At 38.8% G+C, this 123,942-nt stretch overlaps 3 protein-coding genes across 16 annotated transcripts; 1 reads left to right on the top strand and 2 right to left on the bottom strand.

Moving 5' to 3' along the window:
* Positions 1-41,092: 41,092 nt before the first annotated feature.
* Positions 41,093-48,008, bottom strand: KIAA0408 (KIAA0408 ortholog). Its single transcript, XM_039322694.1, has 4 exons — positions 47,871-48,008; positions 45,342-45,650; positions 43,114-43,193; positions 41,093-42,491 (listed from the first exon to the last, which is right to left on the bottom strand). The coding sequence occupies exons 1-4, from the start codon at positions 48,006-48,008 to the stop codon at positions 41,093-41,095; spliced, it is 1,926 nt and encodes a 641-aa protein (XP_039178628.1).
* On the bottom strand, positions 48,008-85,612 carry SOGA3 (SOGA family member 3). 9 transcript variants are annotated; one of them, XM_039324970.1, is made up of 11 exons: positions 85,221-85,612; positions 81,201-82,645; positions 79,716-79,940; positions 76,801-76,959; positions 75,897-75,965; positions 72,337-73,512; positions 70,659-71,013; positions 64,794-65,158; positions 59,764-59,854; positions 57,213-57,349; positions 48,008-48,180 (listed from the first exon to the last, which is right to left on the bottom strand). In XM_039324970.1, the coding sequence occupies exons 2-7, from the start codon at positions 82,137-82,139 to the stop codon at positions 70,903-70,905; spliced, it is 2,679 nt and encodes an 892-aa protein (XP_039180904.1). In that variant the 5' UTR covers positions 82,140-82,645; positions 85,221-85,612; the 3' UTR covers positions 48,008-48,180; positions 57,213-57,349; positions 59,764-59,854; positions 64,794-65,158; positions 70,659-70,902. The 9 variants fall into 9 exon arrangements, with proteins under 9 accessions (XP_039180904.1, XP_039180897.1, XP_039180925.1 ...); XM_039324963.1 differs by lacking the exon at positions 85,221-85,612 and adding an exon at positions 84,478-84,759; XM_039324991.1 differs by lacking the exon at positions 85,221-85,612 and adding an exon at positions 84,478-84,759 and having other exon boundaries at positions 59,764-59,843.
* Positions 85,613-103,145: 17,533 nt separating this feature from the next.
* On the top strand, positions 103,146-123,025 carry CUNH6orf58 (chromosome unknown C6orf58 homolog). 6 transcript variants are annotated; one of them, XM_039324903.1, is made up of 7 exons: positions 103,146-103,494; positions 108,583-108,669; positions 110,680-110,864; positions 112,206-112,336; positions 113,161-113,399; positions 120,673-120,757; positions 122,831-123,025. In XM_039324903.1, exons 1-7 carry the CDS (start codon positions 103,149-103,151, stop codon positions 122,892-122,894), a joined length of 1,137 nt encoding a protein of 378 aa, XP_039180837.1. In that variant the 5' UTR covers positions 103,146-103,148; the 3' UTR covers positions 122,895-123,025. The 6 variants fall into 6 exon arrangements, with proteins under 6 accessions (XP_039180837.1, XP_039180845.1, XP_039180873.1 ...); XM_039324911.1 differs by lacking the exon at positions 122,831-123,025 and adding an exon at positions 121,589-122,787; XM_039324939.1 differs by lacking the exon at positions 122,831-123,025 and adding an exon at positions 121,237-122,787.
* The last annotated feature ends 917 nt before the right edge of the window (positions 123,026-123,942 follow it).

Below are 123,942 nucleotides of genomic sequence, written 5' to 3'. Positions count from 1 at the left end.
GTTGTGTGAAGATTCCCTTAGGTTCTGTGATTTGACATTTGGTAATTGCATACTGTACACACCCTTTAAAAACAAAAATAATTGTGTACCACAGTGCTTTTTTCAGAAACATGAACCAATTTCCTCATAATGGGAAAATTATAATTTGATAAGCACTGTTAGTGTGTAAGGTCCCAGTCCCTTACTTGAACTTGAGATACCATATCAATCTAATCAGATAACCCAAGCAGAGATTTCTTGATCAAGCAGCACTTTATTTCATCAAATTAAGCAGCTGGGTGGCCAACGATCTGGAACACTGACAGAGTTACGTCCAGAAGTGTCACACATTAGAAAATTGGTAGCATTGCTTTATAAACTTTGTGAGCCAATGAAAATCAGACAACAGAGCCATTACATCATAAGAAAGACATCAATCATTCCTGTACACTCCCTTATTCCCTCCTTCAGTATATCCCATCCATGTACATGTTCCCCACATTTGCATGAAATTTCTCTGGTGCAAAAGCTGATTACAAAAAGCAAGAAAGCAACAGTTATAGTAAACAATTTCCCTTTGTTCCAGAACCCTTCAAGTGTTTTCTGTTTAATTTCTGTTCTGTCAGAACAGTTTTAGTAAAAACAAAATAATGGATTTAAAGCAAATTGTCTATAAAATTCATACATACTTTCTCGATAGAGGTAAAAGAAATATATATTTATATACAAGCAAGTATCTCTAGTGTCAACTAAATTAAAAATAATGCCACTGGCTGTATAAAAGTGATTCTGTTTGCATGAGGTGCACATAAAATAATCTTAAATAATCTTTTTGGGAGAGGCATTAAAGATACAGATTTCACATGGAAATCCATATTATAGTTGCTCAGAATTTCCAATCTTATTACAAAAATCCCTACAAATGTCATAACTCAATTTGTTGATTAATGTTATTAGTTGCTTAGTTCACATTATTGTTTCAGGATTATATGGGGGTTGAGTGGCCTTATAGACCTTATGTCAGAGACAAGAATGCCATTGATTTCTCTGCTATTTACTCTTACCTAAGAATATTTTGAACTGCAGTCTTAGGTTTGAGTTCTGAAATAGAGATCCTAGTGACACAGTTAAAAGGATTACAAGGGGCATTGATGAGAAAGAAGAGGCAAGAACTATAGCATTAGAAATTTACAAAGGGCAATTTTGTAATCTTCACATTACAAGAAGAGAGAGACAATAATTATCCTGGCCTTCTTCTGAGAAAACATTTCAGATTCACAGGTCTTTTCATGCACAGATAGTTGAAACATACTTGCTTATAGGTGCAATAGAAGTGGGGGGAAATAGTTGGAACATATGGAGGTGAGTGCCAAGGATACTTTAAACAAGTCTGGAGACACAAATTGGAAAACAGAAAACTTTAATCTGAACTAAAATGGACTGTTGTGGAATGTTGCCTGTATTCCCAGGAGGGAGAGATTGCATTTAATCCCAAAGATGACACAATGACATCCAATTGAGCCCAGTTCTTCATTTGCTTATACCTAATAGACAGAATCTTGCCAGATTAAAGCTACAACCTTATAACCTAATAGATACAGTGCATTCAGAAAGTATTCAGACCCTCTTCACTTTTATCAATTTGTTATGCTGCAGCCTGATTCTACAGTTGTTGAAATTCATTTTTTTCTCATTAATCTACACTGATAATGACAAAGTGAAAACAGAATTTTAGAAATGTCTGTAAATTTATTAAGAAGAAAAATACTTTCTGAATGCACTTTATATAAGAGAAGATTCGAAGGTGTGGCTACTCTGAAACTTTTCTTCTTTCCATTCCTCATCCTGCACAATCTCTTATTTTGGGTCTTTTTCTGGAATATGCTGTCTCTTCCCTGGTGTTTGCCGAGATTCTTCCCTCCACTCCTACTCCAGCTGCACATTACATTACAATTGTTTATTTTCAATACAATTCTATCCATGAGGAAGTCAAGAAATTGGTAAGTATAGATATGGGATGACAGTCTTAAGTGCATGCAGAATTTGCTATCTATTAGCCACAGGTAAATAATGATCTTGTGGTGTTTCATTTTAGTATTCTTAAACTAATGAGAATTTCACATACAGTAATTTCCTTTCCCACCTGAGTAATAAAAGAGATGGGGTACAAGTACAACTCACAAACTTCCACAGAAAAGGGAAGAAGAATGGCTAAATATGGAGAGAGCCTTATCTCACAAATACATATGCACATTTTGAGCAAGCAATTATTAACAGTGATTCTCTAATTGTGTTGCAGATAAATTTACCTAGATTAGCTAACAACAAGAGTAACAGGCTAGATTTAGAGAACACTGGATTTGAATTCTTTTGATTGTAGTTTGATTGTTTTCATCTTTTATTTCTGTTATGAGTTGTGCAGCTATATATTTGTTAAATAAATAAATAAATATTTTCTATGGCAAAAATGAGCCATTCTTAACTTCAAGACATCAGCATGAGGCTACTTCTACTCTTAGGCATCATGCAGTCAGCTTTGTAGAGTTCATTTCATAAAGTAATTCCTATTATCAACCACCTTATAGGATTGTGGTGGTGCATATGGTTAGGACACTGGGTTGACAATCAGCAAGTCCACATTTGAGAATAGAGTCCTGCTGCGTGATGGGGTGAGATCTCATCATTCGCTCCAGCTCCTGTTGACCTACAAGTTTGAAAGCGAGTAATCGTGAGTAAATAGATAGGTACCACTTTGATCGGCACATTAACGGGGACATGAAAGGAGGGGCATCCCCTGAGCAACCGTGATGTCACCAGCTAATCCTTTCAACCTGGAAGTGCCTCAGTACTTCCAACACAAAACAGAAAGGGATCAAGCACCTTTCCTTGAACAAATCTACAGCTATCCAGAACTCAGAGCTTTATTAACTTAGTACAATTTATAAGAAGATGCATGAGCCTTAAGGGCATTTTGTATATGCCTAGAGTAATAATTTAGTAAGTATTTATTAAAGCTCCTTCACAGTCATATTTCTGGAATGTTTGAACAATGCCTCACCACTTGGTGGCATATGTACATTTCTCTACAACTTTATAAGTACAACAGTTTGCTAGCCCACAGGAATCCAGCCACGAGAAAAGATACCTTTGCTGAAATGAACGCTGTTGCTCATGTTAAGGTGTATTCTTACGAAGTATCAGAAGACAGATCTTTGACCCCCAAGGGCCTTTTGGTCTGTAATTCTACAGGAGAGATAACAGGAAGAAGGGAGAGAATGAGGCAAAAATGAAAGAGGAATGATTTGAACTCCAGTAAAGCAGAATAGAGAGAATAATGGGTAGTGCCATGAAATAGCTGGGGTTTAGGAAACAATTTGGAAGCCGTATTAGAAAGCATCAGAAAAATCTGCAGGGAGGTGAGGACTACCAACAGTAGAAAGAAAAGAGAAGAAGAACTCCTTGAACAGCTCCAGAGGATGGGGGGTGGGTGGGTGGGAATGGAGGGCTCAGAGGTTGTGTTGGATCTAGAAAGTCAGTGAAATAATTTTACATTGGGTGGGTAAGGAGAGTTAAGCCATAAAAGATGCCATATCTCTGCCAAGGCAATACTAATCCAGCCGTCAAAATATATCAAGAACTATGTTCCTGTTTAATTAGGCAGACTTCCTGAATATTCTCTAAAAGTATGCATTTCACACTGCTCTTCTTAAGGTGACCAACCATCCTCCTTTAGGGAGGACAGTCCTCCTTTTGTGAGTTCTGTCCTCCCTCGAAAAGTGTCCTCCTACATGTCCTCCTTTTCGATATTTGAAGACTAATCTGCAAGGCTTTTTTTTTCCTCATAGAACTCTAAGAATGGCGTTCCGGCACCTTTTTTTGATGGTTTTTTTTTCAACTTTTGCATGAGCTGCGCTATTCCCCCTATTGGCTTTTGAAAGCCAATAGGAATTGCTGCTGAGTGCACCAAAACACTCAGCTGGCAAACTTTGCACATGTAAGTTGTCTGCAGCGAAGGCGAATTGGCAGGAACTTTGCACCCCTCCCTGCTACCCAACTACACCATCTCCTAGTTAGTCCTGAAGATACCTGGAGGAGACTGAAGCGGCAACTCCACAGTAACTTTCTCTTGATCTTCGGCCCTCCTAGGGCAATAATGGCTGTGGGCGCAAGAGGCAGGGGCGACGGGGCTGCTGAGGGCGGGGGCGTGAGGGGCAGCGGTGGCCGGCTGCCCCCTGTGCTATGGGAGCCGTGGGGCCTGCTCTACATGGGGCTGTGCAGGGTAGGTGGTGATGCTGGCGGGGTGGCTGCAGGCGGAGTGTGTTGATGACGGGCTGCCCCCCCGGGGCCAGAGCCGGCACAGCTGGTGCTTTGGGAACTACGGGGCCCGTTCTATCCGGCGGGACAGCAGTGCTGGAGGGGTGGCTGCGGGCGGGGGCGCGGCATGTAAGCATAATTACAATATAAAATGTTATTGTTACAAATGTTTTTTATTATGCATTTATCATATTATAGTGTATTCTGTATTATTGTTGCAATGAATAAAATGTTTCTTTTATTTACGATATTTTTTTCTTCAATTTATTTGTGTCCTCCTTTTCATTGTAAAAAAGTTGGTCACCTTATCTTCATGAAACATACAATTAATTATAAATAGGTCAGCAGATAATCAAGCACTTCTACATTCTATTTTTACACCAAGAAATAGGCCTAATCCTTGGTAATCACTTATTTTTGTTTTAATTAGCCAGGCACATTCTTTCAAAGAAAATCACTGAAGAATTCTAGAGGAACTGCTTTTTAATTCTGTCTGTGTAATTTCCAATTAGGAAATGCTTGATTCTAGAACAGCGGTTCTCAACCTATGGGTCGCGACCCCATTTGGGGTCGATCGACCATTTTTCGGGGGTCGCCAAAGGCGGCGATCCGCCATTTTCTCCCCTCCGGGGGCGCCGCCGCACATGCGCGCCGCGCATGGGAGCGCCGCCGCGCACGGGGCGACGTCGCACATGCGTGCCGCGCATGGGGGGCACCGTGCCGCGCATGCACATAACGTTTGTGTGACGGGGGTCGCCGTCACACAAACGTTGAGAACCGCTGTTCTAGAAGGTACAAAAGAGGTATTTGAAATAGCTTCTTACAGGAGTGATAAATAGATTATTTTATTATGACTTGACTCAGCAAACAGCCACTTGGATTGAGTCTCTATGTTATCCAGCCTTGTAAGAATACAGGGGAAGGCAGATTTGTTGGATCTGTTTTGTTTTTTGCTTTGGATTCCAGGGGTTATTTTGTTTTGGTTTTTTTATTAGAATTGTGAGATCTATTGATGGCATCTAATTACAAAGACAAAAATGGATAATGAAAGCTTATATACAAACTGAAGAAAACCCAGTCTTTCCTAATAAAATCTGCTCCTGTTACTGTAGTCTGTAAACTGCACTGTGACCTTTTCCATTTTGAAAGAATATATTGAAAAAAACCCTCACAAAACTGTTGGTTTCCGTGTTCAACTGACCCAGGACTTCTGTGTACTTTCTTCTAAAATATGTGAGCCATACATGACAGTAGTGAAGGATTGTGGGAACTCTTGGAAATTCTTGTAATGATATTGGAATCTACATCAGTCTAAAATTATTACAAAACCCAACAGAATCCATGCATGTTTCATTTTTGCTGGCTTTGCTCAGACTGAAGGATTATAGGTATCAAGTAAGATATGGGTGTGCTTGGAAATGGTGGGATGTAATATCTTTTCATGCAAAAATGACTGCTGTTGTTTCACAAGAAAAAAATTAGTGAGTAGACCCTTGCCAAAGTCTCTATGGTAGCAGGAACACTTCGAGATAAATGCAGACTGAAAACATCTAATTTCAGTGAGTTCTTATAGTAGAAATAATTTATTAGGATGCTTTCAGGACAAAATATCCCAGTGTTACCAGGCAAATAAACATCATGGAACGGTTCCAGTTGTGTCTTCTTTTTGGATGGCTCCTGGTAAAAAACAAGAAAACAGAGGAAAGTTAGAGAAATGGAAATTAGAAGCATTTAGCTATGAAAATCATCTGGGTGATTTTGGCCCAGTCACTCAACTCTCAACTCAACCCACCTGACAGGATTGTTGTTGTGGAAAAAATAGGAGGAGGAAAGTGTGCTGGATATGTTCGCCATCTTGAGTTACCTGTAAAAATAATAGATACCAGAAATAAATATGTAAGTATGCAAATAAATAAATCCCTCTGTATAACTGAAATGGACTGATGGCAATGTAAAAGCTTCATTTAGATTTAAAAGGTACTTCAGGTGCAAAATGCTTTCCTGATGCATTTAAAAGCAAAAATTCAAAATCATTATTGTTCCCTTGGTTGGGGATCAGGAGCATTCACGGAGTGGGGGCTGGGGGGGGGAATCAAGATTTGGGGGTGGGAAAGATTGAGCACATGGTCCTGTCCATCATCTTGAATTTTTCTTAGGGACAATGAGCTTTCCAATCCAACACATCTGGAATGTGCCAAAATATGAGAGGAATATTAGTCCTGCAAGAATTTCTTCTCTCTGTCCCCAAAAGTATGCTTGCTCATGTGTTTAAAATTTATTTCTCACAACAGGAGGACTTAAATCATTAGATCCAGATAATAGCCTGGTTGATATTTAACACTATGCCATAATGTGTGGTTTCACAGATAATGCTAAAATAAAAACAAATCACCTTCTGGCTGAGGAACTCAGCTATAGAATGATACAGAAGAATGGTGATTTTCAGTAACACTGCTCCAATAATTTAGTACTACTGGATGAACCCTTAGCTTTGTGTCTATCTTTAAAGTTTCTATGAGATTGGAAAACATCCATTTTTGCTGCAATTATTACTTTGAGTGAACTGGAACAGTGTGGGGCTAATTTTCAGAATGGTTAACTAAACAAGCCAGGATTGATCTCCTCTATGAAAACTAACCATGGTTCTTTGTTTTGAACAGAGCAAGCTATCGGTACAGTTTATAGCATAATGGTTTTTAATAAACATAATAATTACAGGAAAGCATATTCCAGTAAAAACAGATGACCCATGGAAATCACTGAGGGGAGTGGTGAATTCCCTCTGCTGCCTATGTTTAAGGAAATGCCGGGACAGGCACCAGTTAGGAATGCTTTGATGTGGATTCATTCATGGAACAGGGAATTGAATTCAGTGCTCCAAATGGCTACACGATTCTCTGACCCAGTTTAAAAGGTGACAAATGTAAGAAAGAATGAAGAAACAACCAGGCAGATAACTCTTTTTCAGGCAGTATACTACATGGTTTATCAGATAGAGATCATTATGTCTGAAATGTAACTTGAGCAGAGTGTAAGTAGATTTACTCCCAATTCAGCACTTAGGGCCAAAGAGAAAAAAATATCTTTAAACAAAATGGCTGTTTCCAACTCAACATCCGCATGCTAAAAGAAGTGTCATTTAATTATGTGCTAAGAAACAATAGGATACATTAGTCTGTTTATGCATTAAACAATGCTTAAGCATAACTGATCAGCTTCTACTTTCCAGCCTGCAGGAAACTAGCCTTCTCCACATATTTGCTAAGGGGTTTTGCTATTGCAGAATTAGGCACCTGTCCAACAGAAGCAGAAATGTGTCTGTTAATATTTAAGCCAGGTTTTTTTTTTTTCAAAAAATACCGTAGCTCAACTGTCTGCCTGCTGTGGATTTCCCAACACTGACCCTGGTCTGTGACCAGATGGCTATTCAGTCCATACAGCTGTACTCTGCACATGGCAACACGGCAACACTGAGCTTTCTTTCCCTGGACAGTAATATTAACATTTCTTTCATCTCACAAAGAGAGCTGCTGCTGTGTTCTTTCCATATATAGTAAGGTCAAGAAAGCACAGGAGCAACTGAAGCATTAATTATAGGTGACAGGTTTGCTGAGTGAAAGCAGAAGGTAAGCTGTAGACAGGAGAAGCAAAGCAGGGAAATTGCTTTAGCATTTCAAAGATTTGACTGAAGCTGGCAAAAAAATATCACTGCAGCATCTACTCTTTTGTTTTTCCTAAGCCACTACCACCAAGTTTACACATGATACTAGACAATAATGTAGTTCAACTGCTTGTTGGCTAAGTGTGATGTGTCAAGCCACACACTATATTTAGTTATGAATTATAGTATGTTATCAATCTCTTGTTAGAATTCTGACACATCCCAATGAGGTCTTTTTCGTTATTACTTATTAAATTTATTATGACTGTCCAGTGTCTTTGGGGCAACTATAATGAATTAATTATTTTTCAGCCCATGTGTTAGATAGGCTTAAGTTGTCCTTAGCAGTTGTTTTCTATAAGCCAACAGTTGCCCAACATATTTTTGATTGTATGTATAATCTGATGCACTTTATCAGCTTTTCTGTTGTAAGGCAATCAGGTGACTCATAGAATATGGGAAAATCTGGACACTAGTTATCTCTTAAAGTTGGCCCTTCTATTTAATGTGCAGTTTCTCATCAGCTGCCTGGTGAGCTTTTTGGGGTTTTTTTGTATTATATTTAATGCTCCTTCTGTTTTATGGGGCAGTCCTTCATGTCCCAGAACAGGCATGGATAGGTATTGGGTTTTGACAGATTTCTACTCAAGTGGCAAGGTCATCTTGAGCCAGCAGTGTGCTGCAGCTGCCAAAAAGGCCAACACAGTCCTAGGCTGCATTAACAGAGGGATAGAATCAAGATCACGTGAAGTATTAATACCACTCTTCAATGCCTTGGTAAGGCCACACTTGGAATACTGCATCCAGTTTTGGTCACCACGATGTAAAAAGGATGTTGAAACTCTAGAACAGCAATTCTCAACGTTTGTGTGACGGCGACCCCCATCACACAAACGTTCTGCGCATGCGCGGTGCGGTGCGCATGGGGGCAGGGCCCCCGCGCGTGGCACACATGCGTGGCGCCGCCCCAGCGCGCGGCGCGCATGCGCGGCACCGCCCCCCGCGCGGCGCGTATGCACGACGCCACCCCCGGAGGCGCGCCACCGCCCCCACACACGGCGCACATGCGCGGTGGCGCCCCCGGAGGCGTGCCGCCGCCCCCACGCGCGGTGCGCGTGCGCGGCACCGCCCCCCCAGAGGTGCGGCGCGCCCCCGGAGGGGACAAAATGGCGGATCGCCGCATTTGGCGACCCCACAAAAAAGGTCGATCGACCCCAAATGGGGTCGTGACCCATAGGTTGAGAACCGCTGCTCTAGAAAGAGTACAGAGAAGAGCAACAAAGATGATTAGGGGACTGGAGGCTAAAAGATATAAGGAACGGTTGCTAGAATTGGGTATGTCTAGTTTAACGAAGACAAGGACAAGGGGGGACATGATAGCAGTATTCCAACATCTCAGGGGCTGCCATAAAGAAGAGGGAATTAAGCTATTTTCCAAAGCGCCTGAAGGCAGGACAAGAAGCAACGGGTGGAAACTAATCAAGGAGAGAAGCAACCTAGAACTAAGGAGAAACTTCCTGACAGTGAGAAGAATTAATCAGTGGAACAGCCTGCCTCCAGAAGCAGTAAATGCTCCAACACTGGAAGTTTTTAAGAAGAGACTGGACAGCCATTTGTCCGAAATGATGTAGGGTTTCCTGCCTGAGCAGGGGGTTGGAGTAGATGACCTCCAAGGTCCCTTCCAACTTTACTACTATTATTACATCTGCCAGTCACCACGGTTTTGTATTGGACAGATGGTTTCTCATGGACCAGTGACATTTGAAAAAAGGGGAAAGGCAGCAAATCTTGAGGGTTTCACAAATGGCTTTGCTTAACATGCTTTGCACACCTGAAGTCAAGAGAACTATTAACTTATAGGTGCTATAAGGCAGGATAGGAATCAGTAGTAAGGACAGTGAATTTAGCTAGTATAGTTTGATGCCAGATCAAGGACAATTAAATAGTCATGGGGAAAAGTGCTAACTTGGTTGGATTTCACTGATACTGTACCAAATCTAGCAATGCATTAGCTCAACTTCCAAATATACAACTAAGACTATGAAATCAAATTAGGTCCAATGCTGGTTCTAAACTCTAAATCATGGGTGTCAAATTGCGATGTCACATGAGGTGTCGCGACATATCGCAACTTTTTTCCCATTGCCAACAATGGGGTGGGCGTGGTTTTGGCTTGAGGCCGGCAGTTTGACACCCCTGCTCTAAATCATAGAAAAATGCTCACAGACCTCTTAGTAGATTAAAAAATAGAAATTGACTAGATAGTTATATACAGTGCTTCTTTTGTAAAAAAAAAAAAAAAAAAAAAGGTGCCAGAACTCATACACGTCATACAACCCGCCTTGCCTACCCTACAAGGTTCTATCCATAAAAGGTGCCGGAACTCTGTTCTGAGCGTTCTATGACAAAAAAAGCCCTGGTTATATAGGAACAAAGTTGAAGCTAAGATGAAAAACTAAGAAGTAAAAGTCAATAGTTGGTATTTCATATATTATTGCAAATGAAAGGAAGGGTTGTTTTTCAGAAAATATAGATTCAATATTGGTAAAATAAAATTTTCTACTTCCACTCAGAGTAAGAATGTTTGTTATAAGTGGCCATTATGTTGTGAATGGTCATTGTACATATTGTGATCATCATGCATGCATTTTTTGCATTTTTGCCCCAGTCACCATTGGACAGATATAGTTATCTGATCACTTTCAGTAATTCCATCCCATGTCCATGTGTGCAGCTCTGAAGAATACTTCAGCACCTATGGTTATTTGTGAGGAAACTATTTTATTGCAATGCTATTGCTACTTGGCATTTAGTTTCAGATTACAAGTAAGACAATAGGGCAATATGCCCTAATTATTTTATGGTATTAGTTAAACTATTTTGGAAAGTCAAATGTGATTTAGAAAATATGTTTGGGATAATAAAGCAGCAAATACTGAAGAAATGAGACTGATAAAATGATATTTAGCCATTCTTTTTGGCCAGATAGCCTGCTATCTGGCCAATTTTCAGCAGAGGTGTCAGTGGGATGGTATTACTAAAGATCTAGGCATAGAAAGTGCACACACCAATAGGTCAAGGGTCTGAAAGAAATGGGAGGCAATACACTAAGTCTTATCAGCCAGTTTATTTATACCCTATGGGTAAACACTACTTTGATAGTGAAGCTGACCCTATGCTTTAGTAGTAACTGTTATTATTCATTAGAATTATATCCCTCTTTATTTCTAGCAATGAAGAAATAAGGCTGTATCTTCATTTTATCTTCAAAAGAACTATCTGGGGTGGTATAAACCGGACTGAGAGAAAATGGCTAACTTAGTCATGGCCCAGGCCTCCTCACACTGGCACAGTGATCTTTTGTGCATGTACTAGTTTGCTTACAATAATTTCACAGTCTGTAGCACTTTTATTTTTAATACAGGACTGTAACTTAGAGTGCTGTCTAAAATTACTAGCATAATTAAAGAAAGGCCTACATGGTTGGTAAGGCCCACATTTTGAGCTAAAGTTAAGGTCAAATAATTATGGTAGCATAGCTGTGCAGTAAACAAGGTTATTTCTGATCAAGTAAATGTTTTACTCAAAGACCAACAGAGGACACATGGATAAACCACTATCCCAGTGGCGGCAGTACTTCTTGGAAGCTCTAGTCGCAATATATTTAGGGGATAAGCAGTGAGGGAAAGTTGTACACCAGTATTGGTTCTTGTTCCTAACAGTTCCTCAAGTCTTTTGCTTGGCTGCTTCTTCCTGAATGTACATTGAGTGAAGAAGTTGGATGAAGCACAAAGGAGGAAGGAAAAACAAACAAAAGCAAGATAGAGTGCCAGTATTCCCCCCATAAGCTTGGCTTATTCTTCTAAGGGCAGAATGGAATGACAATTCAAAAAAAGATTGTGGGAAGAAAGATTAGCGCTATGTAAATCCTTTGAAAGACATGCTTTCTGTATCAATATGGATACAAAAGGGTGGAGTTTTGCTCATGCTGTCACAACTGCTGTCTGGTATAGTTTCACATCATCATCATTGTGGAGACTGATTCTTGTTTATATAATGATTGTCATTAGAGCTCTTTCACTTCAAGTTGAAAATCCTAGTTTACCAGCTGTTATGTACTTCCTGAGAAACCAAAGTAACATATAACAGAATATTAAATTAAAGTAACACTTTGGGGCAAAGAACAACTGGTTGATTAATTAGCTATATCTGTTCAATTCCATATTTGATAAATTGTTTATATTATTTTGATTTAACTGAAGGGGTTTTAAAAATGAGAAGGTTTCAAGTTTTCCTCCAATCTGGTTCTTTTAAACCAGCGGTTCTCAACCTATGGGTCGCGACCCCATTTGGGGTCGAACGACCATTTTACGGGGGTCGCCAAACAATGCAATCCGCCATTTTTCCCCCTCAGGGGCTGCCGCCGCGCATGTGCGCCACGCGGGGGCCACTGCCGCGCATGTGCGCTGCACAGGGGCCGCCACCACGCATGTGCGCCATGCAGGGGGCATCGCCGCGCATGTGCGCCATACAGGGGGCACCGCCACACATGTGCGCTGCGCAGGGGGCACCGCCACGCATGCGCGGTGTGCCGTGCATGCGCGGCGTGTCCATGTGACGGGGGTTGCCGTCACACAAAGGTTGAGAACTGCTGTTTTAAACCAACATTAAACAGAAATTACACCAGAACAGATGAGCTGATCTGTGATCACCATCATGTTGTTGTTGTTGTTAATTGCGAAGTCGTGTCCGACCCGTCGCGACCCCATGGACAATGTTCCTCCAGGTCTTCCTGTCCTCTACCATCTTCTGGAGTCCATTTAAGTTCACACCTACTGCTTCAGTGACTCCATCCAGCCATCTCATTCTCTGTCGTCCCAGTCTTCTATTGCCCTCAATCTTTCCCAGCATTAGGCCCTTCTCCAGTGAGTCCTTCCTTCTCATTAGGTGGCCAAAGTATTTGAGTTTCAACTTCAGGATCTGGCCTTCTAAAGAACAGTCGGGGGTGATCTCTTCTAGGACTGACCGGTTTGAACGCCTTGCAGTCCAAGGGACTCGCAGGAGTCTTCTCCAGCACCATAGTTCAAAGGCCTCAATTCTTTTGCGCTCAGCCTTTCTTATGGTCCAACTTTCACAGCCATACATTGCAACTGGGAAAACCATGGCCTGGACTATACGCACTTTTGTTGGCAGGGTGATGTCTCTGCTTTTTAGTATGCTGTCTAGATTTGCCATAGCTTTCCTCCCCAGGAGCAAGCGTCTTTTAATTTCTTGGCTGCAGTCCCCATCTGAGGTGATCTTGGAGCCCAGAAAAATAAAATCTGTCACTACCTCCATTTCTTCCCCATCTATTTGCCAGGAATTGAGAGGGCCGGATGCCATGATTTTGGTTTTCTTAATGTTGAGTTTCAAGCCAACTTTTGCACTCTCCTTCTTCACCCGCATCAAGAGGCTCTTTAATTCCTCTTCACTTTCTGCCATTAGAGTCATATGAGGATGTTTTTAATAAAATAGCAGGAATGGAAGTAGTAGCAGTAGAAAAAAATCAGTTACTGGTCTGTTGTTGATATGCGATTGTGTCTCAGTACAAAGTCAGTGTTTTTAAAAAATTGTTTATTCAATTAACTTCTTCTGCAAGCCATTTTCTAGAGCTCTGAAGAAAAAATGCTTTTCAGTGATGTTTGTTTGTTTTCTTACCATCATCTATCTTTTATCTTTTCATGGTGAGTGGGTTTCCTGTTCTACCTGAGCTACTAATAAAAAGAGAAATATTATTCATCAATGTTAGAATGTCCACCAATATTAAACATACTTGTTATCTGTGAAATAAATCATGAAATCAATAGCTTTTAAATATGATTAATCTTTGGTTTAAGTTAGATAGCATGTGCACATCCCAAAAAGTAAGCTTCAATAATAACTTTAGATTCGTTATATGCTTGCTTATAACATGCAGACTTAGAATGCAATCCACCAAGGAAAAAAATAGTTTACAATGTTTACATGATGAAGGTCTAAATCAAAATATAATTTATCTGTAAATTTCAGAATAGCTTTGTTTCCCTTTCTGCACACCTTAGCCTGATCTGACAAAGAATGGATGTTTAGTTTTATGTGAATTCATTTGTTTATAATGAATACAGCAGTGTCAGCTTACTTCCAAAAATGTATTTCTGCCAAAAGTCATATCAGGTTTAATCTCCAGAAGAAAATAGTTTTCATATTGACTTAGAAAGCTCAAGTGTGATTCAGTTCTGTATATGTTTACTTTAAAGTAAACTTCACATTGTTCAAGTGTTTCAAATAAGCATGTATATGAATTTAATGTAGATAGACTGTTTTCCTAATTTAGTGATCCAACGTGAGCCACAATCAAGAGCATAATCAGGCTACTTCTAGCCAGCATTCTGTAGCAAGTTTGTTTATCCCAAACTTTCCGAGTCTTTGGAATACAAGCTTTACTCAAATAGGTCTGTTTTTCCAAACTGATCCTTCAAATAGAAGATTTGGGACTTTAACAATATCTAGTGCTGAATGGAGGGAAGGAAAGAGAAATCCTGCCACTAATACATAATTTTGAAGCTGCTTCCTAGAAGGAACATGTCTGTTGAAGTATTTCTGTTGTGGATAGCTGCACCAAAAAGTACCTGAGGAAATGCCCATTAAAGAAAGCTAGGACCAGTACGTAACCTAATCTAAGGAAAAGCTTAGCTGCTTTTATTGATTTTATCCTACAAGGAACCTGCAGATACTAAGAAACACAGCCTGAAAACCACAGTATGATTCCTTATATTTCTACCACTAGCACCAAACAGTAAGCAGTTCTATTCCATCTCAGATAGCTAGCTTATTTGTATCAGTAGCCAAGAACTTGCATGAAAAACATGACTATGTAAACGAACTCATGGCTGCTCTGAAAGAAGTTTTCACAAGCAGAGTTTCCTGCTACTTTAGTGGGAAATGATCCATGTTATATAAAAGTCAGCAACAGATTTTGTGTTATGTGCATATATGGGTGTGTGTCGTGGTGGTACAGTGGTTAGAATGCAGTATTGCAGGCTAATTCTGCTGACTGCCAGCAGTTAAATTCTCACCGGCTCAAGATTGACTCAGCCTTCCATCCTTTCGAGATTGGTAAAATGAGGACCTAGATTATTGGGGGCAATACAATTGCTTAGAGGGGCAGTAAAGCATTGTGAAGTGGTGTATAAGTCTAAGTGCTATTGCTAGGTATATATACTTATTTGAAATACTTTTAAAAAAACATATGCAATGATTGGAGCTTCTGAAAGCTTCACAATGAGTGTTTGCTAGACATTTAAATGATTGAAAAACGTATCCTTCCTGAGATGCAGAACTGATTAATGGCTTCTACCATGAAGTATATAAAAAGTGTCTTTGGAGGTACATAAAAACCACTGTCTCGCTAATTATTGAGAATTCTGGTTTTCTCCATCCCAATTCAATGAATATGTTTTTGGAAAGAGGCTATGACTTCCTCCCCATAAAATGTGGCATGAACCTAATCAGCAACTGCGATTAAACCAGTGGTTCTCAACCTGTGGGTCGGGACCCTATTTGGGGTCGAACGACCATTTCACGGGGGTCGCCAAACAACACAGTCTGCCATTTTTCCCCTTTTTCTTTGGCCATGCCCCTGGCACCCAGTGATGTATAAGTGGTTGGGGGTCACCACAACATGGGGAACTGTATTATGGGGTCGTGGCATTAGAAAGGTTGAGAACCACTGGATTAAACTGTTAAACATTCTCCTTTTGTTCATGTTTATCACTCAGCACAAACACTATATATACCAATAAAATATTGTTTTGGTGGCTAATTCTGAAGATGTGTTGATTTATTTTCCTTTTATTATTTGCATTTTTAAAAAATGCATTGCCAAATCATCCTCTCATGATGGTCTGGATAGATACATTTAATCTATAGCGCCCAAAAAGTGGGAAATAATATTTCATACAAATATGTATATAATGAATTTTGGTGCCTTCCGGGATTCAGATTAAACTTTATTAATGATAACGGATATAGAGCTAATTCACAGATATATGTGAATTATCCATAATATTTAAAGGATACATCATTGCCTGTCCCAGTCATTCCTGGGAAAGAGAATAAACTCTTGGCTTTTCACGTGCTTTGAGCATGGAATGTCTGAAAGACCACAAGTTGAAGCAAATAATTTAGCTGTAAGTTTGTATCTTGCAAAATTATGTCAAAGGGCACAATTGCATCCTCTCCATCTGGGAACATATCTGATCTCTTATTTAGGTTGGCTTGTTGGTTAGTGGGAAGTATACAAGGAGGACATCTGGAAACTCTGTGGGTTTTCTTTCCTAGCGGCTCCACTGAAACAGAATTTATTAGGCAAACCAGGCTGCGCTTCTCATTTTTATCCTAATTTGGCATTGCCTCATCTGTTGCTGCCACTATTGAATTTTTCTTCCACGGATCCAGCACAGGGACCACCCTTTAACTCCATATGGAATATGTCTGGCATCTGCAGGAAACCAAATGCCAACTGCAATATGTTTTTGGCAGCAGCTGAAATTTTGTCTCTTTTCTTGGCGGCCTTCCTCTATGATCTTTCCTTTCTTCAACTGCTCAGTGCTGCCATGCTTGCGACTTTGTCTTAGAGTTAATCAATGCACAGCGCAGAGCAGAGAAGCTCTAGTCACTTGGCTTTGTTAAAGCTAACAACTAACATCATTTCTGGCTGGTAGGCAAAAGATCAATTACACTGGCATATAAAACAAGGGTCGCTTTTAGGATTCTGCTGCCCAATGGCAGCAAGCCAGCAACTCCATAGATAAATGTTTTCTAGCTGTTATGTATCTATTTTTTTCTGTTTAAGTTAAAAGAATGTGGTTTCAATTAGCAAATGTGGTTCTTATATATAGGGGAATAGCTTAAGCAGACTCAAGCAGCAGGAATGCAGTATGGTAGGGGTCTTTCAATTTGGCCCTTTTATGACTTGTGGACTTCAATTCCCAGAATTCCTCAGCCAGAATTCTGGGAATTGAAGTCCACAAGTCATAAAAGGGCCAAGTTTGAAGACCCCTGCATTATGGTGTTCCCATGTTTTCTCCTGTATCCTCACAAGACAGCTTGGTGCAACATTTTAGCTAGGTGATTTCAAAGTCTATTCAACCTATGGTTTCCTTTCTTAAAATACTCCTTTAGCAACAGTTTAAGGCCATTCAGAAGTAATTATTTTCATTTTCTGATAAATGTAAACAATAAAACATCTAAACCTGTCTTATTTATTAAAAATATTATATATTAACATCCATGAATGTTGATTCCATAATTATTTACCATACCAAAACATACATGCTTTAAGTAACCAAACAATTCCCTTCCATCTCACCATATTGATAAATAAAAGGTAAACCAATAATGTGATAAAATAAAATAAGATATTTGTAGCTCAGGGTTGAAATGAGGGGTCCTTGATGCTCTCTGAGCTTTGTTGTTTTCTTGAGGATGTTTCATTACTCAAACTAGATAATATCATCAGTGCTTGTACAACCAAGCTCAGATAAAATATGATAAATGTGATAAAACACCTGAAGAAGCAAAATGTGTTCAGCTGGAATCTAACAACTGACAGTATTGGTGACTGGTATGTTCAGTGAGGTGTTTCACAACTGATGCACACTGGAATTGAAATTAGATTTTCCAACATTTTCATTTGCCTATTGGTGACTATTCACTCTCAGGTCAGACCCTGACTTCCAAAGGTGATTTTAATCTCCATATCCACAATCATGCAAAATATTGTAGATGTTTTGCATTTTTTGAAATGAGCTGTAATGATCCAATACCTATCTGATATCTACAATATAAGATGATAGTAAAATCTATTATGCCCCCCTCAAGTTCTCATAAAGAGCTGGATATATTATGCACTAGATAAATATTTTACTTCAAAACTAGTGTGGTGTTACCCCCTCAGAGGCTGCCAAAGCCCAGGCCCTCCTAACCCCCCCCCCTTTAGTTGCGCTCAGCAGCTGTGCTCTCGGGGCACTGACCGAATGTCCTTTTTTTTCAGCAGGAGCTCACACGGAGTGAGGGGGTGGCAGGTTCTCATTGTCAAAGAGGTTCACAGGATCAACCAGATCAACCCACAACCACGGCAGTCAATGTGTGGCAATGTCTATCAACCTCTTGGTAGTCGTGGCAATAATAGTCAATAGCTTGTAGCAGCCGCTTGGAGGAACAGGGAGGGAGGAAAGCCCTCCGGCTCCTGGCAGCAATGGAAAACACGGGTGAAGATAGTCAGCGCTCTGCAGCAACAGCTCGCCCCATGAAGGCAACTCCCTCCAAGGTCTACAGCTTACACAGGTGATAATAATCATAGTTCGAACGGCTGCTGGTCTCCGAAGCAGTAGCAACCAGCCTCTCCTCCTCCTCTTCTGTCGGCACTCGTAGTCCCAGGTCTCTCTAAACCAAGCGTCTGAGCGTCCCACTTCTCTCTCTCCGGCAAGGCTCCCGCAAAGCCCTTCAGCCAGCCCCGCTACACTAGCAAATCTGTATTCAGTTTAAAAGCTATACATTAAAAAAAATCATGCTGAGAAGCTTCTCAGCACATGTTAATTGGAAACATATTACAATAATTTGTCAATGAGAACATTGTCCTTTAAGGGCACGCCATGCTCTTAATATCTGAAGAATGACTGATGACTGGTGGGTGGAGTGAGAAGTAAAAGCAAAAATATTGCCAAGGAAAATAAAGCTGGAGGAAGACACAAATACCGTACATTTGTAATGGTCAATAATTGCTAGGCTTCATTTGTTAGAAATTGTCATGTCCTCTTCTTGTATATATCACACCCAGGTTGGCCTATAACAAATACAAAAAAACACTGAAGTTGTTAATACATTTTTAAAGGACAAATTCAAAATTAGAACATGATAAATTCTTTTTCAAAAGTAAGCAGGTAAAATGTTAGTAGGATTGTAACAATAGTGTAAGGCAAACAGACATACAGGCCAACAGCTGGCCAAAAACTGTCCCCAAGTAAGATGATTTCCACATGGCACCAAACACTGTCAGAGAAAAACATGAATTATTCTAGCATTCTCCAGTCTGGCAGAAGGTGGGAAAAAGTCCTGCTCACTTTTTTTTTTAACCAGGTGTCTTAGAAATTAACAAGAAAGCCTCTGCCAAAGATCAAAGATGAAGTGTTGGTAAATATCTTATTTGATTAGATATTAATATAACAGTAACATAATTGATTAAAAGCTCTTATGGTGACCTGTGAGGAACAAATTTGATCATTGTCTTAGCATAGATTTCAGATTTTTCTTTTATATGGATAACCTTAGTCTTTTGTTAAATCACTTTGAATATGTAAATTGAGAATGTGGTCTCAATTCATGGACATGAGATTAAATGTCATGGAACAATGTCATGAGATAGAAGAACAGGTAATGTTTTAGCAGCATAGTAAACCTTGAAAACAGGTGTCCTTCACCCAAATATTCTATAATACTAGTTTAGTAAATTGTAAGGGATAAACATTGAACTGACAGAGAAAAAAAATCATTGTAAGGAAAATAAAAATGGCATATCAGTTGAGTTGATGAGAAACATTGCCATAGTTCATGGTTTATTTAAGTGTGGTTTGTTAAATAAATCACAATGGCATGGATACTACAACATGCTAGCCAAAATAAGCAAATATGCAAGTAAATACTTGCAAATATGCAAGTATTTCACAAACATGTTGCCATAAATTGTATGGATTCTGTTAGTAATTAACATTTTTAGAGCAAGGGTGCAGAGAATGTTCACAGTCATTTGTTACCATCAAGTGAATGTGAGACATTTACTGTTACACAGAGTAAAACGTGGAAAGAGAAAACTCTAATTTAGATTTAAATCCAGGATAAAAGTTTTATGAATTAGCCTTCGTATGCCTTCAGGTTTGTTGTTCCAGGAAGAATTTGGTTGAAGCTTCCTGATGATTCAATGTAACAAACTAGAACTAAATCCTTAGTTATTTAAGACTGGAAATTATTACCAACAATGGAAACAGCAATTTTCTCTCAAATTCCACCTTTCCTTCAAATCTAGCTTTTTGTTTTGGAAAATGATTTTTTGTTTCCCACACAAAGTTATATTTGGCAGTTGCCTGTTCATATACTCCACATTCTTGCTCTGGAAATTCATCACTACTAACAAAATGTCAGCAGAAACTAAGCCTATGATCATCTTAAAGATCATTGTCTCCTGCCTAGGACCAGAAAAGAGACAAAGAATACATTAGGACACATATGCTTTCCTAAATAATACTTTGTTTTATTTGCCTAAATTGTCTGGATTCATACAACACCAAAGTAAAACAAACCATATTAGAGTTTAGCATAATTGGTGCTCTCCAAATATAATAACAGAACAGAATTACAGAGATGGAAGGGACCTTGGAGGTCTTCTAGTCTAACACTCTGCTCAAGCAGGAGCCCCTATGCCATTTCAGACAAATTGTTGTCCATTCTCTCTTTAGAAAGCTCCAGTGATGGAGCATTCACAGTTACTGAAGGTAAGCTGTTCCACTGATTGATTGATTGATTGATTATTTATTTATTGAATTGATTCACTGCCCATCTCATTTCAAATGACTCTGATTAATTGTTTTGTCAGGAAATTTCTTCTTATTTCTGGGTTGCTTCTCTCCTTGATTAATTTTCATCTACTGCTTCTTGTTCTGCCTTCAGGTTCTTTGGAAACTAGGTTGACCCCCTATTCAATGGACTACAGTTCCTATAGTATGCCAATTAGCACAATGACAATTGAACTGGCCAATTAGGCAATATTGGAAAGGTGGTTACTCAGAATTAAGAATGCGCTTCCTAGCAACGAGTTGAAAATGTGGCAAAAAAAGAAATTGTTGTATACTTCGTTCGCGTGCGAATGATGAAGACACATGACGATGCTGAACAAACACTTTATTCTCCTTCTACAACAACCAAGCAAAAGCAAAAGGCACACAGGCCTTTTTATATGGCCAGAAGCCCGGACAGTGTCAACCAATAGGAACAGAGCGTTTTCGCGCCTTGCGCATGCGCACAAGGCCGGCGCCGTTCTGTCTGGTCCCGGGCAGCTTTTGGATTGCCCGGGACCAATGCAACGTCCCGAGCCTGCTTTTGCAGGCTCAGGACACAACAGAAATAAGGCCAGTAAAGCTATGGCATCACTGAAGCAATGTCTGTCATCATTAGAGTAATAATGTTCTTTTTGCTCCCAGAATGCAAGACATTCTCTGCAAAATCTGTGCCTGAAACTGAAACATATTTTTGATGGGTTGATACTGAGACAAAGCTGGCAGATGAGGAGAAGGAAGAAAGAGAAGGCACTGGAAGATCAGGCAAAGTAACCCCGACAGCTGCTAAGAGGAGAGAGTTATGATATGCATTAGACTAGTCCTCTTGTTGATCTGGATTTCATTTCATTTCTTCCAAATCCTGGAACAACCCAAAAGTTCTAGGTTTATTTCTGCCAAATTGCAGTTGATCCAAAACAGTTTGGCAGAACTGCCAAAATGAGTTGTAGTGTTCCAAGTTCAAAATAAAATGATCTTTCCACTTTATGGACACACTGCTTAGAAAGTAGAAGCAACAACTTGGCATAACTGTAGAGTTCTCAGCCTGCCATAGTTAACATTAAGGAAAAGGAGAAGGCCAAAAAGAAAAAGTTTGAGAAAATCCACCATCACTTGTGCTGGTAGAAAGTTTTGTAAAAGTAATAGTAATAGGATATTATATTATTGATACTATCCATACATTGTTTTCTTGGTTATAAACCTAGTATTTTAATTAACGTGGTGATAACACTGATTATGTGGGATTAGGTTAACATTTGAAAGTCTTTTTGTTCATCGCAGAGGGTATTGTGAAGATATGGTAGACCAGTAGATAATATGCCATTTTTCGGTTAAGAAATTGCTTGGGGTGGGTTAGAGCTGTGGGGAGAAATATCTCCGTAAAGTTAGGCTAGCTAGGCTTTTAGAGGCCAGGTTAGCCAAACTGAGCCCTCACTGTGTTCTGCAATCTTGCACTAGCTAAATAAAAAATAAATAGACATACTTCTCCCCCCCCCCCAGTAAATAAAAAGCCCAGTTCTGGTTTGTTAGAAGCGAAATGTCTTCGTGAGATGGCAGAAAATCAGCAAAGAGGCAAAGCCTCTTTACTCATTATTTTCCTATCCACTGCCCCAATTTGTCAGCATTAGTTATTGGAAGATTGCTTCCAATAAAACAAGCTCCCTTTTTTGGTTTAATTAGACTGTGATAGGTACTAGTACTTTTGCAGATCTTGAACTCCCAGTAAAAAAAAAAAAGGCTGTGCAGCTTGATTCAAATCCCATGAAAGGCCATTAATATGATTCCAATTGTTATCTTAGTTGCTACTGTTGTTGTCAGATTTCTTTATTCCGTTGTTCTTTCATTGAAAGGTTGGTTTCCTTAATCGAATGTGCATTTATAGAGTTACATCATTGGAAAGGGAAAGCTATAATACATGCCATAAATAGTCTTTATATTAAAAAGGAAGCTTGCTAATTGAATGGCTTTTGATCAGTCCCATCAGGATATCAGACAAATCCAATTTGGTTTGAAAATGGTTAAGGGTATTAGTAAGGTGACCAACTTTTTTACAACAAAAAGGAGGACACGAATAAATTAAAGAAAAAAATATTATAAATAAAAGAAACATTGTATTTATTGCAACAATAATACAGAATACACTATAATATGATAAATGCATAATAAAAAACATTTGTAACAATAACATTTTATATTGTAATTATGCTTACATGCCTATTAATTATTTAAATTACTTTTCCATTGAATGAATATTTTTTGTCAATGTATCATTTTCTAACAATATATTGGAAATATTTGAACAAGAAATATCCTCCATATTGAATTTTATGGCAAGTGCTGCAGCTAGAGTATCAACATTCAATCTTGATTTCTCACTTATCCAAAAATCTATATGGCTGGACTGCGTGGGGGTGGGCGGCGGAGGCAGGTGTTGTGAGCCAGGCGCTCCAGGACGGCCATGTAGGTATGCAGGGTGAGGTGGTGGCAGCACAGGTCAGCACTGCGTAGACCACCAGCTGGCTTGGCTCGGTCAACTGCCCACTGCGCCCCTGCCCACAGCTGCCCTGCCAGCACCACTGCCCTGCTGTGGAGAGCCGGCCCTGAGGCTCGCAAAGCACCAGCCGAGCCAGCTCCAGCCCTGCAGCCGCCCCCCAACACCACTGCCCACCCTGCGGATCCCCGTTCCTGCAACTTGCACGTGCAAAGTTTGCCGCCCAGGTGTTTTGGCACGTTCAGCAGCAATTCCTATTGGCTTTTGAAAGCCAATAGGGGGAGTAGCACAGCTCAGGCAAAAGTTGAAAAAAAAACATCAAAAAAAGGTCCCGCAACGCCTTCTGAGCGTTCTATGAGGGAAAAAAAGCCCTGCAGATAAGTCTTCAAATATAGAAAAAGAGGACATTTAGGAGGACATTTTCGAGGGAGGACAGAACTCAAAAAAGGAGGACTGTCCTCCCAAAAGGAGGATGGTATATGGAAAAGGAGGACATTTAGGAGGACACTTTTTGAGGGAGGACAGAACTCAAAAAAGGAGGACTGTCCTTCCAAAAGGAGGACGGTTGGTCACCTTAGTATTAGGGTTCCTATTTGTTTTCAGCTGAATTTCATGGAAGTTAGGTCTGTCTTCACTCATGCAATTTGCTAGGTCAAATGAACATTCCACACAAGCATTCAGATCAGTTAAAGTTAACCATACATTAGTGAGTTTTGTTGGCATTTTGTGTGGCTTACCAGGTTGTGTGGACCCAGTTCGTTTGGATTGTACAAAGCTCAGTATACCCCGAAAAGAGGTAAACCTGAAGGCAACCTAAGCATAATGCATGAATGCTGCCTTGTTTGGAGTCACTGTGGCATAAGGGAGGCAGTCCAGTGCACTGGTTTAGGTGGACTAGATGACCTCCAAGGTCCCTTCCAACTTTATTATTATTATTATCCACTTATATAGCTCAGATGAAACAAAAGATGTAAAAAAGATGTTGAGACTCTAGAAAGAGTACAGAGAAGAGCAACAAAGATGATTAGGGGACTGGAGGCTAAAACATATAAGGAACGGTTGCTAGAATTGGGTATGTCTAGTTTAACGAAGAGAAGGACAAGGGGGGACATGATAGCAGTATTCCAATATATCAGGGGCTGCCATAAAGAAGAGGGAATTAAGCTATTTTCCAAAGCACCTGAAGGCAGGACAAGAAGCAACGGGTGGAAACTAATCAAGGAGAGAAGCAACCTATAACTAAGGAGAAACTTCCTGACAGTGAGAACAATTAATCAGTGGGACAGCCTGCCTCCAGAAGCAGTAAATGCTCCAACACTGGAAGTTTTTAAGAAGAGACTGGACAGCCATTTGTCCAAAATGGTGTAGGGTTTCCTGCCTGAGCAGGGGGTTGGAGTAGATGACCTCCAAGGTCCCTTCCAACTTTACTACTATTACTAAATCCATTCTGAGTCTTGCTTTCAAACAGTGTTGACTTTTTAATATCTACCGCCTTCTTTTTTTAATGTCAGCAAGTCAATCTTACCAGAGGAGCCTATCCTAATCTCAAAGTTTGAGAACACAAACTCTTTCACAGGAGATTTATCTTCCTTTGCATATTAACCACAGGTTCAACATGCACACTTAAGCATATCAATTCTGTCCTGGCTTGAATCCTTCTTTTGCTCTCCCAAAAGGCCTGCAAGCACAAAATATTCCTTGTGTGAAGAGAAGAACGTGAGTCAACATGTATTCTGATCCAGCTGTACCCAAATACAAATCTTTGTTTGGGAAGCCTGGTCACTTCACTGAATGCTTTGTACGAAAAGGTCCTAACTTTAAGGATCCCACTAAGCCTGGGGAAATCCTCTGTTTGTTACTCTGGATCTAGAGCTGGTCAATAAAACAGAGAGAGGTGAATCAACCGTCTGACTCACAAGATCATTCCTATTTTTCCACAAGTCCCACCAAGAGCACTTCTAGATCTTTTAATACGTACATCAGGGGTGCCTTGCAATTGCAGCCTAGTGTTTATTTTGTTTTTTTAATATTCTGTTAATCTGAACTGGCATGAGGTTGCTTGGGGAAGAATATCCATTTTGATTCTTCACTGGTTTCCAATGTTTTCTTCTAGATTTCTTCTCATTTATTTTCTCCATTGCCCCTGGAACTGTACCAGCAGGTGCCTCCTGAGAGTGTATGGGAATTTCTTCTTTCAGACTACGTATTCTACCAATACATTGGAATTTTTAAAGAAGAGGTTTTATTTTGATGACATTTTAAGATGTTCTTGCAATGTTTTTCTCTGTGTTGAATTTAACTGCTATTTTATCCTTCTTCCTGTATTTTGGAAACAAAATACTAGAGTTCGGACACCCTCCTCCTTTTCTGATTAAATGGAGGTGCCTTGTTTGCCAGGTCTTCTTCCATCTTCTCCATCATCAATCACTGGGAGGGAATTGGAGTTGGTTCCTAGTATGAGATCAAATTGCAATGCTTGAATTCTAAAGATAATGAATCTGGGATGTAATCAGCCAGTGGGTGGAGCCTCCATTAAACAAAAACTAAATGATAAATGGCTTGGGGTGAATATCAGAGTAAAGAAACCTTCCACAGTAGGGCTGGGGAGCTTAGCTCTGCAAGTTCTTTAGGGCAGGTTAATAAATCCTGCAGGACAGACAAAGCACAATTAAACAAGGCTGAAGAAAGTCAAATAGTAAAAAAATGCAGTTAAATGTTTAACACCTAGTCTGCTCAAATTTAATATCGCTCTCTCTCCTGTCTTGTAATTGGCAGTGTTCTAAGATTAACAAGCAAACATTGGCTGTCAGAGAATTAATTATTAGTTCTTTCTGAACCAGGAACACTTTTTCCCCTTCTTTCAGACCATTTCATCCATGTATTCTTTTTTTTAGAAAAAGAATAGATTTTATCTTGATGGCATTTTAAAGATTTTCTTGCAATGCTTTTGTCTGTGTGGAATTCAGCTGCTATTTTAACGGATTGCTTTATTTGATTTGATATGTGGATGTTATTAGTGTTTTTCTTGTAGGTTGCCAGGAGAGCTTCTAGCTATAGGTCAAATAATACATTCTTAAAAGGAGTAGCATGCTTTTTAATGGCTTGTAGCCAGGTCTGTGCTTCATACTGGTGAGTGAAGGTGAGAGGGTTGCCATTTCCAGGAAACACACTGTAATAAAACACATTGCTTTCCCTTGTTATCTGCAACCAGACCAAGTTCTCCTGATTCATTCAAAAGTAAAATAAATGGAGATTGGAGAAGCAAAGTTATTTATTTATTTATGTATGTATGTATGTACAGGTAGTCCTCGACTTACAAGAGTTCATTTCGTGACCGTTCAAAAATATGGCACTAAAGTGACTTATGACCGTTTTCCACACTTCAGACCACTGCAGCATCCCCATGGTCACGTGATCAAAATTCAGATGCTTGGCAACTGATTCATATTTATGACGGTTGCAATGTCCTGGAGTCATATTATCCCCTTTTGTTACCTTCTGACAAGCAAAGTCAGTGGAGGAGCCAGATTTATTTAACAATTGTGTTACTAATTTTAAACACCTGCAGTGATTTACTTAGCAATGGTGGCAAGAAAAGTAATAAAATGGGGCAAAATTCACGTACTAAATGTCTCACTTAGCAACAGAAATTTTGGGCTCAATTGTGGTCATAAGTCAAGGGCTACCTGTATTTATGTATTTATTTATTTAATCTATAGCCAACCCAATTCTGGGTGGCTTCTTCTCTAGTTCTATATTTTCATCATGAACAACTTTTTCCTTCTCTCTCATATATATATATATATATATATATATATATATATATATATATATATTCAATAATCAACATCCAGTTGATGCTTGTACATGCGAGCGAAGATAAATACGGGAGCACGCAGCAGAGGAAAGATGTTAAATTGCAGCCGATGAAGCCCCGCCTCCATGGTAGGATACACAATGACATCAAACTAAATCCCCCCACTGTAACGAGAGCCAGTACTGCCGGGAGAGGGCGGAACATAACTTTAACAATACCCCCTGAGGTCGACGGAAATGTGAACAAAAGTGCTCGAGAGAACGACAGAAGAAATCTTTACTCCGATTCCCCCTCCCACCTATCAGCTGTTCAGCAGGGAATGCTAGCATAGTCTAGGAACCATGTGCAGACGTCTATGGAACCCGTTTGAATCACCTTGTTAGAAACGGTCTCTCAGCCCTGAAGATGTTGGGGAGTTTTCCCAACGAAAGCTTGGCAACCTTTTAATATAGTAAAATACTTTAATTATAAAGTATTTTAACTTTAAACTCTCCTGGTGAACGTGCTTTATTCATTCCATTTATATATATATATATATATATATATGAAACCCACGTAAAATTGAAAGTGTCTTGGCGACGTTTCGACGAAGTCTCATTCGTCATCTTCAGGCTGGTGCTTTCGGCTTCGTGCTTTGAGGAGCAATGTGTGGTCTTAGCTGTTTCTTCCTTTTAACTGCCAGTGGGGGTATGAACTGATTGGATGAGAGCTTGGCTGTGTTCTGATTGGATGGAGGTGTAGATATATATATATATCTACTGTATACATCTCTATCTATCTATCTATCTATCTATCTATCTATCTATCTATCTATCTATCTATCTATCTATCTATCTATCTATCTATCTATCTTTATCAAAGTACAATTGCCAGGAAAAGACTTTTAATCTTTGACTTTCAAGGGGTTGTGGTACTGGAGAGATATGGAGGGAAAATGCTGCATCCCCTCTACTTTAAAAACAACGCTTTTATAGGATGTCTGCAACAAAGCCATTTTTCATTCAGAAATGGTGCCATCGCAATTAGTTTTGCTCTCATTTCAACCATTCTCCAGGTCCACAGAGCAGCCTATATTACCAACTCCCAGCTGATAAGAGACTTCTGTTCTTTTAGCAGAGTAACTGCCATAGTCCACTAAGAGCTTTTGTTAGGTCAAAAGATTAGCCTGCAGTGAAGATGGTACACTCATCTCTGCAGAATTAGAAGGGGGAGCAAGTCTACTTGCTGACTACCTTTTATTTTACTACATTGGATCCAGAGATGCAGCCAAGTAAATTAAGTCCCAAGATGGTTTGTTGGCTTGTTTTACTGACCTCCCATTTTCCCTCAAGCTCTCAGAACAGTTTCAATGGTTTCCTCTTACTTTGGCCTACTGTCTTTAAGTTTGAACTGAAAGAGTATGATTGTGCTAATGTCATGCACAGAGCTTTATGCCCAGATGGGGACTTGATCCAGGATCTCCCCACTCCAAATCCAAAGCTTTAACCATTAGATTATACCGTATATTCCGGCGTATAGGGCGACCCGGCGTATAAGACGACCACTGAGTTCAACGCCGAGTCGCAAGACGATTGACATGAGTCGCATGCCTAGAAAGTCGTCTTATACACCGTAAACTACCGGTATTTCCGGCGTATAAGACGATCGATGCCAAGTCGCATGCCTAGAAAGTCATCTTATACACCAGAAACTACGTTATTTCTGACGTATAAGACGATCGACGCCAAGTCGCATGCCTAGAAAGTAATTTTATATGCCAGAAACTAACTTATTTCCGGCGTATAAGACGACTCGGCGTGTAAGACGACCCCCGAGTTTGGCGCCTGTTTCAACGCTCTCAAAAGTCGTCTTATATGCCGGAATATATGGTACTGTTTCTCTGTTGGATCACTGTTGTTGGTTTATTCCTTTTTCATATGGCCTCTGATATAGTCAGTGGAACAGGCAGATTATCTGTTTTCAGAGGAAGGCCACTTTCTTCTCTGGCTGTGACTGCTCTGAACTCATACATTCATGGTATATACAACAAAAACACACTGAATGGGACTTATAGCTGATTTAAAATAACTATGCAAAAATGCTCCTTTTCTCTGTATTTATTTTGGCAAGTTCAATGTAGTTTAGTTCTTGAAACAAAACCAAACATTTCTGTAGAACTGAGAAACAAAATTATTTTTATAACTAATCTTTTCTAAATGATAATGTGGATGGACAATACATATCCGGACATACTGATCATAAATATATCTGTGATATGAAAGAAGTTCCAGAATTGTGTATTGTATTCCTGCCAGCTGGCTGCTGCCTGGTTCTCCTCTCCTGATTTATACACATTTATTCAGCTTCAGATAATATAGCATTGTAAAAGTCTCCCCCCCCCCCAAAAAAATTATAGCTCCATAAAGAGGTGAGAAAAAAGGTTAACAATAGATAAAACAATTTCTGCTTTTGTTCTACAGTGGGAACAAATGCAGGTTCCTTTTGCATCTTCTTCTGAACTCAGTTCTCATTTTTAAAAAGGGACTTAGAAAAGTGCCTGAAGGAGGCACCTACCTCAGGCTCTCATCAAAGGCCAAGTATAAATTCAGCAGTCACAGATAAGAGAGCTGATCCTCCTGTGAATTGTTAACAGTTGAAAGAACATAGAAATAAATGGATACTTTTCAAAAATTACAGGCGAGTCTAAGCTGTGTAAGGGTTTTCTATTTCAACTCAGACAAGGTGACAATATCTGACAACTTCTAGGTAACGGAATGTGGAGCCATTGCACACAAAAATTAGCTAAGCATTTTATTAAAGAACACTCAATATGGACAGTTTTTATAGGGATTGTTGACCCCTCAATCATGCATGCTATATACCTTGGCCAAATTTCAAGTCGCTCTTCCAAAACAGAAATATGATAGAACATTTCAACAAAACAAACAGAAAAGTGTAATTGTTTTTTCATGAATTGCTGGAGGGATGCAATACTGCCTTAAATTTCTTCTCTGTTATTTTTCCATATTCTTTCTTAGGAATAAATTTTTACCATGCAAAATTAATTAGTTATCATCCTTTGGTAATTTGCCTTTGTTTTCTGCTGGGATTGGCATTAAAATGAGCTATTATATTTGTGCAACTGCCGCCTACACAAGACATTTTAAACACATTTTGTAAGATACTCACAGAATAAGGAGCAATGCTCTATGTTCCTAGAAACAACTCAGAATTTGAATAGATTTAATATATTCTGTACCAAAATGCAGACCTGTTCTAATAAATGACAATATAGCAACAAACAGATCATTATAGATTGAACAATAGAGAGAGATTTAACCATGTAAGGAAAAATGGGCAGCCATTCGGTTGAGATTTTACAGTAACAATACCTTTCTAAGACACTATTAACTGAAGGCACAAACCTCAGTTTGATGACATCTCAAGATAAGTAGGAGCATGAATATTAGGTGACATGTCCCACCCTCCTATGGGGGTTAATTTCTAAGGTGACCTGCCACAATTCTTCAAGAAACAATCCCCATCTCTTCTTTCCACACAACTGAAAAACAGTGAGTACTGAGGTATCACTGTACTTTGTACCCTGGCACCACGCAAAGACACACAAATATTCCAGGTCCATGTTTCTGAACAATATCTTCTTTTCCTAAGTTTCTGGTCCCTGCAATGTTGGAAGAGTGTGGTCACATTTTTGCAACCATGAATTTTCATGAAAGGTCAAGTTATGGCTACAATATGATTGGCTCAATATGTGTGGTAGGGTACAGTAATAGAAGATCCAATAAAGCAGAAATCCACTCCTTATATAAGTGGAGAAAATCAGACCAGGCTGTTTTTAAGGGGGATCCTAAAGCTGACTAGAAGGATTCAGACTGGGTTTACAGTACTATATAAGATTTCAGGCAATTCCCACTTAATATTACAATAACAAATAAAGAGTTTCAGTTGTAATCTGAAGCTAGAAAAAGTGTAAAAGAAAGAATAATGCCAACAAAAATATAGACTGCCAATAACTCCCCATGCTAACAATAAAACAAAATTCAGTTTTGTTTTGATTTTTGATAAATAATAATGGAATCAGGTAAACAAGAAGTCAGATCTGATTTCTAAACAAGTCGCTGTGATTTTGATGAGCAAATCTGAAACTATATTCAACTAATTTCCATATTTTTGAGAAATGAGCAGAGTGAGTTTGCTTATTTGCAATAAAAACAACAGTTGCAGCTACTATCCCCAACAACATTAGTGGATGCCCAGATTAACAAGCTGTTCTAGGCTCTGAAAATAATTTCATCTTTTATTGTTCAGGATTTGACAACGGAATGTGTATGTGACAAAAATTCTGTGATGAACATCTGTCACTTTCTAAAGCTGCTAAATTGCAGTAGTGTGGATTTGACTGGGAAGTGCAGAGATTGTTTCAAAAATTATCTTTCCCATTCATTGTGAAGGACCCTGGTGGCACTTCTTTGGGGCCAATGAATGAGGGGGCTTCTTATACCAGTAAGCTAGATCATATTGAAGTCAGAAAGATAAGAAAAGGAAACCCACTGGTGGAAAGCATTCTGTATTTTCTACATTGCTACAACAACCTTTGTTATTTTGCCAGCATACAAATAAACAACAACTTGTAAGAGAACAAAAACACCCAAATATATTTCTATGCAGTTACACAATTAAAAAATAACTTGGGGATTATAGAAATTGGCAGAAAGTCCACATCCTTAGAATTTCAATTTTCCCCTGAAGAAAAACACAACTTGTGCATCTGGTCACTAGAAGTGGTAACTATTTATCTACTTTACATTTATATGGTTTTGAACTACTAGGTGGTCAGGAGCTGGGGAAAGTAATGGGAGCTCACCCCGTAATGTGGTACTTGGGTCTTGAACTGCCAACCTTCCGGTAGACAAGCCCAGCAGCTTAACCGCTAGGCCACCATGCCCTCTTATGTTGTTATTCACTATGAATAGCAACATCATAAAACATAGGAATGTGAAAATGAATCATTGACACAGAGTTGCACACCATGTACAATATATGGATTGCTGTGAACAGGTTCTATAAAATTAATTACTGTATTATACATGCCAAGCAATTCTGTCTGGGTCTTATGACAAGGCAAAGATAATATAATTGCTGTTTGAAAAATACAGCCATTTTCTCCAAGATATCATGATTACTTCACAAAAGCAACTCTCTCTTTCCTATCCTAAGAACAGACCCCTTAGATAAATATGTCAGAGATGTTATGGCCTAAAATGCTACTTTTTATGATGTGAAGTAGAGAATGAGACATTAAAGACCAAGCTGATAGAACAGAATTGCCTCTTTGTTCTAGATCAACCAGGTAATTGCCATTCATGATTGGATGGACACCTAATGAGGAAGAAGCTTTTTAAATAACTTTTAATAAGGCAGCTTTGCAGAATTGGTATTTCATTCAGTTGCTGGTAAGAGAAATAAACCAGGCTACATACATAGCATGTCAACAGCCAACAACACAGGGATAGATTAAGGGAAATACATGCCTGTAATGGCATTCGTCTAGGATTTCTGGCACCACAGCAATCCCATCTTGATACAATATTTACACACTCTGACAAGCTTGTGCCAAAATCAAGTGAACTCATAACTGACAGCCATTTCTATCAGTCAAGACAGCAGGATTGTGTGATTGCCTTGGCTATCTGAAGTTCAGTAAAATAAAGTCTTCCTTAAACCAAGCTCAACTTCTGTCAGCTATGTAGACATAATCATTTTGCTTGCTTGGCAAACAGATTAGAAGTTTTTAGCCTTGATTTGTTCTGAAATAGTTGTTTTGGACTTCTCAGTCTAATATAGAGCTCTGGGATCTCTGGTTAGCTTTCATCCAAGTACTCACCAGGGCTGGCTCTATTTAGCTTTTTCTAGATCAGCCATGGTAAGCTGGCAGCTGCCGTCTTTGCTAAGTAGAAGTCCAAAAAAGTAGTTTCTTATGCTCTCCAGGCTATTTTGTATGCTCTCACAATGAGGCAAATGGAGAAAAAGGCTAATATGTGGAATTAAAAAACTACATGAGCCATCATGCAATCACAAATCCATTTGTAAAGCTTGTTTCCATGCTATTAATTTATCCATTTGTATGTCTAGACATTGTTACAATGCACATTTATCTATCCCTGGACGCAGCTGGCACAATGGTCATTCCAGGACAAGGGATACGTTGCACAGAAAGATCTGTCTCCCTTGATAAGTTTAGCTTTGCTCTTGAGATGTCTCCTTCTTTCTCCAGACTCAACCCATGCTGCTGATCAAATAAGCTTACCATGGCTGTCAAGAACTACTGCATGTTATCTTCAAGTCTAAAAACAGACTACCTGAAATGCTAGCAACTAGGGGTGGAAAAAAGAGGCTTTCCGCTTCATGTCCTACTGCATATGGTTGGTCCCGGGGACAGGATGGGTGTTAGGCACAATCCAACACGTTTCTTCTTATGCTATTATCTTAAGTCTAGTTTCTGAGCCATATAATACTGAATGAAATAATAGAAGTTCTTTTTAGAAATGCTTGTACATTCAGAAAAGCTAATAGTTATAAGTAGACGCTTTGAATTGAAAAAAAATGTTAGTAAAACTTCAAATTAAGTATTGCAACATTTCAAGAATGGAAGATTAAAAGGAACACATGAAGCATGAACGAAAAACCAGTCCATTCAGCTTCTATGACATCATTGCAAGTACCTTTCTATCTGTTAGCATGCATTTTTCAAAAAATGCATGTTAGATTTTTTTATATTAAATACTAGACTGGTAAAGCCTATAAAAGATATACAGAATGTAAGTATTGGCAGGGATATATTTCCCTGGGATATATTGGTCCCTGGGAGACATAGCATGTTGGACTAGATGAGCTTTTGCATAATCCAATGGGTCTCTTCTTATTCATTCTCCCAGGGACTATATTGATATATTCATTCATTCATTCATTCATTCATTCATTCATTCATTCATGCAAACCTTCAAACAAATCTCAAACATTGGAAAATGCCTGACTATATGTAGGCATCTTGGTATGGCAATAATCTTTTCTATAGTGTTACAAACTAAATGCACTTGCTATTTCAACACATGCATCTAACATGACCTGATCATGCACATGGCATTTCTTCCTGCCCTTTGTGGGAGAAGTCAGAATGTACAGCTCTCAATTTAAATTAAAAACAGATTAAGGAGATGAATAATGACATGATATTCAAAGAAAAATTACTATGAGCTTATCCACACAGTCATGGAAAAGAGAATCCTAATGTAACTGATAAAACACTGAAGACAGTAAGAATGATCAAAGAATCCAAAGAGTTTTTTCATCAAGTCAAAAAGCTGGTTATTATTGACCAATGTAGAGTTGCATAGAACTAGTTCTGGTTGTGAATATGGAAAAGAGCATTTTAAAAAACACAGTACTTTCACATCTCTCCTGAATCCACAAGTAGGTTCAGACCCACTGAAATGTCTCAAGCAATTTCATTCAAAAGTGTTCTTCTCATTGCTGGTGGTGCTGACGGAGACCTGGAGGCCCATCTGGAAGGTAAGCGTCGGTTTGCTGGGCGAGCTGGCCGCGAAAATGCCTTGTCATTTGACTGCTTGGCTGCCATAGATACCTATAACACAAATGTGTCTGCTAGGGTTAAGACCTCCAAACAAAACCCTTCAAAAGCATCCAAGGAATCTGAAGAGAATGGCATGGTGAACGTGGTCAGCTTTGCAACAGGTGGCCTCAAGCTATTAAAAGACCTGGAGAATGTATTTACCATTTACATAGTAATGTACCGATGTAATGACCAAAGAACTCTTGCACATGTCAAAGAAATATGTGACATGTAAGTAAGACACAAAATGCCTAAGTGGCTTTAATTTAGAAATGAAAACAGATTACCCTCTCTTTGCACAGCCAACTTGTAGAATGAGCCAAGCTACAAAGTAAATGGCCTTTTGATGACTGTTATGTGTGCAAGTTCTCTGTCAATATGTACTCAGGATCTTAAATGCATACACAATTTATTGCACCCTGCTGGAGGAAAAAAGATAAGGTACTGAAGGATTAAATGGCAACTTGTTTGCACATTATCCATTAGGACCTTTGAAGACTTCCTGAAATTGCTTTTGTTGTATTTAAGTATTTTATGGATAAAAATTCATGACAAAATATCCATGTGTGCATCCACTTATAGCACAGGTATCAAACTCGCTATGTCACATGACATGTTACGATGTGTTGTGACTTTTTTCACATTACTGGAGCTGGGGTGGGCGCAGCCTCTGCATGATGCAACTGGCCTACAGGCCGGCAGTTTGACATCCCTGACTTACAGCCTTTTTCATCCATAAAAAAAAGGAGACTGAGTTTTGCAGTTGTAATCTCCCCTTAAATAGCTTCAACTCAATTATGCAAAAATTTCTACATCTGGCTTTACTTGGGTTAAATCTGTATGTTATGTTGAAACACACATAATGCTAGCTATCTATGCAGATTCTCAGTAATCCAGATCATGGTTGTCCCAAACATGCTTTTTCAAAAGGCAACTGGACTTTGTTTTTTCCTTGAAGTCATTTTGCTTCTCATTCAAGAAGCTTCTTGGATGGGAAGTGAAACGGCTTCAAGGAAAAACAGTCCAGTTGCATTTTGAAAAAGCACCTTTGAAACACAATACTAGCTCAATTTTAATTTAAAAGATTTGCCTCAGTTAAGAACATTAAATATTATGTGTGTATTCTTATTCTCTTCCTCTCTTCTTCCAAGGAAAAATGCATGAGATAGAATTTAGTGCAGATAAAGAATTATAGACCTGAGTAATAGTTCAACATTGGTTCATCTTGAAAAGGTAATAGGATCAGCCCTGGTTAATATTTGGATGGAAGAGAACAAAAACAACTTCAGGACTGGAGGCTAGATTAGGAAATTGAAAACAGCCTAGAAGTGGCAATGGCAAACCACTTCCTCGTGATGTTGCAAAGATGTCACCAGAACTCCACCTTAGTTCGATAGAACTAAAGTATTACATTCACCTACTGCTTCTCTGTGTCTCTTAGGAATGTCTTCCAGAGTGTTTCAAGCCCAAAAAAGAACCATTAGGATCCATTAAACATGACTCTTTAGTTCAGCTTGTACCTTTTTTTTCCACCTAAAGAGCAGCACTGGCTCAACGGTATTACGCTGCCCCTAAGCTACATTGATCGATGGTACATCTCCTACCAATGAAGAAATGTGAATATTTAAAATAATTTGGAAGGATGGGCAGCATTGATGCCCTCTAAGATCAATGCCTGATTAACCTTCGTCTAAAGCTGGCCCTGCTAATAGGTTTATATATTGAACATACTGTCAATCCAAGGAGATTGTACATGTTTTTTTTTTAAGGTTCCAGGTATATATCCATGACAAGTTAGTCATGGAATCACTAAATAACTGTATGTATATTACAAAGGTAATTTACAGGCAATTTAGAAACTTTTTGGTTTCTCTCCATTTGTAATTATCATCATTGTTTCAATACAACTGAGCTGGCAGCTTCTTACCTCAGAAGATCACACTCAGTTCTGGAGCTTCTCTTCTGGAAAGTTTAATATCGGCAGTTTGACATAGTAATCAAGCATCCATCCATATAATCAGGGTATCTAAAACCCCATTTTCCTAGATGCACAAATACTATATTTTTCATTATATTATATATGCTAGTTATACCAAAAGGGTTATCTATTCTAAGAGTATTAGTGCCACTGATCCATTTTTCTCCTGCTTCTAAGGAGAAAGTGGTAAAGCCATACCATATTGTTTTCTAACAATTTGAGGATATTGATAAAAAAAGAATGATGCCATTTATAACAACATAACTACAATTAATTCTGGCCTTAATCAAAACTATGTTATCCTCCTGGAATAGCGGGGTACATTTTACAGTTAAAATAATTTTAAAAAACCCTAATTTCTATTTTTTTTCAGTTGAATTTCTACAGAATGGTAGATCAACATCGTTTTTTTATAGCAGACCTATGAAAAAAGCTTACATTCCAAACAGTTGTCTGTATTTATCAGCTGTGGAGGATCTGAGGAAAATAATTAGAATAGCATGCTGCTTGCACCCTGAAGGATTCTGGCTTTGTAGTATGCATATTTTTTTTCTGGCTGCCTAGATCCTTAACCAGAAGTCCCAAAGATGCAGTCTGGAAGCTTTCTATGACTTGCTTGCATCCTTTCTCTGGCCTTCAGATCTTATTTCCTACATCTGGGGCAGTTTGAGTTTTAAGGGGGAAATTTGTGTGCCATAGTTAAGCAGTTGTTTAAGGGACCATTTCTTCCATCAAAAAGCCCTGAAACTCCCAAAATAAACCTGGTTCCCACCTACTTTTAGAGCAAGCAAAGCAGAAACATTTGTCTACCTACAGTGAGGGAAAAATGTATTTGATCCCAAATGCTGATTTTGTACATTTGCCCACTGACAAAGAAATGATCAGTCTATAATTTTAATGGTAGGTTTATTTTAACAGTGAGAGACAGAATAACAACAAAAAAATCCAGAAAAATGCATTTCATAAAAGTTATAAATTGATTTGCATTTTAAGGATCGAAATAAGTATTTGACCCCTTTGCAAAACGTGACTTAGTACTTGGTGACAAAACCTTTGTTGGGAATCACAGAGGTCAGACGTTTCTTGTAGTTGGCCACCAGGTTTGCACACATCTCAGAAGGGATTTTGTCCCACTCCTCTTTGCAGATCCTCTCCAAGTCATTAAGGTTTCGAGGCTGACGTTTGGCAGCTCGAACCTTCAGTTCCCTCCACAGATTTTCTATGGGATTAAGGTCTGGAGACTGGTTAGGCCACTCTAGGACCTTAATGTGCTTCTTCTTGAGCCACTCCTTTGTTGCTTTGGCCATGGGTCTTGGGTCATTGCCATGCTGGAATACCCATCCACGACCCATTTTCAATGCCCTGGTTGAGGGAAGGAGGTTCTCACCCAAGATTTGACAATACATGGCCCTGTCCTTCGCCTCTTTGATGCAGTGAAGATGTCCTCTCCCTTAGCAGAAAAATGCCCCAAAGCATGTTTCCACCTCCATGTTTGACGGTAAGGATGGTGTTCTTGGGGTCACAAGCAGCATCCCTCCTCCTCCTAATACAGCGAGTTGAGTTGATGCCAAAGAGCTTGATTTTGGTCTGATCTGACCACAATACTTTCACCCAGTTCTCCTCTGAATCATTCAGATGTCCACTGGCAAACTTCAGACGGACCTGCACATGTGCTTTCTTGAGCAAGGGGGTCTTGCAGGTGCTGCAGGATTTCAGTCCTTCACGGCGTAGTGTGTTACCAATTGTTTTCTTGGTGACTAGGGTCCCAGCTGCCTTGAGATCATTGACAAGATCCTCCCCTATAGTTCTGGGCTGATTCCTCACCATTCTCATGATCACTGAAACTCCATGAGGTGAGATCTTGCATGGAGCCCCAGACAGAGGGAGATTGACAGTTATTTTGTGTTTCTTCCATTTGTGAATAATCGCACCAACTGTTGTCACCTTCTTACCAAGCTGCTTGGCAATAGTCTTGTAGCCCATTCCAGCCTACAATCTTGTCCCTGACATCCTTGGACAGTTCTTTGGTCTTGGCCATGGTGGAGCGTTTGGAATCTGATTGACTGATTGCTTCTGTGGACAGGTTTCTTTTATACAGGTAACAAACTGAGATTAGGAGCACTCCCTTTAAGAGAGTGCACCTAATCTAAGCTCATTACTTGTATAAAAGACACCTGGGAACCAGAAATCTTGCTGATTGATAAGGGATCAAATACTTATTTCACTCCTTAAGATGCAAATCAATTTATAACTTTTATGAAATGCGTTTTTCTGGATTTTTTGTTGTTGTTATTCTGTCTCTCACTGTTAAAATAAATCTACCATTAAAATTATAGACTGATCATTTCTTTGGCAGTGGGCAAACGTACAAAATCAGCAGGGGATCAAATACTTTTTTCCTTCACTGTATACTTCAGTAGTAGAAGATCATTCCCAAAAGTGTTGATTGTGCATGAAATACTTTTCAACTTTGCTCAGTTTTAAGCACCCAGCTGTTTGAAACTCGCAGTTCTACCCTAAGAGGCTCAGTTTCCCGTTCCATATAAGCAAAAAAAGTCCCTGAGTTTAGGCAGAATTGTGTTTTAGCAGATGCTTCTTTTAACTTCTGCAATTCTCTCTGCACTGATTATATTTTAAGGTCAGGTTTAATCACCGTAATTTCTCCTCAGAGAAATAGCAGAACTGCAATTTAAATAAATATTAAATAAAAATAAATATATGCCAGCAAAGGGAAAGAATATTGGCCAGTTGTGTGAATGATCTGTCAACGGTTGCCCTCTTTTTACAGGAAAGAAACAATATTGAGAGTTCCTTCCCTTCATGACCTCTTACTTCATGATAACTAACTTTCCCAAATGCTGCACTTACATTCTTGATCAAAAATGCCAGTTCACTCTATTTATCTGTAACATTGGTTGATTACTATTATTTATCAAGTCCTTTTAGCACTCAGTTCACCACTAGATACTGCTATATCTTGATCCAGTGATACATGAGCTGGTGAGCACAATCACCCTCCTCTTGCCCCCACACATGGACATACCTTTGAGTCCATCCAACTGACTTGGAAGAGTAGGAAGATTAATGGAGTAGGTCAGAAAGCCCTTTCAACTGGGATATTGATCTATAGGACGTTGCCCAATGGGAGTTGGCTACTTTAGGGACTATCTGTCCAAAATGAGTTTGTCTGGTAGGTTAGTCATCAAGCAAAGGCTCTGATCAGGAAGGCACCCCAGCATGAAATGAGGGGCCTCAGACCAGAAGAAAGACAGGGCTTTTTGACTGTAGCTCCAACTCTATGGGACCAAGAGAGTTGCCCCCCTGTCCTTCTACCTCTCAGGGGCTCTTAAAAGCCTTCATTGTTAAGCAGCCCTTGGAGACCTTGGAAACTTAGTGGGAGAGCAGCATGCCTATTTTATTAATGTTTTTATTACTTTATTGAATTAATGTTTATACTGTAAGATTGCCAAGAGTGGGACAATACAGATGTTATGTTAATGCTGTAGATAAATGAAATATTCTATTACTAATTGGAATGCATTATCCCTTCAGCCTAGCCTTGTGAGTTTATTCACAAAGAAAGACAGTGTATAGTCAATTGTACAACTTATCATAACTGAATGCACTATTTATAATATTTTTATGCATTTACTTTAGAATAAATAGGCCCCTGGATCTATTTTTGTTTAAATACACGTTAAGATTGGACTCTGCATCTTCATGTAGCTGGCGCAGATTGTGTGTGGTTCTGCTCTGTTCAACAACTCTGCTGTAGTTTTAAAGAATTTGGGGGCCAAAATTCTTTGCATGGGAGGAATAATAAAGAAACCTGGGCAAGATTTTTACCATGTTTGTCTATGAGAAATTTATCCGCTATTTAACTTCTAACGGCCAGCTACACAGTTTGCTATATGACCTTGAGTTGGCTACTCTTTCAGCATGACCTCATAATATTGTGGTGAGGATATAATAAATAAGATTTGGAGGAACATCTGTTCACCGTCTACCCCTTCATCTCCATTGCTGTGTCCTCCTACCACTTTCCTGCTTAAATCTCTGCCTATTAAGTCACTTTCTCAACCTTCTTTTCATCTGTCCACCATTATCTTTATTTCTATACTTCTGAACCCCAGCTGACCGTGAGCTCCCATCTTGTGTTTGAGTTGTGTATTTTTATCTTTCCTTTCTGTATTTTTGTTTTTGATACTGTTCTGAGTTTTCTGTGTGTTTGATATTGCACATTGCCTAGAGTTGTTTGAGACTTGACAAGAGGGATTGTAAGTTCTGTAAAGTAAAACAATAAAATAATTACACTCACTCCCCTCTATACAGTTTGATGGTTAATGGGAAAGAGTACGCCTTTCCTTTTCTCACACTTAAATCCAGGATGAGGAAATTGGCACTCTGCTCAGTGAACACCTCAGAATTCTCACTTGATTCATTTCTCAAGGACAGTGTCTCTCCAAGGATCTAAAGATATAATAGTCATGCCTGAATCTCAGCTTGACAGTTTTCTGTACAGGCGCTAAGCCATCAACCCTGGATGTAAATTTGAGATATGGGATGGCAGCAGAAAAAGATTCTTGGCAACCAGCATCAGCCCCCATAGGTCCTGCACCAACCTTCATGACTGGAATTCAGATTTAGGTACTGAAGTCCAGTATTAACAACCTCAGTGATATGTTTCAGAATTCTTGAAGAATAACATGTGCAGTTTAAAGAAGTTAAAAGTAGACTAATGTCATGTTCAAAGCATACCTCAGGAAATTTCTGCTTCTCTTTTCCATGCTTGGTGTATAGTCCAAGGTGTCTCACTGAATTCTTCTGCTGCTCCTGCTTTCCTTGCACTGTCTGGATTACTGGATAATGACCCATTTTTTTGCAGCTGCTCTCAGTAAATTCAGTCTCAGATTGCACTTGTTTTTCATAGTTTTTCAGCAACTTTTCAACAACACCATAATTGGACCTTGAATCAGCTGATCGTGGACGACCAGACAAATTACTTGGCTTCCAGTCATGTTCATGAAGCATGTGCTGGTAGCCACTTAAAACTCCATTTATTTGCTTTTGTTGTCGTTTTGTTTTGACATCTTTACTGGGCCTGTTTGCTTTTTCTTCCTTCTTTGAAGACAGCTTGGAATTCAAAACACAGGTCGACTCTTCATTTTGTGTCCCATTGTTCAGACTGTCCTGCAGTCCACAATGGGCTTTAGGAACACCAAGCAGCTCTGTTTGGTTCTGCAGCAGACATTTTTTACCTTTATCTGTATGAAATACAGTCCGGTTGAACTCATCAATTTTAGCTTCCAGTGTTTCATTGCGTTGAGTCTTTCCAGTTTCATATCCAGAATCTTCCAGTGTATCACATGCCTCAGCATAAAGATTACTTTGAAATTTGGGATGCTGTTTTGGGGTCACCATATATCCATCAGAAGAGCACTTCTGGAGAGCCTGTCTAGAAGAGCCATTTTCTGGTCCATTTACAATTTTGCTTGCATCACATGACCACACAGTGTGAAGAATTGCTGCTGGAAGTTTATGGTCATTGTACTGATCCTGATTTTCTGCAGGCCCACTAAGAGATTTCCATTCATCGGACATTGTCAGTGGAGCAGCTGGATAAATTAATGGACTTCCATCTGGATGTTCCTGTGTTTTGCAGCTATTTCTTTGCTCAGCATGCTTAGCTAACGCTTCAGAAACATCTGCAAGAGAGTTCGTCAAATGCCGAGAGGTGCTTCTGGGGGGAACAGGAGGCCCTTCTTGTCTTTGCCAAGGCAAAAAGCTGGTTTCCTCAACCCCCGAAAAAGCAGTTGATGGCATTTCCTTCAAATGCCTGTTGGTGCTAATCAGATTCTTTCTGTTATTTTGCTTTTCCATCTCAGAGGCAGCTGAAGCCGCTTGTGGGCTCTTACGATATGCATGGCTTGTCTCTTGAGGAATCAGTGCATTCCCACTTTCAATGGATTCTCCAAGGAAAGGAAACATTTTCTTCCTGTATGGGCAAGACAAACAGGTAAATAACAAACAAGCTCCTTTGAAAATAATAGAACATGTTAGCATCATAAATCCACAGATTCCACACACACACACACACACTCCCGGTATCAAAGAAGTAGAATTAAAGATTTGACCTGTATTTCTAAAAGTACCTTTCATGCCATTCAGGAAGTCTTTTGGCATTTCTCTCAGTCACTTCTTCCGGAGGAACAGGATGCTCTTGGAGGGGACATTGGGGCTGGGTTCGCATCCCATGCTTATTTTTCATTTATCTAATTATGCTTCCTTAGTTAAATAACTCAATTGATCAGTATGCACAGCTGTTTGAACCATAACTAGTCCTGCTGGTTGGGTCTCCATCACACTCTAATCAATTTAGACTATTATAAAATATATTATCTTCCCGCACATGTCTGTCCATCATCCATCCATCCATCCATCCATCCATCCATCCATCCATCCATCCATCCATCTATCGTGGGATGAATACTTCTGCAAAAGTGCTGAGAGCTTTCACTCAGGAAACTTAATTTCAGGCAGAAAGTAGGACTTGGGGTACCTTTATCTTCTTTTAGTAGAAAAGCAAATCTTTATTTATAAAAATCTGATAATTTTACCTTCGATGGTTGGCTTTCTTACGGATTTCTTCTTGGTAGGTACACAAGTCTTCACTTACTTTGGCAAGTTCTTTAAGAGCCTTGAGAAAGAGAAATGGAAATATCTGACTACAATCCAGTTCCCATATAGAATATGTAAAATAATAATAAGTTCAAAGGTGCATGTTCTCTATTAGAGGAAATGCCCAACTTTTCTGAAATATAGACAAGCAACTAAATTATAGCTTGATTATGTTTATGATTTTGTGCTATGGCATTTTCTTGTGAACTATCTTGGTACTTATTATAGAAAAGCAAGATTTATGTTACTGAAATACATCAGAGGTAGCTTTTTATCATTTTTGGACACCAGCACAGCAAAACAAACAGCAAGAGATTTGGGGAATTGTACTTCAAAATATATACTGGACTTCAGACCACCTATATGAGTAAACAAGCTAGTAAATTACATTCTGCAGTTTGTAAATCATGTGCTAACTCCTAGCTAGAAATTCTAGAAATTGTGGTCCCAACACAGCATAAGACCATATGACAGGGAAGACCCACACTTTCACTGTGTTTACTCCTCCCACTGCTATTGGTTTTAAAGCAAAGGGAATATTTTGAGAACTTCATGAACTACTCAGCACAATTCTCTAGCACCAACTGAACAATGCAAAAAAAAAAAAAGTTTTCCTAATCCTCAACTGCCTAGTCCTGAAAATATATATAAAAAAAACCTCCTTTCCCTTCGTCTATGCAAAACATAAAATAAAACAAATGGTTGGCCCTCCCACAATTTGCAATAATAGGAAGTTATATGAGGGATGATGGCTTCTTAAAAAAAAGCCAGACTCAAATCACCTTGCTATTATCAAGGAATTGCATAGAAAAGCATCTGAAGTTATAATCTCTATAGATGGTTTGGCAACTAAAGTATTTCCCAATTCTTTCACAATGGATGCAGAGAGAGAAATAGATGCTGAACAATGGCTTTGTGAACACTTAAATAATCCTACTAGAGCCATTTTAAAATGCAACTAGGACTGAAACAGACTGTTTTCAATATTTGTAGATCTTCACTCCCCCCCCCCCATTCTGTCACTTTCTTCCTCCTCTGCTCTTTAATACCATTCAAGCACAGGGTATTTTCCCCCTAAACAGCTACTTTAAAATAAAATTGCTCACTTGAACCAGAGGAACTAGGAAACAAAGGGAGGCAAGGATTTCTGCTTATGAGGAAATGGATAGCCTACAAGCTCTATTACCGCAAAAGGGAATACCAGTTTTGTTCCAGTTTTAAATAAACTGGCACAAAGCCAGAAAAGAAAAAGAAGATTCAGCACGAGAATCAAATGAATATCATCTGATCAGACATATATAGAGTCAGTTTTGAGGTGCCACAAAGTCTTCACGAGGAGATACCCTCTTTTTCCATTTCTTTAAGACTTTTTTTTTTCTTTTAAGCATTAGCTGGCTTTTTACTGCATAATCATTGACATAACTGTGATTATTGAAAGTCCAGATCCTCCTACAATCAGAGTTTCTAAACTGGAGTTTTGTAGCATCACAGTGAGGGAGTCTGGCTTACCTTAGCAATGTTAAAGACTGGGGGGGGATGGGAATTCTTTTGCAATTTCAATTCCCAATTCGTATTTCTTTTTCTTAAACAAATTTAATTTTTTTTTAAAGTGAATGTGTTGATTTTCTTGCAAATCATCAGAGAAATGGGAAACAATACTATTATATGAGAAAAATTAGAAACTAGGCATGTAATAAAAAACTATGGTTAATGCCGTGAAGAGAATGTTTTTCAGAGGTTCAAGTAAAAGATGGAGAAGCATTTAAAAGATTGGTTCCAAATTTACAAACCCTGCTTTGCACAGACCTAACATAATAACTGTATTATGCCACCAACTGCTTAAGAGGTTCTATTAAAATAACAACAACCTGAAGGGAGTAGAAAATTGTTGATTGACAAGTTACAGAAACCTCTGTATTTAGGGAAGATATTTTTGGTACTGAAGACCTATATTCATATTCATGCAGCTATAGTTAGCATGTTTTCATATTGATTTAGTTCCAGTTAGGACAGTCAGCTGACCTGCTCTTGTTACTTTCTGGCTGGTTTAGAAAAGATGAGCTAACCATATTTAAATAGTCAATAATAAAACTATTGCAGTGTTACAGGTTGAAACTTGGTTAACATTCAACCTCAGTGAGACCACTCACAATATGCATTTACTCACAATATTGAGATCCTGAGTGTAATTCTTGGTGGTTTTCAAGTCTACACAGTCTTCGGACTCCTTAGCATTTTCAAAAGTGAGATGATCTTTTGCAAAAACATGGTTTCTCCTTTTGTTTTTCACACACTTGCTTTCCTTTTCAGCTTTGCTTTGCAAACTCTCTTTATCTGGCGAACAGCTGTACAATCCTGGTGGGTCACTCCATTCTAAGATGGGGGAGCAAGACTGTTGCTCTGCTTTGTGATGAATGGGCTTATTCTCAGAGATACTCGTATTGCTTTCACGCCTTAATTTTACCTCCTGGTAAAGCTGGAAAAGAAACAAAAGGTCTCTCACAGATATGTGATCATCCATACGATCAAACGAACATCTGATTAAACAAAGCATATCATCAGTTTTCTGGATCTGAAATCATTAATTGGCTGAACTATCTGGAAATTTTTCTTTTCTTTTAAGAAATAGCTATTACACAAAGGGCTGCAGCACATTTCCTTGTCACAGACTACAAAGAAAATCCCACAACTCTTTTAAAGTTTTGGTTGTGTTTCAAACATATAGCATTGGAATGTATGCTTTCTGCCAACTGCAAGGAGTTCTGACCAGACTCCAACTATACCCCTAATACTATATCAGATCAGCTCTCAAACTGAAGTGTTTCTCAGTTAAGATGGAATAATTACAGTGGCTACAAATGGAAATAAATGTGCTGAAATGGTACACAATGATTTGGAGAAATAAATAACATCCATTATAAAAACTGTGGCAATTCATAAAATGGTGAACAAAATGCCCAATGGATAAAGCCCTAAAAATATTACAGTAAGAAATTTTATTGTGAATCTAGGACATTCTTAGGAAACCCAGTAAGGGAGAGGACTAGGGGTCAATGCACCTCTAAATTTCTAGGCAGCTAATTTAACATTGGGATGATAAAGCCATTATTTCAACAGGGTGCTTTATTATGAAAGCATAAGAAAAATATCCTTGCTCTGGGCCCTGAGTGGAACAGAAACCTGGAAAACAGTAGGTTGGTAAAACTGTGTGCTAAGTGATATAAATATGATTTGTTTGTTTTACATAACTGCCTATCTTACTTGTATGTAACTCTAGGCGGATTTATATCTTGGCTATGACATGTTGGCTAGTATAATGACTCTGAATATCATTATTAATTATAGCAGAGTAGACCAGAATAAAAATGTTGTGATCTTATGTCACTTACTTCTACAGGCTAGGCATTTTTTTACATGTTAGTAAACAAAATTGGTCATTCTTTATCTTTGGAAGCAATGTCCATAAAAATTAGTGATATTGGACTCAGGATTTAAATTATACCTATTAAAATCAATAGGTCTGAAATTAAGCATATTTTTATTTTGGTCCCTACAAGTTGTTGACTCCTGATTTCTTCAAATACAGATTATTGGTGATTGCCTCTACTAGTCCCTGGAGTTTTCAGATTTCAAAAGTGGTTTGACCTAGACCATAGGTGTCAAACTCGATTGTGCCATGTGACATATCGTGATGTTTTTTGCCTTTGCGGCACCGGAGTGACACATCTAGCCCATGAGCCACCAGTTTGACATCCCTGTTCTAGACTGATAGAAATGTAACTAATCCAAGATAATCTAGCTGGCTTCATATCTAAGGTGGGGCTAGAATTCATGGTTTCCTGGTTTGTACCCTTTTGTAGCAGTGCCTTAACCACTACACCAAACTGGTCTCTATACATCATTATCAGGTTCCATACATTTTAATAGGTCATTCTTCACATGAATAAATCCTAAGCTAACCAAACTACTGCTTCTGCTTAATACCTAAACCCAAGCATTAACTTTGAAGTCTGCTTCGTGATAAAACAATGAATATGTGGGAAGAAAATAATTAAAATGTTATCAGCAAAAGACATGCAAAATGCATGCCAAGAAACTGTCAACAATTTTGTAATTTCTGATCATTATCTACATAAATAAAAGTTACTTTAAATGCATCCACTGCTTTGTCTGTGTTTATCTGTTCTTCAGTTTTAAAGAATGTGGTTGACATAAAATACAAAATCATGTCTGGTTAAAATAATATAAGGAATGTTGGGTATTAGTTCTGTTGCAACAAATAGTTTTACATAGAAAAATAGCCAGTGAAACCTTTTAAATTGTAATGTCAAGTTAGTAATGGAACAAACAGCCCAGAGTGATTAGAAAAAATTGTTCCATGGTGGTTTTCACTACAGTAGCTTCAACCATTTGTCAGGAATGCTTCAAAGTAAGATACAGTTAATATATGTCCTGAACTTCATTATCCTGCCTATAATTCCTAAACGAAACAATTAGCATGGCTGAGAATTTTGAAAAACCGGAGCCTAGAAAATATTGGAAGGCTAATATCACAGTATCATCACCCAACTTTAGAAAACGGTGGGCTGATGGCGCTAATCAATCCATTGCAATCTAAAGTCTGGCACTTTTTAAAAAACAATATCACCACATTAGTTCGGACATTGTAGTTGATGTTGAAAATAATCCACAATACCTCTTCTATTTTCTTCTGCATGACCTTCCACTGGCATTCCCATTCTTTCCTTTCACTGTCAAAACGTTCCAACAGTTCCATCTTCTCTTTGCTCCAGTTCTTCTCAGTCATGTTCTCTAGTTGGGTCTGAAGATCCATAGTGTTGCTGGGTCAGTAGAGGCCGTGGATGTGTTTTTTCTCTCTTCCCTTCTGGGTTTCTCTTGGAAAATGTGATTGATGAAATTAAGAGCAAGCTTTGTCTGTCTTAGGTTCCACCTTCTCTTTTTTTGGGTGTGTGTGAGAGGAGTAGAGGAAAATGGGTAAAGGAACGCTGAAAAACCAAAAGACACTATTGCATTAAAGGTAGTTACATACTGTATACTACAAATTCTGCTTGCTTGTTTATATATTTACTTATAAAATATAGAATACTATTCCTCTGATGGCATTCTATACATTTTGATGATTCTGGACAGAGTACAAAAGAAATGTTTAAAAATATATTAAAAGACCAAAACAAAAAACCTTGAAGAGTCAAAAACATAATCAATATACTGTTGAAGCTTGCAATAAAAAAACCCATAAGCTCAGAACAGAACAGGCTCATATAATGCCCCAGTACACAGGAAAAAAAGCTAGATCTTTACAGTTATATGAAACAGGGCTGGGGGCACAAGATGAAAAAGAAAAAAAAATCCAAAGCATTATGTTGGAAATAAATCTATGAAATGAGCAGATGTTCCTCTCCATAATTGTAACACATGCTATTTGTTTTTTGTAATGCAGTGGCTTTGTATGTTCATAATAATTCTTTTAAAATGTACAAAAATGTAGAACAGAGTCTTCTTTTAATCATCATTTTGGAAAACCTTGCAAAGTATGGAAAGCTGTTTTAACTGTTGTCTAGTTTTTTATTTCTTTTAAAATACTGTTTTATATTATATTTATGGAGTTTATTTTAAATATATGTTTTAATTGTGATATACCCACAGTTATATATTTATAGTTACATAGTTATATATAGGAATTTATATAAATTTATAAATTTATAGTTATATAGTTATATATTTAAAATGAGTAGCTATACAAATTGAAATAAGAAATACAATTCTTGTAAAGCTGTAAGAATTGCTCAACTCAGTTACAAAAGAAGTGAGATTAAAAATGTAGTAAGAATATAGTAATGTATAGAGAACGTAATAATAAAAAAATGACTATGACTATGATAAATAATTTCTAGAGGTATGTTTAACTTTTTGATAGAAAAGTATGCAGCATACTGAAACAGAAATAAGTATACATGTATCACTGCTATTAAAAAATAACCCTTTGGTCATTGCTCAAATTGATGAATATATTTTCAATTTTTAGACTTTTGTAATATTAGAACTGGATTTTTAGTTACCTACTTTAACCATCTTTTTGAAAAAGGAAAGTATTTTTTTAAAGCTGTGCCATATAAAGTATGTGGCCAGCATTGAATTAATTACTCTGCTGTTATATTATTAAGCAGCTTCTTAAGAGACAAGCATATATAAAAATACAGGGTACATTCCTGCAAATAAGAACCACATGTTCACACTTCAGTGCATTTTCAGGATCATGATGTCCAACCTTTCAAAATAATGTAAGGTCCCTAAGGTTGCTGAGCAATCTCTATTTTCCCTCAAGGATTTGGCATTGAAACTAAGGCCTTCACAACCTTGCTGGGCCTTGGAATGCTTAACATGCTGACCCACCACTATGTTCCAGATTGTTGACAAGACAGCCTATAATATAAAAATAGCATGTTCGCTAATATGCTTTTACATAGTTACATAGTTAATCTCTTTCCCCACCTTCAAACAAACATATATAGAAACATAAACAAAGTGTTCTACAACTTTGTAGGAGAAAGTAGTAGGCCAACTTCAGAGTTACAGTCTCTCCCTCACAAAGTCCACCCATATGTATACATATTTACAGCACAAGAAAAAAAATCACATTGGATATATATGTCTAAGCAGTTTTGAAGCAATTTAGGAAGCATCTTGCAAGGTGAGACCAAGCTCCTTTTCTTTGTAAATGTCTCATCAAGCTGCAGATACCAACTGTTAAATGTAAATTGGGCAGTGAGCTGTGGCTGATCCATGTTCTACCTTTAATGGCTGTCCTACAATGAAAAAACTTGCAAGATAGATAGTATTTATTTAATTAGGATTTAATCCAAAATGCCTGAGCTTTATAAAAACATCTTAATCTCTATAGATGATGGCTTGCCAAAGTCCTCTTCACACAGCAAGGAATGTGAGTTCAATGCACAGGGGTTGAGTCAGGTTCACACCCACTGTCCTTCTCTGGCTTATGTACATTCTATAAAATTTGCAGGCTGAGCTCACTCATGTGCAACATGACAGGATTTGTTCAAAAAATCTACAGCAGACAGTGAGGGCAGTGAATATACTTCTAATTCCCTATGTTGGCCCATTCATTCTGCATGCCACATCATGTGAACAGGAATGAAAAATGCCTTGACAGATGTTACTGAGAGCCAGGGATCTTGTTTTCCCTAATTTTCATCATGTTGATGGACTTAATCCTTCCTGGCAGCCTTGAATAATCCCAGTTACAAAAATACTAACAGGTGCCAATAAAATCACCGGTAATTTCCTTTCCATCTGAAGTATTTTCTTTTTTACTCCTTGAGAAATAAGAGGTAGTTGTCACAAAGGAAAAAATCTGTTGTTGTCAGATACTACAGAGACAGCCATAATAACAGAGAGTATAAGACTTTTCTATCTTGGAGAAGCAAACTAATGAAACAATCTTCCAATATAGCTGACACAGGTTGCTCTGAAAATAGGTGGCTTGGAATAAATAACACTTTTGAGCTTTGTTTTGTATTTTACTCCTTTCGGGTTCCTGCTTTCTCACTCAGCCAATGTTAAGGAGCTTCATCAAGGCAAGTTTGTGAACTGTGATTTGTTCCTATCTTAGAATAAGAACCTAGGCTAGAGAATTTGGCTTGAAGGTGTTACTATTAATATTTTCCTTAAGGTTAACATTATCACTCTGCCAGTTTTGTTTAGGCAAAACTATCTTTCATTTGTCTCAAATAAGAAAAACAAGGCATCTTTGGAAAGAAAAACAAGGCATCTTTGGAAACTGCTTCTATCAGAATTAGTGATTATTTTAGCAATGCTATTCATATTTTATATCTAATATACATTTTGCTTTTTTGCTCATATCTATTTCCTGTAATTTTCTCTTCTTACAAAACAAAACTAATCATCAGTGAAATGCCAACCATCAGATCCAGGGGCTGCTCCAATCATTAACAATTCAAAACATTTTATATCAATTAAACTCCCTTTAACACTTCTATAAAATGCAAAGACTAAGCAATGGATTCAAGGCTCCATGGATTTGTAGCTTATTGTTCAATGACTTAACAGGATAACAGAATAACGAGTGGCTTTCCAGTTTCTTCTTAAAAGTCTCTCCAAGCTGTTCTGCTGGTTAATTATTTTGTTAGGAAATTTCTCCTTAGTTTTGTGTTGCTTTTCTCCTTGATTAGTTTCCATCCATTGCTTCAAGTGCTTTTGAAATTAGTGACCCCTCTTCTTTGTGGCAACCTCTTAGATATTAACACTGCTATCATATCATCCTTGGTCCTTCACTAAACTAGACATACCCAATTCCTGCAACTGTTGCTCATATGTTTCATGCAAATATGAAGAAAAATCTACATATAAGGGAGGAGGAAAAAACCAGCTTTTTCTGTATATGCTCCATTGTAGAATGAGAACTCTAATTATTCTACAGAGCCCAAAATCAAAAGGAGTTGAGAAGCACTTTACTTTTATTAAAAGGCCTAAGCTTTTGTGAACTGTAGTTCATTAGAGTGGCTAAACTGATACAAGATTTTGATTGGGATGAGATCAGGATGGAGGAAAGACAGGGTAGTTATGCAAATGTAAATTATACTGTTCTTTGCCAGGCATTAGCTAGCAGGTCCACATCTGCGTTCAAACAACTTCCCAATCCAAAACAGATTTTCACAAGCAAAAAGAAACAACAGGACACTAATGCTAATATGGGAGTCAGATCATGCAATGAAGGCAGCTGTCTCCTTTGCCCTCACACCTAAGTGAATGGCATCATCATAAGCCTCAACAAATACACCCATGTGATTATAAACGCCTTCACATGCCCTTCCTCCTATGAAATATAAGCCACCATTTTCCATTCCAGGTTTTCCCCCTCTGGATTCTAATAAGACAAATTTTGTGCTGAAGAATTAATGATGCAACTTTGACATCAGCACTCAGAACAACGATAAAGTAGAGCATTTCCACTTCCCAGGATACTCTACTGCAAATCTTAACATGACCATTTTGGAAAGGCCATTTTAACTGCATGATTACACCACGATGTAAAAAAGATGTTGAGACTCTAGAAAGAGTACAGAGAAGAGCAACAAAGATGATTAGGGGACTGGAGGCTAAAACATATAAGGAACGGTTGCGAGAATTGGGTATGTCTAGTTTAACGAAGAGAAGGACAAGGGGGGACATGATAGCAGTATTCCAATATCTCAGGGGCTGCCATAAAGAAGAGGGAATTAAGCTATTTTCCAAAGCACCTGAAGGCAGGACAAGAAGCAACGGGTGGAAACTAATCAAGGAGAGAAGCAACCTAGAACTAAGGAGAAACTTCCTGACAGTGAGAACAATTAATCAGTGGAACAGCTTGCCTCCAGAAGCACTAAATGCTCCAACACTGGAAGTTTTTAAGAAGAGACTGGACAGCCATTTGTCCGAAATGGTGTAGGGTTTCCTGCCTGAGCAGGGGGTTGGACTAGATGACCTCCAAGGTCCCTTCCAACTTTACTATTATTATTATTATTATTATTATTATTATTATTATTATTATCGATCATCGCACAGTCAGCCAGATGTTCAGACTGGATTTGGCATTTTGTCTACCTATCGAGTCCTTACCCAGGACCTGGGATAGGCAGATGTGGATGTTTGATGGTATTACAGGTATCGTCGCAGGATGGAAGCAGTTCCTAATAAGGCCGCCTTTTGCAATTGACTAATAGCAAATTTGTCAATGCCAATGGTGTTCAAGTGGTGCTCCAGTTGTTTTGGGATTGCACCCAAGGAGCCTATGACTATTGGTACTACCCTTGCTTGCTTTTGCCACAGTCTTTCTATTTCTATTTGTAGGTCTTTGTATTTTGTTATCTTCTCCAGTTCTTTCTCTTCTATTCTGCTGTCTCCAGGCACTGCCACGTCCACTATCCAGACTTTTTTGTCTTTCTTATCGACAATTGTTAAGTCTGGGGTGTTATGTTGCAGGTGCTTGTCTGTTTGAATTCTGAAGTCCCAGAGCAGTTTAATTTTATCATTTTCTATGACTTTCTCTATTTTATGATCCCACCAGTTTTTGCTTACAGGCAAATGATATTTTTTGCAGATCTTCCAATGCACCATTGTTGCTACTTTGTCATGTCGCTGCTTGTAATCAGTCTGTGCAATCTTCTTGCAACAGCTTACCAAGTGGTCCACTGTTTCTTCAGCTTCTTTGCATAGGCGGCACTTACTGTCTGTTGCTGTCTTCTCAATTTTGACTTTGTATGCATTTGTCCTTAAGGCTTGGTCTTGTGCAGCCAGAATTAGTCCCTCGGTCTCTTTCTTCAATTTTCCTGCTCTTAGCCATTGCCAGGTTTTATTATTATCTGCTTTCCCAGCTATTTTTTTCATGTATTGGCCATGTAGTGCTTTGTCTTCCCATGCCTCTATTCTGTTCTTCATTTGGTCTTTCTTGTAGGCCAGTTTGGTCTCTCCAGTAGTTAGTAAGCCTTCCTGATATACTAATTTCAGTGCATCTTCATCATTGTTCTTCAGATATTCTTCCAAAGCCATTTTTTCTTCTTCAACCATCTGATGTACTTGTAGCATTCCACGCCCACCTATTTGCCTTGGTAGATAAAGTCTATCAATGTCACTGCGTGGATGAAGGGCATGATTCATTGTCATTATTTTTCTGGTCTGCCTATCCATTGCTTTTAGTTCTGCTTGAGTCCAGTCCACTATTCCAGCTGTGTACCTAATGACTGGGATTGCCCAGGTGTTGATTGCCTTTATGGTATTTCCTCCATTGAGTTTGGATTTTAAGATCTTCTTCACTCTCTTGATGTATTCACCTCTAATCTTTTTCTTGACTTCAGTGTGCTTGATGTTGTCAGCTTGAAGGATACCCAAGTATTTGTAGTACTCTTCCTCATCCAGACTCTTAATGTTATTTTCGTGGGGCATCTTGATTCCTTCAGTTTTCACTATTTTTCCTTGTTTGATAGTAAGTGTGGCACATTTGTCCAAGCCAAACTCCATTACAATATCTTGGCTATATATACGGACAGTGTTGAGCAGCGATTCTATTTCAGATGATGTTTTTCCATACAGCTTCAGATCATCCATATAAAGGAGGTGGGATAGTCTAGCAGATGTTTTTGATGTTTGATAACCATGTCCTGAGTTATTCAGTATTGTTGACAGAGGAAACAGTGCAATAACAAATAGTAATGGTGATAATGAATCTCCTTGAAATATTCCTCTCTTGATATTAACCTCTCCCAGCTTCTCACCATTGATCTGCAACTGTGTCTTCCATTGTGCCATCGATCTTTGCACAAATTTTCTGATGTTTCTACTGACTCCTGTTATTTCTAGGCACTTGATTATCCAATCATGTGGCAGAGAGTCAAATGCCTTTTTGTAGTCAATCCATGCCACATTCAGGTTGGTCTTCCTTCTCTTGCAGTTTTCCAAGATCATTTTGTCTATTAGGAGTTGATCTTTTGTTCCTCTGCTATTGGGGCGGTTTCCTTTCTGCTCAGGTGGAAAGAGATTGTTTTCAACTAGATGCTGTTGTACTGCATCAGCTACCACACCAGTTAGTAATTTGAAAGTTGTTGGTAAGCAGGTAATTGGCCTGTAGTTACCTGGTGTTGCCCCTTTTGCTGGATTTTTCATTATTAGGTAGGTTTTCCCAGTTGTTAGCCACTTTTCAATTTCTCCTCCTTGTAGTATATTGTTGAATTGCTTGGCAATGAGTGGGTGTATAACAGTTAGATGTTTCAACCAAAACCCATGCAGTTCATCTTCACCTGGTGCTGACCAATTTTTGATTTTCTTTGCTCTTTTTTCTACCATTTTTGTTGTTATTACTAGTTCTTTCATTTCAACTTCTGTTTTATTTGCATCCACCTCTTTTAACCAAGCTGCATCCTTGTTGTATTTCTTTGGGTTATCCCATATCTGCTTCCAGAATTGCACTGTTTCTTCCTTGTCAGGTACTGACTGATTCCTTGCAGTTTCTCCATTGATGGATTGGTAGAAACGTTTCTGATTGGATTGAAATTGGAGGTTCTGCCTATAGTTTGCAATTCGAGCTTCATATCTACTGATTTTCCTGGCTATAGCTGTTATTTGTTGCTTTATTATTTCCAGTGCTTCCTTGATCTTCCTTGTTTCTAAGTGGTATTTCTTGATTAGGTATTCTTTGGTCTTCTTGTTCTTCAGCTTCTTTTCTTTCATCTGTTCTAGCTTGCTTGCATGTGATCTTAACTTGCTGATCTTATTTTCTAGTCTAACCTTCCATTTTTCTGGTGCACTGTTTGTTTGTTTTTCTTTTTGTTGATTTTGCATCCCAGGTATTCTGTTATAACTGCAGCTGTGCTGTACATTAGTTGGTTTGTTTCTTGCAGTGAATTGGTGCTTATACTTGCTATTGCAGTATTTGCATCTTTTAATGCTTGTGCTAGCTGTTTCTTTGGAACAAGCTTCAATGCAGGCAGCCTTATTCTGTTGTTTTTGTGCTGTTCTAGATGCTCAGTTATTCTTTGTTTCAATTCTTTTATTTCTTTAGTTAGAGGGTTTTGTTCTTCCTGAGGAAGAGGTGCCTGGTTTCCAAATGAGAACAGTTGTATATCTCTACTGGATTCTTTCACTGCCAACTCCCCCTGGTTTGCCTCTACATTCTGAATTACTTCTTGTAAGGCTTTGATTTCTTTGCCCTGGGTAAACCTTTGCAGTTCGTCTAATTCTGTTTCTGTAAATACTTTATTTCGTGTTATAAATCGGCGTTGATCTGCTAGTCTCTGTTCTGTTATTTCTGATTCTGGATGTTGTTCTTTCCAGAATTGGTGCATTCGTTTTAGATATCCTCGTCTTGTTGGACTTGATCTGTAGTAACAGATCATTATTTCTTTGTTTTCCATCACTGTGTATCTGCGACGGGTAAACACCTTTTCTTCCAGTAGTTCTGCAGCTGCTGGCCCTGGTTGCTCAGCCAACAGTCCTGAGTCCTGTAACCCATTTTTCACCAGATATCCAGGAACTCCAATATCTAGTGCGGACCTTGTTAACCCGGGCGACGTCCGAGCCGGTATGGCATTCTGAAATTTACGTCTCACCATATTTTTTATGGGAGAGACACTCTTTGTCTGACTCCTCTGATGAGACCTGTCCAGTATGGTTGAACCTCTGGCATAGCTCTCATCTTCCTCAGAGTACACAAGCCCCACAACCACGTCAAGGTAGTGCCTCACTGGGGGATTATTATTATTATTATTATTATTATTATTATTATTATTATTATTATTAAGCAAGGAATTGCCAAACTCATATACTTCAAAAATTTGGGCTATCTCAAAAGATCACAACAACACAATGGTTTTTGGCACATTACAACTGAAAATTGATAAGGTCATTTTAATCTGTGTCTCAGATAACCTGCATCTATATAACCATCCTGCCTTCCTCTCCCTTCTCGTCTCTCATTTTCTATTATTTGAAATCCTGCCTTAGTTTAGCCACTCTATGTATTTATAGGTTTCTGTGGTAGCTATGGTAGCATCTATCTTGTGGAATGCTTCCTTGTCCCCATATTTTTTCATTACAATGGCTAGTTAAAAAAACCCAAAACTTTTCATGTATATTCTGGTCACTGGAATGCATATATACCATCCAAATAAACTGGAATGAATTACAATCTTTTGCAGCAGAGTTGTTTCTGCTTCTCAGAAAATTCAGTTCACAGATTTCCCTCTGTAGCCCTCACACCTTTTCAAAACTATTTTCAGAGAACAGAAAAGAGGGCAAAAAATCTGAATCGATAACTTCCTGCTAATGAAAGGAACATTTCTGTTTTTGACAGATCCAATCCTTTGTTTTAAACCCATTTGTTTTTTTTTCCCCTTGAATTCTTTTTCTTAGCAATCAGTGAAAATGGAAGTTTTTTTTTAATGCAACTAATGAATAAACTTTACTGCTTTTCAAAATCAGGTGGGTTTAGATGGCAACATACCATTACCTGTGCAATGCAGTCTTTAAGTTCTTTTTGAAGTCCCAGGCAGTGTAGGTTTTTTCCCCCCCCTCTTCCGGCTTTGCTATAAATGTTTGCTCCAACAAACTTGGGGTTCAGGAACTTTGGGGGGGGGTTATTCCTATCTGGATAAAGTAAAGACAGTTTTATTAAAAGTAGTGTTGCTGCAAATTAACAGAGCTGCTCCAACATCCCTAGGATATTGCATAAAGGAAGACAAAAGCAGTTGGTTATTTAAGCAAATTATCTTGGCTTGAAGGAGCAAGAAGGCAAGCAAAATGAATTTTCTTCACTTCTAGGGCCAAAGTTCTAGCTCAGTGCCAGAGACTGAAGTGGTGATTTCTCCAAAACAACTGGCTTAACTTTTCCACTATTCTGAAAGCTTGTTTGCATTCCAAGTGCCATCTGAAGATGATCATGTGCAACCATTTCAATATTTTTAATGAGGATCGTTTGGTCTCGCTTTTTATTTTTTAACTTTTAATGTACAGCATTTGGAGACTGCTACACTTGAGTAGATTTGTTCAGAACGCAGAAAAATTAAAAGGGCCCTTTCCAGCAGCCTGTACGAAAGGAATCAGTAAAGAAGCTGGAGAAGAGAAAGTTCAGTCTACAATGTTCAGTCTAGTAAATCAAAGAGAAGCAAAAAAAAAAAAAAAAAAAAAAAAAAATGTATCAGTGCTACACCCCAAACATGAAAAGAAGACATTTCTCCACCAAATGGGTATTGAATTCTCTCTTATAATGGACTTAGTAACCTGAGTGTTAAAAAGCAAAAGAACTCAATCCTAAAATTGTTTGGTTATTTAAACCAGTTTCTGCATTGTACAATTGGTTTCTCACCAAGCTAGTTTTCAGAAAGCCATACTGGAGGCAATCAGAATGCAATCAGATTCTGGAATAGCATGCCATTACATATTGCACAGAATGAAAATGACTAGAAGAGAACCAAGGCTCCCACAATTCAAGTGCTTACCTTATGATAGCTCTTTACCCAGGGGGTCCTAGCAAGTTATCATGTATCTGCCAAGTTGATATGTGCTTTAGGCAACAGGGTTGTGGGGCTAGAATCCAGACAATCCAAATTTGCAGTCCTTTTTTTTTTCCTGGATTCAGTCTGTGACAAGTCACTTCCTAGCCTCAGATCCCCCGATAAAACAGTGACAAGAGTTGTCTTAATCCACTACTACAGTATTGATACCAATAAAGCATATAAACAAATTATTCCATTTAAACCACTAGAAAACCTAAGCAAAGTGTTCCTAGTACTGCCTGTAACAGCAGCCTTTTTCAACAAAGGAATGTCCAGATAAACATGACTACAACTCCCATCATCCTTAACTAGTATCATCAATGTGTGATGAGGGACAGAGGACAATGAATTATCAAAGTAATCAAAACACACACTGACTTTCTCTAGATTGCCTGCTTTGTCGTCTATTCATATGACTAATATCCTAATATCATTTTCAACTGTTTCCTTGGGGACTGAGCTTCAAGCTTGATATTTACACACAATGAAATAGCCTACAGTTCATTTTTATCCCAGATGCTGAAGCTTGTTTTACAATGAATAAAATCCTTGCAGGTGCTTTCTTATTATCTTGTCTCTGTCAATCGTTTTTCCTTTAGAGACTAAAATCAAATGTCAATCCCCTCATACATATAGGACCAGTGAAAGAAAAACTGATTTGGTAAACCCTTCGAAGCATAAATATATCAGGCATATGGATACATGACTTCTACGTGTAAAAGTCAAGAATATGCCTTTAATCCAAAGTCATCTGCCCGTTTGCTGTACCATCAACTTCAGTGTGTCCTAGACAAGGTCAGGATCTCAGTACCAATGTAAAGTTTCCTAGAACGAGATCAATGTCATCTGCATTGTTCACAGTGCCTCTCTTTCCCCCTCTATCTTTACAAAGATATACAAAGCTCTTTCCTTAGAAACACAATGTGAAATACCATTTAACTCTCTTGTCTCTCAGCACACGCACATATATACATTGATCTAGTTTGAAATACATACTCTCTGAAGTATGGAAAGCAGCGACTAAAAATACAAAGCAATGACATCAACTAAGAAGGTTATATTTTAATGGAGATGAACAAAATGGGATGCCCAAGACAGCTTTCAGATAAACAGAGCGTTCTTTTGATTTATAAGCAATTCCATTCAGTTCAGCCAAGTTTTGAGCTCACAGTGCAAAACCATCATTTTTGATCACTATAGCAGCAAGCTTCTCTGCTATTCTGCACAATAGTTGTACACTTCCAAGAAACTTTCATACTGAGAAACCTGAAAGACCGTTTGAAACTAGGCTATTTAGCTTAATCTTTTCCTTAAAAGCCAATTTTTTTTACAGTTACTGCCTCTATTCAAATCCAGAAGAACTAACTAGATGCAGAAATAACTTTTTGTAACTTTGCAATTACATTCCTGCTTCTTTTGAAAACATTCCAACACATTTCAATGAAGAAATGTAGTAAAAAATTTTTGGGGAGGGACAGGGGAATGAAAAGCAAATGCTAAACTTACCCTTTGCAGTGAAAGAATCCCTTCCATCCAAGTGAAACCAGCAGTGAAAAGAGGGAGGTGGGAAAAAAGCCTTTTCAGTTCTGCAATGACCCTTCAAAGAGAGATGAAGCATCAGCTTCTCTACCAAGAAAAAGTCCTTACAGCAATGTTAGTTCAAGTTTGCAATTTTCTGCAAACTGACAAACAGTTCCGTTTAGCATCATCCCAGCAGCTGGTTTCCATGTGATGTCAGCATTCAGAGGTTGGTTTTAAAAGCTCTTCCAATCCCAAGTCCTGTAACCTTAGATCTTCTCATATTTTACATAAACAACTCCATAGCCAGGACATTTTTAGGTTTTATAGTGAAGCCGAATTCTTAACCTTGTCAAAGCAAGCCAGGATAAGCATACTGACAATAGGCAGTTTTAGATTTCTTTTATAAAAGATACTTGCTTTTTTCTATATAATTTTAATATGCACAAATAGCACCGTTACTACTGCTGCTGCTTTTCCAATAGAAAAGAATAACAAATATTATCAAACTCTGGCTGACAAAGATTAGTTTTAAATGAAAACCAAATCTGTTTTTTTTCCCCCTTCCACCTAGGCACAGTGAATTCTGCATATGCCTCTCTTTTAAGACAAATCAACAGCTGCAGCTGTCCTGGAATGCAGTGACCCCACCTCAGGACGGGTGGGGCATCAGGCTGAACACTGAACAATCTTCCAAGGCTTTTCTGGCTGCCTTTGGCCAGCTGCATCAGCACAATCTAAGAAGACAGCATCGATGCATAAAGAGCCAAGCAGTTGGGCCTCTTATTTTATGGGCAATTTGTAGGTTTGATATTGGAACCTGTTTTTTTAGGTCTGGTGATAACAATGACCAAGGCCCTCCATTTTGACCAGTATCTAGTGACAACCAGCCCTCCATTTTGACCAGTATCTAGTGACAATCAGAACTGATGCAGGATTATTCCACTGATATCCCTAATCCTGTCAATCAATCCACCTTACCTGTTATCTTCCTCCTCTTCTGCTTCCCTGAGCCCTGCCAAACTTGATCATTTTTTTAGTCCACCATCTACTCCAGGGGTCTTCAAACTTGGCCCTTTTATGACTTGTAGACTTCAACTCCCAGAATTCCGCAGCCAGGCATGCTGGCTAAGGAATTCTGGGAGTTGAAGTCCACAAGTCATAAAAGGGCCAAGTTTGAAGACCCCTGATCTACTCAAATACATGTCCCAAACACACATATTTCTTTTTCTGATCATTGTCTTTATTGGTTCTTCTTGTGACTCATGGTATTCTTATTAACCATCTACTATTTTTCACTTGTTTTCAATGTCCATCTTTTACAGCTGTTATTTAACTGTTCTAACATTTTGTCATGTTCTTCTCTGAATTTGCTGTTGCTTTCCTCCCTACAATTAAGTTCTTTCCCTTTCTAGCACATTGCCAGCCTTAGTATTTTATTCAGTTTTAATAATAACCAAATGATCAACTACTTTCACTTATTCACCATTACTTGAGAATGCACTAAACATGCTAGTTATCGGTATCTTTGTCTTCTCTGTATTTAACATTAACATTTTTACATTCCATTTTTATTCTCCTAATGTGCTATATCTTCTTTATTTTCAGCTAATGAAGTAGTATCATCTGCATGCTTCCGTTTGTTAGTATTTAAGCTCCCCTTTCCATTCCAGCAGTCATACCTTCCAATTTTAATCTATATGCTATTCTTGTTAAAAATAATTGAGACAATACCCATACTTATATCACACCTTTTCCTATTTAGAATCATTGGTTCTTCAAACTCAGTTATTATTACAGGAAATTCTTATTTATTGCAAAGGCTAGTCAAAAGAATATATCAGATATTCTGACAGGCTCATTAGCTTTAATACGTTTCACACTCAGGAATGTCCTGTACAATGTCCTTACCAGTCACTAGAAGTGTTTCTCAACCTTGACAATTTTAAGGCATGTGGACTTCAACTCCCAGAATTCCACAGCCAGCATTGCTGGCTGTGGAATTCTGGGAGTTGAAGTCCACATGCCTTAAAATTGTCAAGGTTGAGAAACACTGCGAAAGGAAAGGTAAACTTCATTCTTAAATTCTCTTATAGTCATCCTTATCCATCTTATGTCAGCTGTCTCATCTTGTGCCTTTCTTTTTGAAAAACTGCTTGTTCATGTTGCATTTCTCTCCCCATGTGCAGATCTGTTCTTTTTTGTGTGTGTCTAAATCTTTAAAATAAACTTTTGATTGTGTGAAAAGTAAGAGGGTAACGGTTCAGTAAATTGCACACTGTCTTCCAAAATATCATTTTCTTATTATTGAGGTGTTAGGTGTTGCCAGACATTTTGTCAATTATGTACCTCTTGGAACCAAAAATGTTGCTAAACTGGATGGAAATAACTAAAAGAATTGTACATTTGGTCAGGAAAGTTTACTTGATTCTTTGCTTTAGCAGAAGGAAAAAATGTATTACAGAGCTGTTCTTTCTGTTTACTCAAGTTCAAAGAATATGGAGACAAGAGGCAGCTTTACTAAAAATAGCACTTTCCCTTCTGATAAAATAATTCCAGTCAATCAAAGCAAGTTTCTTCTAGGCACCACCAGGATTAAGGTAAAAGATACGTAGGATGGCTGCAAAGGGTCAAACCTAGTGTCTCCATAAATAACCTCACATTTGAAGAACTAGAAAAAAAAAAGTACAGGGATGAATTTGAGATAACATGAAAGCATGAGGCATAAACAGAAAAGCAGAGTATAGATTCATCAATAAATTACAAAGAATGATACAAGAAAGTGAGGCATTTGATAGATGTTCCTCTTCCTTAAAAATAACAACACTCAGACCATGTAGAGGTGGCATTTCAAGGAAAAGGAGATGAAATCTCTGGTGAAAAGAAAAGGACAAGTGGCGTTCCAATTTGGGACTTCCAGCATAATCAGCATTTTCTGCATATTTGGTAGAGAGATGAGTGACATACAAAAGTAGTAAATGAATAAATAAATGCTTGGCGCACTGGAGGGAGGAGGAAGGAGGCAAGTTGCAAATGTACATTCATAACATTACAATGCAAACTCCACTCCTTTCATGAAAATAGGAGAGAGGTGGAATTTGCTTTGTCACATCACATCACAACACACACACACACACACATTTTGTCATTTTGATATCATGGCTTTGGATAATGAGATGGACAACATTTAATAAATGAATGAAATAAATTTAAAAATGGCTAGCTGTAAAGGTTTCTGAATTAGAAATTTGCTCTTTCTACAAACATTAAGGATTCTACTTGGATTTTCAATTTTTCCTCAAATATATTATGTGCTATTCTATGTACTACATGGCATAAATTGTTTCATTTATAGGCTGACAACCGTAATTTTAATAGTGCCATCTCAGAATATCCAAAACCAAAGTCTACAGCAACTGAGAAAAATATGTAATGTAAATGATCCAACAATATTGCAGGATCCAATCTCACTAGGTGACCGGGATCTTGCAGCATTATCCTGAGACATGTACATTTGCCTTAATATCCAACAATACCATGTTTTAAATATCTATGAACTAATTTGACCTGGATGCCAATTCACTTCTGACTATTTCAACAGGGTGGAGGCAAGCGACCATCTGGAAGTCTAAGAAATGAACATTTGCACACCAGGAACAGCATCCAAACCACAGCTTTGGAACGTATGGAAGAATGGAAAGGCCTGAAGGATCATTTTAATATTTCCAATTTGATGGTGAAAAATCCATGAACCCCAATGCAGCTTCTAAATATGTAGATTCTTTGGTATACATTTATGCTGGATCCTAATTAAAAAGGATGGTTATTCTTTTCTGCTTATTTTTAGACCTTGCAACAGTATTATGTGCTGATAAACCTATCTAGGTAAGGATTTAATCCTACACTTTTTCTCCCTTTGTCATAGCATCAGCCGAAACGTAATCATATCTGTTTCAAGCCAAGCAGAAGAGCTGGAGTGTGATGTTCTGAAGGCATTACACATGTTGTAAACAACTCTTCAAGGTCATCTAGAGTTCATATTTATTTTAATGACATATTCAGGCACTGTTTCTTGTTTTTTAGGGATGGAGCATATTTCTGCTTTAGAGCAGCAACTATTTTCTTCTGCTCTGACTGTAAGGGTAGGTGGCATATGTCAACCTGAGTTTGGCATTTGAAATAGAACTTTCACATTGCTCTTTATGAAATATTATTTCAGCAGCATATCCATCCTTCATTTTTTTACCGTTGAGATTAGAGAGGACTTCCAAGGCATGGATGAAGCAAGAGTAAGCCCAGCCTTTCCACTTATTCTGCAATTATTTTGAGATAATACAGTGATCTCAGCTTGCAAGAAATGATAAGAGAACCAATGCTTCCAAGCTGTAGCTCCCAGCATTTCTTGTCTTTAACCCTGTATCCTTCAACTGAGAAGTCTAAAGCTGAATCAGGTAATGTAATTCTCAAAGGCTCCCAGCTGTCTTTATCCATCTGCCTTGTTTCAATATGAAAAACAGAAGATTTTCAGCAGCATCTTAAGAGCCATATTTTATTACTGCCTTAGAGGTGGTATCTTAAGAAGCATGCAAACATATAGTTTTGGGAGGGTGCTACTCCAAATTTGTAGTGACAGAGCAACATAGCATGTGTCAGTAATGTAGTAGTGTTAGACCGAGACCATAATTGTACTAGACAGATATGCCAATGCTGTATCTTCATAGCAAACCGATAGCTACTTTTGTTTTTGTACAGAAATTTGGTCAACTTGTGTCTCTGCTAGCCACTTCACTTCTTGATAAGCTTTTACTAAATGTAATTTAGTCCCATAATGCATTTCTTCTTAATTGTTCCTATGCCAACAATATATTGAGAGGCCTGTACACTTCCAATTAATGGTGAGTATTTTTTTCAAATATGATAGGTAGGCTGGATAAAATTGAGAAGCAATCATGTATGACTATGCAGTATCATGTTTAACTTTAAAAAGAAACATGGATCTAACCACAAAATCAACTTACCAAAAGAAATGAAGGTCCCTCATTTTTCTGGCTGATGTTAGTGCCCCCAGGAAGGTTTTCTTTCATATCAGAACTTACAAATGTACCTCTCAAGATTGACACCAGTGTAGCTCTTTGCCTTCATAGAATAGTGGTAATCCATTACTATCTAAGTCTAATTGCAAAAAATTCCAGAATTCAGTATCATCATGATCCAGTGTTTTTTTTCTCTTGAAAACAAGCCAAATCATTTGGTAGTTTTAATCTGTAGCAAGGCATAGTGAAGAAAGTATTTTTCTGACCACACAAAGAGATAAACTGTTCCTCAACAGCTGTTCCATTCAATCTCTAGATGGACACTCCAAATCTGAATGAACTTCTAGATCCTGGAATAAAACATCAGATTGTATTAACAGATTTCATCAAGATTGTCAATTCTGCTAACTTGGAAGACTATGGTTATTGAAGAACTCTCTTGTATTACTCTACAATAACAGAATCTTGAAAGACTAAGTCTTTCCTTTTCTTTCCCATTTATAACAAACAGAGCGGAGGAAGCCATGAAGATGATATAAGAGAAACCAACCAGAAGCTGTTAAGATTCTGTTCTTATAGCTTATATCAAACAAGTATAATTCTAGTCGTACGATGGAATCGATTTCCAGGTATGAGTTAAAGCAAGGCAACTTTCTCACATGACCACATCTTCCTGGACTGAGATCATGTTTAGCATATCTTCTCCAAAATCATCTCTCTGTTTCTCTAGAAGAACTATGAAAATGATCTAGACCGGGGGTCTTCAAACTTGGCCCTTTTATGACTTGTGGACTTCAACTCCCAGAATTCCTCAGCCAGCGTGCCTGGGTGAGGAATTCTGGGAGTTGAAGTCCACAAGTCATAAAAGGGCCAAGTTTGAAGACCCCTGGTCTAGACCCTCAGTTTTATCATGCAGACTACACTGCACTTATTGCACACTTGGGAGGCAGGGTGAAACTGGTGTTTAGTTTCTCAACTGTGTTGCCCTAGAAGCAGTGGGAGGCTCATTTCCTGATGGTCTCTCAAAAAATATCTCCAGATAAAGTCAGAGAGATATATAACACTGACTCAGCAATTCCCCATGACATCTGAAGAAGCTTTTATATATTCTCTGGCAGCACTTACCACCTTAAAAAGTTAAACAAGTTTGTAATTTGATAGGATACCATCAAAAAATAAAATCCCAGGGGGCAGAGCTAAATTGAAAATTAAAAAAAAAATATCCTAGAGAAGGATGGAATAGCAGAGCATTTCTGTACTGTTGTCAATGACAATTAGCCTGCAGATATCAGCCTTATAAGATAGACCAGACAGGAAGCACGGCCAGATGAGCTAATTCTATTTTGTTGAAGGTTACAATAACACAATCTTGCAAGTCTGAAAGTACCTTTCTCCTCCACCCCTTTACAACCCAAAAAAACTACAGAGAGTCCCTTCTGAACTGCTTGCCCCATCCACATTCCTGCTGTGGGCTAAACTGCCTTTAATCTGACCTTTCTCTTGACTATGTCTCTTCACCCTGTCTCCCACATAGCACCTTAAACTAGGATTCCTTGGATTGCAGCAAAAAGCCAATGAATATGAGATGACTAGCCTTTAAATTCAGGTGTTTTTATGGAAAATAATATTATGGTATGACTATTAAATTTTTAACAAGAAAAAAGCCTGGTACATATACTGATCTGAATCCCATGGGGTCCCTTAGTACAGTGGTTCTCAACCTGTGGGTCGGGACCCCATTTGGGGTCGAACGACCATTTCACGGAGGTCGCCAAACAACGCAGTCCGCCATTTTCCCCCCCTTTTCCTTAGCTGTGCTACTCCCTTTTATTCTATTGGCTTTTGAAAGCCAATAGAATAGACTCTCTTGAATAGAGTCTAATTCTATTGGCTTTCAAAAGCCAATAGGAATTGTCCAGGCTGTCTCTGCCCTGCTGAGCCCGCCAAAAGTCCCATTCTGCAAATGGTGCTGCACCAGCTGAGTAGTCCTCGACTTACGACCGGTTGAGTAGTCCTCGACTTATGACCGGTTGGGGGTCGCGGCATTAAAAAGGTTGAGAACCACTGCCTTAGTAGTACAGATTAAGTCAAATTGGAGGATACTGGCTACTTTAATAGGGAGGGGGATTCTACTAGCAATTAAAGATTGAAAAGGAAGCAGCAGCAAACTGAAGTGAAACTGAGCCCGTGGGCGATCATCATGCCCTGCAGATGAGGTGGCCCTGTCAGATTTGGCTGTTAATATGAGAGGAAGTGTCTGACACATTTCTGTAATTTGATCAATCGTACTTGCAACCAAAATAGTTTCCACCTCAGAGCTGATCAGAATTCTCAAGTGGACTATTTATCAGGATGAAACCAAGCAACTCTTGGTCACACTCCCTATAAATCCATGCACCTAGAAACAAAATAGGATGGGAAGTATAATAAAAGCTTTGCCTAGGGTCAGAGCTCTAAAGAAGAGACATTGTATTTTCTTTGCCCAATGATGTCCCACTAGGGCTGACATAACTGGTGAAAATTCTGAATTGAATTGAAACTGATTGTTGCAGACAAACTTGACCTACCCCTTATGAAAAGGACAGATGATAGCATGGAGATAGTTTCCCCAGGTTGATGGCAGCAAGGAAATCATCTGGGAGAATCCACTTTCTAGTTGATCTCAAGGTTTATATCAGGAATATTCTGGGTCTGATGAGACCTTCCATAATGACTATGTTTTTTTTAAAAAACTAACTTCAGAATACTTAATCTGACAGGGAAAACAGAGAAAAGCAAGTCTAATGAGTTAAGAGATTTTTTTTTTGGGGGGGGGAACCAGAATGGGGGGATTGAGGTTCTACTTTCTACTTAAGGAATTAATACTTGGCTGGTTTCACCTGAATATTACTGAACGTGCCTTTCATAACTGAGGTTCCACCAATTAGCATGTTAAAATTTGCAGTAATTGTAAGCCAATAAATGTTAACATGGACTAGATGGCCTAAATCAGGGCTAGGCAACCTCAGTTCTTTTATGACTCATGGATTTCAACTCCCAGAATTCCTGAGTCAGGAATTCTGGAAGTTGAAGTCCATGAGTCATAAAAGAACCGAGGTTGCCTAGCCCTGGTCTAAATAATACTGTTTCTACATTTTCTGCACTGCCGCTGCAGCTTTCAACTCTGATTCAGCAACTGATAAGGAATTGCATGCAGTTCAACAACTTCTGGTCAAGAAACACAATGACTCAGACACACTTTCTGATAATTGCTCTCAATTATATCATGATTGAAATCTGATAATGCTAAAATAACAATAAAGGAAGTTTTAGAATGCCTTATGATTGAAAAAACTATATGGGTTTTGTGTTTCTGAACCTTAATTTACACCACTATGCCTACTTTTTAACTAGTACCAAATTCCAAAAGCCTTATGTAGTATAAAATTGTCCTTCCTAAGAATATTTGAATAGTGCTATGTGTGAATATTTGAAATATTTGGGGTTCAAACTACCATAGCTTGCTATTATGTTGACTTTAAAATTGTGATATATTATTTTTGAAAAACTGTATTAGTATCTTTTTTTAATGTAGAAGTGATGTGAAGAAATAATCTTGTTCTTAAAATTGGTAATAATTTTAAAAAACTTATTATATGAGAGATTTGGTAGATAATGGGATTTTTATTTTAGATGAACTAGTAGATAGTAACGATGTGTTTTCATTTTCTTTGTTAAAAGATAAATACCATTTGTCTGTTGCCACCCAATGGCAGCATTTACAATTACAACATTTATGGATAGCTCAGTTTGCAGCAGCAGCAGTTTCAGCTTCAGAAACACTTGAATTATTAAAAGGGATCATTAATCCAAGAGACAAGGAAGTCTACAATTAATCTTAGTAAACAACTGTTGTCAATAAATCAGGTTGATATGCCTATTTTAAAGACTAAATGGATATGATCATTTTAAACAAGCGGAGAACCACATTTTATCTACAAATTAGGGAATGGTTTTAATCTCAATAACAGATGTCTCAGTAGATTTTTTTTTTTTTTTGGTGCCTTCAAGTCAGGTAGTTAGAATAGGATCAATGTAGTTTTTTCTGCTAGTATTTATCAGAAGTGGTTTAACCTTAGGTTCTTTCTAGGCCTAAGAGAGTGTAACTGGCCCAAGATCACCGAGCTGACTTTATGCCTAAGAGTCACAATCCCCTTGTTCCTAGCAAACTATATCAAGCTGGCTTTCCAACAGATCTTCAACTATGGCTTATTCAACAAAAAGTAAGATTTCAGGTTTATTGGACACTATTGAATTTGTACAGAAAAGTAATGAATAAATGTTTTTGGAGATGCCAGATTTTGCAATGTTCTTAAGTTGTCTTCTAGGAAGAAGTAATTAGATATACTGTATTCACTTGACTTTGAGGTAAACTTTAGTATTTTGGAATGCCCAAATTATTTTAAGCTGCATGCCAATTACTGAAAATTGACATTTGGACAACTGAAATCGATTTTCTTCTTTCATATTCTCCATGTTATGTTAGATAGCTAGCTAGCTAGCTAGATAACCACACTCTGTAACCATGTTTTACTCAGGTTTTACTCAGATTTATAAGGTGTACCTGATATTTTTTGCTATGTTAACAATAGCAGTAACTGCAGAAAGATCATTCTCTAAACTAAAGCATACAAAGGAATCATCTGTGCGACATTTCACAAAAGGTTGTTGCTACTCTTGACTGAGAATGAGCTTGCCAGAAAAATACACACAATATTTCAAAGGTAAGTCAGGTGTTATAAGATGACTTTTGAGTAACCCTTTGTAACATACCTGCACATGACCTAAAAGGATGATGTTGTATTCCTACTGGGCTGTATAGGATTGACTCATTGTGGCTGCACAGCACAGAAATACAACATGTGAGACCAATAAACTATACAAACAGAAGAGGGTAAGAGTGATAGTAACCAATTTTATGACTGCCAGGCTGCTTGCCTAGAAAATAAGTCAGTACTGCTGGTGGTTTAATTATGGGAGATTTCGTTTCTATGGGGCAAGCCTGAGGGAGAGAAGGGGCTAGCATAGGCGAGGCTTCTATAGGGCAAGCCTGAGGGAATGAAGGGGCTAGGGTAAGAGAGACTTCTGTGGGGCAAGCCTGAGGGAGAGAAGGGGCTAAGATAGGAGAGGCTTCTATGGGGCAAGCCTGAGGGAGAGAAGAGGCTGGGATAGCAGAGGCTTCTGTGGGAAAGCCTGAGGGAGAGAAGGGATAGGATAGGAGAGACTTCTGAGGGACAAGCCTGAGGGAGAGAAGGAGCTAGGATAGGAGAGGCTTCTATGGGGCAAGCCTGAGGGAGAGAAGGAGCTAGGATAGGAGAGGCTTCTATGGGGCAAGCCTGAGGGAGTGAAGGGCCTAGGATAGGAGAGACCTCTGTGGGGCAAGCCTGAGGGAGAGAAGAAGCTGGGATAGCAGAGGCTTCTGTGGGGAAGCCTGAGGGAGAGAAGGGGATAGGATAGGAGAGGCTGAGCCTGAGGGAGAGAAAGAGATAGGAGAAATTTCTGTGTGCTAAATCAGAGAGGGAGAGAGGGAGAAGAAGAAGGAGGAGGAAGAGGAAAAGAAGAAGAACTACTACTACTACTACAACAACAACTGACCAGCCATTTGATGGCTTTCCCTACATGTGACCTGTCTGACCACTGACCATTACCTCATCATGTGTTCCAGCCAAGCAGTGGTGCCTAAATGAAGGACCACTGTGGACTGGCAGCCATACCAAGAGGACCAGGAGAACCCAGACTCCAGTGGCCTTTTTGGGGGTTGGTGCTACAGAAGCATGCACATTCTGCAGGGAAAAATTTTCATTTGCTTACCTGGCTATTTGGATGATGCTAGTTCAGCTTTGATTGGAGCTTTTTTGGTTCGGGCTGCTTGCAACATCTACATTTTGGCATGAAGGTGGGTTTGTCTTCTTCCTATCAAACAGTCTTCAGTGTTTTTACAGCAATGATTACTACAGAAACTATAGCTCTTGAACTTTGTAGCTTGGGAAGATGGACAACATAAAACAAACTGAAAATAACTTTATAACAAATGGTAAAATGATTTTAAAAATGTCTACAGCACAAAGAACAATGTGAAAAGGAAGACAAGTTTAAATATTGTTGTGTAAGAAAGGGATGAAAACAAGACAAGGATGAGAATAAGTAAAATGATAGGCTGGAACATCTGGGGAAAGTAAATACAAAGACAAGATAATACTACATTAATAAAACCGCAAAGTTCACTTTTCAAGAGGAAAAAAAACAACATCAAACCTTTCTACCTAGTCTTGTGAAAATTGTATATGTCAGATCCAAATAGCTATACAAAACAATCTGAGGGAATCTTGTAACAGTAATATTGGTAATGTAATAATTGTAATATTTTCCTGAAATACCTATGACTTTTCCCATTTGGGTGCTGATTGCTGCTGGGGGGGTACTTTGGTGTTATAAACTGAGAGCAAACCCCACTCCTTACTAGCTCTGAGTAATGAAACATCTACAAGAAAACAACCAAACTCAGAGAGAACCAAGGACCCCTCATTTCATCCCTGAGTTACAAATATTCTCCTTTATTGGTAGAATTAACAAATTTAAAAGTTGGATTGACTCAAATATTAGTAAGCTGCCAGTTTTGCTTTTTCTCATCATTCCCACTTTGGTTTATTTGTCAAAATGAAGATTTACAGGTCAGATGGCAGAGAGGCCTGGGTGCAATTCCTCCCTCTGCTAGTTATTCTCTTCCCTCTTTTAGCCAAAGAAAAAGGAGGCAAGCAAACCACTCTAAAGGGGCCCCCAAAACAGGGAGAGCAGGAAGGAAACCTTGAAACCAAGCCAGAGTTCCCACTCCCATTAATATTGTCACTCTCATTCACCCAGGCCTGTGCCTTGGAGTCTCAGCAAAAGAACCCAAGATAGGTTGCTACAATTTTTTTTTTTGCAGCTATACTGCTCTATGGGCAGAAAGCCCTCCATTAAGGGAATCACCCAACACCCTTCTGGCTATCTTTTTCTGAGCCAAGACATTCTCCCAAGCAGCTGGTATTTTAGAATTAAACAGTTAAGTTTCATTTGTAAACGTTAATATCACATTATGCTGAGATAAGACCTTTTATATATTTTATTTTCCCCCTGCTGTTTATTGGGTATTTCAATTTTAAATTAAGATTTTTACCTGTCGTTTTTCTAGTTATATGTGTTTTATAATCCATTAATAATATGGGTGAATTTAAACAAAAGCTAAACAAATGATATTTACTATTCAACTTTTTAACCAACCCACAGAGCTCTTACTAGGTAAGTATCCAATAATGTATTCTTCTTATGCTACAAAACCTAAGAATCCAATGTTGGAACAATAATCTGGGAAATTTAAATTACAGTCATAGAAATTAAAGGGTGTCTTCTTCATCTCACATAACTACACACGAAAGCAGCTTAAGTTTTCAACTTTTCGCTTGGGCTAAAACTCTTTCCCTTCAATGGCTTTGACTAAATAAAAATCTACCTGACTCACTGACAAAGGTTCATCTGTACTTCGATCATCTGAAAGCTTTGGAACTTCTAGTCTGTCAATGAAGGCCTGGAGTTCTTTTCTAAATGCCTTCATCTGGGCATTGATCCGATGAAGAAGTTCGTGTTCCCGTATCCTACTTCCATCGTCTTCATCGTCCAGAAGTCCAAACAGGTCCCCGTTTGTCACATAAATTCTTGCTTCAGTTATGATAGTACTGGTGTCAGAAATCAAACGGTCAATAGTCTTGCCCAGACGTTCAGCTTCACAGCGGATGTCCTTGGTTTGCTGCCGGTCATTAAAGCTTTTCTGCCATCCTACTGGGGTTGGATAGAAGGATCTTGTGGGGGTCAAGCAACGGACGTTGCGGACCTCCTCTGAGTCACTTTCTCCCCCAATGGGCCCTTCTCTTTTGCGGTGAGGGGGGCGAGTATCCTCATCACTTTCTTTCTTCCCTGTCTCACTTTCAGCATCGCTGTCCCTGGGACTCCCTCGGATCCCCAAATGAGAGGCCAAATCATAGCGCTGCATATTGGACATCAGTATTCTGTTCTCATATTGGAGCTGCATGACTTTGCCGCTGAGTTCATTAATTTGCATGCGGGCAGCCTTCAGTTCTTCCTGAAGTATTTCTGCTTTGGGACTGTCATGGTGTCGTGAACTATCGTGAGTTCCACTCTTGTATTTGTATTTGTTCAGCTCCGCAGTGACACGTTTGTTTTGTTCTTCTGCATCAGTTAAGTTCCTCCTCAACAGTTCAGTCTCATCTTCAACTAACTGCAGATGCTGCCTTAACTCTGACAGAGATTCATTGGGGTCTCCCAGGAGCGGGTTGGCTGCCCCTGAGAAATCATCTCCTCTTAAGTCATCAAGCTCTGCTTTCAGTCCTCTGTTCTCCACTTCCAGTTCCACTATTTTTCTTCCAAGGATATTGGCTTCTTCCTCAACTAACCTCAGACGGAGCTTGAGTTCTGCTTCTCTTGTGCTAGGTGGACCTCCTGCTTCCCCTTTTGGTAAGGGACTGTCTAGATCACCATAAAATGACCTATATTTCTGAAGATCATGCTCAAATCTGTCCTTCTCCTTGTCCACTTTGGCTAATTTTTTCCTCATCAGAGCAGCCTCTTCTTTGACAAACTGCAACTGGCATTTCAGATCTTCACTATCCTCCTGTGACAAAGAATAATCCCCAGTTATATTGCTCACTCATAGGGATGACAAATGACAATTTAGCACAAAACACCAATATATCCAATATATAAATACACAATTGGTAGGTAGGTAGGTAGGTGGAGATAGATAGATAGATAGATAGATAGATAGATAGATAGATAGACAGATAGATAGATATGGATGGATGGATTATAGATTTATTTGTAAGCTGCCCAAGGTCACTGAAAGTGAATAGGCAACCATATAAATTCTCTAAACCAGTGTTTCCCAAACTTGACAATTTTAAGGCATGTGGACTTCAACTCCCAGAATTCCACAGCCAGCGTTGCTGGCTGTGGAATTCTGGGAGTTGAAGTCCTCATGCCTTAAAATTGTCAAGTTTGGGAAACACTGCTCTAAACAAACAAAATCTATCACAGTAAACTTTACTAGTTTCCTGATAAATTTTAAGGAAGACAAAACTTTAATCCTCTTATATGTGCAATACTTGGAAATGAAAAACCTGTCGTTAGATCTGTCCAGGATTAATTAGAATTCTGACACTTCAAAGGCAAGTGTCAAAATAATGCTCAACAAAATAAAGCAAAGAAATAAATCAGAGTAACATTTCTAGTACAAGTTGCCAATCAATGTCTCAGAAGGTGGCAATACCTGTTTCTCTTTTGTCTGGCTCAAAAGCTAAGCAGGGTTTTTATTACTTAGATAGGAGACCACTAGGCAATCCAAAGGCTGGAAAACTAGATTGGGAAATTGAAAACCAAGAAGAAAATGACAATCACTTCCACATAATTTACAAAAAAACCCTTCATGGATATTCCTGTGAAATCACCAGTGATTTCAACTTAAAGAAAACTTTATTTTTGTTCAATCAACAGGAGCTACCTGTATTACACATCTGTTTGGGTTTGTTGCATACATGCATTACACATCAAATAAAAGCAATTTAAAGAAAATGTAAGGTGTGAACTAGCCTTGAATTTGGCTAAATACCCTTAAAAAAGAGTCTTCTAGAATCATTAAGACAAAGGATGATGATGATGTCATAGAAACAAGGTTAGTGACATCTTTTTAGGTAATATAATAGTGGAAGTATTGATCAGGATAATATTTCAGACAAAATTTAAAAATGCAGAGGCCAGAATTCCTCTGCATTTATCCATGGAACATAGACTAACAAGTTAGAGGCATAACATGGGAGTTTGACAGAGTGTCTTGAAGCCACTGATGTGATTTCCATACTTGCAACAAAGAGTGTGACTCGAGTGTTAAATTGTATCCTTTGCCCTCTACAGAAACATGATCATTTTGATCCAAATCTGATAAATGTGTTTCATAAAAAGAGCCCAGTTTTCACACAGTTGACTAAGGAAAGGTTTGCAATTGTCTACAGGAAATCCTCGACTTACGACCACAATGGAGCCCAGAAATTTGTTAGGTGAGTTTTGCCCCCATTTTATGACCTTTCTTACCATAGTTGCTAATTGAATCATTGCAGTTGTTTAGTTAGTAAATTGTTAAGTGAATCTGGCTTCCCCATTAACTTTGCTTGTCAGAAGGTCGCAAAAGGGGATCACATGACCCCGGGACACTACAACCGTCATAAATGTGAGTGAGTTGTCAAGCATCCAAATGTAAATCATGTGACCATGGGGATGCTGCATAAGTGTGAAAAATGGTCATAAGTCATTTTTTTCAGTGCCGTTGTAACTTCAAATGTGTTGTGATTCCTCGCCAGCCTGTGGATCCGGCAGCTGACTCTGAGGAATCAGATGAGGAAGAGGGGCCTGGAGTGACATCAGAGTCAGAGGAAGGCTCTGAGGAGCTCCAAGACTTAGTCGGATGAGGAGCCTGGCCCCTCCACTCGTGCTCAGATTGAGACACAGCTGTGCTGGGAGCCTGAGTTGGACAGTGATGAAGAACAGCTGGGAAAAATCCAGGATGCACGAAGGTGCAGGCAAGAGAAGCGAGTAGAACAGAGGAATGCAGTGGGGTAGCTCCAAAGGCAAAGGAAAAGGCAATAGGAAGCCATGCCTTAGCTATGCCTTAGTAAAAGGGAAGGTGTGGAAGGTGCTGGTTGCCAAAGGCAACCGTTCATGTTGAGGATCGAGTTTCTGTGAACTGTGTTTGTTTGCCTAGGACATTGACTCAGGTCTATAAGGATAAAAGGGGTTGTTTTTTTCTTGCAGTTCCTGCCTGTTACTTGGAAGAGGGGTTTCTCCTTGTGAGTATAACAAGGACTCAGGCTGGGACAGAACAAAATGGTCACTAAATGAACTGTTGTTGTTGTTGTTAAGTCGAGGACTACCTACATTCCATCACTTAAATGGTCATATGGTTTACTGCATTGTACCAGGGGACAGAAAAAAAATATTCTGTATCACCTCAGCAGACATCTGTTGTGACCTTTTTTCTGATTTTTGCAAATCTTTGCTTCCTCTTCTTTTCATACACTGTTGGAAAAGAAAGAGAAGATATAACAAATATTTTACTAAATGCATGCTATCCAAGGTTATTAAACCATCATTCAAACAACATGAAAATTTCTAGCTTTTTTAAAAAATATTTTTGGTTTCATCCTCCAGAGATAGTTACGTTGAAAACTAAGACAGCGTAATTAAATGTTCTTTAAACGTTCTTGTTCTTATTGATCTAAATGCAAATAGCAAGGAACACATCAAAAATTAATAGTAGTTTTAGAGAGAAAGGAATGTGACATGTAATTTTGAATATATATTAGTAAGAAGGCTACTGAGTGATTAATACTGTTTATGATAATTAACTATACCTATTACTGTTAGTTAAATACATGTACCCATTACTAAATATTGAAAATGTTACCTGGGAAAACTCCAACCCCAACCCCAACCCAAACCTCAATCCTAATCCTGACCCCATTTTATCCCTTACCCTATTAAAACTAATAAAATTTATTTTTTAAAAAAGAAAATTAATAGTAGATCATAAGTACCAAATAGCATTTTTAAACACGTTGAGTCAGGTACTGCCTTCAACACAACTGTACTCACTGAAGAGATCAAAATAAAAAAATAGTCTGAAATAATAATTTCCCAGATCTGCAGGTTGCTTACCATGATAAAATAATAAATGGACTTTCAAACCTGTCTGAAAAGCAAAACTGCTTTTCGCCCACGGATCAGCTGTAACCAGTCCAGTCAGAGAACAGACAGGAGACATAGCAAAGTAGTGTATTACAACCTTTGATGTACCTATCCCACCTCAGCCAATTTTGCCTGTCCCCCTCCCAGGGAGCAGCTTGTCACTAACCTCTTTCACTTTGTCAAATTCATTCTGAAGAGCGTGTTTAGTAATCTCAGCTTCTATCAGCTGCTGCCTTAACTTTTCATTTTCATCTTCTGTGGTGGAGCGTTTTTCTTCCACGTTTTCCAACTCATGGTGAAGTCTTACAGAAACATCTTTTGCAACCTGCATGGAAGGATACTTCACATTTTCAAGCAGGAAAACAACTTTCATAGCAGAGCTTACTACGCTCATGAAGTTTAGGGGTATGTTGTGATCAACTTATATCAGTTCCGTTAAATACCGAATAAAATGTTCTTCCTAATTTTTTTTAAAAAATGAGTGCAGTTAGGGTTACTTCAGGCACTCCAGTTTAGTTTTTTGAGAGTATGATGAATAGAATTCCCAAAGATTAATTCTTTGATCATTAGAATCATGGGTCCAATCCAGCCAGCAACTGGCACGAAGTCTGATTTTTCTCAGGGGAATTATAACCTTAAGGAAGGAAAGTAGGGCAAAAATTGAATTAACGAAGTACAGGTAGTTTTTGATGTACGACCACAATTGAGCCTAAAATTTCTGTTGTTAAGTAAGTTTTGCCCCATTTTACGACCTTTCCTACCACAGTTATTAGGTGAATCACTGCAGTTTATTAGTTAGTAACCTGGCTGTTAAGTGAAACTGGCTTCCCCATTGATTCTGCTTGTCAAAGGTCACAAAAGGTGATCACATGACCCCAGGACACAGCAACAGTCATAAATATGAACCAGTTCTCAATCATCCAAATTTTGATCGCATGATCATAGGAATGCTGCAATGGTCGTAACTTTGAAAAACGGTCATAAGTCACATTTTTTCAGTGCTGTTGTAACTTTGAACAGTCACTAAAAGAACTGTTGTAAGTCAAGGACTACCTGTATAGTAAATGATAAGGAGACATCTTCATTGGTAGATCTAGGAAAGCCAAAACCACATTGATATAAAATATTTATTTAACTATTGAACATGTTTTACGGTAGCTGTAATTAAAAATAAAAACTCCTGTATTATTACAATGCAATGCAATTATATTTCAGTTATCAGCCCAAGCATTGGGTAATTAATTTTTTTGATTTTAGCCCAGGCAGATGTTTCATTTAAACTCATTTTAATATTCTTTCTTCCAAGTTGGTATGCAAAGATTTATGAATTTAATATTCTTTTTCCTAGATCGAACATCTCAAAGAAAAAGGAACTAGTTAGAAGCAACCTTAGGATTTATTGGAAAGCAACCATTATAAGATTGATCCATTCTTACAGGAAATTCAGTATGAACTATTAATAAACAGGATAAAGATTTTTACACCAATGATTCTGCCATGATAATATAACCTCATGACATATTTACAGAGTATGTAAATGATGCAGAGTATACGATGCAGATTTAATTTAAAGAAATTGAAGATAAAACAAAAGATTATATATATGAGTGCAGTATGTAAACTGCCCAGGTTCGAATCCCATAAAGGGTGTGGCTAACTGAAGAAAGCAGAATGAGCTCGAAATGGCCATCTTAGGCTCCCAATTTAATTCTTTAATTCTTTGTCAGAAAAAGAAATTTGGATTTGTAATGTTTCGCAGTTGCAACCTGAGCCTGCTTAACGCCCCTAGTTGGGGGGCTGCAAGGCAAAAGAGATTGCAAAAAGTAAAACTGCAGTATAGCAGTTAAAAAATGTCAAGGTGTAATCAATCAGACATCTGTCTGAAAACCTTCCTGCATATACTCCCTTGACTTGGCTGGCAAAGAGGGAGGAGAGCCTATGGCTTGGTGGTTAAATCATTGCCTAGTATGTAAATTGCCCAGGTTCGAATCCCATAAAGGGTGTGGCTAACTGAAGAGAGCAGAATGAGCTCCAAATGGCCATCTTAGTCCCATTCGTCATCTTCAGACTGCTGTTTTTGGCTTCTTGCTCCTAGAAGCAATTTGACACAGGAGAAAACCCAAATAACCAAAGACCTACCGACCTACCTACCTACCTTCCTATGTGTTTGTGTGTGTGTGTGTGTGTGTGTGTGTGTGTGAGAGAGAGAGAGAGAGAGAGAGAGAGAGAGAGAATGATTCTACCAGGGCAAGCCATTTGCCTCCAACTGTTAATCCTTCAAGACAGGCCACATCAGGAAATAGACTCCACTGGTTTAATTGGAACTATACTTTATTGATTTAAGTCATAGTAACAGAATCTTGAAAGCTGGGTTCTGTTTTGTCTTCCCTCCTTCTTATATCCTACTGAATTAGGACAAAGTCGGTCTGGGCTTCTTTATCACACATTCTATTTCCCAAACTTAAACCATGCTTTTGTTTTTGCAATTATTTCTGCATACTATAGTTTCAGAGACCCATTTCTGAGGATCTCTACATTCATCCTGGGATTGTAACATTAACTGGAGTTATATCCTTTTTTTTTTTGTTTCAATTGAAAGAAACAAATGGTATGTGGCATTGATTTCTAGATCCATTCACTAAAATTAAATTAAATTATAAGCTTTAAGGCTGTAATTTCATTTGGAAGTCATTGAAATATCTGTTAATTGATCACCTGGAATGTGATCTCTACTGACTCCCTGGTGATTGGATATTTCTAAATAATTGAGTAAGGGGGGGAAAAGTAAAAAATGAGCATAAGGGGTTAGCATCTACACGACAGACACATCATTCTGATGACTGCCAGATGTTTTGGTCTATGAGTCTCATAACTGACAAATCAGGCTGGTTCAGACTGGTGAGAAATGTCCGAAAAACCAAGACAGTACCGCTTTGCTTATTCTGCCTTATGTGATTAAATTCCAGTTGTCAAAACCACAAGATAATTCAGACTTCTGTTACATTTGCCTTCCCGCAAAAGATTATGAGAACTAAAGGTACCACAATTTGATTGTTTTTTTCATCAATTGCTCCAAATTACCTTTAAATCCTGTTCCAAGCTACGAAGAAGTTCTCCATCAATTTCTCCAGTTTGTGCATAACGGAGCTTCTTCCGCTCTGCTTTTCGAAGACGATACTGAAGGATTCTACAGTTTTTGTTAGCTCTTTCCAATTCATGGCGCACTTCCTGAAGCTGGCAAGCATCCTCTTCAAAAAAGCTGTCCCTCATCTCATCCATTTCAGTTCTAAGTTCATCTATTTCATTCTGACACACATTCAGAAGGAATAGATAGAAAAGCATAAAATGACATCAGATCACATTGATAAAGAACACAAGATATGGTAATTTACCCATAGTTGTTAAATAACTATTATGAGAGAAGCATATGGCTTCCCACTATCTTCCTTATCCTTACAAGTATTATAAATGGCAGAAGAAAAAAATTGTGATCCCAAATTAAGAAATGATCCATTTATATTTCAAATATTCCTTGAATTGGCCAAAATAAGACATTAAAAGCATGCGCACATGTAGCACAATGAAACTGCTTCATAAGCCAGAAGAATCCCCAAATATATTAGCCGTGTATATTTTACAATGCATGCATATGGCAATGAGAAGCATGAAGAAGGGAGTAGAACATCTGGCAAATCATATTCAACTATGTGTATTTTTATCTCTGAAAGGTGCAATAATCCTAGAATATTTATTTAGAAAATCATAATTTCTAAAATGTCCATAAGTCAGGGAATCTCAAACTGGGTTGAGGCCGCTAGAGAATCAAGAGTAATTTAGAGGCTAGTCATAATTTCTCTAACATGCAAGCAAAGCAGAAGTATTGTCAAATCAAAGTATGGTCTTTGATCCTCAGTTTGCATTAGCAAGTCCATAGATGGCAGTTATTATACCACAAAGTCTGAAAATCTTTGAGGAACATAGATAAAAATGTAATTATTAAAAGTGAATGTCTTACTTACTTCTTGTCCAACCCTAACTCCAATGAAACCATTATCTTTATTTATTGATTCATTTATATTTATATCCCGCCTTTATTTTGTGCAACTTAATTTATGGGAAGTCACAGATTATTATTTTATGGAGTTGTAAGTACCACTAGGTTATATTATGTCTTTTACTTCATCAGTTTGCTGAATTGAACCTCATTTTAACTTATATAGCTATAGTCAATTTGGTGTACAATAGGACAAGCAAATCTTCTAGTCTAGAATATAAGGTGAAATATATATAAAAAAATCCCGCCTGAGGATGGAAAAATTGTATTATATTCACATCAAAGTTCATAGCCAAGGATGTATGCACTCCCTTCCCCACCCTTCTCTTAAACTAGAAAGCAGACCAGTAGGTATCTTGACAACAACTTGATCTCCTCAAAGGAGAATTCACCATTAGCATTCCTTCTCCTTTCTTTTTTGGAACAGACTAAAACACCACCAGCATGTGCACATATACACTGGAACTCAGACAGACCCCCATTATTTCTCCCCTTCTGTATCTTTTGATCACCTTGAGGTTTTCATTCTCCTCCTCCAGTTTCTCCATCTCTTCCTGTAGCTCCTGCTGCTGCTGCTGGGATTCCTGGGTTGTGTTGTCTTCCATAGTTCCACTGAGGCCACTGCTACTTTCATTTTCAGGCAGCACCATGGAGGAGGAGGAAGTCGAGGAGGGCAAACTGCCCACATTGCCATTAGCTTTGTTGTTGCCTTTGTTCTGCATCTGGGTTGCTGATAACCCTTTCCTGAGATGAAACTGAATGAGCTCACTTTGCAGGCATCCTTCTTTCCAGTAATTGCCATTGTTCACTGATACAGCCTGGCCTTTCCCTGAACCACAAAGCGACGAAGAAGCTGAAGTTGCCTCTCCTGCACTCTTCTTGTTTGTTTTACCCCTGTTCCAGCTCTTGGATGGCAGCTGAGAAAGCACAAAACTACCCACCCTTTCCCCCTTCCCTCCTGATACAAGCTGTTGTTCTCCAGCTCTAAGACCTGTAAGTTCAGTGTCTTTGGGAGGTGCCTCTTGTGCTTCAGCTGCAGGCCCAGGATTTGGTCTGGGACACCCTCCCGCCGAGACCAGGAATGAGGCAGGCTGCTCTTCAGCACCATCCCCGGCATGGACAGCTCCCAACAGAACTGAACTCCTTGTTGATGTAGCCTGTAAGGGCAGCTTGTCTCCTTCTGTTCCTCCACCCTTGACCCGGCTAGTTTTCTGCCCTATTGGTGACTGCTGCAATAACTGCTGCCGGGTAGAGCTTGCTTTCGAGACAGGAACTGCAGCTGCTGCTGTGAAGCGGGATGAATTGGCAGCTGGCAAGGGCTGGCGGACAAGAGACTCCTTGGGTCTGCCTGGAGAGAATGCACGCTGCTGCTTAGTTCGGCTGCTGCTGCCCTCAGGAAGCAAACGAGGAGAGACGGTTGCAGCACCGCCTCCACTAGGCGGCTGGCTCATGGCTAAATCAACCTAAATCAGAGGTTGCTGAAATATTCAGCCCTCTCTGGCTCATTGTCTTCCTGCCCTCCTTCGGCTGCTGGTAAGTGAAGCACACACAGAAGCCTTGTCAACAGCCCTGCCACTCAACACAAAGCAAGCCTATTCACCCCACGAAGAACAATGTGCCTATAATAAAGGGGGTGGAGTTTGAAATTGCTCCATGAGGTTAGCTCACAACCTTAGATGTAAAAGAGGCAGGTCGTGACTGGAAGCTTGCTTTTAAGTCCCTGAAGCAACAAGCAGTTCTCATTTTTCATGTGAACAGACTGAATCTTTCAGCTGCAGCTACTTTTCTTAAAGTGCTTCTTCCACAAACCGCATGTTCCAAAGTACTTCCACACGTCAGTGAGGAGGGATCCATTCATTAGTTTCAACACAGATTGGTCCAGCATAGTTAAAAACAGTCTCTTCCAACTGGGAGGAAAAAACTGTGATGAGACTTAAAATAATCCATATCTAACATGCTGTAAAATAAATCAATAAGAGATCTGTTAGAAAAATCTAATTCCACGTATCTCTAATAGTGGCTTTTAATGGGAAGAAAGAACAGGTTTCTCCAACCACCCCTTATTCTAACAAACTCTGAATGTATTGAGGGGAATTCAGGGACAATGAAAACTCAAATAATCATAACGAAAAATAAACACTTAAATTTATTCAAATAAGAACATTAGTGAAGGAGGGAGAGGTTGAAAAAAATTGCTTTCAGTGGGTGCATCGTCAGCTATCAATTGTAAAGTCAAAAACAACATTAAGACACTTTAGTCAGAAGCACGCCCCAATGAATTCAATAGCTTTAAGTTACAAAGCAAAGTCAACACAGCAGTGCAGCCTTCATCTAACTCAAATTCTTATTTTGTTGTTAGCTTTTGTGAAACTGTCACTTTACTTTACAATACAGCAGCACCAGCCAAGTGGTTTTTTTCCAAGTACTAGAAACAAGAGGGTGAAATATGAAACAATCTTCATTGTTGAATGAAGGATGGTTTGATTTGCAAGGCTTAGTTAAATTTGCATATACATCAGTTTGAACCTAACTTCTGTTTTACTCCACATATCAACACTGAGGTAAAGAAAATGTAAGAAAAAGTTTCACACATTGTATGAACCCTTTGTTTAAACACAGATGAAACACCCCCTTCCTAGCCTGGTATTCTCTAAATACTTTTAGTGTCCTGTTTTCATTGTTTTACCTAACTGATTATATCTGGCCTGAGATTCTGGGAACTGTATTTCAACACAAGGAAGGCATCAAGTTAGAGAAGATTGATCTAATTAGTAAGCCCTGATTAAGTAGGATTTTTTTTTCTTGCTGTATTTGCATAGATGTAATAGTTTCCATAGCAGAAGCAGAATCCCAAAGGGGATTTGTTCGATTAAGTATAAAAATGTAGCCTACAGTTCTTAAAACTTTCTCAAGGTGACCCCTCTTAAGCCATTATTGTTATTTATTTAATTTAATAGATTTATAGGGCTGCTCAGTGTAATTCTCTGTAGCACGCAGCAAGACTCAAACAAAAATATATCTAAATATCACATAAAAGTTAAAAAAGCACACCTATCTGACAGTGTAATATGTTTGGCGCAATAATAATCTTTTTCATGTCATTGAAGCATTAACTTTACTGTATCAATCTCAGCATTACTTATTAATTGTATAAGTGCATGCACATTGCTTATCTATTTAACCCTGTCATGAATAGCAGGATCCTCAGATCCTAACAATTTACAACGGGTTATGAATTAAAATGTGTCAGAATAAGACAATGTTTATTTAAGTGCCACTGCTGCAGAGATTATAATAGCTGGCTCACAAAATTATAATAAAAATGATGGCAAAGTATTTTAAAAGTGCACTAACAAATATCTTAAGAGTGCAGGTAAGTACAATCAATTAGTTATCAAAGGATGAGAGAGATTAAAAATGTGGATTTTCAATACTCCAGAATTCCAATTTTAACACACACAAATCATGAAATGGACAAGATAAACAATAACTGTACTATGTATATAACTTTCTTTTGAGTTCAGTGATGGATAAATAAGTCTGTTTGGGACAAAAAAATCTTTTGACTTCTCAATTGCCTTTATTTACAGTATTTGCAAACAAGCTGTAATCTATGAAGATAGCTTTCACTCCATGTTTTACAAGTACTTTAAAATCTGAATGCCAAAGTTTTATCAGAAAGCCTTTTTCAGTGGAATTAAAACAAAGGAAAACGAACAATGTTCTATTTAAGGCATAGGGAGTCTCTGAAAGCCACCTCTCCGTTAACCCTTACAGCAACCGACCTACCAGCAGCACCAGCCTTTTCCCTCCGGAATTTCCGCGGCAGCTCGGCGGACCACCAGGTTCAGCCAACGCCGGCCTTCTCAAGGGCGTCCACCGAGGGATCCCTTCACGGTTTCGCCACCACAAGCCCAGGCTGCTCATCCATCCGGACAAACGCGGCTCGCACCCTACGGCGTCCTAACAATGAGAAATCCTGCGACGCTCTCAGTTCAAGCCCAAGCGACTCATATTCTCTTCTCTTGGTAATTAGAAATACTGAAGCCAACCCAGACCCAACACCAAGCATCTTCCGCTACCTCCCCTCCCCGCAGCTCCGCATTGGTCTCCCGGGAGCTCGTCACGTGGGGAATCAAAGAAGCGGCAGAACGTCGCGACGCGGCCCATTTTCCCCATTGAAACCAGTTACCAGGAATGGGGGGGGGAGGAGGAGGAGAAGAGGAGAAACAAAAGACAAGAAGGTCATGAAGCGCCGGCTAGGACTAGGCATCCCTCTGTCGCCCCACACGCCAGCATCTCTTTGTTACTGTAGTGACTTCCCATCTGTAATCGCTTTGCAAAGTCCACCCTCCCTTTTTTTTTGCAATCAATGAATCAATCAAAGCCCTTTGCTTTCTTTTCATCTAGAACTACGCACTAGGGGGAGGGGAGGTATCACTCTCTCGCAAAGACTCCCAAACTTGTTCGGCTTTTCGCTTTACTGAGCAGCGAGGCGATGGCCTTTTCCCTCCAAGCTGAGCTCTACTTACCCTGCCCGACTTCGTGGCAGCCATCCCAGGGATGCGCGAGGCACCGAGAGGAGCCAGGGCGTCTCGGGAAACTGCAGCGGTTTTATTCCGGCGTTGACCTCATTGGGCCTGGAAAGAGCAAGGGGCGGTGGGAAGAAGCGAGGGAGGGAGGGGAGAGTAGCGAAGCCAGATGAAAAGCGCAATGCTGGGCCACGCCTAGGCAGGCCTCGGGGCTCTGGCCGGAATTGGATTACGGCCCTCCGTGGCAGGAAGGAAGCGGAGGTGCGGGCTGTTGTGCCATCGAAATTCAATTCGGGAAGCGATCGATCCTGATCAAATATTTATTTTCCTTTGAACGGCGTCGACCCTCCAATACTGCGTAAGGTGCTTCCTGATGCAACGCGATCGCTATGGGGCTCTCTTTTGTTCTGGGACTTTCGCTAAGTCAGTGGTTCTTAACCTTTTTGAATGAATCGCTCCCTTGAGCCAATGAGGAAGTTGTCATCGCCCCCCTCCCCCAACATAACCTCTCAATCACAACATAGGAAATAATTCTTCAATTTATCCAAACACTTTTTTAGTTTTCTTTAAAATTGTCATCAGGACATATCGATGCAAATAATTTATTGCCAGTCTTTTTCCCATATCTCAACTGTGTGAAAAATTTTGCTGCCACCCGTCACTTTATTCCCAAACTTCGTGATACATGTATTTCATTTATTGTCTTATTTATTCAAGACACTTAAATGTAATGACCACTGAAAACAAAATTCAATTGCAAGAAAGTGAAATGCCCGAAAAGAAAAACAGTAACATTTAATGATTGAATTATAGATGAAATTTAAGATGCAAAAAGAAATATAAAAAGGGCATAAGAACAAACTGCAATGCAGGAACTAAGAATTTCAAGACAAAAACTCTGAAACTAAATTAAGATTCGAGGAAAGTATATATAGTCACACACACTGTAAAAAGGATTAAAAAGACACAAAGAAAATATAATATCGAACCGGAGTGCATGCTAAAAAAGTACAATACAAAGAGATACACAAAATGTTTTACAGAGCCACTCACCATGCGATGTTTCAAAAGAAGTGCTCCCCCTCCATCACTGCCCATTCTAATCAATGGCGCGCCACTTGTATGGGTAGAGGCTGTTGCGCAATGCGCAGGAAGAGCACCTGACCAGCCTAGATGAGTTCAAATCGCCAGGAACTGGCAGATGTGATATCGGAACCACTGAACTATATTTTTCAAAGATCCTGGAACACGGGAACTACCAGAGGACTGGAAAAGAGCTGATGTAGTTCCCATCCTCAAAAAAGGGAAAAAAATGGATCCAGGAAATTACAGACCTATCAGCCTGACCTCAATACCTGGGAAGATCCTGGAAAAGATAATCAAACAACAAATCAACAAACACCTAGAGGTAAACAAAGTCATTACTAAAAGCCAACATGGGTTTGTCAAAAATAGATCATGCCAGACAAATCTTATTGCATTCTTTGACCAAGTGACAAAATTAGTGGATCAGAGGAATGCTATGGACATAATTTACTTGGACTTCAGTAAGGCATTTGATAAAGTAGATCACAATCTACTACTTGATAAGATAGAAAAATGTGGGGTGGACAGAATCACCACCAGATGGATCCGTAGCTGGCTGACCGGCCGTACTCAGCGAGTGGTCATCAAAGGAACTGCATCTATACGGAGGGAAGTGTGTAGTGGGGTGCCCCAGGGCTCTGTTCTGGGCCCAGTGCTCTTCAACATCTTCATCAATGATTTGGATGAAGGGATAGATGGGGAACTCATCAAATTTGCAGATGACACCAAGCTGGCAGGAATAGCCAACACTCCAGAAGACAGGCTTAAGATACAGAAGGATCTGGACAGACTTGAACACTGGGCACTAACTAACAAAATGAAATTCAATGGTGAAAAAAGCAAGGTTCTACATTTAGGCAAGAAAAACCAAATGCACAAGTACAGCATAGGTGGCACCATGCTCAATAGTAGTAATTGTGAGAAGGACCTCGGAGTCCTAGTAGACAATCACCTAAATATGAGCCAGCAGTGTGCTGCAGCTGCCAAAAAGGCCAACACAGTGCTCGGCTGCATTAACAGAGGGATAAATCAAGATCACGTGAAGTATTAATACCACTCTTCAATGCCTTGGTAAGGCCACACTTGGAATACTGCATCCGGTTTTGGTCACCACGATGTAAAAAAGATGTTGAGACTCTAGAGTACAGAGAAGAGCAACAAAGATGATTAGGGGACTGGAGGCTAAAACATATAAGGAACGGTTGCTAGAATTGGGTATGTCTAGTTTAACGAAGAGAAGGACAAGGAAAGACATGATAGCAGCATTCCAATATCTCAGGGGCTGCCATAAAGAAGAGGGAATTAAGCTATTTTCCAAAGCACCTGAAGGCAGGACAAGAAGCAACGGTGAGAGAAGCAACCTAGAACTAAGGAGAAACTTCCTGACAGTGAGAACAATTAATCAGTGGTACAGCCTGCCTCCAGAAGCAGTAAGTACTCCAACATTGGAAGTTTTTAAGAAAAGACTGGACAGCCATTTGTCCGAAATGATGTAGGGTTTCCTGCCTGAGCAGGGGGTTGGACTAGATGACTTCCAAGGTCCCTTCCAACTTTACTACTATTACTATAAGTGATGCGTATTCACATATGTACGGAGTTCTGTACTGAAGCTAGCTGGAGGAATATTTGAAAACAATTCAATCCATTAATAGCGAGCAATCTGATGTTTTTGTACGACAGATATAGAGCGATTCACTGTACGAAAAAGTCTCAAAAGTGTCCCCAAAACTTCTCGCTCCATTGCCCCCATATTGCCCCCTTTTTGTTCCTTCGCCCCCGTGTCGCCCCTTTTCGTTCCATCACCCCCCTGAAAAATGAAATCACCCCCTGGGGGGGTGATATTGCCCAGGTTAAGAACCACTGGATTAAACTACCCATCCAACAGACAAATCAGCAGAGACGGATCAAGTTGCAGAAAGGACCTAATAAAAGACAGACTGAAACAGAATAACAACACCGCTGGTTATCAAACCACTTAGACATATTATTCATTAGTTGTGGCTAACACTGGATAATGATACTACATTTTCTCAAACACTGGGTGGTAGACTTTTTCTTACATCTAGGCAACAAATCAATCTGAAGCAGATTCTCACAAGCAGTAACAACAGAACAAGGATGCAAATGTTGGCAGATTCTGGAATAAATCCAATTGTCTACTTTGCCTCCTCATCCACATCAATGCATCATCACAGCCCCCCCTCACATGTACATACTTAGAGATATCTGCACATGCTTTCCCCTCAATGTGACATATCCCATTGTCTTTCATCAACCTCCCCTCCCAGATTCTATATAAAACAAATTTTATGCATAAGAATCAATGAACATAATGTTGACATCGTAACTGAAAACAAGAATGTCACCGTTTTGGAGCATGTCAACCTTCAAGGACCTTCCATGGCAGAGTTCAAACTGACCATTTTAAAAAAGAAAAACTTTCATTGCCCCATTGACTGGCAAATTGTTGACTCTACATACATCACAATATTTCAGGCAATCTCAGAGTTTTAAGCACATTACAAGTATTGAGTTTTAAACAAACACATTACAAGTATTAATCAGTAAGGTGCTTGTTGGGGGTGTGATGGTTCAGAGGTTAAAGATGGTGAGCTTTTCAGCAGGAAAGCTGACAGCCAGGGTTTGAGACCTGAGCACTGCATGATCAGGTGAGGTCCTGTTAATTGCCCTAGTTACTGCTAACCTAGCAGTTCAAAAGCATGCAAATGCAAGTAGATAAATAGGTACCACTTTGATGGGGAGGTGATAGTGTTCCATGCACCTTGGCATATAGTCATGCTGGCCACATGACACAGAAGCATCTTCAGACAATGCTGGCTTCCTCAGGTAAGAAATGGAGATGAGCACCACCTCCTAAAGTCAGACAAAACTGGACACGGAAAACCTTTAGCTTTCTTTATTTTAAGATACTTGTAATCTAAAGAACCAGTTTGGTGTAGTAGTGAAGGCACCAAGTTAAAAACCAGGGGACTTTCTGCCTGAGGAACAAAGCCAGCTGGGTGACCTTGGATCAGTCCCTCTGCCAAATCTAGGAAGATGATGTTGGCAAACAACCTCTGAAATCTTGCTAAGAATATTGCAAGGATTTGTTCAGGAGTCAAAAACAGACTTGAAGCCCCCCCTCCCAATATAAAAACCCCAAACAAAACCCTGCCTCACATGAAAACTGATTATGCATACCTATTTTCACCTCTCTTCCCCCGCACCTTCACCCAATTTAAATTCTTCATCAGACTAGCCATTCTATGCATCTGATCAAGCAAGCTGCATGTCATGAAAGCTTTTAATCAAATTTGTTAGCTAGAAAAGGTACTACCAGACTTTTGATTTTTTGCTACCATGGATTCCCATAAGATTGGTTTGACATGATCTGTTTTTAACAATCCTGTGCTGGCTACTAGTTATAACTTTGTTTCCAGATGTTCTCAGATCTGTTTTTTAATTATTTTTTTCCAGTGTCTTCCCAGGTATTGATGTTAGGTTGATTGGCCTGTAGTTTCCTGGGTCTGTTTTCTTCCCCTTTTTTGAAGATGGGAACTACATCAGCTATTTTCCAATCCTCTGGTACAGGGGTGTCAAATTGGTGGCCCATGGGCTGGATGAGTCACACGCAGGCCATGCCCATCCCGGCTCCACAAAGGCAAAAAAATCGTGATATGTCACATCACGTGACATGATTGAGTTGACACCTGTGTTCTGGTAGTTCCCCAGTGCTCCAGGATTTTTTAAAGATAGGGTACAATGGTTCTGAAATAACATCTGCCAGCTCCTTCAAAACTCTGGGTTGTAATTTATCAGGTCCTGGTGATTTATATTCATCAAGATCACACAGGTGTTCTCTTACCATTTTCTTGCTTATTTTAATTTTTATTTCTAGTCTGTCTTTTACAGTTATGTTTTTGGTAAATTGAGCTATAATTTCTTTTTGCATGAAGACTGATGCAAAGAATGAGTTAAGCAGCTCTGCTTTCTCTCTATTACCTGTTACTTCCTTGCCATCTTCTCTCTTTAGTGGGCCAACTGTTTCCTTGACTTTTTTCTTGTTATTTATATATGTTGAAACTTTTTTATTATCTGTGACCTTTTTTTGCAAGTCTTTGTTCATTCTGAGCTTTTGCTTTCCTGACTTCATCTTTGCAGATTCAGACTATCTGCTGATATTCTGTCTTGTCCCTCTTTCCATTTTTTGTACATATGCCTTTTGTCTTTGTTTATCTGATAGATCTTTGTGCAACCATGCTGGTTTTTTCTTGGATTTTTTTCTTTTTCAGTGGTATTATGTTGGACTGTTTCACAAAATTCATGGAACTGAATCTTCTATAATCTCTAAACAACATGTGATTTCATGCAACAGGAAGCAGATACATCTCTTAAATAACTCCTTACATTAGGTATCAGCAGCTTTAAAATTAAATAAGAAATGGGTGCAAGTTTTATACCAAAAAGAAAGTTATATGTGGCCGCACATCAGGCTTAAGCCAGAAATGCCTGTTTTAATTCAATTAATAAATAAATCAGAATAGAGCTGGAAGGGACCTTGGAGGTCTTCTAGTCCACCCCTGCTCAAGCAGGAGATCCTATACAAGTGGCTTTCCAGTCTCTTTCTAAAAATCTCCAGTGATGAAACACCCACAACATCTGAAGGCAAACTGTTCCATTCAACAAAAATTCACAAAACAACCCAGGTATAAAGAACTGGAAACCACTGCCTACAACGCAAGAGGATTAGTCTTTATATCCGGAAACTTAGCATGAAGTTTCCGGCATGAATAGCTTATATACCTTTGAACAAAATATGTCTGAAGCATGATTTAATCTCCTGCATGCATTAATTCTGTTGGTTGAGCATCTCTACCAAGTAAGTCAGAATACGTGAATGATAAAACTTGCATGTTTAATTCTACAAGGCAGCCATTTCCAACCTAATGCTTTCATGGGTTTCTGGTACCATGAAATTAAGAATTGGTACAACCTGATGGACTTCCAATGTTTTGTCTTTGCATTTAGGTCATTTAAGAAGCTATGTAATGTTGATGATGGTGATGATACATGGGAAGGAAGTGTCTATTAAAGGTTATGTTCCTTTTAAGTAAGGTGTGAGTTATAAGCCAAGAAAGGTTGGGCAGAAAATTCAAAATGGGAGTAACCTTTATTATCGTTTTCTGCTTTCTGACCATTTGTGTTATTTGCCTTTCCCCCTTCTTTTCTCATTCTTGGTGCCTAGATGAATGAACCCCTTAAAGAGGACTTTTGAAAATAAACCAATGAGTCATCCCAAAGATGCCTTTCTCATGAGGCAACTGGACTTCCATGTTTTTCTTTGAAGATGTTTCACTTCTCATCCAAGAAGCTTCTTCAGCTCTGACTGGATGGTGGCGAATGGAAGGATTTATATTCCTTGTAGACAGCTGGTCATTTGCATTCTTTTAAAGAGTCATTGAGACCACTTGGAGATTTATCTGTGGCCTCAGGGTCAGCTGAGTAGTGCAAATGGGTGTGGAGCTTTCTTGGAAAGAAAAAAAAAAGGAAGTCCAGTTACCTCTTGAAAAAGCACCTTTGGGACAACCATGACCTGGATGGCTGAGAATCTCCAAAGACATTAAACTAAGAAGTCAAAATCTGCCCCTTTCTACCATAAGCTCCTCCCTTTTGCAGAAAAATCTGCAAAATCAAGAAAGAAATCTACTGCAAGAAAAATAAAAGCAACAATCTCAGTATTCAGAAAGCTTTTGAATTCCAGTCAGGCTCCACAAACAATAGCTATGTAATAAAAATGCTTTAGGATTGGCATGTCTAACTGCTTTCATGAACAACATCATTCTCATTGGTGCTCACAGTAATCCTTATGGGATATTGAGAAGCAGCATGCACTAAGGTTGCACAGTTTTGAACTGCATTGCTTCAAAGAGCAAATGGTGCAGATGAGGACTTTTCCCCAAGTGGGGGAAAAGAATAGTTACAAATACAAAAAGAAAAAGCATATGACAGGGAAGGAATTGCGTCAGTATACTTTATATCCATCACTCTTCTGAAAGAGAAAAGATCATTTTAAAAAACAGATGTTCCTATCTTCATTTGCTGCTTAGAATAAACTGCTGAAAAGCAGTTTTTAATAATATGATTTGCCATTTGTAATATTTGTTGTTTGTTTATTTAATTTAGGCAGTCCCTGACTCCAAATGGACTCTGGGCAGCTGACATTACAAGGCACTATAAAATTAACTAACTACAGGAAAAAGATGGTGAAACTGATCAACATATAAATACAGTGCTACCCCCCCCCCCAAAGGGCCGCTGGAGTCTGGGTTCTCCTGGAACATATGATGAGGTGGTGGTCAGTCTCTCTCAGCAGAAAGATGACGTGCAGGGAAAGTATTCAGGTGGCTGATCAGCTCTTCTCTCTCTCTCTCTCTCTCTCTCTCTCTCTCTCTCTCTCTCTCCTCTTCTATCCCCTATTCTCCCTCAGGCTTACCCCATAGAAGCTTCTCCCATTCCTCTCTATCGTCTCCTCTCCCAGGCTTATCCCCCTCACCTAAGCCTCAGAAGAGCCTCAACTCCTCTTTGCCCCCGTGTTGACCCCTCCCCAAAGCATCTCCCAGCACTGCCTCTTCAGCTCACCCTACCCCCTCTACATAAAAAATATCTATACATCCAGCATGAGAGAAGAACCAGATCTTAAGAACACTTGGAATTGCATCAAATTTATCTTAACAAAAGTTACTAAAGTTACTGAAAAGTCATTAAAAAAAAGTTCCATTATAAGATACAGACAGCTAGCAGCGTTAGTCCATTATGGCAAAAATAAATCTGAAAACAAAAGCATCTTAATCCAGTCAGCCATTCCAACAAACATCCCACTTGAGAAGTGACTATATAAACAACCTGTAGTAGAATACAAATTCATTTGTGTGCTAGAAAGAGAATAACTGGGAGAGAACTAATGTAAGAAACTTGTTCCAATTATTCATATTTCCACAAATTCTCAGCTGTTAAGAGATATAGATTAACTAAGCAGTTTATGTGGAGAAGATGATGGATAATCTGATTACAATTTTATTCACAATTTCAATAAATGATTGTACTGAGCCATTATAAAAGCCTTAAGACTGAAACCTTCCTAGGTATTCTGCCTTAAAGCAGCAGAGAAAGGAGAAACAATAAAGTTGCCATAAATTTTTAATTTCTTTAAGATCTCATAATGGACAAAATACAGTAGTAAAGAATGCCAGGAAAAGAAGCTATGAATCAGAATTCATCAATTGCTTACTGGAGCTCTCTACACTGTGGATTATTTTTTTCTAGGTGGTTTTATGGACTGTGCAATGACAGGCAAAGTTAGAGTGAGGTAGCAAAGGGAAAAGCTGAGTTAAAAATAGGAGGTGCGGGCAAGATATTATATACAATGTAATAACATTGCAAGATCCGTAAGCTCAGAATTACCCCTCCTTCCTCCCTGGAACTGTGCTGCATTGCCGGCCATTACTGTGGCAGGAGGACAAAAGAATGGGATGAAGTAAGTTCCGTGCCAGCAGCCGTGATCAAAACTGTAACAGTGATTCTAAAAGAATGAACAAAGACTGCTGCTGGCACATGGTCAATGATGTCCAGGCAGATTATCAGAGCATGATAAATGCGGTCTTCCCATTCCTTTTCAGATATATGGGGGGATGGAGTATATTCTCCATGAAACTGTGATATGACAGTGTAGTAAGAGAATCAAATAAGCCAAATAATGGTTATACTTCTACTATAAATACAGGCAGTCCTCATTTAGGGACCACTCATTCAGTAATTGATCAGAGTTATGACAGTGTTGAGCACAGGGTACTTACAACCAGTCTTCAAAGTTCTGGCCATTGCAACGGACACAAAATTGCAATTTGGGCACTTGATCACCAGCTCTCATGACAGTTGCAGTGTCTTGCACTCACATGATTGCCATTTGTGACCTTCTTTGCCAGCTTTGAGCAAGCAAAGTCAAAGGGGAAGCTGTCAGGAGAGATTTCAAGTCACTGGTGAGTCCTCCATCCCTGCGTTTCTGCACACTGTGCGGTGCCTTCCTTGCCTGGGACTCCCCCCACTCACAGGCACACACTGCCCTCCTTTCCTGGGCCTTGCTGTGCTCACATGCACACACCTGGGCCTTCCTTCCCTGAGGCTCCCTGCACTCCCACGCCCTCCTTCCCTGCACCTCCCTGCAGTTGCATGCACCTGTTGTTGTTGTTAGTTGTGAAGTCGTGTCCGACTCATCGCGACCCCATGGACAACGTTCCTCCAGGCCTTCCTGTCCTCTACCATCTTCTGGAGTCCATTTAAGCTCACACCTACTGCTTCAGTGACTCCATCCAGCCACCTCATTCTCTGTCATCCCATTCTTCTATTGCCCCCAATCTTTCCCAGCATTAGGCTCTTCTCCAGTGAGTCCTTCCTTCTCATTAGGTAGCCCAAGTACTTGAGTTTCAACTTCAGGATCTGGCCTTCTAAAGAGCAGTTAGGGTTGATCTCCTCTAGGACTGGCCAGTTTGATCCCGCTTCCCCAACTCATGTTGTGTTGAATATACTGAGACAGCAATTGGAATTGTTAGATTGGTGCTGCTAAGCAATATGGTCACATGATGTCACATTTTATGACTGCATCATTTAGCAATGGCAATCCCAGTCCCAATTGCCATTGTAATTCATGGATTACATACCTGTATATAGCCATAGATGATCACAGCAATTCTTTGAATATTACATGGTCTAGCTTTGTAGATGAAGTAGATGAAGACAGCACTCACAAATATAATGTAATATAAATATTGTCATTCCTTATGATTAATCCAAAAGTTCCTAATTTTGGATTGGTTCCTTAAACAAATGTTTGCTTTTTTTTGTGATCTCCCAGATGTGTGTTCTTTTACTTTTAGGAGCATTTAGGTCTGTTCTCTGGGTCTTCACGGCTGCTAGAGTTGACATAGTTTTTGCTTGAATTTATCATAAGCAAGGCTATAGACCAAGACATCATCCACAAATGCTGAAATTCTATCTGGATGTTGTAGAAGTGTAGACATTTCCCATTAGAAATTTTGAAGACCATCAAGAATCCCCGAAAACTTTTAATGAAGTTTTAAATGAAGTTAATGTACCACAACTTGCTGGGTTTAACTGGATCTGCTGAAAATTGTGGACAGACAACTGGTACAAAGGTGATTAGGGGGCAGGAGGCTAAAACAAAAAGAATGGTTGCAGGAATTGGATATGCTTAGTCTAGTGAAAATTGTAAATTCACTAAGCTTGCCTGGTACTTTTACCTTTATGTTAGAAATTTTTCAATTTCTATCTTTTTTGTTTTTTAATGAGGTTTTTTATATTCTCTTTATTTACACTTAACAGAGTCATATTATTTCCATATCACACACAGTTAACATTTCAGCCTTCAATTTTGATTCCACTTGCCATCTTTTCTAGTTTGTACATTTTATAAATGTTGCATAAGCTAAATAAATAAATACGGATACAATAAACATGCTTGTCCTAAGCCTTCCACTATTTTGAAGCGCTCTGTTTAAAGTTGTTTTGTAGAGTACTTTCTTGTTCCTGGTAGAATTTCACCACAAGTACGTTTCAGTTTACACATTAGCCTTATTATGTCGATCATTCTAATATGAGCAAACTCCTTGCTTTAATTAAGAAAGGAAAAATACACCTCTATAAATTCTCTATTATTCATTTCAAGTTAGCTATTTGATGTCAGATCTCTCTGTCTTTTCTGAAACCTGCCTGCTTATTTGGCATTTTTGCCTCCACTTATCTTCCTGTTTAAGTTCTTAAATAAAACATAACGCATTAGTCAACAGTGTGGAAATTCCAACGGAGCCTTTCCTGGAGTTAGCATTGTTTGGAAGAGACAATTACAATCTTTTGTTCTTTGAAATAAAAATCCCCAACACACAATTTAAAATTAATAACATTTTAAAATTAAACTCTATTATAGTTGCTTTATCATTTCCTGTGGTAAAGGGAAGAAAAATTGGACATATAGTACTATCAATTGGTAATTGCTGTTACATTATATAGGAAGGATCAGCCTTTGTTGAATCTCCTTGAGTAAACAACGTTGAACTATTCAGCTGTAGGAAAAATTAAAACTGAACTTTTCAAAAAGTAAATGGAGCCACCTTCAATCCAATCTCCATGACTGAGATATATTCCTCTACAAAATAAATAAAAACAAAACAATCTGCATCCTTCCCTGGATTATGAGACCATCTCGTGAGGTTTTCCGTTGGGCTGATCCCTTCTTGATACATTGCCAATGGATTTGATTCCTGGAGGAAAAGTTGGATTTGACTCTTTGTTTTCCTTTGCATTCCACTGACATTTTATCTACTGCAGTGTTCCTTGTACCTTCTGTCTTACCACTTAAATAAGCTACCATTGGAGACTTCACTCTGCTTCAGCCAGGAAAGACTGGTAGAAAATACCTTCCTGAATGTGAGAGTGAATGATCTGGAGCAGGGGTCTTCAAACTTGGCCCTTTTATGACTTGTGGACTTCAACTCCCAGAATTCCTCAGCCAGTGTGCCTGGCTGAGGAATTCTGGGAATTGAAGTCCACAAGTCCTAAAAGGGACAAGTTTGAAGACCCCTGATCTGGAGTGATCCAAAGATAATTCTGGGTTATAGTTCATGGTGGTGTGTCACAACATGTTAAGTTGCACTCTGCACACACTCTTCTACTTGCACAAATGCATTGTTTTTAATAGCCTGGAGGCAATTTCACTGAAAAAGAAAAACAAGAAATTCAAGAAGAAACCAGTATGGCTGCACAAAGCCCTCTCTAACAAACTGAAAGACAAAAAGGACAAGTACAAAAAATGGAAAAAGGGATACATAATTAAGGCTGATTATCAGCAGACAGCCAGAACATGCAAAGATGAAGTCAGGAAAGCAAAGGCTCAGAATGAACGAAGACTTGCAAGAGAAATCAAGGACAATAAAAAAGTTTCTTTCAAAATATTAATAACAAGAAAAAAGTCAAGGAAACTGTAGGTCCACTAAAGAGAGAAGATGGCAAGGAAGTAACAAGCAGTAGGGAGAAAGCAGAGCTACTTAATTCATACTTTGCATTAGTCTTCACACCAAAAGAAAAGCAAAGTTTTACATTTAGGCAGGAATAATCAAAGGTACAAGTACAGATTAGGTGAGATCTGGCTCAAAAACAGTAACTGAGAGGAACTTTGGAATCCTAGTGGACGATCACTTGACTATGAGCCAGCAGTGTGCCACAGCAGCCAAAAAAGCTAATACAATCCTGGGTTGTATAAACAAGAGACATAGAATCAAGATCATGTTAAGCATTAGTACTGCTTTATAAAACTGTAGTAAGACCACACCTGGAATACTGAGACCACTTTTGGTCACTATACTACAAAAAAGATGTTGAGACCTTAGAAAAAGTTCAAAGAAGAGCAACTAAAATGATCAAAGGCCTGGAGACTAAAACATATGAAGAATGGCTGCAGGACTTGGGTTTGGCTAGTCTAAAGAAAAGAAGAAACGGGGTGACATGATAACAGTATTCCAGTATTTGAGGGGCTGTCACAAAGAAGAGAGGGTCAAACTATTCTCCAAAGCAGCAGAGGGCAGGACAAGAAACAATGGTTGGAAACTGACCAAAGAGAGAAGGAACCTGGAATTAAGGAGAAACTTCTTAACAGTGAGGACAATTAACCAGTGGAACAACTTGCCTCCAGGAATTGTGGGCACTCCATCATTGGAGATTTTAAAGAAGAGATTAGACCAGTGGCGAACCTATGGCACGGGTGCCAGAGGCAGCACTCAGAGCCCTCTCTGTGGGCACACGCGCCGTTGCCCCAGTCCTAGGCCTTCAACTGGGTTTTATAAAACCTTTTAGCTTTAGGACTCCGCAGCTGTGTGCAAAAAAAAAAAAAAAAAAAAAAAAGGTTCAATCAATCAATTTCAACTTCTCACAGGAAAAAAAAAGATCTTGCAAAGTTGGAATTGATTGATTGAACTTTTTAGTCCCACCCAGTCTGCCGTTACCACAGCAGCCACGCCCAGCCAATGGGTCACACCCAGCCAATGGGCCACACCCACCCGGCACCCGACGATGCATAAGTGGGTTTTGGGTTGCAGTTTGGGCACTCGGTCTCTAAAAGGTTCGCCTTCACTGGAGTAGACAGTCACTTGTCTGAAATGGTATAGGTTCTTCTGTTCAAGCAGGGGGCTGGATTAGAAGACTTCCAAGGTCCCTTCCAGCTCTATTCTATTCTATTACAATTATGGGGTTAATAGCACTAGCTGTAATCATCATGTGAAATTATTAGTTGTAACATGTTATTAATCCTTGGCTAGAGAGCACAATTAATTATCCTGATAACAGAATTCCTCAGAGATATCTAATCATCTCAAAGTGAGATAAGCAGCAGATAAATCTAATAAAAATAGTAATAATAATAATTAATGCAGCAGAATATAAGAGAAAGAATTGGAGAAGTTAACAAAATACATAGATCTGCAAACAGAACTAGAAAGACTTTAGCAAAGAAAGCAAAGTTAGTACCAATAGGAATAGGCAATTGGACTGGGTGCATTCCTAAAACAACTGGAGCAGCAATTGAGCACCACTGGCACTGATAAATTCACCATCAGTCAAATGCAAAAGGCAGTTTTACTCAGAGCAGCTTACATCCTATAACAATATCTTTAACACCATCAAACATCCACATCTGCCTATCCCAGATCCTTAGGAAGCAGTCATAAGGTAGATAAAAATACCAAATCCGATCAGAACATCTGGCTGACTGTGCAACAAACCAGAATAATAATCAATACAACCTGCATTTGCATAGCCAGCTTGACAGCCTTCCTCTGCCTCACTCCAGTTTAAAACCTACACAGCCTAATTACTCTGTGCATCTGATGAAGTAAGCTGAAGTTCAGCAAAATTGTACTTTTTGCACAACACTGACTTTAATCACTGATATATGTGAGACTTTTATGACATTCTATTTAGCTTGAAGAAATCTTTTTGCAGTATCATAGCAGATTGTTAATACTCATGATTCAGCTGAAGTGCAGATAATTGGGACAGATTATTCCCAAAACCGATGCTTTAGCAAAGTAACTAGCAACTTCTCTCCCCCCCCCCCCAACATGAACTGGATGTTTGCCCCAGGGACACCATTTTTTTTTTACAGAAGCTCTTCTATCTGAGGCAGAGAAATGGAACGGAAATGTTGATTCTCTGTCTGATAACAGTGTTAACAGCTCAGTAGAATCACAAGGCTGTTTAGTAAGTAATTATGTCACAATGGACATTTAAATCTAAATCCAACTATTTACTTCTACTGTATAACAATAGAGATAGTCCTCAATTTATAACAGAGCCTATCCTAAGTCATGGCAACTGTAAGTCTATGACTTTTTGCAGTTTCTATTAAGCAAATGTAACAGACGTTAAGCAAATCCATGTATTTCTATGAGCGTTTTCGTCCCCAGAAACCAGCAAAAAAAAAAGTTGTACATCACAATCACTTGACTGTGAAATGCTGCAACTGCTCGTAAAGGTAAGCTGGTTGCTATGCTCAAAATCTGGTGACTGCAGAGGAACTTTAACTGGTCACTAAGCAACTGGTCATTAAACAAGAATTACCCATATCAAATAGCTAATAGCAATTGTTTTAAAGTACAGCAAATAGAGTAAAAGAGCTAACAGAAAATACATTCCATATCCCAATTTAAATCCTCCATTAGCCTAGCCATTCTGTCTCATGAAGCTGATGACTTTTAATGAAATTTGAGAAACACACTGGACCGTAAGATGGAGTAGAAGAGAATCTGCAAACTATCTGCGCAGTTACCAAAAAACAGAAGAAGGTGCTGGGGTTTTGTTTTATGTTTTTTAGAAAATCATCATAAAGCATGCGTTGTTGATGTGTTGTTGAGCAATTGAAGTTTACTCAAGGGATCACGGAGGGGGCCCAACCATTGACACTTCAAATCTGGGTCATAAATGTCCTTTCTAGGCTTGGTCATAACTTCAAATAGTCACTAAGCAACCAGTTGTAAGTCACGGATCATTTGTATTGCCTCTCCTCACTGTAGCACCTACTCCCATTAAACAAAACTCCATCACTACACAAAGATTACTCTAATTTGCAGCACTAATGAATGAAATCAACCATAATACATCTCAAGAGCTGCATTTTTAGAGCATAAAGGATTACAAAGGAGAAAACATGAGAAAAACCCCATCCTTTATGACATCTTTCCTGACTCCTTGCAATTATTGCATAATCATGTGAAATGTGATGATCATGTGTTAAATATGGAAAATATGTTAACCTTTTCACTTTAGGCCTCGGCCGCCATGTGCAAAAAAAAAAAGGTTCAATCAATCAATCAATCAATTTCAACTTCTTGCAGGAGGAAAAAAAAATCTTGCAAAGTTGGAATTGATTGATTGAACTTTTTAGTCCCACCCAGTCTGCCATTACCACTGCAGCCACGCCTACCCAATGGGCCACACCTATCCAATGGGCCATGCCCACCCAATGGGCCACATCCACTCAGCACTCTTTGATGCATAAGTGTGTTTTGGGTTGCAGTTTGGGCACTCAGTCTCTAAAAGGTTCACCATCACTGACATATATTAAGATCAGCCTGCGCTCAACTCTTGCCTGACACAAAAAGGAAATTAGCGTACTATAAGGAATCTCTATCATTATTTGTCATAACACAGGTAGATTTAACTTTGGGTAAATAGTGATTTTGACACCCTTTTACAATTATTCTGTCTTTCATTTTGCAACACCAAACAGATCACAAGCATTCACAACCTAGGAGAAAAAATAGCTTAAATATTTAATCGCTGCATTTAGTTTAATTAGTAAGAAAATTTCAGCAAAGCAAATTTGTTTTTATGGTTACTCAACAGTGTGGAAACTCCAATGCAGTCCTTCCTCCTCCTTTGGAGGAGACAGCTATAATGTTTTGTTCTTTTAAGTAAAAAATCCCCAACAACATTTGAAAACTAGTAACTTTTTAATATTAAACTCCATTATAGCTGCTTTGTCCTTTCCTGCTGAAAAGATAGGAAAAGTTGGACCTATAGCACCATCAAGTGGCAGACTTGCTGTTAGGTTGCATAGGAAGGATCTGTCTTTGTTGAATCACCTTCAATAAATAAGAATGAAATATTCTGCTGCAGCAAACATTGAAATAAAACCCAATCATTTGGCTGAGACTGGATTTAAAATCTACTTCTTAAAAAGGAAACTCCTTCAATCCAATCTCCACGACTGGGATACATTCCTCTTCAAAACAAAAAAATCCTTCCCTGGATTATGGATCCCTTCTTGATGCGTTGACAATGGATTTGATTCCTGGAGGAAAAGTTGGATTTGACTCTTTGTTTTCCTTTGCATTCCACTGACATTTTATCTACTGCAGTGTTCCTTGTACCTTCTGTCTTACCACTTAAATAAGCTACCATTGGAGACTTCACTCTGCTTCAGTCAGGAAAGACTGGTAGAAAGTATTTTTCTGAAGGTGAGAGTGAATGACCTGGAGTGATCCAAAGATAATTCTGAGTTGTAGTTCGTGGTGGTGTGTCACAAGATGTTAAGCTGCACTCTGCCCATACAGAGGGCTGTAATGGAACAACGCATTATAGAACACACTCTTCTACTTCCACAATACATTGTTTTGAATTGCCTGGAGGTAATTATGGAGTTAATATCACTAGCTCATTATCTGTAATTATTGCCTAAAGTTATTAGTTGTTACACATTTTTAATCCTTGGACAGAGAGAATGATTGATTATTCTGATCACAGAATTCTTCAGAGATAGCAATCACCCTGAAACTAGATGGGCAGAAAACAATTCTAATAAAATAATAATAATAATTAATACAGCAGAAGAGAAGAGAAAGAATTAGAGAAGTTATCAAAATACAAAGACCTGCAAGTAGAAATAGAATGAGTATGGCAATAGAAAGCAAAGGTAGTACCAATAGTAATAGGATATAGGACTGGGTACAATCCTAAAACAACTGGAGCACCAATTGAGCACCACTGGCATTGATACATTCACCATCAGTCAAATGCAAAAGGCAGCTTTACAGGGAACAGCTTGCATCCTGCCATAATACCACAGAAACATCCACATCCCCTTATCTCCAGAAGGATTCAGTAAGTGGATAAAAATGCCAAATCCAGTCTGAACATCTGGCTGACTATGCAATAAACCACAATAATTATTTGTTGATCCAAACTGCATTTGCGTAACAAATTCAATGGGTTTCCCCCCCACCCAGAAACTGGCCCCAAGGGCAAGAAACCTGCAAAAAAAAATGTTGTGCATCACAGTCATCTGACTGGAATGCTGCAACTGTTGGTAAAGGTAAATTGGTTAGCAGTGCTCAAAATTTGGTGACTGAAGGCAGGTATGAAGCTGTCAGAACTCCAGAACCAGATTGTACGTAGCTTGGGGGGAGGTAGATTTTAACTGGCCACCAATTGACTGGTCATTAAGCAAGGATTACCTGTATAAAACAGCTAATAGCAGGTTTTTTGTTTAATTACAGCAAATAGAGCAATGGAGCTAACAAAATATGCATTCCATATCGTCCCAATTAAACTCCTCCATTAGTTTCACCATTCTATCTCATGAAACTGACTTTTAATTAAATTTGAGAAACACACTGTACCACAGGGTGGAGTAAAAGAGAATCATACTGGTTTTCCTAGGGAGTAGGTGTGGCCTGTAGCTTTTAAAAACAGCTCCCACATGCTGTGATGTCTAGAAGCGTGATGCTGCTATCCAGCATGGCAGATCCTTTCCTGAGAAAACATTTCTGCTTTCTCACTCTCTTCCTCCTTGGCATGGAGGGGAGCAGTCCAGCTCATCTACAAACACAACCCCAAGCACCTGAAGACACTTTCCCTCCACTCTGGCATTTAGTGCCTGAAAACATTGAAGATTATCCCATCCGAAACCACAAGACTGTCATCAATGTCTGGAACTACTTAGAGAGATTGGGACTATATAAGATCTTGCTCAAATCTTCAGCTAAATATTTCAGTGGACTTGGACCTAATAATGTCAACAATATCTTATGGGGATTGCCATTACAGCATGGCTGGCAATACAGATCAGGTAGGAACAATTTCTTTTACTCTAATATTAGAGTTCATAAGACCAAAGTTAGGTTGATTCCAGACCACGACAAAGATAGTACTTTTCTATTTTGAACAAACTTTCCTTTTAAGCTGTGAGTTTGAAGGAAAGATACATATTATTTCAAACCATGAAGGAATACAATTCATTAGCCAAATGATAAGCTGGATTGACCAGTGTCTGAGAAATTACCACCTATTAGTTGTATGAACATTGAAACAAACAGTGTTTGTTTCTAATCAAATATATTAATATATGATCTAATATATAGTCTAACCAAATATATTAACAACAGAGAGACTTGATAGACAATTTAAATGGCAGAACTGCATGAATAAATAAGGCAATAACAACTACAAAGAGAAATGTTTTATTGTTTCCTAAGCTCAGGCAGTAATACTCACTTGATGGTTACTTGATTTCTTGTCTCACTTAATTAAAAACAATTTTTTTTTTTTAGGAGAACCGGTATGTTGCAAAGAAAACAGTAACTTCTATCATCTCTTCCTTTAGTTTCTCCAATGCTTTTGCTCAGTAAATGATACATAGAAATGATTAACCATTGACTTTCAGAACCATTAGTGTGGGCTAGGAATGGGAGGTCGTGTTTTGATCATGGAGTATTTCCAGATGATAGCAGTCTTGGATAAGTGATTACGTGTATTTTAAGAATCTTATCTGGTACTCTCTACGAATATTTTTAAGCCATCAAGGTTTCTTAGTTTCATTGTGGATTAAAAGATTTGGCATTTTCTGATATGCTGAAGGCAAATGTATTATAAACATCACATCTTAGATCAATAAAAAGGTTTTTTTTTCCAATGTACATCATTCAAAGATTATTCAAATGTTCATTCAATGTCATTCAAATGTTATTTAAATGCAGCTTACTTAAGAGACTGAAAAAAGCACAGTAAAAGTAGCTCTTCATTTGGAACCCTACAACCAGAATAACTGGGAGCCAGGTTCTCACTTTTAGCAAAAGTTAAAACTGTATTTCTTTCACTAACTATATAGTTTTCACATTCCAGCTCCTTGGTCTTAGCTTCTGTACCTAGTCAATGGGGCTTCGAAAACCCTGGCTTTCAGTTGGTGCTTCAAAATGCCAGATTGGTCTGCAGTAAGGCCTCTCTCATTTGCGATTTAATCATCGATTAAAGAGCTAACCTTGCATGTATTACTGAAAACTGGCTGGGACTGGAAGGGGAGGGTGGCCCTTTCAGAGAGATGCCCAGCTATGTGTTGGGTGTGGTATTAGATGAGACACTGGGGCAGGGCTGGAAGTGTGGTAATCATTATTTGGAAATATCTATGGGTTACCAAAAGTGAGATCCTGTTTGTTCAGTTGTGCTCTATATATTAAATCTCCCTACTTGGGCTCCTCAACTCCATTTCTGGATTGGCAGTGGAGTGTCCCAGACTTATGCTATTGAGGGACTTCAGTCTACCTTCTCTAGGACTTGGATCCGAGATGGTTGACGAGTTCCTGGCCAAATGATGGGCATGGGCCCTATCCTTTTCAGAGCAGGAGCAATATACTCTGAAACTGTGGAAGTTCTCAGGGTTTCCCTTCACATAGTCATATTATATCCTGATTTCCATATTATTTATTTATGAAAATTTATAGAACCACCCAGCTCACTCCCAATGACTCCGAGCTGCTTACAAGGATAAAGAAGCATCTAGAAACAATAAGAAAGCAATAACCCCTTTCACCTGGTTACAATAATCAAATGAACAACTTGATCAGTTTCATCTTGCCCTGGGGTCTTCAGACCATTGGCAAAACCTTGACTTCAATGTCTTGAAGAAGAATGTCAAAGTGAGGGCCAATCCTATCTCTACTGGGATGATGTTCCATAGGAAGGGAGCCACCACAGAGAAATAAACCATGATGCCATTATCCACTGCAGGGAGGCTGGACTCATTAGATCAGTCCTCTCCCCATTGGTATTGTCTAATGGCACCCAGATGGGTTTCAAAGATAGCTGGGGGCTATTCCTGCTAGTTTGCTGAACAATTCACCTGAAGCCTTGCTCACCATTTGGGATAGGGGAGTTTTAGATTGGATTATTCCAATGCAACCTCTACCCTCTTATGGATCTCATCACTCGCCATGATTCATGGAGAAGCTGAGAGAGATGAAAAGAGAGAAGGTATGTCTAGAGTATCTGCTGGAACTCAAGGAGGACAAACTTGACCAAACATGGGTTAGAGCTGCTCTTAAGGGTTACCAGGTGTCAATAAGGGTGGCAAAGCAGCAGTATTTTTCTATAATTATTGCATCCATGGACTGCCACTCCAGAGCCTTGTTTAGGATGATATGTGCTTTCTTGGTAGAGGGAACCTGGAGAATCTCTTGCATGGATGTGTGGAAGAATTTGTTTAGCATCTGTCAGATAAAGTTGCTTGAGCCACTTTGGAAGTTCAGAGGAGATGCTGGGAACTTCCAGCCTTTTTGGAAGTTCAGAGGAGATGCTGGGAAGGAGTTTTGCCTGGATTTCTGTTATCAGTTTGATAACAGAGAGCCAGGCTGTTAGTCCTGAGGAAGTGGACAGGATCCTTAGGATTGTGGACTCAGCCACCTGACGTTTAGTTCTATGCTTCTCCTGGCTTGTTAAAGTGGCCAGATGCAGTGTTGTGTGATTGGGTTCTAGTGGTGGTAAACCTTTCTTTCAATGGTGGTAGTATGGCAAACCTTTCTTTCAATGAGGGGGTTATATAGTTTACTCCTAAAGAAGCTATTGTTGGATCCCACTACGCAGCACAATTTTTATCCAGAATCTAACTTACCATTTCTTGGAAAGATAGTTGAGGAGGTGATTGTATGGAAGCTTCAGAGGACCTATAATGAAACAGATTACCTGGATCCCTTTCAGACAGGATTCAGACCTGGGTATGAGATGGAAGCAGCACTGGTCGCTAATATTTTATTAGTTTTCTAATTTTACAATTAAGTATTTAAAAAGCAATGTGGTGGTTGGGTTAATCAATAGTTCAATAACATGCATAAATCTTTAGTACAAATCTCAAGTTACAACATCAGATATTTCATCTCTTCTTCCCTTAATATCTACCATCTCATATCAAGCTAATACAGTTCTTATTATTATCAACTAAGTAAAAGCATCATTATTACATTTATCAATATTTTTAGCTTATACATACCTTAATTGTGTTTCCATTCAATCCTTATATACAATCAATGTCCTGTTATTGCTTTTTTTCCAAGCTATAATTTCCCATCAATATTCAAATTAATATTTGATATTTATAATTTCCAAGCTTTAAGTAACCAAAGTTTCCCTTATTTCAACTTCTTCTTTTCCCCCTTTTCATAACAAAATCTAATATTCTAAATACACATCTTATCCATTTGAGTATAGTCTTGTTCTGTTTTCTAAAAGTTATCTATTTTCCATAGTATTAAACCATCTAATTAATAATACAGTATCCCCTTCAATAAATCAAAACCATTATATGTATTGTATGGGTTAACCAATAAATCAATAATATTTGTAATTTTTTTCGTTTGGGTTTAATTTTTAAAAGTTCAAATACTCCCTCTCTTTTTCTGGTAATATCTTTTATCTCATATTAAGCAAACAGAATTCTTATTTTCAACTGATTTCCAAATATTTTAAATTAGTTGACCAAAATTCCCCCTATCTCAACTTCTCCCTTTTTCCCTTTTCATACCAAAGTCTATTAATCTTGTTACACATCTTACCTATTCAATTATAATGATGCTTTATTTTCTAAAAATTATCTATTTTCCACCATATTCAACCCTCTAATTAGTAATATTAATAAATCTAATAAATAATAAATTTATCTCTAATAAATCAAAGCCCTAATTTTCTTCAGCCTTATTCTGGCTTTTTTCCTTTGCTACCTAGCCTTCCATGTCAGTGCTTTTAAATCATCAAATAGCTCTCCCTCTATTATTATATATATTATTTGAAATAAAAAGACCATTTATTTGCAGTTTTTTTGAAGAATTAGCCTATTTGTATTTATTAGGTCGCCTCCCTATTACTCCAAGTTCCCATGATTGTCCTGATAAGTTTATCTTCCATTCAATCTGTTCTTCTTCCTTCTCTTCACATTTCTTCTGATTTATGTAAAAAGTCTTTTCCATTTTCAGTGTTGTCACTCCCTTTTCTGACTTTTCTGTTGGCTGGATTTGTTGATCAATTAAGTCCTCTGTCTTAGTGTTTGGTTGTTCCCCTTCTCCTGTTATTTTCTGCATTGTTAGTTCTTTGGTTGTAGTCAGGGCTTTTTTTGTCATAGAACGTGCAGAATGGAGTTCCGGCACCTTTTTTGGATGGAACCTTGTAGGGTAGGCAAGGCGGGTTGTATGACATGTGTGAATTCTGGCACCTTTTTTTTTTAACAAAAAAAGCACTGGTTGTAGTCAAGATCTGGGTTTGTATATCTAAGCTGGCATCTTGTTCTTTTATGTTGCATCTTATTTTGTCACAAGCTGAGAGAATGGTTTTGTGTATTGATTTCAACATGGAAAGGATTTTTTCCTGATCTTCATCCATATTCTCTTAATAGTGTATTAAGTTGAAGACATTAGAATCAGATGTTAAAAATAGCTCAAGCAGGCCAAATATGTTTCCCAGAAGTTCTCTTTACAGCTGAGTTTTTCACAGGTGGTATCTGTCAAGGTCAAAAACATTTTTTCTGGAGTCTGGGCTTCAAGCCAAATCTCTTTTAGGCAATAACAAGTTGTAATACCATACAAGATATCACCAATGCCATTTAAAGCTTTTTAAGTCCAAAGTTTTTATGATAGTTTTTCAAGTTTTATTTCTTTTTTTAGATTAAAACAAACATCTCCAGTAAGAATAGGAAAACTTTTCGTCCCCAAGTTTCAAAAGCATATAGAATAATTGTGTTTTAAACAGTTTATTATATACCACCAGAGACACATTTTTGTGAGACGGCTTTATAAATTTGATGAATAAATAAAAATAGTCAAGATAAAACAATTTGCTGACCCAGTACTATAATACTTATTTTTCTCTGTACAACACTAATGTTTCATTTTTTTTCCAGGCAGATTAGCAGATCCTTTTAATTCTACAGGGTGTGGCCATATGGATAGAGAAAGTCTGTGCATATCTGAATTCAGCTGGTGGGCTTGTAAGTATATTTTTTGTTGGGGAATGATTTATTTTTATACTGGATGGAGAAAGCTCCAATTGCACCATGATATGAATTCTTCAATTGTGTTGATGTCTTATAAAAGCGTCCAGATTTGCCAAGTACTAAAATTTCCACTATGGCTGGCTTAGGAATTCTGGAAGTTCACAAGACTTAAAGTTGCCAAGTCTGGAGACTCCTGCCTTACAAAATTGATCAATAAAATAATCAATAAAATCCTCCTACCACAAGCTTTCAGAGCTGAAATGACTGGGCATGGACAGATGGACTGTCAATGAAACATCTACTTACCACTTTTATGAAAGTATTCAATCAAAGAATAGAGCTGGAAGGGACCTCAGAGGTCTTCTAGTCCAACCCCTACTCAAAAAGGAGACCCTATACCATTTCAGACAGGTGGCTGTCCAGTCCTTTCTTTAAAAAAAACCCCAGTGATGAAGCACCTGCAATTTTTGAAAGCAAATTGTTCCACTGGTTGATTGTTCTCCCTCTTAGGAAGTTTCTCTTTAATTCCAAGTTGCTTCTCTCCTTGATTTGTTTCTATCCATCGTTTCTTGTCTTGCCTTCTGGTGCTTTGGAAAATAAATTGATCCTCTCTTCTTTGTGACAGTCCTTCAGATGCTGGAATACTGCTATCATGTCACCCGCAGTCTTTCTTTTCTCTAGACTATCCATACCCAATTCCTGCAACCTCTCATTTCTATACTTCAGCGCCTAAAGGCAGGATAAGAAGCAATGGATGGAAACTAATCAAGGAGAGAAGCAACCTAGAACTAAGGAGAAACTTCCTGACAGTTAGAACAATTAACCAGTGGAACAACCTGCCTCCAGAAGTGGTGAATGTTCCAACACTGGAAGTTTTTAAGAAGAGACTGGACAACCATTTGTCTGAAATGGTATAGGTTTTCCTGCCTGATCAGGGGGTTGGACTAGATGACCTCCAAGGTCCCTTCCAACTTTATTATTATTATTATTACTGCATCAGTTCTCATATTCTTCTGCAGGATTGTGTGGCCTCATAAATATTTACACATAGAATAACATTATAGAAGTACTTTCACTAGTAACTTTGTTATATGTTAGATTTCCTCTATGGAACATTTTCTCAAATACTGATGGAAATGAGAAAAGACAAAGGGTGATATATAAAGTTTCAAAATCAGGAAAAAAGAAACAAATTTTCAGTACAAATAAGATATTGCCAAAAATATCTAACATGACTGATTTTAAAATGTGTCTTATCTAATAGTTCCATGGGAATAGCCCAGAAGGTATTTCTTGTAGCAAGTAATTATCTCCAAGCAAGACTGATATAAAAAAAAGGAATTGCAATCATGTTTAATAATTAACACTGACTTGTGATATGAAACCTGATTAGTGATTAGTGTTCAATGACATTAGAGTTGTACACAAATATATTTCAAAACTAAAGATTTCTCAAAAAGCCATGTGAGATCCCAATCAAAATTTGATGACCTTTAAACATTCTATCAATTACAATTAATCAGATACTATGTTATGCAATTATTCTGATATCAGTTACACACATTTTTTTTAATTTGACTCATTTGGTTACCCAGAAAATCTGTGTAAAACAGGCCATACCACAATTTTGTGGGGGTGGTCCCCCAGCACTTGTTCAGTATTTAAACAAATTGGGACTTGGTGTAGGACCATACAGATTGTTCTTGTTTAGCTACTGCCTTATTTAGCGACCGTTCATAATTATGATGGTGATAAAAAGTCACTTTATGACCAGTCCTCAGATTTATGACCTTTGCAGGTCTGTAAAGCAAAGCAAAGCTGAAGTAAGAACATCAGCACAGTCACTTGTTTACTTGGCAACCCCTTTCACTTACTGACCAAGTTGCCCTTATTGTAGTAGCTAAATGAAGATTGCTTGCATTTTTTTCCCCCCATTAAACTTATTTTGATTAGTTTTTTTCCCCCAGCTTATTAAACCATGTTCACTACTTTTAATTGCCCTAGGTATGAATTACTACCTGGCAGCTATTCCCTTTCTTGGGGCACTGGATAGTGACTTCTTTGAAGAGCTACCAAATGAGGTAGAATTAATGCCACCAGATAAGCAAAGAGAACATTTCTGCCTCAGCACTGCTGAATGCAATACTCAGATACCAAAAGTCATGTCTGCCTGGAGGGATTTTTTCAAGGTATATCTGCTGATATTTTTTTAATGGATATCTTCTTATTATACACTTCTTCTTCCCTAAATCATCCATGCAAATACTGCACACAGCATTGGGGGGGGGGATTTCTAATTTTAGGAGGGGGAAGTTATGTTTTTCTTCATATTTGGTGCAAAGATAGATATTTGTAGATAATTTGAACTGACCTTTGAGTAATGTCCCAGGTTTTACAGTCTAACAGCCAGAGGAGGCCAAGACAAAGGAATAGCCTAGCTAGCCTAAGATAAAGTCTTTTGGAGTTGTTTGAGATATAATCTTGTGTATTTATCTGGGAGGAATTTGAGTCTGATAATCCTAATGAAATGGACAAGTCCTTGGAACTGTGGGTTCAACTATCTGTGTTTTAGATTTGTGTCATTCCTGATTGGTTAAAACTTCCCAAAAAGATAATGTGTGGTTAAGTCCATGAAGTGATTAATGCTTCCTTGAAGGCCCAGGACGATCTTAAGAAGCTGCACACAGTAGAATTGAACAGTTAATTTTGCAATCTCTGCTAGCTCCATCACTTTTTCCATCCATTCTTCATTGTGGAAATTGATGCTATCTTTCCATTTTTGCATATATAAAATGCTTGCTGCAGTCAACATACGTGAGAAGGTGGAAAGTTTGTTGAAGGGCCATGGTGTGGATATCACTTTCTTGTTTGTAATAACTGTGGCAACATATCCCAGGGGCAAAACTTTGTTGGATACACAATAAATGTGACTGTGTTGGCTATCCTCTGAAATTGAAGGAGAAGAGCCATGATGACCAGATAGTCTGTTGTAAATCCTTGAGGATGCCTAGAGTTTCAACTGTCGCTGGAGGATAGTGCCTGGGGACTAATCTGGTCATAAGAACTAGGTTGAATTTGTCCTGGTGACTCCTGAGGAAATGGACAGGGTTCTCTGTACTGTTAGCTTACCCACCTGTTTATGAAATCCTGTACCCTGGGTCACAAAAGCAGACAGTGAAGTGACCTGTGATTGGATCTATGCTGTGGTAGTAGTGACTTCCTTGATAGAGATGGTGGTGTTTCATAGGGTCAGGCCTGGTTAAAAATTGAATGGCAGACATCCAGGGAATTTCAAAGCAATAGGCTAGACTGAAAGGACAACTTACACACACACACACACACACACACACACACACACACACACACACACACACATCTTCATTTTCAAGAAAGTTTGAAGTAAGCAGGAACAGGATTATTGTATCTATAGATGGGTATGGTTGCATAATTTTTATGAATAACTAGTAGTTTTATTTGTCCCACCTACAGTATATCCACATCTCCTTATCTTTCTCTATATTTATTTTTAGTATCTCCTGTCTACTGCACCAAACTCTGAAACAGCTTCAAGTCCTCTTTTCTCAGAAGATGAAGCCCTGGGTTACATGTGGAAAGCTCATACTCTCTCTATTAGTTCTGCATTTCGGAAGTGTCAAAAAAGGTAAGAAGGAGAATATTTGTAGCTCAGGGCTAAAATGAGAGGTCCTTGATGCTCTCTGAGCTTGATTATTTTCAAGTGCCAGGGATGATGTTACCTAGTTTGGGTAATGAAACATTTGCAAGAAAACAACCAAGCTAAGAGAGCACCAAGGACCCTTTAAAGTTAGAAGTTTATCAGAAAAATTATGAGGAAGCTCTGATATGAGAAAACTTTCTTCTTAATCTGGTTTAGATCTTTCCTAAAATTCAGTGGTCATACCATAGCATCGATAATTCTGAACAGGCATGAGTGCCTCTGGATTGTGGTAGGATTATCTTATGTTCTGCCCATAATTTCTTCTATGATCCCTAACCAAAAAAACACCGTGGGTTGTTTTAGTTTTTTCACCTGGTTGGTGGCAAATAGAAATTATTGGTAGATGTAAGGCGTAAGATTTGCAAGATTCTTCTTTACAGCCATTCTGAATAAAAATGTTAGTTTTCTGTGGAATTGATTTCATTGTCTATCTAGTGAGGCTGACAGTAGATGACATACTATGAACAATTATTGATATCCATGGGACGATCTTTGTAGTCCACTGGGCATATTTATAGTTAGACACAATGAGTAATTATATCATCTGGTTGTTCACCATACTGTAGGAAGAAATTATCTTTGATTGGTTAGTATCATCATTGTGTTATCCCAAAGTATTGAGTTTGTCCCATGAGGTGCAAGTCAATTACAATTAAAAATATGTTAGCAACCTCTCTCTGATTTGGTTCAGTAACATTATAAATATTATTCAAATATTCACAACTTTATTTTCCCTACTTACATTTCAGTCTATCATACTTCAGTGGACCTGAAAGCAATTTTGGAGAGGCCTGGTCTACCACAGTTAATTTCCTTGCAGCCACACATTTTCCTACAAATTTTAATGTTACAAATAATTTCCAGACTGGATTTCCACCTCGAATACTTTTGGAAGGAGACAAAGTACCCTTCATTGATGATTTCACACTTCTGCAGAATAAAGTGATTTTTCTTCTTGAGAGTCTTCATACCACAAATAAAAATACAGGTAGGAATCTGAGACCAACATATGGTCCATATTTAATTACAGACATACAGAAGATACTTCCATGTGGCAATGTTTCCATTTCCTAATCCTACTAAAGCATTTTGAAGCCAATTCTCTAATTGTCTCTACTGTGGCTAACCTTGGAACCCCAAAAGCAGTTGGGAAACACCATGAGCCAATGAATTCTCCCTCCAGCCAACTAATGGAAGATTGTAAAATTATCATTCAGGTTGCGCCAATTCCCGCTAAGCTAAAGAAGTCACTAGAATAACTAATGTTCCCAACCTAAGCAGGAAAAGAAAATTTCATAGTGTCCCCCTACTGCAGTTTTCAGGACATATTTTGTAAGGAACTTTGAGCCAGGAGTATCTAGGAGTTAAAAAAAAGAGGTGTCTGGTTGTTGAAGCATCATTCTTTCTGCACATAAATTCCTACTGAAAATTATGAGGAAGCTTCATATCATAGTTTTGCATCCAGACATTTGGTCTAAGAACTGCAAGCATCATTTTAGATTTTAGATTACAATATGCACTCTTCATGTGTACAGAAATGTATTAATCCTCATTTTAGCTTAGTGACTAGGACACAAGGAGAGGCAAGTGTTGCATGCACGCCAGTGGTGGGATTCAAATATATGAACAACCGGTTCTCTGTGTGGATGTCGCTTCCAGAAGTCCATTCTGGGCCTGGGCAACAAAAAATTAGCTATCGGTTCTGCCGAACTGGTGCAAACTGGCTAAATCCCACCACTGATGCATGCTGTCTAGAAAAATTCAAGCCTGGTATGATTTTTGCAACAATTATGAAGCTAATTAGAAAATGGCTAGAAGAGTTAAGACTGCTTGATCAGATTACTTGTGAAATGTATTAGCAAGGATGGGGTAGACTGAAATGAAAAGTTCTCAAAAGTCTGTCCCCAAGTCTTGTCACTCTTCACAGTCACACACTGAAAAATGTCAGGTGTTCAATCTGAATTATGTTGCACTCATGCCACAAAGAAATTGGTCTTAGCAGCGCCAGATATTGTGGGAACACAGCAGGGAATTTCAATGCCAAATCAATAACTGAGTGTAGAATTGCTTGGAGTTAGTATATGTCTATATATGTATTGGTGGGATGAACCTAGTATCTTCCTTCTATCCATGCAGTGTAAAAGGTTAGATAATCTTCCAGAAAGTTATCATATTCTAGATATGGTGGACTATAATTCCATCTTTCTATAACCAGATAAAGAGATTGAAAATCAAACATTGGGCCAATTGTCAGATTTTCCCCTCCTGCTTCAGGGTTTCAGGCAATGCATTTAAAGAGAAAGTTGTCTAAAATAATAAGGCAAAGATAAAGGTTTCCTCTGTCCAGTCATGCCAACTCTAAGCAATGGGGCTCATCTCCATTTCTTAGCTGAGGGAGCCAGCATCGTCAGAAGACCCTTTCCATGGTCACGTGGCCAGCATGATCATATGCCGAGGCACATGGAACACTTTCCCAACAAAGTGGTTCCTATTTATATACTCACATTTGCATGCTTTCAAACTGTTAGGTGGGCAGGAGCTGGAGCAAGTAACGGGAGCTTACCCTGTTGCACAGTCTCCCCGCTGTCAGCTTTCCAGCTTACAAGCTCAGCATCTTTAACTGTTGAGTCCTTGCACCCCCTTTAAAATAATTATGCGTAGATATTCATTTAAATTATATAATCCTTATCTAAAAAGGAAAACTGAGTGCCAAAACTGATACAACACAATTTAAACAACTGCCATTGTAAAATATTTTTAAAAAACCAACAGCCTAAATTGCAGATATGGAGGTGAGTAAGGATTCTCATCATGGGTGGAGGACATACCTATTCCTCCAACCATGTACCTGTCTCATTGTGACAAACAACACTAAGCAACTGCAAGCAGGCAGACATTAACAAGCATTCATACAAAAACAATGAAGGACAATATGCATCAACATATTAAGACTAGCCAGCAGGAGAGGTAGATGTGGAAGTCTTGAGCCAGGCAGAATCTGCACACATGGAAATGTCACCAGAACTACCATTTTAAAGGGATGGAGCCATCCAGAAGAAAGATTATAGGTTCCCCATCTGCCTGCCCACATGGCATCTAGTTGGAACTCAGGTTCCATCACTTCCAAAGACTTCCTTTTTATTCATGATTTGTGCAAAGGACCTTCTCTCCCAATAAGTCAAGGAACCGGAGTCATTCTATTTATTTATTATTATTGTTTATTTATTAAATTTATTTGCTGCCCATCTTCCTATCAGACAAATATTTCTAAAACAATAAAAATGGAAATCACAGTCAAAATAAAATTATTTAATAAGTTAAAAGATGGGGAAAGAGGAGGGAACAGGATACATGGAGGAGGAGGGGGGACTGCCTCTTAATTCATCAACCATCTCCAGTATGATGCTGCCTCCTTTGTAAACAGTATAAAATCTCTGAATAGATCAAATGGCAAGGAATATAAAAAGATACCCGTAGAAGAAAAGTTTCATTTAGCCCAATGTTCTTAAACTGGGGATAATGACTACCAGAGAGGTAATCTATCCATATCCTAAGGGGAATGGCACAATTTGTAATTGCTTATTTGTGAGTCAAGGATCCAGTTTGGACTGTCACTGCCAAGACAGTTGTGTAAAACCACAACATCTGAGCTTTTTGTTTTTTAATGGGGTTGATTACTTGAGTCTGGGAAAAGGGATAGTGATTATGTGTCATCAAGTTATTGTCGACTCTTATCACTTATATACTGTACTTTCCGGCGTATAAGACGACTTTCGCAAGCGTTAAAATTGGCGCTGATGTTGGGGGTCGTCTTATACGCCGAGTCATTTTATATGCTGGAAATAATGGTAGTTTCCAGCGTATAAGACGACTTTCTAGGCATGCGACTCGAGGCCGAAGACGGGGGTCGTCTTATACGCCGGGTCGCCTTATACGGCGGAATATACGGTAAATAGATTTTCTCCATGATGGTCTGTCCTAACTGCACTTTCAGGTCTTTCAACTATGCATTTGTCATCACTATAACTGAGTCCATCCTCATTCATGCTGATTGTTTTTCTCTTTTCTTCCATCTGTCCCAGCATTAGAGCCTTCTCTAGAGAGCCAGATCTTTATATAATGAATCCAAAGCAGGATACGGTAATTTGAGCCTGGTCATTGTGTCTCAAGTGAACATTCTTATTTGATAATATTATCAAATGTTTATTCAATTGGTGATTGTTTTTTTGATTGTCCATAGCATTGTCAGGAATCTTCTCCAACTCCAAAGTTCAGAAATGTCAATACTTTTCCTATTCTGCTTCCCAAATGTCCGACTTTCACTTCCAGAGAATGCCATAGCTTGCATAATCCTGATCTTTGTAGGTTTAAATGCTAGTCTAAAGCATATTTCTTGAGGATAAGAGGTAACAATCTTAACAGTTTAAAAACACTGATATAATTAGATAAATTTCAATTTTGCTGCTTTATAAAGCAGCTCAAACAAAATAACAGTAAGACTGAAATGATATAACTTCATCCTATTTTATAACTTTTTATTTTTAAATATGTGTGCCTTCTGTTCCTTCAGTTTTCTTGGCAAAGTTTTCAGAAGTGACTTGCCCTTGCCTCCTTCTTAGGCCTGGGAGACAGTGACGGGCTCAAGCTGGCTTTGTGCCTAAGGCAGAACTAGAACTCACACACTCTCCCTGTTTCCAGTCTGATGCCATAACTACTACATCAAACTGCCTCTGTTTTACAGATTATCGATTAGAAGAATCTAGCACAACACTTTATTGCTGAAAATTCCATTTCTTCAGCCTTTTCGCACCTTTTTACCTGAAACAAAATGAAACAATTGGATTAAACAAAAACCTGCATGCTGTAATTGAAATAACAATACAAATCCATAGCAGTAGAGAGTGAAAAAAGATGTTCAATGGTTGGAAACTCAGTAGCTTAATTATTATAGATATGCCCACCTGGTAATAAAAAGGACATTTTCAAGGTTTCCTCTGGCTTTTATCAGGGTGGAAATAACTAATGAGACGTAGTGCAGATAGTGCATATTATTTTCCATAGCATTAGTTGCCAATGCTCTTGAGTTTGTACTTTCAGATTTCAAGATTGATGTTGGCCTTCCTGGTAAGCCAGACAGGAAACACAGTGAGATGGGCTAATTCTACTTCATTGTAATGCTACATTAGCAGAATCTTGCAAGTCTGAAAATGCAAATTTCCTGCTCACCGCTTTTAACCGCTAGACCAGTGGTTCTCAACCTGTGGGTCGGGACCCCATTTGGGGTCGAATGACCATTTCACGGGGGTCGCCAAACAAGGCTGTCCGCCATTTTTCCCCCTTTTCTTTGGCCACGCCCCTGGCACCCGGTGATCTATAAGTGGTTGGGGGTCACCACAACATGGGGAACTGTATTATGGGGTCGCGGCATTAGAAAGGTTGAGAACCACTACACTAGACCCATTCAGACAGATCCTTCCCAAGTTTCTTTCTTTGCCTGTTGAGCAATGGCAGGCTCCTGCCCCTCTTGTCTGATGGTTTCTTAGGTAGCATCCCTTATCCCCTTTCCTCAAGGTTATTCATGCATCCATTAAACCATCTAGTCACGATGGAAAAACTGATAAAAAGTGCATTATATCATTATGGAAGCTCTGTCCTTTACACATGTTTCACACAACTACTGTAAATAAGGGGCAGAGCTTGACATAAGTATCTGTAGTTATCCACGATAATATCAAAGTAATCTGCATTGTGATGCAGTGGAAACTCAACCTTTTGTATTTAGGTTGTAAGATTTCATGCAAATACACAAAAGGCAAAGTACAAATTACTTTATCAGCCCCCCTCCAAAGACACCCATGTATCTTTGGAGGGATAAGGGTTAAACTGAGGTTGAAAGTAGCAATCCTAATTGCTCTGCTATAATTCCATTGTTTTATAGAAGAAGATAGAATCCACCCAAATCTCATTTAGAACTTCCATCTAGTGTATATCCTTGCTGAAGTTTAAATTGTTGAGATTGTTTCCTATTAAAGGAGTTACTTGTTTAAATTGGTGGATGTGAAATACAGACAGCTTCCTTGCAAAGCTTTGGTCAAAAGATAGCAACCCTCTACATCAGGGGATCCCAATCTTTCTGGGTTGGTGGCCCAGGGTGGGTGATGGTGGTGGAGGAGGTGCCTTTACGCACACACACACACAGGGCCATGCATGCATGAATGGACTGCAATGGTATGCACAATGCAAACGGGGCCACAAGTGCCTGTGCGATGCTGGTGCCCAGGCAATGCCATGATGCTAATGCAAGTGGGAAGAGTGTGCATGCTGATGCTATGCCAGCGCAAGTGGGGGGGAGTGTATGCTTGCAGCAATGCTAGCGCCCGCACAACACTCGCAGCATCACTAGTGCTGGCATGACGCCATGATGCTAGCGCAAGTAGGGGGTTCAAATGCGTACATGAGGATGCACTGGCCAGCCACTCATGCAGCCCAATGGCCAACAGCCCACAGCTCGGTAGTGGGCCATGGCCCATTGGCTGGTGACCCCTGCTCTACATAACATAGCTGAAAACTCTGGAACAAATACCTCCCACACTCCCTGTTGCTTTAAGTATTAATTTTATCTTGCTGAATAATTTACACTGAAAAATAGATTCGGGGTGGAGAGAACATTCCTGTTAGTTTTGCTAGGTCCCTCTCAATGAAGTTGGATATGTTAGCTTTTTTTTTGCACCCACAGCAATTAATTTGAGTGAATATAAGTTATGATGTAAAAGCTTTTGCGATAGGATTGGTATTCTACTCCATAGACCTTGAATCCATCCTCTCTCTGGATATGTAAGTTGTATTTTTAAAACCTGAGGTTATCCTACTGAAATGGTATGAATTTTAAAATTGAAATTGATCTGGGAAAGCAAAATTATGATTTCCCCCTGTTGTCATACCTGTGTTTTTTAGCTGTTTTAAGGTGTTGCAGACTTCCTCATGCTCCAAAGCATCTTTTGGAGATTAAGCCATAAGCCCATGCTTTCCTGTGATTGTGCCCGGGCAATGCCGTGATGCTAGTGCAAGTGGGGGGAGTGTGTCTGTATATTACATCTTTAATTAAATTATCTCAAGGATAATTAGCATGATTAGCATTGGTGCTGTGGTGACTTAGTGGTTAGAATGCAGTATTGCAGGCTAATTCTGCTGATTGCCAGCAACTCAATTCTCACAGGCTCAAGGTTGACTCAGCTTCCATCCTTCTGAGGTTGGTAAAATGAGGGGGGCAAAATGTTGACTCTGTAAACCGCTTAGAGAGGGTTGTAAAGCATTATCAAGTGGTATATAAGTGCTATTGCTACTGTCTTTAATAGCTAATACCGTTGCTTCAATTCTCTTTTGCTCTTAAATGTTTTATTAAGTGCCTCTTGATTTTTAAATAGCTTGATGCTTTAAGATTCCACTGAAATGAAAAGGAAATAAATACGTGATTTTTTTTGTGTGTGTGTCTGTTTGTGCAGGGAATATTCTACTGTTTTTATGGGAAAAAACCATGTCCACTGAAGAAGGAAGACGTTTTGGCCGAAGTCTTATTGAAAAAGTCTTTTCTATCCTTTCTGTGAAATAGCTCGGCTTTACCCAACATAAATAATTAGTTTCATGATTTGCCCAATGCTGTATCACTTTGTGGATTCCCTTGATTATGTTTGGATGAGGCTTCACTTTAGTGAGACATTTGATGATGTTGAAGGGACACAGTTCCTGTTGAGTTCTCCTTGCCCTAAAACCCTTACTGGCCCAAAACCTCTTCTGATTCTGGAATTCTCAGTCAAGGTCTTTGAAGAAAGGCCAAAAGAAAGTACACTTATACAACTGTTTTATTCTTAGTAGTTGTGGGGTGACAGTAGGGTCCCCTTGCTTTTGATGCAATTGTAGAGCTTTCACTCAAGCGTTCATTCAAGTAGCTTTCTTTGCAGTGAAGGGCCGCTTCGCAAACATTCATGTCTCTTCTAATTTACTGCCTTCTGTTTGATTCAATGTTGCTTGGGAACTTTAGCTTTGTCATGAATACATTTTAAAAAAGTAAACAGAAAATCAATCTAACTGCATTATGGTATTTTATGCATTTGTTACTAGTTTGCATACAAGGTTAATATTTTATTTATTTATTTATGAGACTTATATACCGCTTTAAGTGCAAGCACTCTCTAAGCGGTGTACACCAGTAATAATATAATGGAAAACATAATATTTAAGCAATGTATATCAAAATATTTCAGGTACTATATCAATGATGGCGAACCTTTTAGAGACTGAGTGCCCAAACTGCAACCCAAAACCCACTTATGCATCGTCAAGTGCCAGGTGGGTGTGGCCCATTGGCTGGGTGTGGCCCATTGGGTGGGCGTGGCTGTGGTGGTAACGGCAGACTGGGTGGGACTAAAAAATTCAATCAATTCCAACTTTGCGAGATCTTTTTTTTCCCCCGCGAGAAGTTGAAATTGACTGATTGAACCTTTTTTTTTTTTGCACACGGTGGCAGAGGCCTAAAGTGAAAAGGTTTTATAAAACCCAGCTTAAGGCCTAGGACTGGGGTGAGGGTGCGCATGCCCACAGAGATGGCTCTGAGTACCGCCTCTGACCCCCGTGCCATAGATTCGCCACCATTGTACTATATCGATCTTATACAAGATCTACCTAGTAAAATATTTCAGATTCTTCAAACCCCACAGGCATGCTGGCAAATCCATACCTTACCGTCATCATACTCAGAAGGGCTGAGGCCGAAATCAGTCAGAGAAGTGGTGGTGGGGGGGAGTGACCATATTTCATTGTCCCTGCAGGTGATATTCCTTCAAGTAAAGGATATGGAGAAAACCTTCCCTGAGAGTAGATGATCCTCAAATTACCTCTGTCCCAACAAGCACCAGCTTGAATTCTACCAGCTGCCAAAGCAGTAGCAATACATAAATTGAATGGCACCCATTACTATCCAAGCCATTGCATTCTGGACCATCCAAAGTTTTATATAGTCCATTATAATAGTACTTGGGAGATGATCTAAGTTTGAGTGATGGTCAGTAGGGTCACTTGCTTCAACAAAGGTAATAAATTATGCACAAAATGAAGATGATGTTTGAAGATGTTCCTAGTTACAGTTGCCACCTGCTCTTTGAGAATCATCTGTTATTCCAGAATCCAAACTAAGAATGATTTTCGTCCAGTGAAGAAAATCGCCATCCAGAACTGAAGGTGAAATTTTCCAGGAATCAGGAGGCTTCTGCACCCAAAAACACTTCTTGCCATTCTGAGCCTAAGGCTGTTTGTTCTGATCCATATATTGACAACTTCCAGACAAGGGCTAGATGCATAGCCTATTTGGCTTGCCATTGAGATATAAATATGATGGCTGTGTGGGCATTGGGAGATATGGTGGGAGGCAGAGTGTGGACCATTTTCAGAGAACACATGGTTATTCTTATACTGGTTAGGCATTTCAGCTCCCTGGTCTCAGCCCCTGTACTCAGTCAGCAGGGAAACTGAAGTCCCCCAACTTCACTGTCAAACCAGAAATGAAGCCAAGCAGCTCAGGCAAAGAGGTTGCCACAAAGCAGGGAGGCTGGTAAAAGAGCAACAATACTAAGGGACCAGTGGTGGGATTCAAATATGTGAACAGCTGTGTGGATGCCACTTCTGAAAGTCCATTCTGGGCCTGGGCAACAAAAAATTAGCTATCCGTTCTGCCGAACGGGTGCAAACTGGCTGAATCCCACCACTGCAAGGGACCCTTTGAGCAAAACTTAATGAACAGCTGCTCACATCTGGTGATGTCTGGAACAGCACTCCTGACAGTCATAAGGGGTTCCTGGATGACAATCACCACACTTTCGCCCCCACCCTGGAGTCTCAGCTAATGCCATATATGGAACCCAGATAGCTGGGCGTATTTCTGAAAGAGGAACCCCTCCTTTCGGACCTAGCCAGGTTTTATTAATACATGCCAGGGCAGGCTTGTCATCGATGATTAGAGCGCAGATGAGGGAGGCCTCATTACAGACCAATGTTGCATTTTAAAGCATCAGTCAGGAACTGGGTCTCTGAAGGTCTGTTGAGGCCAAGTACCGTCAGGAAGCTGGAGCACTTAACCAGTATAAGACAATGGCTTTGTCTAAGAATGGTCCACTCCCTGTCTGAGTGAGCTACATTGGTTGAGAGTCTACTTCTGGGTCCAGTTCATGGTACGGAGTCGTAGAATTCTTTTATGGTTGTCACCCGAAGAAGCCTTTTTAGAAAAAAAAATTGATAGTATACCAACTTGGCTGATCTATGCTGATTTGTTGATTTTTTTTTTCTGAAGGAGAGTCTAAATTAAAAACCTGAGAACTGAAAAGGGACGGTCATATTTTTGTCAATGGTTTGCTTATGTTCGCTTGACAGATTTAAACTGGCTGAGAAGAATTTTGCGAAAAATGAGAAAACTGGTCTTGAAGCATGTCGATGAGCACACTATTGCTAAGATGTATACAAACTTTTATTGGATCTGTTGGATACAGTATAATGCTTGATCAATGGGAGAATTTGCAGAGTGAAGGACTGAAATTTTACATTAAATTAAAATGTGAAAGAGAAGTTTTACCAGACAATGTACCGTTTGTACTTAAATACCTGATAAGTTGTCAAAGATACATATGGGTATGTGAAATGTATGCTGGAAACATGATCAGTATAAAAGTAATTTTTATTATGTTTGGTTAAATATGAAAGAAAGCTAAAAAAAATATTGGGATCACATATATATTTTAGTTCAGATAATTCTCAGACTAAGAAGTGAACAACTAAAACCAGAGGTTTTTCTTCTTGATTTGATTGATAAAAGTGAAACTTTGTTCTTATTACGGTTAACAGCAGTGAGACCTCTATATGCACAGGGAGGGAAGGAACACAACAGAAGTGATGTCTTCAGCCATTTTTTTTTGGGAGGAAACACCTTGTTTTTATTAACTGAATGAACTGGCAGCCTTCTTATTTTAATGGGACAAACAGAAAAAGAGCTATAAAAACTGTAATAGAGCACCACCTTCTGGAATGGGTCAGCAGGCTTTCTTGATCTAGTATGTTTGGAAGTAACACCGTTTCCATATACACAAATTTAATCCTGATTAAATTACCATGTTCCATAGAATCCTGGTTTATCTTCACTATGGTTCCAAAACTAAGAAATGTGGTGCCTGGTTTGTTAGTGATTTCAAACACTTTTTAGTGATATAATGCCCATTTAAAACAAGTCTATTGACTAGAAGCTTTTCTCTGGTACATGTAGATGAGAGGAACACCCTTTTCATGAGCCCATGTTTCTTATTATTGTGCAGGAAAGCAAAATCATGCTAAACCATGACTTAAGCATTGTTTATTTTAGGGGTGTCAAACTCAATTTCATTGAGGCCTGCATCAATATTGCGGTTGCCCTTGGGGGGCCGGGTGGGTACGGCCTACTGGGTGGGCATGGATGGAGTGGGTGTGGCCTACTGGGTGAGCATGGCCAGCTCTAC

Source organism: Crotalus tigris, unplaced genomic scaffold (assembly GCF_016545835.1).
Source record: "Crotalus tigris isolate CLP2741 ecotype Arizona unplaced genomic scaffold, ASM1654583v1 scf7180000017611.44802233496:7321179, whole genome shotgun sequence".
Lineage (NCBI taxonomy): Eukaryota > Metazoa > Chordata > Lepidosauria > Squamata > Viperidae > Crotalus > Crotalus tigris.
Note: the sequence above shows the minus strand (reverse complement) of the source record. Positions and strands in the feature narration are given on the sequence as shown.

What these genes read in the sequence shown, in the direction of transcription:
- KIAA0408 (XM_039322694.1), bottom strand. Translation starts at nt 48,008, where the DNA reads ATGGATCTTCAGACCCAACTAGAGAACATGACTGAGAAGAACTGGAGC. An exon ending in ACACTCAGGATCTCAATATT is followed by an intron (nt 43,194 to 45,341) that starts GTGAGTAAATGC and finishes CTCTTTCTCAAG; the next exon opens with GCTCTTAAAGAACTTGCCAA. An exon ending in AAGAAAGCCAACCATCGAAG is followed by an intron (nt 42,492 to 43,113) that starts GTAAAATTATCA and finishes TTGCCCATACAG; the next exon opens with GAAGAAAATGTTTCCTTTCC.
- SOGA3 (XM_039324970.1), bottom strand. Translation starts at nt 82,139, where the DNA reads ATGAGCCAGCCGCCTAGTGGAGGCGGTGCTGCAACCGTCTCTCCTCGT. An exon ending in AGGAGAATGAAAACCTCAAG is followed by an intron (nt 79,941 to 81,200) that starts GTGATCAAAAGA and finishes AATGTGTGTCAG; the next exon opens with AATGAAATAGATGAACTTAG. An exon ending in GCTTGGAACAGGATTTAAAG is followed by an intron (nt 76,960 to 79,715) that starts GTAATTTGGAGC and finishes CCTTCCATGCAG; the next exon opens with GTTGCAAAAGATGTTTCTGT.
- CUNH6orf58 (XM_039324903.1), top strand. Translation starts at nt 103,149, where the DNA reads ATGCTGCTATCCAGCATGGCAGATCCTTTCCTGAGAAAACATTTCTGC. An exon ending in TGGCTGGCAATACAGATCAG is followed by an intron (nt 103,495 to 108,582) that starts GTAGGAACAATT and finishes TTTTTTTTCCAG; the next exon opens with GCAGATTAGCAGATCCTTTT. An exon ending in TACCACAAATAAAAATACAG is followed by an intron (nt 113,400 to 120,672) that starts GTAGGAATCTGA and finishes AAAATATTTCAG; the next exon opens with GTACTATATCAATGATGGCG.